Source organism: Stomoxys calcitrans, chromosome 5 (assembly GCF_963082655.1).
Source record: "Stomoxys calcitrans chromosome 5, idStoCalc2.1, whole genome shotgun sequence".
Taxonomy (NCBI): domain Eukaryota; kingdom Metazoa; phylum Arthropoda; class Insecta; order Diptera; family Muscidae; genus Stomoxys; species Stomoxys calcitrans.
This window is the reverse complement of record NC_081556.1, coordinates 91,823,486-91,967,664: the sequence shown is the minus strand read 5'-3', so window position 1 is coordinate 91,967,664 and position 144,179 is coordinate 91,823,486. Positions and strand designations below refer to the sequence as shown.

Below are 144,179 nucleotides of genomic sequence, written 5' to 3'. Positions count from 1 at the left end.
CATATACTGGGAAAGATATGTGCTGATATAGTCCAACTTGGAACTTGAAACTTATGTTCCATGGTAGGGAAAACTGTCGTTTATATTCCATATCTGTGCAAAGATTTATTCTGAACGTCTTGGAAGGAGATGTACCAGTAAATTATAGAGCGATGATCAAAAAACAGTGCTTTCAGCGACAAGTAAACTGATTGGATTTCTGTAGTCACTGTGAAATAATAGGGATGAGTTACCAGGCAGTCATTAAATCCCTCTAGAACGTATTTCTGCACACAAAAACCGCCTTCGACTGTCGCAGATCTCTCAACGAGATGGCTGATCAGTTCAAAATTCACCTGTTCTGGTTGCCGGGTCACAAAGATGTCCCAGGGAATAATAAAGCGGACGAGCTTGCGAGACTAGGAATGATAGGAATATCCATGGATGGTTCAACGGAAGGAACTAGAAGGCACCTTCCTTCTTCTGCTCCTGTGGTATCATAATGGAGGAAAACGTCTAAGCGAGTCTGATGGTAGACTGCCTAACCTAGCATATTGTGGTTTGGTTTTTCCGTCTCCCTTGTATCAGTGCATAGTAACCATATTTCATAACATTCAGATAAAAAAAATGTAAAAAATTGTTGAATATATTTTTATATTTTTTCAAGATATGACGAATGCATTGAGGATTGTGATCGAGCAACAGAGCTCGATAACTTGGCAGTTAAAGCATATTACAGACGCATGCAGGCCAATGAGTCGTTGGGTAACAACATGGATGCTCTTAAGGATTGCACAACTGTTCTTATGATTGAACCCAAGAACAGTGAGGCAAATCGAAGCCTGGAAAGAATCAATGATCGACTACGTAAAAATGGTAAGAAAATTAAGTTTTATTTATGAATTAAACATTTTTAAAGTAACTTCTGCATTTACTTAGCGAAATCTGCCAAAGGTCCTAATTTTACTAGTCTTCGCTCCAATATGTTGGACATATTACCCATTGATAAACCGGCTTACAAACGTTCAAATAAACCTCTAAAACGTATAAATATTGCAGATGTTGTTGGTCCAAAAGAAATTAAAAATCATGATAATTTAAAGATATCTGATGAAGATATTGATAAACTTTTCAACAGCAATTGTGGTTATTTCCAAGAGGTAAAAAATCCAGAAGCTCGCCTAAAAGCCAAAGAAATTGCCGCAAAACAAAAGGAAACTAAGACAGTGGAAGATAACAACAAGGATGTAGCGAAAGAAAAGCTTGCAAGTATTAAACAAACTGCAACGACAAGTAAGGATGCAGTGGTCAAGCCGGCCAAAGAAGAGGAGAAAAACAATTCTGCCAAAGCAAAAGAAGACTCAAACAAATTAGAGGCTAGTCTTAAGGCAACAACGTCGGAAATTGAAATCGCTGGAAAAAGCCCTGATATTGAAGTAAGTTGTTTAAGGCAATTTAGCTCAATTGATGGTCTCTAAGGACGTTATTAAATTTTTGCTTTTAATGCTTATATTTTTGTTACTCCAACTGGACCAATTATTTTTTACCTAATTCTTTTTTTAGCGACCTTTACCTTCTCCTGCCAAAACTGCTGCTCAATTTTACTCGAATTGGAAAGAATTAACTCCACAACAAAAATATCAATATTTAAAGGTGAGTGTATAGTAACTACAAAAAAATAAATAGCTAACTTTATTATTGTGTTCCCTCAGGGCATTCAAATCAACCAGCTGTGCAAAATACTTGGGGCTGGTTTCGATTCGGATACATTAACCGATATAATACGTACCTTGCATGATTTTTATTTGCCTGCAAAGGAGTCCTCTCTGGCCAGTACACTTCTGGAAGTTAGCAAGAATAAACAAGTTCCAATTCTATCATTGCTTATGTCCAATGAGGAACGTAAAGGTAATATATTCCACCTTTTCTATCTATTGATGTACTTTATATTGAAATTGAATTTTGATACTTGTAGCGCTTTCTGGAATCGTAAATTCCTTAAAGGAGAGCAACACTTCCGCAAATGCAGCCGCAGATGCTGCTCAAATAATGAAGAATTTTAATTTGAACTAAGTAAAAAAAGAATATTTTTAATTGGGTGGACATTCTTTTTCTGTTCAATTAATATCACATTCTTTAATAAAATCCTATCTGTATATGTACTTTAATTATTTTGTTTTATGTTATTTTCCTAATACAATTGTTTGTGTTCCATAATGTATAAATTTAAATATTAAACTACAAATTATTTTCTTGTTCCAAAGAATTGTATTAAAGCTACAGGAATGTATCATACTGAAATGGGATTGCAGGTGGCATGAAAGCTAGTAAATGTAATGGAGAATCGCAAGAATACAAACATTAAGAAAACTCCGTAGATCACACACTAATGGGTATATTTGCATTTAAAGTTATCAAATCACAAGAATACAAACATAACGAAAACTCCGTAGACCATACACTAATGGGTATATTTGCATTTAAAGTTATCAAATTTTCAAAAAAAAAATTATAAAAAACATGAAGTTAATCATTCATATAAAATGTGCAACCAACCAAGGGTAGGCACCTAGCAAACTTGTATTTTACGTTCATTATGTTCGCCTTAAAAGAGAGGAGGAGAAAAAAGAAGAAAAAACTTATAAACAGATTTAGATTGCCAAAAAAATTTACAATAACTTTGTTGTATCATGTTTGGAAATCCGATTATTTAGTCAAATGTTATGTGGGTTCGAAATCAAAAATGTTTAAAAAATTAGAGTAGCGGGTATTTTGCATGTTGTACATAGTTGTTGTTGTCTGTATGTGTGTGTGTGGTACGCATTTACATGGACATCGGAAGCAAACAAGTTTTTCAAACCATGTAAGTCACCCGGACCTGATGGAATTTTTCCGGCGTTACTTCAGAAGGAGGCCGACCTTCTGACGCCCCATCTTGCCTGTATCTTCTCAGCCTTCTATGCTTTTAATAATGTGCGGACCGACATATTGATCCAATCCTTAGACCAGGTTCTTAGAGACTGGATAAACCATATGCTAAGGAACAGGTGAATAAATTGTGACCGCCATAAATAATCGATTACGGATGCTGAGGAGGGGTTTGAACTCGACGATATTATAATACATCTTAGGGGTAAGGATCCAAACCAGTTATGCAGAAGGGCCAAAAGGTTCCCACAAATGGCATACGACTGCGCAAGACCTTGGCGTCTCAATGTTAACCCAGAAAAGACCGAAATCTTCTTGTTCACGAGGAAGACAATGGAGGGCCAAATTGACGCACCATGTTTCCTCAATAGAAAAATGTCAATATCTGACAAGATCAAATACTTAGGAGTGGTCATTGGACAGAAAACTGAAGTGGAAGTGTCATATTCAGGAGCGTACCGAAAACACTCATAGATGTAAGGCATTATGTAGACGGCCCGTCTACAGGAGCGTGAATAGATCAACACTTACTTACACCTCAGTAGTTTGGTGGACCGCGATGGCGAAAATGTGCAATGTAAGGACGATACAACAGGTTCGGAGAACATGTTGTCTTGGCATAGGCGGAGCGACGAGGACCACGTCCACTAGGGCACTGGAGACTAGATATCCTAGATATCCGACCCATTGACATACAGATTAAGTGTGAGGCAGCCATTGGGGATATGGGACTTATGGCGATGGGAGAACACGGTATAATCGAGGCGACAATAGGAAACCTGGAAGGAATGGAAGAGGTTTTCGATCGGACACCTGGGACGACACTTAAGGTCGAGTGCGAGGCACTGCTGCCAGCGGCACAGTCTTGGATTGGCGGAACCCCAGTATTGCCATCATGTTAAAAGCTAGAGAACAGAGAACCCAGGGACTGAAATCTGTTTTAGACTGTCTGACCATGACCATAAGGGCAATAACAACCAGGATGGTAAAGTCACGAACTGTCTTGTAGTGTAAAAAGAAGATTAACGCCTTCTCTGAGAATGGCACGATCCGCATCGTTTGAGTGCCGGGCCATAGCGGAATAAGGGTGATTGAAAAAGCAAACGATTTGGCAGTGAAGGCCAGAGGATTGCCGTCAATAAGCTTGGTTCACCCGAAGCCTTTCGGATCAACGCAGTCCGAGTTAAGCGCGTTAACTACGCTGTGGAACAGCGAAACCGTCGGCAGGACGACGAAAATCTTATGGGGAGTTTCGTTTTGTGAGGAGACGAGGTTATTACTGAAAGGAAGCAAGCAGGAGGTCAGTGAAGCTTTCGGTATCATAACAGGACACATAGGACTTCTTCAAAAGTGGTGCGGCAAGTGATAGCATGTGTAGGAAATCCGGGGAAGATTATGAGACGTAGGAGCATTTCTTATATCACTGCCCAACTTTCGCGGCTAACACACACCGGCACTTAGGTGGGGATACAATACCAGACGTAAACCAACTAAGGGGCGTGTTATGGAAAAGCATTAGGTATTTTATAAGCAGCACGGAATTCCTGACTTCAATTTTCTTTTTCGAGGTTACTTTTTATACCCACCACCATAGGATGAGGGTATGCTAACCTACTTATTTCGTTTGTAACACCTCGAAATATTCGTCTAAGAACCCATAAAGTATATATATTCTGGATCGTCTCGACATTCTGATTCGATCTAGCCGTGTCCGTCCGACCGTCTGTCGAAATCACGATAGTGTAAAGCTAACCGCTTGAAATTTTGCACAGGTACTTTATATTGATGTAGATCGTTGGGGATTGCAAATGTGACATATCGATTCAGATTTTTATGTAGCTCCCATATAAACCAATCTCCCGATTTGATTTTCTGAGCCTCTGGAAGCCGCAATTTTCATCCGATTTGGCTGAAATGTGGCAAGTACGGTCCAAATCGGTCCATAACCTGATATAGGTCCCATATAAACCGATCTCCAGATTTGACTCTTGAGCCCCTGGAAGTCGATTTTGGTAAAAAAATTAATTAAATTAAATTAAAACATTAAATGTTATTATTTGAACAGTAACCAAAATGTCTGCTGAGATTTACAGATTACAACTTAAAAAATTTCAGCTGCAGAAATTTGCAGATTAATGTGTGGCATCATTTACACTAAGTTTTTGTATGGGTTAAATATGAAGTTCCTTGTGTACCCAAGTTCCATGACAAACTATACATCAAAATATGGTTTAAGGTTTTAAGAAAGCGTCTAAATAGGTGTAATCTGCAGAACCTTGCAGTTGAGTGTGTGGTATCATTTACACTAAGTTAGATTAGGTTGAAAAAAGAGGGTGCGGATATTAATCCGCCCCATGCCACTATGGACATACACTTATGTCAGTAATCGGCTTGTTGTGCGCTCTTAAAACTTAAAAGTAACCTCGGAAAAGAAAATTTTAAGTTAAGATTTACGTGCTACTTACAAATCTTTAATTGTTTTCCATTCCACTCTCCTAAGTTGACTCATATCTGGTATTGATTCCCATCTAAGTGCCGGTATGTTTTAGCCGCGTTAGCCGGGCAATGACATAGGAAATGCTGGATTTCTGGAGTCTTGAAAAAACTCACTATGCCAAATCGGGTAATAAATGCGTCTGTTATAGGCCTAAGACCCAAAATCGGCAGATCGGTCTATATGGCAGCTATATCCAAAAATGTTCCGATCTAGACCATTTTTGGTTTGGATATCGACGGGCCTAATAAAACTCACCTTGCCAAATTTCAGCGAAAACGGGTAATAAATGCATCTGTTATAGGATTAGACCCTAAATCGCCAGATCGGTCTATATGACAGATATAACAAAATTTAGTCCGATGCGGTCCAATCAAAAACTTAACCTGCGGATAGAAATACGAGTCCGTGCAAAATTTCAACTCAATATCTTAATTTTTAAAGACTACTAGCTGACCCGGGCCCGCTCCGCTGCGCCTTCTTTTACTTTATATGGAACAAAAGTTTCCTTGGACTATTTATTTTCAACAATTAAAGATTTTTAGTGAAACACCATGCTACGAAAATAGTATATCGCTTGAGTAACAGTTTAACAATATAAGTGCCTTTATCTGAATCCCATATGATCTTTATTGGTCTACGAATTTAAGTTTGGATATAAGGTGTACACCCAGATACTTGGCGTTGAAAAAATATCAGCATCGTGCTCTTCTCTCAAATACCATTTATTTAAACCCCATATTGCCATTTGCTTAAGAGAAGTTTACAGGATGAGGCGTCCCCCAAAACACATGGCCCCAAAAAAAATTAGTCATCATTTGGATATCAAATTCGTATTCTACTCCCAAATACCTTTATTTGAGCCCCATAGTGCGATGGTCATTTAGGCCCACATTGCCATGGTCGGTAAATATGCCCGATAGGGGTGTTTTGGGGATTGGGGTGGTCGCCCAAACACTAAGCCCGGAAAATATATCAGCAACGTGCTCTATTCTCATATATCTACATATATATCATTTATTTGAATCCCATATTGCCATTGGCCTCAAAATTGGATATCAAATTCGTTTTCAAATCTCATTTAAACTCCTTATTGCAAAAGTCAGCAAATATGTCCGGTTTGGGGTATTGGCCCTAAAAACTATGAAAATTTAGTTCTACTCTTTTTAAGACCCAAATTGTCTTGGTGAGCAAATACGTCCGATTTGGGGGTTGTTATGGTGGTGGGACGTTCCCTAGACAGTTGGTCCCTAATGTTGATAACAGATACGTGGTCTACTCCCAAATACCTTTAATTTGAGCCCCATATTTCCATAGTCGGCAAACATGACCGGCTTGGGGGGTGTTTTGGTGGATGGGCGGCCACTCAGTGAGTTGGCCTTGAATATATATATCGGATTTGTGTTCCACTTTAAAAACTCTTATTTGAGCCTCATATTGCAAAAGTCAGCAAATACTTCATATTTGGGTGGTGTTGTGGGGGTGGTGTGGCCCCATAGACACTTTTCCCAAATATTAATATCAGATTCGTGCTTTACTTCCAAAGACCTTTCATTTGAGGTTTTTGGGGTGAGGCGGCCCCCCAAACACTTGGTCTGATATTTGGATATCAGATTCTAATTCTGCACTCAAATACCTTTTATTTAAGCCCCATTTTCCCATGGTTATTAAGTAAGACCTGTTTGGGGGGTGTTTTGGGGAAGGGGTGGACCCACAGAAACGTGATTCCACATTTGGATATCAGATTCGTATGTCGGATTTAGAGGTGTTTTGGGGGTTGGGGTGGTCCCCCTAGCACTTGGTTCAACAAATGGATATCAGATACGTTTTCTTATCCTTAATACCTTTCATGTGAGTCCCATATTGCCGTGAGTGGTGTAAATATATGTTTGGTAGGTTTTAGGGTTTCTGAAAATTAGGGTAAGGGGGAGGGTCCGCGCATTCTTTCTTCTGTCATCAGCTTTAGAAAAAAAAGCGTAAAAAAAGTATATTTGATTAATGTTCATTCTAAGTTTTATTAAAAATGCATTTACTTTCTTTTAAAAAATCCGCAATTACTTTTTGGGCAACCCAATATATCCTTTGTAGGATCGGAAATGGATATTTCGATGTGTTACACACGGAATATTTTTATGCCCACCACCCCTATTCTATAGTGGTGGGCATAAAAATATGGGCATGCATACATAAATAGTCACAGCACCGAAATAAGGGGATCCCCCGAAACACATGCTGTACCACCCAAATACATTAAAAACTCTCATATTAATCCATTCACTGATTTGAGTTTGAAAGACCTAAGGCATCAAAGAATTTTTTGGTCACGCTTATATTGTTATTTAATGCAAAAAAGCATTTGAAAAATTTGTTTTACAATCATTCCGAAAATATTTGACCATTTTTAAATGCTTGGTTTGATTTTGGTTACGCTTTATTCGTCACAGTTGATTGTACGCCGCTCTTTAAATGAATGTTTATTCATTTAAGAGAATCGCAATTCAATATTTTGAAAGAGAGACTTTTTAAGGCAATAACGAGAGAGCTTGATTGAAAGCGGGTCTTACATTACCATGGATATAAGAGTATGCTCATTGGTTTTTGTAGACTATTTATGGGGAGTATTGGCCAAATATTTTTCCTCTCACTTATAAGGCAATCATGTGTTTAATAAATTGTCCAAGAACTTTTTACAGTAAATCGTTGCTGCTGAGAGTAGAAGGGAGCGACAGAGAATTGCAAAACAAAAAAAGAATTGACAAAGACCATACTACATTGCTGACGATAATTTATTCGCATGAATTAAAGTTGAAAGCTAACATATTTGAGATTAAGATGGACATAAGTTTGCAGTTGAATAAAACCAGGAAAATTCTATTTCAGTCCATTATTGCTTTTGAAATCAATAACAAAGAGCAAAAAAAAAAAAAACGCCAAAAATCGTTCTGTGTGACACAAGTTGCTTTTGTGAACTTGTTTTTAATGCTGTTGTTGTTGTTGTTGTTGTAGTTTGCTATCAAAAACAACATTTGGATACTCGCTCTAACACCAGCTAAGCACATATGATAATAGATAATAACAATAATATACAACAACAAGTACGAAGTTCACTTGAGAATTTTTGGAAAAACATTTCCAATTATCCACGTGGTTGTTTGAAGGCAAAATCGGATAAAAAAAAATCCAAATATGGCAATAGTTTCTCTTCAACAGCTTTTGTCTTTGAGGTATAGCATTATTGAACACCAAAGACTATTTTATTGCTTTTTTTCATATGAATTCCCAGAAAAGATGTTGCTTGCCTAACATAAGTATTTTGTGCTGTATTTGTAGTGAATATATATTTGAAAAATATTGAAAACCTATATCGGACTATGTCAAAATTGCGTATGCAGTACTTTAAAACAGATTTATGTCATCACTACAAGTCATTGTGATTCATCCTATTATATGGTAGAAATGCGAGAAGTGGCCACGGCTATGGCTCAGTGCAAGAAGAGATGTTTTACACTTCGTAAAAGACATGGTTTGGCGAGAATCTCTGACAAAGCACCAACCGTTTTAAATAAATTCTTTATTAAATTCATTGGACATTGGTGCGAATGATTATTTTTTGATAATTATGCCTACATAAGCCATATGTCATACGCCACCTTGGTTATTAATTTTTCATATGAAAACTAGCTGGACCGGGCCCGCTCCGCTGTGCCTTCTTTTACTTTATAGAGAACAAAATTTTCCTTGGAATATTTATTTTAACAATTAAAGAGCTTTTAGTGAAATACCATGCTATTTTCGTAGCATGGTATATCGCTTGACTAACAGTCTGAATCCCATATGATCTTTATTGGTCTACCAATTTATGTTTTGGATATAAGGTGTGCTCCATTCTTAAAATACTTTCTTTCAGTCCGATATTCTCATAATGTCTGATTTAGGGGTGTTTTCGGGGGTAAGGTGTTCCCCCAGACACTTGGCCCTGAAAAAATATCAGCTTCGTGGTCTTCTCTCAAATACCATTTATTTAAACCCCATATTGCCATTGGGTTTTGAGGGGAGTTTACAGGATGAGGTGTCCCCCAAACACATAGCCCCAAAATTACTTATCAAATTCGTTTTTTAATCTAAAATACCTTTCATTTGAGCCACATATTGGCATGGTCGAACATTTTTTACCCTTTGGGGGGTGTTTTGGGGTAAGGGTGATGCCTTAAATACATGGCCCAACCTTTGGATATCAAATTCGTATTGTACTCCCAAATACTTTCATTTAAACCCCATATTGCGATGGTCAGTAAAAAATTGCTGTTTGTGGGGAATTTTGGGAAAGTGGTAGGTAAACCCCAGAAAATTGGTCCCGAAAGTGGGTATCAATTCTTGTTCTACCCCCCAATTCCTTTCATTAAAGCCTCACATTGACATGGTCGGTAAATATGCCCAATTAAGGGGTGTTTTGGGTAATGGGGTCCTCAATGTCCTCTATTCTCGTATATTTTAACCTCGTATTGCCATTGGCCTTAAAATTCGTTTTCTAATCTCAAATGGCATTAACTAAAACCCCTTATTGAAAAGCCCGGCAAATATGTCCAGTTTGGGATATGGGCCCTAAAAACTATGAAACTAAAAACTATTGCTGCCATGACATGAGGCATTAATTTGACTGTGGATTTTTGTTAGTCGCAAACTGAAACACCTTGTCTCCAAGTTTACTACGGAGGATGAGAGGCTAGCCAAAAATCCAAAATTAAATCGCCAAATTAAAATCGTTCTGGGAGATTTTAATGCGAAGATATGGAAATATTTTTAGTCCAACAGTGGGAAAGTTTAGCCTCCACGAGCTAACGTCAGATAATGGGTTGAGGCCGCCGCGACAAAATACATGATAGGTAACAGCATCAGATTTCAACAGAAAAAAATTCACAAAGCCACATGGTTGTCCCCAGGTCATAGATTCGGATCATTACCTTGTTGCAGCCAAAGTTTGTAATTGATTGCGGGTGGCAAGAAAAGTACAATCTGACATTACACGCGAACTGGACAATGAAAAGCTGCAAACGCAGCAGTTGGCAACGGCATACCCCTACTCGACTGATCCAACTGTTTGATGGAAACACTCCTTGTCCCGATGATATCAAGGCGCAGCGGCAACCTTGGCAGTGGCAGCCTCCCCAAGAAACCCATGGTATTACCAAGAGTGTGGAAATGCTACTGAAGTCAAAAATGGGGCATACAGAGCAATCCTGCAATCAGTAGCAACGCGTCAGATGAAGGGGAGGTATCGGGAGAAATGTCTATTCTAGAAAAAGATCAAATAAAAGCGTGCTAAGTTCGGCCGTGCCGAATCTTATATACCCTCCACCATGGATCGCATTTGTCAAGTTCTTTGCCAGGTATCTATTTATAGGCAAACAAAGGATAATGGATAAGAATTGCTATGCTATTGGGACTATATCGGGTTAGGGACCGGTTGGAACCTTACTTGGATTGGATGTAGGCGACCGTAGTAGTAGTCTCTCAGCCAAAGTTCAGCCGCATGGGATAAGAATAACGACAACTAGAGGCTCAAGAAGTAAAATCGTGAGAACGTTTTCACCTGGCAACAGATACAGATAGTGTACTGAGGATATGGAAATAACACTTTTTCCAGCTGCTGATATCCGATGATGGTGGCGATGAGCATACCACACAACTAATCTCAGATGATACCTGTATCCGGCAGAAAAAAAACAAGGCAACAGGAGCCCATGGGTTGCGGGCTGAACTGTAGAGGACCGGAGGCGACACGCTGATAAGGCGTATGCATCAGCTCATCTGCGCAATATGGCTCGAAGAACGCATAACCGATGATTTGAAACTCAGCATACTGTGTTCCTCACACAAGAAATGGGACAAATACAAAGGAATAATTCTTTTTCCCATCGCATACAAGCTACTATCGAGCGTACTGTGTGAAAGATTAAAGCCTAAAGTCAACGAAATATTTGAGCCCTATCAGTGCGACCTTAGGCCTGTAAATCCACCATAGACCAGTTATTTACTCAAAATCCTGAAATATATCCGACAAGGACAAATCAACACCTACCGTCTTTTCGTTTACTACAAGGTGATCTTCGACAGCCCTATGCGTTCAAAGGTATTTCAAGCCATGTCTGATCTCTACACTGATAGAAAAAAAACATTGCAAATCATGTCGTTATCATGAATGAGCGTTGTTAAAAGTATTGTCAAGTGAGTGGATGACTTTGTGAACTAGCGTTGATTATTTCATGCCTAGGCCGTTATGAACATCATTCCTTCATTGCGTCCTGGGGTCTACATGAGAACCCAGTAACACTGAGATCTGTTTCGACGTCCTAACCATAATACGGTCCTGCTGGCGGAGATCCGGTCGATCACGGTATGCGTGAGGTGGTGTGATGTTAAAGTCGAGTGTGAAAGCTGGAAGACTATCGATATTCGCAACATTCGATATTTTCGATATTTCTAATAAGGTGTGATGTTTAACGCAATGACGTCGAGTGTGAACATCTTTATGGATAGTAAAATGGCCATCAGGGCTATAACGGCTAGAGCTGGCAAACTATCGATATTTGTAACATTCGATATTTCTAATAATAAATATCGATAGTATCGTTCGTACTGGGGTTTAAATGAGAACCCAGGGACTGAGATCTGTTTTCGACTGCCTAACTATAATACAATCCTGCTGTTGGAGATCCCGGCGATCACGGAATGCGTGAGGTGGTGTGATGTTAACGCGAGAACGTCGATTGTGAACATCTTTACGGACAGTAAACTGGCCATCAAGGCTATAACAATTAGAGCTGGCAAACTATCGATATTTGGCACGATAGTGTCGATACCATCGTTTGTTTAGTATCACCTATATTTAAAACGAAAATGAGAAGTAACAAGTAAAAGCGTGCCAACTTCGGCCGAATCTTATATACCCTCCACCATGGATCGCATTTGTCGAGCTCTTGCCACGGTATCTCTTTTTAGACAAACAAAGGATAAAGGAGCAGAGTTGCTATGTTATTGGAACAATATCAAGTTATGGTTCATTTTGGACCATAATTGAACTGAATATTGGAGACCATAGTAGAAGGAGACCAATGTGTAAAATTTCAGCCAAATCTAGTAGGAATTGCGCACTTTAGGGGCTGAAGAAGTAAAATAGGGAGATCGGTTTATAGGAGTGCTGTATTAGGCTATAAACCGATTCATATTCGACACGTATGTTAAAGGTCATGAGAGAAGCCGTTGTACAAAATTTCAGCCAAATCGGATAATACTTGCGACTTTAAAAGGCTTGATAAGTCAAGACCCCAGATCGGTTTATATGGCAGCTATATCAGGTTTTGGACCGATTTTAACTATTCTTAACACAGTTGTTGAAAGTCATAACAAAACACGTCGTGCAAAATTTCAGCCAAATCGGATAGGAATTGTGTACCCTAGACACTCAAGAAGTCTAGACCCCAGATAGGTTTATGTGGCAGCTATATCGGGTTATGGACCGATTTCAACCATACTCAGCACAGTTGTTGGAAGTCATAATAGAACACCTCTTGCAAAATTTCAGCCAAATCGGATAAGAATTGTACCCTCTAGCGGCTCAAGAAGTCAAGATCCTAGATCGGTTTCTATGATAGCTATATCAAAACGTGGACCGATATAGCCCATTTACAATCCCAACCGACCTACACTAATAAGAAGTATTTGTGCAAAATTTCAATCGGCTAGCTTTACTCCTTCGAAAGTTTGCGGGCTTTCGACAGACAGACGGACGGACGGACAGACGGACGGACATGGCTAATTCGATTTAATATGTCAAGACGATCAAGAATATATATACTTTATGGGTCTTAGACGAATATTTCGAGGAGTTACAAACAGAATGACGAAATTGGTATACCCCATCCTATGGTGGAGGGTATAAAAATCAGGAAATCGGTTTATATAAAAGAGCGTTCTATAGGCTCAGGAAGTCACGAATAGTCTTGAAGAATTTCACGCATCGTTCGGTTGCCAGGTTTGGCAGTGAAGGCCAGAGGACTGCCGTCAATAAACTTGATCAACCCGAAGCCTTTCGGGTCGAATAGTCCGAGTTAACGGCGTGGGCGACGAACGCACATGCAACACTGTGGAACAGAGTAAAAAGAGAAGACGAGGCTATTACTGAAAGGAAGTAAGAAGGAGGTCAGTATAGCTTTCGGTATCATAACGGGACACATACGGCACTACGAGCTCACTTATACAGAATAGGTGCGGCAAGTGATAGCATGTGGGGAAGATGATGAGACGTTGAGGCATTTCTTATGTCATTGCCCGCCCGGCTTCTGTGGCTAATAGGTGGGGACACAATACCAGACATCAACGAGGTATGGAAAACAATTATGGATTTCGATGTTTTCTATGGGTGTATGCTATGAGACGTAAAGCTCTGCCGTCTATTCCTTAGTACGTTCTATAAGTCCCATACTAAGGAATAGACTGAAGAAGTTTGCGGGTCAACATGATACTGTTCGACGATAAGCCCGTCTGTCTCATGTCACCTGCCTACAAGCGGATTGATATTTTCAGGGGTTTTTCATTCAAGACCAGTAGTAGTGAACTGAACTCGGGAAATCCAATAAATAAATCACTTCTGGACATTGCAAGAGGAATTAAGACCAGTAGGGATACCACACTTCAATATAGGATGTATCCCAATGTCCCAAAAAGTCTGCTCATTTGTATCCAATCGACGGTTAGATTTCGTTACTCACTGAAATCTGATTTTTTAAGGAAATTCTATGCCTTTTAATTTTACTATTACTTCCACAGTGGCACTCGTTGATCGGAGGTCCATTCAAATTGCCATCAGCAATCTCTCGCACATACACACCAACAAATATACGCCGAAACACGACAATCGTGTGCCGTGCCGTTTTGATTTGTTTTTGTTTTTGCTTTTCTTTTTCGGTTTTGTGAGCGGATTGATGTGATTAATGTTGCCATTGTCGTTGTTGTTGTTATTGTTTTTGTTGCAATGTATCTTTCGGTGAGTTTAGAGTAGTGAGGCTCGCTGTGTGGCTCTGGCTTAACTGTGAGTTTGGTTGCGCTTGATCAACTTGATCCACTCCAGTGACATCAGTAAACGCGAAAAGTTTCAACGGCTCACAACATCTCGCATCTCGTGCGGTCGCGACAATCTCTCTGGGTGTCCAAAGTAATCTGCCTACCGATCGGTCGACCGATTGGCCATACGACCTACACTTGTTCTATATTCTAGGAGAGTCGTTAATACTCGATGCTTGACTAGTTGGCATTCGTTCTAAGCCGACATAGTTGAATAGTTAGACAGACCCGTTGCTCTGCTTTTTGCCTCCGTCTGCCTGATTTTGCATTCAACGGTTAACCATGAATTGTGAATTTGGTTAAAATACAAATCGATTGTTACGAAGAAGAAAGAAGAAATTCGTAAACACACATATGCCCAAAGAGTGAGAAAAACAAGTTACTTCTTTAGATCCTTCCCCTTCCCTTCCCCACTTCCTGTCTCACCATAACTTCTTGTGTTAGCCAAACCAAACCAAAAAAAAGAGTTAAAAAAGAGTAAAAACAACTTCAATCGAACAAGTGAACATTCGTGGGATTTCTTCGCTCTCCACCCCATCCATCTCGATACGAAGATAATTGCCGACGCGTTATTTGGGCACTTTGCGATTTGTTGACGGTATTTTTCATGCGTGTGTGTGAGTGCGAGTGTGAATATGGTGTGTGTGGTGGGGGTAGGAGGCCTCGTTTGCAATTCGTATGCGTTTGGAATTTGTAGCTCTAAGCTTTTAAAGTGTATGACGATGATAAAAAAGACGACAACGGCTTAAACCAGACGCGATAACAGCCGAAAGTAGTTTTGACAAAACGAGTGTGCCTGTGTGTGTGCGTGAGAGATTGTTTTTAGGCAGAAAAAGAAAAACAATCGGTATAACAAAAACAACAACAAAAATTAGAATGCAACTACGAAATGTGGGGTGGCAAACTTTGATCGATAAAAAGAAAAATCAAAACAAATATTTTTTTTTCGCAAAAAAAAACTTCATTTTTACATTTCAAAATGTGAATTTTCCCACCAAATGAATAATGAGAGAAAAAAACTTGAAAAAAACAATAAAAATTTGCTTCAAAACCAGAAAGTGTGCCTTTTTGTAAAGTTGGAAAAAAAAAACAAAGTACTGAAGGAAAAAATCAAAACAAATTTTTTCACCCAGCAACTACTTGTGCCGTTTCTTGTGCTGCTGTGATAGCTTTCCTTTGCTGTTTTTTTCCTCAAGTTTTACTTTATTTTTACAATTCAAGATTGCAATTTTCTTTTCTTCTCTGTTGTTGCTGTTGTTTTCTGAATTACAATACAACAACACGAAGCTTGTGTGTGATTTCTTTTACAGCGAAATTATGATCATTGCACATTGCATTTCATTGCGAACGATGGTGAAAAAACCAGCTGCTTACTGTAAGGGAAGGTGGTATGATAAGGGAGGGTGATAGGATGAAGTGGGAAGGTAAACAAACTCTTTGGCTAAACAATCAACCGAAACATTTCTTATATCCACCACCATAGGATTGGAGGTTTACTAATCTCGTCAAGCCCTTTGTAATACCTCTAAATATCAATCTGCGATACTTATGCCAAATGGATCCTATCGATTTCATATAAACCCCTTGTCTTAGAGAGCGTGCTCCACCATGCTCAAACTGATAGGATAAATCATCACCCAGCAAACCAAATGTCTGATGTCAGACAAATCTGAACAAATTCTGAAGTCTTTCGACAAGATATTACCGAATTCGTTCCGAATTCCACCACCATAAGATTGGAGGTTTACTAATCTCGTCAATCCCTTTGTAATACCTCGATCCCATATGAATCCGTTGTCTTAGAGAGCGCTCTCCACCATGCTCAAGCTGATAGGAACATTGTCCAAATTTGCTGTCGGAACCGCCTCTATACACCAATGGGGTAATTTTGGAACTCTAATAAAAAGGGAGGCCACCGTAGCGCAGAGGTTAGCATGTCCGCCTATGACGATGAACGCCTGGGTTCGAATCCTGGCGAGACCATCGGAAAAAAAATGTTCATTGTTAAGCAAATTCTGAAGTCTTCCGACAAGATATTGCCGAATTCGTTCCGAATTCTGTTCGACATTCTGAGGGAATTTTTGTTCTGAAAGAATTCTGAACGATTACGGACCGCCTTTTCGTATGGGTTTTTTTTTAATTTTTTTTCCAACAGTTCGGAAGAAATTCTGAACGATTTCTGCACTGTTTGCCTGAAGGAATTTTTGTTTCGACAGTTCTGAAAGAATTCTGAACAATTTCTGACCTTCTTTTCGTATGGGGTTTTTGTTTGAATTTTTCTTCCGACAGTTTGGAAGGAATTCTGAACGATTTCTGCACTGTTTGTCGGAAGGAATTTTTGTTCCGACAGTTCTGAAAAAATTCTGAACGATATCTGACCTTCTTTTCGTATGGGTTTTTTTTTTTTTTGAATATTTCTTCCGACAGTTCGGAAGGAATTCTGAACGATTTATGGACTGTTTGTCTGAAGGAATTTTTGTTCCGACAGTTCTGAAAGAATTCTGAACGATTTCGGACTGTCTTTTCGGTTTTTTTGAATTTTTCTTCCGATAGTTCGGAATGAATTCGGAACTCCTTGTTTGATGTTTTTTGTTTGTTACATACTAATTTGTTTGAAACATTAGGAATTTTTATTCGACAGTTCTGATAGAATTCGTAACGAATTCTGAACTTTATCGGATTTATTTTGGGTTTTTGTGCTTGCTTTTTTTGTGGCACCTGCAGAAATTTTTTCCCGACAGTTCGGAAGGAATTCTGAATGATACCTGAACTCGTTGTCAAATATTTTTGTCTTTTTTTTTTCTTGTGAACCGTTGAAGACCACCGTAGCATAGACTAGCATGCTCGCTGAGTGCCTGGGTTCGAATCCTGGCGAGAGTATGCATGCAACATTTGCGAATGACTTTTACAATGGTTGAATGTTGATAGAAGGAGAAATATATAAGCATAGGTTGCCTGTATAGGAAACTGTTTTTATACCGTCCACCATAGGATGGGGGGTATACTAATTTCGTCATTTCGTTTGTAACACCTCGAAATATGTATATATATTCTTGATCGTCATGACATTCTAAGTCGATCTTGCCATGTCCGTCCCTCTGTCGAAAGCACGGAGTAAAGCTAGACGCTTAAAATTGTGCACAAATATATCTTGTTAGTGTAGGTCGGTTGGGTTTGTAAATGGGCCAAATCGGTCCATATCTTGATGTAGCTGCCATAAAAACTGATCTTGGGTTTTGACTTCTTGAGCCTCTAGAGGGCGCAATTCTTGTCAGATTTGGCAGAAATGTTCTGTTTTGGTAACACTTCCAACAACTGTAAGTATGGTTCAAATCGGTTCATAACCTGAGGGATGATTTCCGGCAATTGTGTCAAGTATTGTCTTAATCATTCCATAACCTGTTTTAGCCACCATATAAACTGATCTCCCGATTAGAACTCTTGAACTTCTAGAGGACGCAATTCTTATCCGATTTGGCTGAAAATTTGCACGTATCGTTGAGGAATGACTTCCAACAACTGTGCAAAGTATGGTCTAAATCAGTCCATAGCCTGATATAACCGCCATATAAACCGATCTCCCGATTAGATTTCTTGATCTTCTAGAGGGCGCAAATCTTATCCAATTTGGTTGAAATTTTGCTTATGTCGTTTTGATTTGACTGGAAAAAATTGGTCCGGACTGTGCCAAGTATAGTCTTAATCGGTTTATAACCTGATATATCTGCCATATAAACCGATCTTCCAATTTGACACTTTGAGCCACTGGAGGGTGCAATTTTTTATTCCGAAATCGTTCAGAATTCTTTACGAAGTTTCCAAAGGTACATCCGATTTCAATACGAAATTTCTTCAGAAATTGTTTAGAATACTTTACGATGTTTAGGAAAGAAATTTCCCTTTCCGAATTTCCCAAGGTTTTTTTTTCAGATTTCGTTCCGAAACCGGAACAAATTCGTTGCGATTTCTCTCCGAAACTTGTTCCAAAATTATGTCAACCACTCCATATAGCTTTCGTACGATTTCGGATCCGATTTCATTACGATTTCGGATCCGAAGTCGGGAGAATCATTCGAAATTCGTACAGATTTCGTAACGATTGGTTTGTTGGGCAGTTATAAGTGGAGCACGAGTACAGTTATGCAAAAAAATAAAATAGACATATTAAAATCCAAGCAAGAGAATAATGTCCTTTGCAAATTTGCCCACGAACTTTCGATTAAGGAATAGGGGCAAACTTCTCACATATCATTGAGTGCTGTCCGATTCAAGTTTTGGCTTAATAGTAAGGGACCTTCTTTTTATAGCCGAGACCGAATGGCGTGCGCAGTAGAGCTGGCAAATTATCGATAATCGATACATTCGATATTTTCGATAGTTTTAATAATAAATATCGATATTATCGTTAATTTCCCATTCAAACGAAAATAAGGAGTAAAAATCAGAAGATTAATAAAGTCTGTTGGAATTCAAGAGAGAAATCATTGTACAAAATGTTAGCCTAATCGAATGAAAATTGCGCCCTCTATAGGCGCAATGTGTCTTAAAGGATGCATACAGTGCCGAATTGCTTATTTATGTTTAATTTGGCAAAAAATTTAACTTTTGCGATAGTATCCATTGGAAAAAAATCAATCGATATTCAGTAAAAAAATTAAATATCGACAGTGCCATCGATAATTTGGCAGCTCAAGTGCGCAATGCGACACCTCTCCGAGAAGAAGTTTTTGCATGGCATAGTACCTCACAAATGTTGCTGTTGATGTTCTCGCCAAAGCCTCACAATGTCGCCAGCATTGGGAGGGGATAACAACACTGACAATTTTTCTGATGTTCTTGCCAGGATTTGAGTCCAGTCGTTCAACGTCATAGGCAGATAGCTAACTTCTACGCTAGGGTTGACTGATAGCACCTCAGTCACTTTTTGGCAGTATGTTATCCAGACCGAAACCATCATTTTATTAAGCATGCAGGGTGTGATAATGCGAGAAGGAGCATCACTTGTCGCATTTGCGGTCTCCGAACAAACAAAAAACATTTACAATTCACTGTGGACTATGTTACTAATGTCATCTACAACGCCAAGGCACTGGACTCCGATGGAATCTCTAAAAAAACTTAGGTGTACCTGGACAACATGTCTCGGGATATGGGTAAATCTTAGAGACCGATTTCCCTTCTCTAAAACTTTTGAGGCCCTTCCAAGAACGGTTGGCAACGACATACTGATCCAATTCTTAGACCAGTAACTAGTGGACCGGCTCCTTAGAGACTCGATAAACTATATGCTAAGGCATGAAGATAAGGGAGAAAGTGGCCAGTGCACGCCACTCCTATGGGAGACCAACATAAAAAAGCTATTACGGATGCACACTGAGGCGAAATTTGAACACGTTTGCTAGATGATGTTATAGTACTAGGGATAGGGTAGGGATTCGAATCAGCTATGCAGAAAGGTTCTTGGAGATGAAAAACAACTTGACTAGACATTGGACTAGGGTCTCAATGTTAACCCAGAGAAAACTGAAATCTGTCTGTTCACAAGAAAAACGAAAGTGGGCCTTTTTGACGCACAAATTATGCAGTAAGGTCGAATGGTTCTTGAAGATGGAAAACAACTGGACTACACATTGGACTAGGGTCTCAATGTTAACCCAGAGAAGACTGAAATCTGTCCGTTCACAAGAAAAACGAAAGTGGGTCTTTTTGACGCACCACTTTTCCTCAAGCCAGCGATTTCGCTATCTGACAAGTGATCTTGGAGAGCAAACTGAACTGGAAGTATCACATTCGAGAGCGTACCGAGAAGGCTCACAGATGTTGTGCACTATGTCGTAGGCTCAAAATGGACTATCTAAAGATATTCCACTGGCTCTAGAGGAATATGAATAGACTAATACATACTTACGCTTCAGTAGTTTAGTGGACTTCGATGGAGGAAAAGTGGATAATACAACAGCTTCAAAGAACATGCTGTCTTAGCATATGCGGAGCGATGAGAACCACGCCCACTTGGGCACTGGAGACTATTCTTGATAGTTTAGGTCAGGTTAGGTTTTAGTGGCAGTCTGCCATTAGACACACTTAGACGTTTTCTTGCTTTGTGATACCACAAGGAGAGAAGAAGGAAGATGCATTTTAGTTCCTACCGTTGAACCATCCAGATCGCTTTAAAAAGCCCTACAACTTGCGTACGTTCATATCCGCTAAAACAGACAGGTTATCAAAGAAATGATAACATAAAGTGGAACTCCTTCTGACTGCCAGTGCGGGAAACACACACGGAAGGTGTTCTATAGTTTCTTCTTCTTCTTTTATGTCCTCACAGCTTCAGCAAAAGTCGTTGCTGGCAACCCTAGGTCTGACTGAGACGTCTGTTCTAGCCAGTGACAGCAAAGCAGTAAACCTCATCCTCAAGTCTAGATTAGGCCAAATAATTTTGGAAGGCTCACAGCCACTCATTGTGGCCATCTATCATTTGTTGTCCTTCGGGTCCTAGTCTAGCAAGCTCGTCCGCTTTACAATTCCCTGGGATATCTCTGTGGCCCGGCATCCAGAACAGGTGCATTTTGAACTATTCAGCCATCTTGTTGAGAGACCTGCGACAGTCGAGGGCGGTTTTTGTGTTCAGATTTAATGGCTGACTGGCCGTCTGATAGCGTATAGCATTAATAAAGACTTGTTTTTGAAATATATGATAATGATGACGTATTTGTTTTATTTGTTTACCTCTTGTAGAGTTGGCAAAACGCAATACAGAAGCCAACTATAGTGGTCCATGGGTATAAATAATCTAGTGGATTTTTTGCAACGAGCGTTTCTTAAGGTACGAGTCAAATGAGACACCATATACTTGTTTGTCAGGTATCCGGTCTCTTCTACGCAAACCAAAAATTTTACGACAAGGCTACTCTTAATTTATTCCTATTAGTTACATCACAACTGTAGAAAAACTCGCAAGAACATAACAGTCTCGGAAGAATAAATAATAAATAAAAGCATTCCTATGGACATCGGCGTATACTGTCGACTCATATATAAGTTCGTTAAAACGCCATACGTCCTGCCATCAAACTCCAACCCAGGTTTCTTGCAGATCAAACAATCTCAATTAGAGCTCGAGCAATTGCCACATTAAGCTTGGGCGGCATTTAAGTTTAAGGCAAAGTATATTGGGATCAACGGAATCAAAAGCTTTCGAATGATCTAAAAGAGCAAGAAAGGTAACTTTAGCGCTGTCAATATCACTCCTTACATCTTCAACTACTTTCAAAAGTGCTGTAGTGCAACTGTGCTTTAGCCGGAATTAAAAATTTGTTAGCAGCCAATTATTTGCAATATATCCTGATATCTTCCAGTTAATTAGAGTCTCAAATATCTGTTATGCTCCAACATGCCATAATTTGGATCTGGCTGAGTATTGAATAGTAAGTGGACTTTTGAAGCGCTGTCCACCAGACCAAAACACCATAAGCATTGTATGTCTGATAACTGCAGTATATACCCAGTGCATGACAAGCAGGTTAAGCCCCCAACTTTTCCCAATGGCTCTCTTGCAGGTGTATAGGGCAAGAGTTGTCTTTCTTGCCCTTTTCAAATGTTTGATTTGAAGTTGAATTTCCTGTCCAGCAATACACCCAGGTATTTTGAGCTTTCAGTAAATGAGACATTTTCTCCGTATCTCCGTAGACATTTTCTTGTATCTCCTGCTGAAAAGAATATCCTTTGTCTTGCACGGATTTACGCCTAGACCACTTTCGTTAACCGACTTCGCGGTCGCCAGTAGAGTTATTTGAAGAACATCTCTTAGAGAGCTGGGAAACATTTCCCCAACCGCATTTGACATGTCATCAGCATATGCGACCACTTCTACCAAATTCCAAGCCTGCCGTTAATAAATTTTCTTACGGTAGTGTTGACGCCTAGAAACTCCAGCTCCTTCATGATTGATGTCGGTTTTAATTTATGGGAAGTATCATTAATGTCAAGAAATGTAGCCATTGTATATTTCTTTATAGTAAGAGAACCCTCTTATAGGCGACTAGGTCGTGAAGGGCTGTTCCAGTGGACTTGCCCTTACTCCAGGTGTCTTTGCTCTAAGATGTGTTTCTATCAATCTCTGAAGAGTCCTTAGCACGAAGGTTGACAAAGTAAAGCGAAATCGCGGATAATCAGCGGCGTCATTAACTCTATCGACCTGTTCGCAGAAAAGCTTCCAGGAGGCACGTTTAGCCGCTCTGGTAATCTTATTGTATTCCTTGAGCAATGTGTAATACACATCCAGATAAACTTCTGCTTTTTTACGACGTGCTCTGTTAAATAGTCTGCGGACCTCTTTTCCAATATTGCGAATCTTCCCGGTCATCCAGGGTTTTTCTTGGGCTGATTTCCTTTCCCGAAGAGGACAACTATCTTCGAAGGATCTCACCAATGCAGTTGTAATCCTGTTGACATTTTCGTCAATCTTTTCTATGCTTGGACAATCTAAATTATTTTGCCCAAGTCTTCTTCTGAGTAGTCTTCCGAATTTTGTCCAGTTGGTTTTCAACTTATTCCGGAAGCTTATCGGATTCGGTGCTGGCCGTGCTGTTCTAAACCTAATGTAGCGATGGTCTGAGAAAGAGTGTTCCATGGAGACAACCCAATCCTGAACATCACCGATTAGATTTTCCGAACATATCGTCACATCTAATACCTCCTCCTTAATGCTATTGGGTTGCCCAAAAAGTAATTGCGGATTTTTTAAAAGAAAGTAAATGCATTTTTAATAAAGCTTAGAATGAATTTTAATCAAATATACTTTTTTTACACTTTTTTTCTAAAGCAAGCTAAAAGTAACAGCTGATAACTGACAGAAGAAAGAATGCAGAATTACAGAGTCACAAGCTGTGAAAAAATTTTTAGACGCCAACTATATGAAATATCCGCAATTACTTTTTGGGCAACCCAATATTAACAAAGGTAGCGGTGTTACCAATATTAAGTGTTATTAGATCGTTAGTATTCAAGAACTCTGCCAGGGCTTGGCCCCGCTTGTTAGTGTTGGTACTACCCCACGAAATGTGGTGAGAGTTCGTATCGCACCCTATTAAATAGTTCCTCATTTTCTGTATGTTTTATATTCCTCACCAGCCGTTGCAGCTACGACGTTGGTGGCAGTGTCGGATACGTGATACGAGGTATGCTCCACCGTCTCCCTGTCTCACCACTGTTGCATCCGACGTTGACAACTTTGAGGAGAATATATAATTTAAAATTTTTATGACAAATAACGGAGGCTACCGTAGCGCAGAGGTTAGCATGTCCGCCTATGACGCTGAACGCCTGGGTTCGAATCCTGGCGAGACCATCAGAATCAAAAATTTTTCAGCGGTGGTTTTCCCCTCCTAATGCTGGTAATATTTGTGAGGTACTATGCCATGTAAAACTTCTCTCCAAGAGGTGTCGTACTGCGGCACGCCGTTCGGACTCGACTATAAAAAGGAGGCCCCTATCATTGAGCTTAAATTTGAAGCTGACTGCACTCGTTGATATGTGCGAAGTTTGCCCCTGTTTCTTAATGGCATGTTCATGGGCAAAATTTGCAAAAAATTTGCATTTGCATAACAAATAACGCAGGTCCTCGGCCGAGTACCAGTGTTAGCATAGAATAATTGGTAGTTTATATGGATTAGTCCAGAACCATCGTCCATGGCTCCTGAATTAAGGCAATATGAATCTTGCCCTTTGCCGATTATCTCCATCAGAGCGTGTGTAGCAGTCTCGCTCTGGTGGAGGTTTATCTGGATTACCTCAATTATTGGTCCTCCATCTTCGGAGTAGGTGATGACCTCATCTTCTGTTCCCTGTTCTTTAGACTGCATTGACTTTCCTGTCACTGCGCTGCCTGATGTCATCGTTTTAGGTTCTTTGCCTAGTCTAGTCTTCCGACTTTTTATAAAGTCGATAATGGTTCCATCGTCGCATCCCTGTTCGTTAAGCTGTATTGGGTTTCCATTCCCTGTACTGCCTGATGTTTCAATACTAGGATTTTACCCTATCTTAGCCTTCCAAATCTTAAGTAAATGGGCTACTTGGGAGTAGGTGATGGTACCATCATCGGCTCCCTGTTCGTTGGGTTGCATTGAGACTTCTGTCGCTGCGCTGCCTAATATTTCAATATTACGATCTTTACCTATCCCAGTATTCCGAATCTTTAAGTCGGTGAAGGGTCCGTCGTCGGATTCCCATCGCCTTAAGTCTCGTAGCCGCAGTGGCTCCCTCACATTTAATTTGTTTGTCAATGGATCGGATATCTACAGTAGTCTCCAGTGCCTTAGTGGGCGTGGTCCTCTTCGCTGCGCCTATGCCAAGACAACATATTCTCTGAATTTGTTGTATGGCCCTAACGTTGCACTTTTTCTCCATAGCAGTCCACCAAACGACTGAGGCGCAAGTAACTATTGGTCTAATCACGCTTCTGTAGAGCCAGTGGAATATCCTCGGATGCAGGCCCCATTTCGAGCCTATTCTCGAAAATGCTCTCACCCATGTACACTAGCACCTATGTACATTAGCACCTATGTATACTTACAGTCATGTAAAATTGTTTACTATTGGGTAAAAGGTATTCAAGGATTGATTTCAGAATCTTAGTGTGTGAATTAAAAATGTATGCGAAATAAACTTTGTGCCAATTATTCTGAGGGGAAGATTCGCCCGTCTTCCAGAGTGATCTTGGATAGGAAACTTCCAATTAAGTTTCTTATCCAAGATCACTCTGGAAGACGGGCGAATCTTCCCCTTAGAATAATTGGCACAAAGTTTATTTCGCATGAATTTTTAATTCATCCAAGATCACTCTGGAAGACGGGCGAATCTTCCCCTCAGAATAATTATCACAAAGTTTATTTCGCATGAATTTTTAATTCACACACTAAGATTCTGAAATCAATCTTTGAATACCTTTCTTTCAATGGTAAAAATGTTTACATAACTATAATAATCAACATTACTGGTATACACAGGTGAGAGCATAACTTCAGCAGTTAGGATGTGAACCCATCATTGTATCGTTGGATTCCATGCTTTTTTTCTCCATTGTCATTCTCTTTATGAATTCTTTAATAAAACCCAATGTTTTTTTACCGCCACATATTATACTCCCCTCACCCAATAGCTTTCTGCATTGTAAACAAAAATAACAACAACAGCAGTAATAATGGCAATAACAACAACAATGACTATACGAATATAATACGAAATATGAAAATTAAGTGAATTTCAGAGCGAGCCGAGATGACGATAAGAATTTGAATTAAAACGCAGTTACATCCGTGCCTACGTTGATATGTCCACAAAGAAAATTGAATGAAAGAAATCAAATCAAACAAATAAAGCAAAAGGAACAAAAAAAAAAGAAAATTAATACATCAATCTGCAAAGAGCACAATACAACACAAGAAGAAACCCCAAAAAGGAAAAGAGAAGGGGGCAAGGCAGTTATCTAAAAAAACAAAAATAACTGGAAAAAGAAACAAGTTAATTTTATACATAAAAATTTTATACAAATAAAAACAACTACTCCTGACTGTCGAACCGAACGACAATCACCGTTACAACAAAGTCAAATCAAATTAAATTAAATCACAACAGCAACAATAACAATAACAATTAAACAAACATCTTCATTCATCCCTCAGATGCGGGACACCAAGTGTTTTTTTTTTTTAATTATGCCGTAACACTAGAACGGCTGAAAAATTAATCTTCCATCATTTCCACTGAAAAAGACTAACAAACGTCCGGCTGTTCCATAAAAGTAAGTATTCTTACTCTTACTCTTACTCACTCATTTAGTTTCTTTTGGGGAATTCCCATATGCTGTCGTTGGGGCAGTGGGGGTGGCATAATTTTACGCCGTATGCCAAATTATATCTAATAAAAATATTAAAACTGCAGAAATGTTTTTCAAAACAAAAACAAATTTCAATTATCACGAATTTTGACCCCGTAAGAAAGGTTCAAAGAATGAGTTCGTTGATAAAAACTCATGTTTATTGAATTTTAATGTTTAGGTTAACAAAGTGTCAAGAGCCATTGTACGACCTAAAAGGAAGGAAGGAGAGTCTGGAAAGACTCCTTATCTAACAGCAGAGGCCTAGATATCGCTTCTGTCCGCACAGAAAGGATATGCGGACAGACAAACATGGCTAAGTCGAATTAGCAGAAATTTCTGAGTCGAACTAGTCATAGAACTGGTGCAGAGGCCAGTTAGTGTTTTCGTAATAAATTCCATACAAATGTCTATTTAGTTAATCATATTTATGGTAGGACCTTAAATACTCAACTTGATCATGTCGGCACGAGTGATCATTAACCAATCCCCATAATATTTCGTACTCTGATTATTGTCATCAAAAGGAAAAACAAGTAAAAGCGTGCCAAGTTCGGCCCGACAGTATATACCACCATGGATAGCGTGTGTCAAGTTCTTTGAATGACTTTTTATACCCTACACCACTTCTGTGGTGCAGGGTATTATTGGGTTGCCCAAAAAGTAATTGCGGATTTTTTAAAAGAAAGTAAATGCATTTTTAATAACACTTACAATGAACTTTAATCAAATATACTTTTTTTACACTTTTTTTCTAAAGCAAGTTAAAGTGACAGCTGATAACTGACAGAAGAAAGAATGCAATTACAGAGTCACAAACTATGAAAAAATTTGTCAACGCCGACTATATGAAAAATCCGCAATTACTATTCGGGGAACCCAATAGTTTGTAACACCCAAAAGGAAGAGAGATAGACCCATTGATAAGTATACCGATCGACTCAGAATCAGCTTCTGATTCGATTTAGCTATGTCCGTCTGTCTGTCCATCTCTCCATGTTATTTGTTGAACAAACTACAGGTCGCAATTTTGATCCGATCGTCTTAAAATTTGGTACGTACACGTTTTTCGGCCTAGAGACGAAGCCTATTGAAATTGGAAAAAAATCGGTTCAAATTTGGATATAGCTCACATATATATGTTCGTCCGATATGCAGTAATACTGCAATAAAATGGTTATTTATTAACCGATTCTCTCGAAATTTGGCAGGAAGGATTTTTTAAGACTTCCGCCATTACGAATGAGTTTCATCGAAATCGGTTCATATTTGGATATAGCTCCCATATATATTGGGTTGCCCAAAAAGTAATTGCGGATTTTTCATATAGTCGGCGTAGACAAATTTTTTCACAGCTTGTGACTCTGTAATTGCATTCTTTCTTCTGTCAGTTATCAGCTGTTACTTTTAGCTTGCTTTAGAAAAAAAGTGTAAAAAAGTATATTTGATTAAAGTTCATTCTAAGTTTTATTAAAAATGCATTTACTTTCTTTTAAAAAATCCGCAAAAACTTTTTGGGCAACCCAATATATGTTCGTCCGATATGCAGTAATTCTGCAATAAAATAGTCATTTGTTAATAGATTCTCTTGACATTTGGCAGGAGGGATTTTCTCTTGATTCTCGACATTACTGGTGAATTTCATGGAAATCGGTTCAGATTCAGATATAGCTGGCATATATGTATATCGCCCGATTTTCACTTCTAAAGGCATTGCAATCGCATTTTTTGACCAATCTTGCTAAAATTTTGCACAACGGTTTCATCGACTATTAACTACAATATCTGAGAAGTTTGCTCTTAATCGGTTCAGATTTAGATATAGCTCTCATATATATGTTCGTCAGATTTTGGGTAATTTGCGTAAATGTTGTCATTTGTCAACCGTAGTTATTACAGTTTGAAAATATTTGCTCGAAATTTGATACGGATTGTTTAACAATCCATCTGAAAACATCCGCCGAGATCCATCAAAATTAGTTCAGAATTGGATATATTAGTACCCACATTGTACTTATAGGGTAGGTGTAGGATATTATACAGTCGGCACCGCCCGACTTTTGCCCTTCCTTACTGGTTCAATATACATATATGAGCTACATAAAGTTTTTGACCGATATAGACCGGTAATTGTCATGGCTGTTAGGAGTCATAGAAAAATACCATCTCCAACATTTCAGGCAAATAAAGTAAAAATTTCGCCCTCCAGTGGCTCAGAGTGGCAATATGGGAGATCGGTTTATACGGCAGCCATATCAGGATATCAACCGATTTAGACCATACTTGGATGAGTTGTCTCACACCCGTTTGTAATTGATTGTCCAGTGGATCGCACAATGCATTATAGAGAGATTTGTTATTTCGCCCGAATCTTTCGTATGTGGAATCGACTTTCGTCTAATGTTTTTCCCACCCTCTTTGACATACAGAGATTTAAGACAAATGTCAATAAACACTACATCCTTTTCCCCACCTCCAATTCGTAATTTCCTTACGCCAACACAATGCACTGCATTCACAGGGGACATCCCCTGCGTGTTGGTTGAGAGAAAAAAAATACTGAATGCCTATGATGCTCCATATGACAAGGCGAGTTATTACCACCTTTATATAATCAATGGCTATCATGTTCCCGCGGCGATCGGTCGTTTGAGCGAGTTTGCTCACTTGTAGGAGCTAGACGAGGATCGCCACTTCCACATATAGACATGTGGCCACAACAACACTGTAGTGTGACTACAACTGCCGGGCACACGGACGGAGAGGGTATCGTTAAATCGTTTTAGAATTTTACGAAGATCAGAAATAGACATATATACTTTGTAGGGCTGGAAATTGATATTTCGATGTATTGCAAACAGTAGTTGGTAGTTAATATGGTTCAGTCCAGAAACATTGTTCCAAGTCGTCCATGGCTTCTGAATTAAGGCAAGATGAATCTTGCCCTTGCTGATTTTCTCCATCAGAGCGCGTGTTACCTCCTCGATCGCGCGGAAGTTTATCTGGATGCCTACTTGGGAATGGTTGATGGTCTCATCGGCGGCTCCTTGTTCGTTATGCTGCATTGAGTTTCCTATCACTGCACAACCTGATGTTTCAATATTAGAATCCTTGCCTATCCTAGTCTTCCGAATCATGAGAAAGTCGGTAATATTGGGTTGCCCAAAAAGTAATTGCGGATTTTTTAAAAGAAAGTAAATACATTTTTAATAAAACTTAGAATGAACTTTAATCAAATATACTTTTTTTACATATTTTTTCTAAAGCAAGCTAAAAGTAACAGCTGATAACGGACAGAAGAAAGAATGCAATTACAGAGTCACAAGCTATGAAAAAATTTGTCAACGCCGACTATATGAAAAATCCGTAATTACTTTTTGGGCAACCCAATAGTTTTTGCATCGGCTCCCGGTTCATTAGGCTGTATTTATACTCCTTCCTCTCCATGCACTGATTGATGTTTTAATAATAGGATCTTTGCCCATTCTAGCCTTCCCAATATTTAAAAAGTGAGTGGTGGTCTCGATGTCGGCGCGCTTTTCGTTAGGCAGTTTTGAGGCCTCATATTGAGAAATCAGTCAGTGCAGGGATAGATTAAGGACATAGTGCTAAATGTGTGTGACCAGGGACCACACGAGATACTTCACCTGTTTATCTGCCCAGTTAATCCCATTCGACCAAATACCAGATCGCTTTTGGCGCACCCTGTCTTACTTGCAGAATTCCTATCCCTAGATTCTAGAACGCAAATTATGAATAAATTTACAGCAAACTATTATAACAACAACCGACTCTGCGATGGAACCGATGTGAGAAAAGAAGCGAATAATACTGAAGCGGTTGAAGAAATTTACTTCGTTCGGCCATGGAAACATATTGGGTTGCCCAAAAAGTAATTGCGGATTTTTTAAAAGAAAGTAAATGCATTTTTAATAAGACTTAGAATGAACTTTAATCAAATATACTTTTTTTATACTTTTTTTCTAAAGCAAGCTAAAAGTAACAGCTGATAACTAACAGAAGAAAGAATGCAATTACAGAGTCACAAGCCATTGAAAAAATTTGTCAACGCCGACTTATGAAAAATCCGCAATTACTTTTTGGGCAACCCAATAATTTCTGTTCTGGCTACCTATATAAGACAACTATTTGTTGCATCTGAGAGACACTTCACTTGTTGTTGTAGCAGTGTGTTGTACACTGAGGCGCCAGCCCTTACCCATAAAGAACTCCATCGATTCAATCCGGTACAACCAGCTGCCATGGGATTGACTTCACTGAGTGGTGAGGTTTTGCGTGGCTAATATTCTCATGAATTTTAGCGAATGAAAAGAGCTTTGATATTCTCGCCAGGGTGCAACCCTATGTGAACATGGTAACATGGCAATGGCTTCCTAAAACACTAGAAGAGTTTACAAAAAACTCATCATCAAAATTAAGGGTATCGAAAATTTTCCATACATTCTTCTTACCTCCGTTTCAGAGTTTCTGTTGGCCACATTTCAGCATGCGGAATTATTTAAATATTCCATTTTTTTATTTTGTGAATAACTTAGAATAAATAAAATAATTCTAGTTGGTTTTTAAGCAAAACATTATACTAAATCTTTCAGCGATAAACTAGGTTAGACCACACATGCAGACATACATATCTTGTCAATTTACTCTCCATGGATTTGAAATGTCGAGCTCTAACAGCTCTGTCATATACCATGACATTCATTTCACAATCAGTGGTGTTGTTGCAAATACCAACAACATTACAGAAAGCTCAGTCGCCCATTACATTTATATCCATAATTCAACTATCGACCACATGAGAAAACAAAAGCAAAAATCGAATATGACCAAACTGGCCATAATTAGTACACAAAATATTGATAAGGGCCATCATCATCATCATCACTCACCCAGTCAGTCAGACAGTCATCTTCGTTGGTCCGTTCAGTGTCAGACACAAAAAGTCGTGAGTGTGCAAATGTAGACTCCAACGATGCACAGTGTCGTTGTAATTCAATTCTCTTGAGAGTGAGAATTCGATTCATTGGGAAATCGATTTGTATGCCAATTTCAATTCAATTCGTATATGTTGCTATTGTTGTTGTTGTTGCTCTCGTGTAAATGAAAAGCCGGGACACATGTGTCTGTTGTTTTTCCAATGCTGTTGCCTTTCTACCGGCGCTGGTTTATTTTGATTATCGCAGCTTTTGTTTCTTTTTTCAATCAATTTTGTTTTTCATTTTTGTGTGCTTAAAGTCTGACAATAAAATATGTGCGACGAAATTTATTTTTGTTGGCAAAATTATTAGCAAAGAATTGTTAATTGTTGTAGGATCATATCTTTATAAGCACATACATATGTATGTACAACACATCACACATCCCCTTTTTGGTTGATATATGTATGTGGATGTGGATGGATGCTAATAGGTTCGTAATTGATATTTCAATAACCCCAATATATTATTTTTGCCAGCCTCGACCAATCCCCCAAAAAAAAGAACAAGCCTTTGATCAACACCTTGAAAATCAATAATCACATTCTTTAAATAATTTGATGTCTTGAAACGGGGGAATAATGCCACATGACTCTAAATTAAAAAGGATGAGTAAGCTAATGATTGCAAAGATAGGTGGGGTTTGTCAATGCGAAGTTATGATTTTCTTATAAAGTTGTAGGGCATGCGGGGAAGATGATGAGACATTGGAGCATTTCTTTAGTCATTGCCCGGCTTTCGCGTCACACTATACCGGACATGAACCAACTTAGGGGCGTGGCATGGAGAACAATTAAGGTTACTTTTTTTTGCATTTAGAGCGTACTACAAGCCAATTACTGGCATAGGTGTATGTATATAGTGTCATGGAGCAGATAAATATCTACACTCTCTTTTCAACTTTATTGTATTGCTTGAGCCGTGTGTAATACACATCCCAATAAGCTTCCGCTTTTTTACAACGTGCTCTGTAAAAAAGGCTGCGGACCTCTTTCCCAATATTGGGAATCTCTCCGGTCATCCAGGGTTTTATTGGGCTGATTTCCTTTCCCGAAGAGAACAACTATCTTCCAAGGACCCCACCAGTGCAGTCGTAATCCTGTTGAAATTTTCGTCAATGTCTTCTATGCTTTCTAAATTATCTTGCCCAAGTCTTCTTCTGAGTAGCCTTCCGAATTTTGTCCAATTGGTTTTCAACTTATTCCGGAAGCTTATCGGATTCGACGCTGGCCGTGCTATTCTAAACCTAATGTAGCGATTGTCAGCAAGAGTGTTCCATGGAGACCCTCCAATCCTGATCCTCATCGATTAGATTTTCCGAACATATTGTCACATCTAATACCTCCTCCCTAATCCTAGCGGTAGCGGTGTTACCAATACTCAAGAATTCTTCCAGGGCTTGGCCCCGCTTATTAGTGTTGGTACTACCCCACGAAATGTGGTTAGAGTTCGCATTGCACCCTATTAGTACCTCGTTTCCTGTCTATTTTGCTTTCCTCACCAGCCGTTGCAGCTCCGACGTGGGTGGCGGTGTCGGAGAGTCGAAAGGTAGATAAAGTGATGCCAGGTATGCTCCACCGTTTCCCTGTCCCACCGCTGTTGCATCCGACGTTGACAACTCTGGGGAAGATATATGATTTAAATGTTTATGACAAATAACGCAGGTCCTCGGCCGAGTACCAGTGTTAGCATAGAATAATTGGTAGTTGATATGTTTCAGTCCAGAAACTTTGTTCCGGGTCGTCCATGGCTCCTCAATTAAGGCAATATGAATCTTGCCCTTGCTGATTTTATCCATCAGAACGTGTGTAGCAGTCTCGCTCCGGCGGAGGTTTATTTGGATTACCTTAATTGGTCCTCCAGTAAATGAGCATCTTGGGAGTAGGTGATGATCTCATCGTCTGCGCCCTGTTCTTTAGACTGCATTGACTTTCCTATCACTGCACTGCCTGATGTCATCGATTTACGTAAATAAGCTGAATTGTCGATTTTGAAGTGAAGATAAGCCAGAAGCATTGCATGAGTTACATATGCATTCAGAAAAAGTCTCAGTTTGGTGCGGTTTATGGGCTAGTGGCATTATTGGAACGTACTTCTTCAAAGATGATGTGAATCGTAACGTAGCTGTGAATGGTGAGCGCTACCTTGTGATGATATCCAACTTTTTTTTGCCCGAAATGCAAGAGCTTGACTTGCATGACATTTGGTTTCAACAAGACGGTGCCACATGCCACAAAGCACGCGTAAAAGCGGACTTATTGCGTGGCGTGTTCGGAGAACATATTATTTCACGTTCGAGACCGGTCAATTCGCCACCTAGATCGTGCGATTTTACACATTTAGACTATTTTTTGTTAAAGCTCATGTCTATACAGAGACAAGCCCGCTTCAATTGACGCATTGAAGTATTTATTCGTGAGATACCGGCCGAAATGTTGGAAAAACTATACCAAAATTGGACTAAGCGGATGGACCATTTGAGGGACAGTCACGGTCAACATTTGCATGAAATAATCATCAAACACTAAAAAATATGGACCGTACTACCGATTCAAATAAGGATTTCATGCATTTTTCGGAATTTTATGTTTTTGAAAAACTTTCTAATAGCTCTTAAAAAATCACCCTTTATATAAGTGTCCTTCAACAAAGTTCGTTTATTTAACTATTTATTACAATCCATGGTGAGGCCCAGCCGAACCTTACAATCCCCCAACCCAAACGGCTAAATCTAAAATCATGAAATTTGCACGAATGTTGGTCTTGGATTGAGGACAAAGGAAAGGAGTGAATTTGGCGATATTCGTGATTAAGGTGCTAAAAAGTACCAAGAAGTACGAAATGGAAAATATTTGCCCAGCGCGAACGGAAAGGGCTAGAATTATGCTCTGGGGCCCAAATTAAATAGAGTCTCGAAAAATAAGGTTTGGTGAAAAAAATGGATGGATAGAGCTAGAATTTTGAAATTTGACTTAAAAGACATCTGCTGCAAAACAATGAGGGTGAGAAGAAAAATGGAAAATTTTCCAAAAATGCAAAATTAGAAGAAACGTACGATTAGTACCACAATTGGTACCATATGGTACTTTCTTTACGGATGGAGTTAGAGGTCTGAAATTGGGCATGTATGTACAACTAAGAAATATATGATGGGAAATTAAGTAGTCTATTTGAAATTCGTAAATTTTGGTACCAAAATTGGTACCATTTATTTACAGATGAAGCAAGAGATCTGACATTTGGTATGTAGGTGCAAGAAGGAGATATAAATTACATATTCAAAATTCGTACATTCTGGTACCACCTCTTTTTTATAGACGAGTCCGAATGGCGTGCTGCAGTGTGACACCTCTTTGAGAAGAAGTTTTTACATTGCATAGTGCCTCAGAAATGTCGCCAGCAGTAGTAAGGGATAACCACCGCTGAACAGTTGTCTGGTGTTCTTGCCAGGATTTGAGCCCAGGCGTTCAGCGCCACTTTGATGCAGCTGCTATCACTTCGAGACCCCCATAGCGCAGAGGTTAGCAATATTTTTGCATTCTCTCTAGGCGACACCATTACAATCGAACACCACAGCCGCTAGCGGGATTTTTGGTAAAACGAAAACAAAATTTCTGTGTTAGTACGGCATGTCGAAAAAATTCTACACTTTTTGGGACAAACGAAATCACCATAAGTTTTACAACTTCTTTTAAGTCTTGGTACGTGTTGTCGTATGATTAATAAGGCAATTTAAAATGCTCATACGTACCATCATAGCAGTCTGTGTATATGTCTAAAAGGCAGACTAAAACTTGTAGGCGACTGAAAGGAGGTTCTTGGGAAAGGCATATGACTGTGCCAGACCCAGTAGTCAAAACGTTAACACGTCACTCATCCTTCAATCCTTAGACCAGTACCGGGTGGACAGGGTCTTTAGAGACTGGATAAATCACATGCTAAGGAATAAGTGGATAACTTGTGGGTCTCATGGCATACGTATAAAGCAAAGAGTGACACAGGACACGCCGTAGGGTGCATTTTATCGTCACTATTTATAAATGACCACTATAAATAGCTTTCTACGGATCAGAGATGAGGAGGGTTTGGAACCCATCTGTTGCGCAGTCGATATCATAACACTTGCATAGGGTAGAAGTCCGAATCGGCTATGCAGAAGGGCCAAAAGGGTCTGGGATATGGCATACGACTGGTCTCGATCAAGGATCTGTGTGTAGACCCAGCGAAAACTGAGATCTGCCTGTTTACAGGCAAGACGAAGTTGAGCCAATTTAAGGAGCCATTTTTCCCCAACAGTACGATTTTAATATCCGACAAGGTCAAATACTTGGAAGTGATATTGAATGGAAAATTTAACTGGAACTCCCACGTCCAGCAGCGTACTCAGAAAGCTTACAGATGTTGGGTACTATATGGAATGGCCGTAGCCTCAAAATGGGGTCCAAATCCGAGGATAGTTCGCTAGCGTGATCAGACCAATACTAATTTTTAGGCCGTAGTAGTTTGGTGGACGGCGATGGAGAAGAAATGCAAAATAAAGACATTAGAACCAGTTCACAGAACGTGTTGTCTTAGCATAGACAGCGATCAGAACCACGGGCACTAGGCACACCCTATTGTCTCTGATTTATAGACATACAGATTAAGTATGAGGCATCCACTGTGGCTATGATACTTAAGGCGATGGAATAGTGGATAGGAGCAGGTCATATTGTACAATCGCAATTTATCGAGGCGACGCACAATGTTGGCAAATCGATAAATCTTGGAATCTTGGGGACCCTATTGAGTTCAAAGGCTGATCCACGGTGCTTGAAAGTTCGTCACCTTGAGCATGTCAAATTTTGAATTGCTTGCCAAACAGTCATTTATGCGCCGGCTTGATATTTTCCAGAAATTTTAGATTATGAAGCGGATAACTTTTGATATGAAGGGACCATCTGCTCCGTTGTTTATTTAAACACTCGTAGAACTATGTAGCCTTTTCAACGTCTGGGCTTAAGATTTTCTCATCTCTCATAGGTTCAACAATCAAATAAAGACAATAAATATTGGGTTTAATGTCATTTATTCATTCGGGTTTTATGGCACTGGGTCTTTTGACATTAATAATTTTTTGGTTAGTTGGGTGATATGTCATATCTATTTTCATCAAAGGTCCAAACTCATTTTCATAAAAGGTCATTGTGCCCAAAAGACGGTCATATCGTCGAAAAGTTGTTTGCACACTTGGCATCGTATGGGTGATATGACATTTGTCGTTTTGGGCGAAATAACGCCACGCCCATTTCCTAAATAAAACGATTTCGATGTTTGACGAGATCAAATACCTAGGAGTGATCTTGAACAGGAAACTGAATTGAAAGTCTTACATTCAGGATCATACCGATAAGGCTCACAGATGTTGGGCACTGTTCGAACGAGGCAGCCATTGCTGCTATGAGACTTAAGGCGATGGAAGAATAGGAAACCTGTAAGGAATGGAAAAGGTTTCCGATCTGATACCTGTGACGACACTTGTGGTCGAGTGCGAGGCACTGCTGCCAGCGACACAGTCTTGGAGTGACGGAATCCTGGTATTGCAATCTGGAAGATCATGCTACATAGATGATTTAAAGCTAGAGGAGAGTGGCCCTGGTGTCCTGAATCCAGCGAATGAGATTTGTTTTAGACTGCCTGACGGTTAGATCACGAACAGTTTTGGAGTGTAAAATGCTAATTTTGTCCATGAACATTCCACTTAGCAACAGGGACAAACTTCTCACCTATCAATGGGTGCAGTCCGATTCAAGTTTAAGCTCAAAGATAGTCCGAGTTAAGGGCGTGTGCTGCGAACGTGCATTTAACACTGTGGACCAGCGAGACGGTCGGTAGAACGGCGAAAATCATATGGGGAACTCCAGATTTTGAGAGGACGAGGCTATTGCTGAAAAGAAGTAAGCAGGAGGTCAATATAGCTTTCGGTATCATAACAGAAAATTTCACTATGTAAAATCGGTGCGACAAGTGATGGCACACGTAAGGCATGTGGGGTTGATGGTGAGACCTTGGACTTCTAGCCATGTCCGTCCGTCCGACTGTCTATCGAAAGCCCGCTAACTTTCGAAGGAGTAAAGCTAGGCGCTTGAAATTTTGCACAAATATTTTTTATTAGTATAGGTCGGTTGGGATTGTAACTGGGCCAAATCGGTTCATGTATTGATATAGCTGCCATATAAACCGATCTTGGGTCTTGACTTCTTGAGCTCCTAGAGGGCGCAATTCTCGTCCGATTTGACTGAAATTTTGCACGTGGTGTGTTGATATCACTTCCAACAACTGTGCTAAATATGGTTCAAATCGGTTCATAACTTGATATAGCTGCCATATAAACCGATCTTGGTTCTTGACTTCTTGAACCGCTAGAGGGCGCAATACTTATACGATTTGGCTGAAATTTTGCATGAGGTGTTTTGTTATAACTTCCAAAAACTGTGCTAAGTATGGCGCAAATGGGTGTATAACCTGATATAGCTGCTATATAAACCGATCTTGGGTCTTGACTTCTTGAGCCTCTAGAGGGCGCAATTCTAGTCTCATTTGACTGAAATTGTGCACGTGGTGTTGTGGTATCATTTCCAACAACTGTGCTAAATATGGTTTAAGTCGGTTCATATCCTGGTATAGCTGCCATATAAACCGATCTAGGGTCTTGACTTCTTGAGTCTCTAGAGGGCGCAATTCAATTCCGATTTGACTGAAATTGTGCACGTGTTGTTGTGGTATCACTTCCAACAACTGTGCTAAATATGGTTTAAGTCGGTTCATATCCTGGTATAGCTGCCATATAAACCGATCTTGGGTCTTGACTTTTTGAGCCTCTAGAGGGCGCAATTCTAGTCCAATTTGACTGAAATTGTGCACGTGTTGTTGTGGTATCACTTCCAACAACAGTGCTTAGTATGGGTTAAATTAGTTCATAACCTGGTATAGGTTAGGTTAGGTTGAAAAGAGGGTGCAGAGGCTTGTTGTGCGCTCTAACCTGGTTAGCTGCCATATAAACCGATCTTGGATCTTAATTTTTTGAGCCGCTAGAGGGCGCAATTCTTATCCGATTTGGCTGAAATTTTGCATGAAATGTTTTGTTATAAAACTGTGCTAAGTATGGCGCAAATCGGTGAATACCCCGAACCCTTTAAGATTCGGCCCGGCCGAACTTAGCATGCTCTTATTTGTTTTTGTCATGTTAATGCCATTGTAAACGCAGAGGTTAGTATGTCCGCCTAAGATGCTGAACGCCTGGGTTCGAATCCTGGCGAGATCATTAGAAAAAATTTCAGCGGTGGTTTTTCCCTCCTAATGCTGGTAACATTTGTGAGTTACTATGCCATATAAAACTTCTCTCCAAAGAGGTGTCCCACAGCGGCACGCCGTTCGGACTCGGCTATAAAAAGGAGGCCGGCCTTGTCATTGAGCTTAAAACTTAAATCGGACTGCACTCATTGATATGTAAGAAGTTTGCCCCTGTTCTTTAGTGGAATTTGCATGGGCAAAATTTGCATTTTCATTGGCAATGCCACTGTAAACAACACAAATGATGGTCATACGTCAAAACCTGCTGAGTTGGAAAATGGACCTGGTGTTGCCTAGGCCAGAAATTTATGTAGCAGCCCTCGTAAGTGATCTCAGTGTAGGAATCAGTAAAAAAGGTATACATTGGGGTCACGTCAACAATACTTTCCGTTGAAAGGTTTCAGCCCAGCCAATATAAAAACCAAGCTAGATTCTACTGTGAGGGAGTCTTGAGTCTGAGCCTTTGTTTACAACCATAAAATGTGGTTGAACACAAAATGGTTTTGGATGACCATCGCTTGAAAGTTCATGAGATAGCTGAGGTCACAGGCACTTTAAAAAGTACTGTACATCGCATAGTTACGGAAATCGCTGGAAAAGGTGTATCGATGTAAAAGGGGATTATGTCTGGAAATGAAGAAAATTTTTTCAAAATTTTTGTGTTTACTTCGCTACTTTTGGTACCCCACCCTCGCAAGATAATATTTACAACTTATCCACAATATTCTTTGGAAATAAAACCTAACCTATTGATTTAATTTGTGACGCAGAATAAAATAAAATAAACAATTCAACACAATCCGGCAGTGAAGACATTTGAACATAAAAACAAATGAAAACAAAAAACACGACATTAAAATGCAAAAGAAATCCAAAGCCAACATGACTGACGGCTAAGGAGAAGAAGACCAAAACGTCGACTTCACTGATTTGTGGTCCGCAACCGGTTGGATTACTTTAGCTGCTGTACAATATCAGTTTAACATTGTATGTAGTTTAGGCCAAGTCAAACAATCCACAAGTCAGCCATCGATTAAAACGTTGGCTATATTGCCATCCAGTCATAACAATTGCCATGGAGATGATGACGATCATCATCATTATTTGCTTTAATACCCTTCACTATACGATGGAGTATGGTAACCACGACAATTGGTTTGTTAACCCACGAAATAATGGTACTGAATCCCATTATACCCACCCACCACCATAGGAGGTATAGGGATGTACTAACTTCGCCAATCTGTTGGTAATTCTCTGAGGTATATGCCTTAAAGGTATTCATATTTTGAATCTTTTGGTAGATATTCAATTAAGTGTATCGGTCTGTCAGTCTGTTGTAGGCAAGCTATCCCTCCATTAAATAGCAACCGGATGCATTGGGAGTTATCCCAGTATGGATACATTTTTCATGGAATAAGTCGCGATAGCGTATGAACTTGAGAGGCGACAGTTGCGCTGTGATTTGTAGGTTCTCTATGACACAGAATGGCTGAGAGAACATCAGACAATATTTTGCCAGTGTTTATTCCCTCACTAACGCCGGTGCCTTGGACTAGATTATATAAATGAGTAGTTTTACCCTTGGAGAAAATACTGAAGTAGTGGTCCCTCGGCTAAACACAAGAATCCCTTCTAGACTAGAAAAGGAAGTGGAAACTACGGAGGATATAGACATAGTGGTCAAGCGGATCACGAAGGCCCTGAATGACTCGCTTGTGTCAGCATGCCCTAGTGCCAAGCCAAGGGGCAAACAGCTACCGCCATGGTGGACCCCAGAGCTGTTTGGTCTAAGGAAGGACTGCAGAAAACTCTTCAACAGAGCAAAAGCCACGATTGGGATATCTATAAGGCTGAGCTAAGAAAATATAAGGGTGAGCTTAAAAAGGCTCAGAACAAATCCTGGGTAGAATTCTGTAGCTCCGTGGAGGATAGATCTGAGGCATTTGGGCTAAGGAAGATTCGGTCCTCAAGACCTATTACGGTGAGATATACCCAGAAGTCAGAGAATGTATAGATAATGTCTAGTGAGGAAATACTAGAACTACTCGTTGATACACATTTACCGGGAAATTCTCCAACGGACAACGTGGCGCCAGAAGAAGTTGTCACTGGTATGCATTCGTCGGAGGCCATTAGGGGAAATTGTGTCTGAGCCAAAAATCCTTTGGGCGCAAAGAAGTTTCAACTCCTTTAAGTCGCCACGCCCTAATGATGTATCTCCACTTGAAATACAAGCTGTTTCCGATAGACTGGTTCCCTGGCTCAGGGAGATATACTCTGCTTGTATCAGAATGTCATATATACCTGTGGGATGGAGGGACACGAAGGTCATTTTCATTCCGAAAGCAGAAAAACCCTACCACACGAAGGCGAAAGATTTTCGTCCTATTTGTCTGTCATCCTTTATGCTGAAGAACTCTTGAGAGGTTGATAGAAACATATCTTAGGGCAAAGATCTCTGGAGATTGCCTGTCGCGGAAGCAGTAGTAAAGGCAAATCCACTGGAACAGCCCTCCACGACTTAGTCGGCTACATAGAGGATTCTCGCGCTGTCAAGGAATATAAAATGGTAGCATTTCTTGACATTGAAGGTGCTTTCCATAATGTAAAACCGACATCAATCATGAAGGAGTTGGAGTTTCTAGGCATCAACTCTAGGGTAAGAAAGTTTATTAACAACTTACTTACAAAAGGATGCATTAGGGCAAGCTTGGGAACTGTGGATCTGAAAAGATGGGTCAGCAGAGGAACACCTAAAGGAGGTGTACTGTCTCCTTTACTATGGCATATAGCCATTAACAATATATTTTTGTCTCTGGAAGAAAAAGGGCGTAAAAGTTTCCCAAGACGGGAAAGTTTCCCACCACTCTAAAAGATATACTTCAGGAAGCTCTACGTGCAACAGCGAAGTGGGCAACCGAAAGTGGTCTGGGTATAAATCCGTGCAAGACAGAAGTGGGTCTTTTCAGCAGGAGATATAAAATGTCTACAGTGGCAGCTGTCTCCTTGGGTGGAGAGAATGTTCCATTTACAGAAAGCCCAAAAAACCTCGGTGTTTTGCTGGACAGGAAATTGAACTTCAAATCCAACATTTTGAAAAGGGCATAAAAGGCAACTCTTGACCTATACAGCTGCAAGAGAGCCATTGGCAAAAGTTGGGGATTTAGACCGCGTGTCATGCATTGGGTATATACTGCAGTTGTCAGACCTATTATGCTTTAAGGTGTTGTGGTCTGGTGGACGGCGCTTCAAAAATCCACCTACTGCTCAATACTTAAGCGGATCCAAAGGATGGCCGCACTGAGGGCGACACCATCTGATGCACTGAATTTAATGCAGCAACTTACGCCTCTGGACATTGTGGCTACCTAAATTGCAGTGACCACTGACGTGAGGTTAAGGGAGCTTTCTCATTAGTCATATCGCGGCTACAGATACTGTGTTATCCTTGATACAATATCTGATGTTCCAGGCAGTGTGGATTACACCCTACCTGAGCCGCTTTTTGATAAAAATTACTATACCACTATTCCTGATAGAAGCAATTGGAACTATGATATCCCTGTTAACAGAAGTTACATAGACTTCTATACGGATGGTTCCAAACTAAACGACCAGGTGGGGTTTGGGGTGTACTCTATTGATCTAGAACTGGTCATATCGAAAAGGTTACCCAACCACTGCAGTGTGTATCAAGCAGAGATCCTTGCAATTAAGGAAGTGGTGGAATGGCTAACATATAATGTCATTACGAAGATTGGCATAAATATCTTCTCAGACAGACAGGCAGCCATTAAATCCCTGGAGAACGTATTTCTGAACACAAAAACCGCCCTAGACTGTCGCAGATCTCTCAACGAGATGGCTGAACAGTTCAAAATTCACCTGTTCTGGATGGCGGGCCACAGAGATATCCCAGGGAATTGTAAGGCGTACGAGCTTGCGAGAATACGAACTACCTTACACACTCCAGGGATACTGAAATCTGTGGGTGTGCCTCTAGCGACATGTAAGCTAACTTTTCAGGACCAGGCCTCAAAGAGCAACGAATGATAGATGGTCACAAAGAGGGGCTGTAGGCATTCCAAAACTATGTGGCCGAGTTTAGACTTAAAGAGGTCTACTGCTTGGCTGTCATTGGCTAGAACAGACGTCGCAGTCATTGTGTCCGTCATGACAGGTCACTGTCTAAGTGGAAAACATGCTGACAGACTGAAGGTTGCCAGCAACGACTTTTGCAGAAGCTGTAGGGACATCAAGGAAGAAGAGACTATAGAACACCTTCTGTGTGTGTGTCCCACACTAGCAGTTAGAAGGAGTTCCATTTTAGGTTCTCATTTCTTTGAGAACCTGTCTGATTTAGCGGATGTGAACATTCGCAAGTTATTGGGCTTTTTAAAGCAATCTGGATGGTTCAACGGTAGGAACTGGAAGGCATCTTCCTTCTTCTGTTGTACCACAATGGACGAAAACGTCTAAGTGAGTCTGATGGCAGAGTGCCACTTAAACCCAACCTAACCTACATAAATGAGATGTCTTATCAATGAGCTAGTACTCGCTCTGTAGGAGGAGAAAAATGCCTCCGATGCCTCACGGAATGCTCATGGCAAAATTTTTGTCCATAATTCTTCTTCTTTGAACAACCCTCCCAAACAAAATCCTTGGTGAAGGTTATTTAAAATTCGGTCTTGTCCACACTTGACTGCGTATTTACTTTTTGATCTTTACTTGAAGTCTTGGTTTACTGCTTTTTGTGATTTGTAACGCATTTCAATGATCATCGATCATTGATCAGCGTCCATCCAATCCCGGCATATTTGACGGCTTACGAGTGCCGCACATCCAAAACAAAAAGAGCAATAAAAAACAAATGACACTATAATAATTTAAATCGAAAACAAAATAAATCCCAGCTAAGTAATTCGCACATTTAGACATTTGTTTGAATCTCACAATCCCACAGAAAAAGTAATTGTACATATGTACATACGTGTAGCAACGTGGCGTATTGAATACAAAACCACCAATACACATACATTTTTGTTTGGCTGTAATGAAAGCAGCAATAACTGCACACAAAATTAGAGAATACCCGACAAAGTCTCTCTATTGTTTGAGCCACACAATTACTAACTCTTAATCGCAATTACTCTTAGAAATTTGTCGCAGAGATTACCATATTTCAATGAGTAAAGAGAGATAGAGAGAGACAATCGAGTAATCATATGATTCAGTGTTGCCAATGAAGTTTTTTTTTAGTCAGAGTTGTTCAAACAAGTTGGAAATAATTTGTATTGATTTGGATTTTGGTATAAAAAAGTCAATACAACAAAATTTTCTACCATAACGAGAAGCTTTACTTCTTGTTGTACCCTCTACCATAGGATGGGGGTATACTAATTTCGTCATTCGGTTTGTAATTTGAATTTTGGCTTAAATTTTGTATGAGGTGTTTTTTTATGACGTCCAATAACTGTACTAAGTATGGTTCAAATCGGTCCATCACCTGATATAGCTGTCATATAAACTGATCTGGGGTCTTGACTTCTTGCGTCTTTGGAGGGCGCAATTCCTATCCGAAATTTTTCTTGAGGCATTTCGCTATGGCACCCAAGAACTGTGCTAAGTATGATTGAAATCGGTCTATAACCAGATCTAGTTGCCATATAAACCGATATTGGTACTTGACTTCTTGAGCCAATAGAAGGGGCAATTCTTATCTGACTTGGCTGAAATTTTGCATGAGGTGTTTTGTTATGACTTCCCACAACTGTACCAAGTATGGTTGAAATCGGTCCCTAACCTGATATAGCTGTCATATAAACCTATCTGGGGTTTTGACTTCTTGTAAGGCTTGCAAGGGCTAAGTAGACGGGCCGTAGGCTCGAAATGTGGCCTAAATCCGAGGATAGTCCTCTGGCTCTACAGGAGCGTGAGTAGACCAATACTTATTTAAGCCTCAGTAGTTTGGTGGACTGCTATGGAGAAAAAGTGCAACATAAGCGCCATACAACAGGTTCAGAGAACATATTGTCTTTTCATAGGCGGTGAGATGAGGACCACGCCCACTAGGGCACATAATGGGGGCACAAAAAGTAATTACGGATTTTTTAAAAGAAAGTAAATGCATTTTTAATTAAACTTAGAATGAACTTTAATCAAATATATAATTGCCATTTTGTTCGATAACCTTTTGCCATCTTCCACGCTCATAGAACTTCTGGCCTTTATCTGCAAAAAACTGAACCAAGTGCGATTTTATAGCCTCTCCATTGCCGAAAGTTTTACCATTTAAGGAGTTCTGCAAAGATCGAAATAAATGGTAGTCTGATGGTGCAAGGTCAGGGCTTTATGGTGGATGCATCAAAAGTTCCCAGCCAAGCTCACTCAGTTTTTGGCGAGTGACCAAAGATGTATGCGGTCTAGCGTTGTCCTGGTGGAATATGACACCTTTACGATTGACCAATTCTGGTCGCTTCACCTTGATGGCTGCATTCAATTTGTCCAATTGTTGACAGTAAACATCCGAATTAATCGTTTGGTTCCTTGGAAGCAGCTCAAAATATACCACACCCTTCCAAGCCTACCAAACAGACAGCATAACCTTCTTTTGGTGGATATCAGCCTTTGAAGTGGTTTGAGCGGGTTCACCATGCTTGTACCATGATCGTTTTCGACTAACGTTGTTGTAAACAATCCATTTTTCATCTCCAGTTATGATTCGTTTTAAAAACGGATCGAATTCATTGCGTTTAATGTGCATATCACAAGCGTTTATTCGGTTTGTTAAATAAATTTCTTTCAATACATGTGGTACCCATATTAAAATTGACGCCAAACAAACAAATGTAAACAAAATTTCGCGCACTTTTTTTCTAAAGCAAGCTAAAAGTAACAGCTGATAACTGACAGAAGAAAGAATGCAATTACAGAGACACAAGCCGTTGAAAAAATTTGTCAATGCCGACTATATTACTAAAGGGTGATTTTTTTGAGGTTAGGATTTTCATGCATTAGTATTTGACAGATCACGTGGGATTTCAGACATGGTGTCAAAGAGAAAGATGCTCAGTATGCTTTGACATTTCATCATGAATAGACTTACTAACGAGCAACGCTTGCAAATCATTGAATTTTATTACCAAAATCAGTGTTCGGTTCGAAATGTATTCATTCACCGTAACGTTGCGTCCAACAGCATCTTTGAAAAAATACGGTCCAATGATTCCACCAGCGTACAAACCACACCAAACAGTGCATTTTTCGGGATGCATGGGCAGTTCTTGAACGGCTTCTGGTTGCTCTTCACTCCAAATGCGGCAATTTTGCTTATTTACGTAGCCATTCAACCAGAAATGAGCCTCATCGCTGAACAAAATTTGTCAAAATTTGAACACATTTCGAACCAAACACTGATTTTGGTAATAAAATTCAATGATTTGCAAGCGTTGCTCGTTAGTAAGTCTATTCATGATGAAATGTCAAAGCATACTGAGCATCTTTCTCTTTGACACCATGTCTGAAATCCCACGTGATCTGTCAAATACTAATGCATGAAAATCCTAAACTCAAAAAAATCACCCTTTACTATATTACCGACAATTACTTTTTGGGCAACCCAATATAATTTGATGTTTCTCAAATGGAAAGGCAAAATGGCCAACTCCTCGGAGGTGAGTAAAAAACATATACAGCGGTCAAAAAAAGTATTCATCATTCAATGTTTTTTTTTTAATAAGTCTACAAAAGACAATTGGAATAAAAACATATTAAACTAATGATGCAGTAGTGCTTGTGTGATATATATGTACACAATTTCATTGTTTTTCAAGAAAAAAATAGTATTTATTGGAACAAAAAGGGCCATTTTACAGCTGAACACAAAAAATTAAACAAAAAAAATATTCATCATTGTAAAAAAACAAAAAAATAAATAACATAATTTAAAAAAATTAATACTTTGTTATTCGACCACCGCGTCTTATAACTTCTTTTAAACGGTTTGACATCGATTGGACTAATTTAGCGGTTATATTTTGGTCTATATTAGTCCATTCCTCCATTATCACCTGTTGCATTTGACTCTTGCTCGAAAAATTGCGCGTTCTCAATTTGCGTTCGAGATGTTCCCAGAGATGTTCAATTGGGTTCAAGTCGGGACTTTGAGGAGGAGTTTTAATGACTTTGGGGCAGTTATACAGCATCCACATCTTGGTATTTAAAGCAGAATGTTTGGGGTCATTATCTTGATAATATTGAAAGTTATTACCAAGCCCAAGTTTTACAGCACTAACTTTTAAATTCCTCTTTAAAATGTCAATGTAATACTTATGATCCATTACTCCATTAATAATTTCAAGATTTCCCGCTCCTGAAGCCGCCATACACCCCCAAACCATTAAACCACCTCCACCATGTTTTACAGTAGCAACTGTGTTTCGTTCTTCAAGCTCTGTATTTGGTTTTCTGTACACTATGACCTTTCCATCGCACCCAAAAAGATTAAACTTGCTCTCGTCTGCAAAAATGACTGTTTTCCAAAATGATTCGGGCTGTTTTACATACATTTTTGCGAAGTTTAGCCTTTTCACTCGGTTTATTTTATTTATAAAGGGCTTCTTACGTGCAGTTCTTCCTCTGTAACTATGCCTTTTGAGTGTATTTCGAATTGTTTGTGTAGTAACTTCCTTCCCTAAATATTCCATAGTGTTTTTACGAAGAATGGTCGCATTTGTCTTCGGAGTTTTCTGAACTTGCCGCACTAGCCAACGCACATCTCCAACTGAAAGTGCTTTTGGTCGACCAGATATTGGTTTATTGTCAACAGTTTTCGTTTCTGTCCACTTTCTGATGATGGATTGTATAGTAGATCGTGGTCTATTTAATATTTCACTGATAGTTTTTTGAGTTAAACCATTCCTGTGGTGTTTTATTATCAAAACTTTTACCTCATCAGAAACCTTGTTTTGCTTACGACCTATTTTGACAAAAACTATATTTTCAATGAAATTAAATATTTGCTGTCAAGGGCAAAGCCTCCTTTACTAAATAAAACAGAAAAGGGGGATTCCCAAATAATATTTGAATTTGACTTTGATGATAGCACATCAATGATGAATACTTTTTTTGTTCTGTTTTTGGTGTTATTATATAAAATTGCATTTTTTGCGCTAATTAAATTTATTTTTTGAATTTATTTTAAAACATATTACGAAAAATAAACTATTGCATAAAACTGCATTATTTGTTTACTTTAAATTTTCTTCAATTACCCAAAATAAGTGAATTTATTATCAATTTTGCTAATGATGAATACTTTTTTTGACCGCTGTACCACATTTTTAGCTTGTAGAACCTTTGGTAGGTTTTGGTTGGGTTTGGTAAAATTTTTCTTCAATGTTGGTAGGAAATAATTTTCTGGAGTGGCAACATTGATCCCGTTATTACTTCTTGAGCCCCTATAGGACGCAATTCTTATCTGATTTGGCTGACATTTTGCACAATGACTTCTAGTATAGTCGCCAACATCCAAACCATGTATGGTCCGAATCGTTGCATAACCCCCTAATGGCATGGCAATTTTTATCCCTTATCCTATGTTTGCCTATAAAGAGATACTGGGCAAAGAACTTGACAAATGCGATCCATGGTGGAGGGTATATAAGATTCGGCCCGGCTGAACTTAGCACGCTTGTAGTTGTTTGTTAATACTAAGTTCCCATGAAATTTTCGAAAATGAAATAAAGGTTCTGTCCTCAAGAAGTAAAGGGAAGCGGAATTTGACTGATAAATATCCGTATTGTTTGGTTTCCTTTTTTGCTCTAATATTGCGATACTGACTTGTTAATGTATTGCGTTTTCATTTTATTAACATTTGGCGCCATTCTGCCTAAATTCTTATCATACACGTGTCTCTTTCATGGCGCCAATTCTATAGGAAAGTATCTCGGGGTTCGCTGCATCTCTCTCTCTCTCTCTCTCTCTCTCTCTCTTTCTCTTTCTATGAGCATGATGTTCTATGTAAACATGACTGGGGGCTTTGATATGCTAGCTTTAAAAAAATAATAGCAAAATTTGCAAATATTATCATAGTTACAAAGTGTAAAAAAGTGTGTTTTTAAAAAAAAAAATAGCAATGGTAATATAAGGGCGTTTCTAAATCAATGTATCCGTAATCAAAGTTTTAGGAATATTGCTAGTGAAGTTTTTTGCATAGCATAATTCCCCAAGCCCCTACAAACATAATTTGAGCCACTTTGTATGATAGCGGATAAAAACACGTGGAACACTTTTTTCTATCTACCAACACGCAGGGGATGTCGCCTATGAATGCAGTGCATTGCGTTGGAGAATGGATATTAGGTATTGGAGTGGGAAAAACATTAGCTGGAAGTCGACCACACATACGAACGGTTCGGGCGAAATAAGAATTCTCTCTATAATGCATTGTCCAGTTCGCTGGCCAATCAATTACAAACGGGTGTGAGTTCCTGGAATGTCTAGTATCTCTGACAAACATCCTCACATCAGGAATAAGAAGATGAACACACACCATGAAAGTACTTCTCTCTGTACTTTAACAACCCACATTGCGATGATGATGAAGGGAGCCAATAGAGTTGGATACCCCACTATCCCCAATCAACGCCATCGCCCTCCTCTGTACAGGTCCAGTAGCTCCAGGGATGATTTTGAAGCTTCAGCCCATACATGTGAGTTGTACTCCATTTTCGGCCTTATGCGAGTGGTGGAGTGAAGTAATTCTTACAACGTTTAAGGAAGCCTGAGCACTTGAATGCTTCTTACGACACTTCAAATACATGTTCAGCTCAACGGTCATCACTTTGTATCTTCATGACCAGAACATCAAGAGATTCTGATTGCTCAGCATTTATACCGTTAATAGACAAAGATGATCGTAATGGGTCAGCGAATCGTTTGTGTAACAACAAACAGCACTGAGTCTTTCTACTCGATTGATACGAACCCACTCAGAAATGGCCGGCAAATCCTGGCAGAATGTATCGTCCATAACCAGCCATAACCATATCTTGTCCTCAATCTCTCGAAGACTTGGCCTATGGCCGAATGAGTACGATTCACAGAGATTATTGTCACCCTCAAATGGGTAGATCGGATTCAATGTCTAACTCAACAGATCGTTAATGAAAACAAGAAAAAGAGAAGGAGAAAGGACAGAGCCCTGGGGTACACCTGGGATCAATTTGTGCTCATTGGATGATAACCCTTTTAAAACGACTCGTATAGTACGATCTCTGAGAAAGTTCGAAATAAATCAAACGAAGCCGTTACCGACACCAAATGCGACAAGATTTGATAGTAGTGCACCGTGCCAGACCCTATCAAATGCTTTGGAGATATCCAGAGCCACAAGCTTACTCTCACCACAACCGTCTCTCACTGGTGGATTGAGCGACTCAAACGTTCCGACAGAAGTGCCATGAGATCGCTCGTAGAACGATTTCTGCCGAACCAATACGGTTGCTCGCTAAGAAGGCCATTGGTCTCTTAATACCTCTCAAGATGGGGATTAACCAAGCTCTCCATAACCCTGAAGAGAGCATATCGCAATTGGCCGATAATTCGTAGGGTTGTTTGCCTCACCCTTCTTGGGTATTGGCTGAACTTTCGCAACCCTCCAATGCGCCGGGAAGACTCCTGCACTGTAACCAAGGTTGAAAAGGTTGCGTAATGGATGAGCAAGCGTTGAAGTACACTAGAGAAAGACAAGTGTTGATATGCCATCGGGTTCGGGGATTTATTAACGTCTAGATTTTCCAGAACCCTTTTAACTCCACGAGTTCAAAAAAATATCTGGGACATGACGGCCAGATACATTTTCGATTTAGGAGAGTGGTTGATTGCTATCCAGCAGAGAAAAGTTCCCTGCGAATATATCAGCCAACAGGTTAGCCATATCAAACGGGTCAGTGAACGTTTGGTCATCCTTAACAAGAGTTGGGATAGATGAAGAACTACCTTAAGTCAGTAATCGGCTTGTTGTGCGCTCTAAAAACTAGAAAGTAACATCTAAAAGGAAAATTTTAAGTTAGAAATTCCGTGCTACTTAATTGTTTTCAATACCACTCCCGTAAGTTGGTTCATGTGTGGTATTAAGTCTTCACCTAACTGCCGGTATCTGTTAGACGCGAAAGCCGGGCAATGACAAAGAAAATGCTCCAACGTCTCATCATCTTCCCCGCATGCCCTACACATGCTATCGCTTGCCGCACCGATTTTAGATAAGTGAGGTCGAAGTCCTATGTGTCCTGTTATGATGCTAATAGCTATACTGACCTCCTTCTTGCTTCCTTTCAGTAATAGCCTGGTCTTCTCACGATCTGGATCCCCCCATAGGATTTTTGCCGTCCTACCGACCGTTTCGCTGTTCCACAATGTTGCATGCGCATTCGTCGCCCACTTCCTTAACTCGGACTGCGTCGACCCGAAAGGCATCGGTTAACCAAGTTTATTGACGGCAGTCCTCTGGCCTTCACCCTTACTCCGTTATGGGTCGGCACCAAAGGATGCGGATTTTCCCATCCTCAGAGAAGGCGTTAATCTCATTCTTACACTGCAAGACTGTTCGTGACCTTACCGTCCTGGATGTTATTGCCTTATGGCAATTTTACTGTCGCTAAAGATGTTCCTACTTTACGTCCTCGCGTTAGCACCACACCACCTCATGCATTCAGTGATCGCTCAGACCTCCGCCTGCAGAACCGTATTATGGTCAGGCAATCTAAAACAGATCTCAATCCCTGGGTTCTCAATGTAGACCCCCAGACCCACTCTATTATCTAGCTTTGATCCATTCGTGTAACATGATGTTCCAGATGACAATACTAGGGTTCCGTCAATCTAAGACTGTGCCGATGGCAGAAGTGCCTCGCACTCGTCTTCAAGGTTCATCTCAGGTATCCGATTGGAAACATCTTGGTATGACCTGCTCCCATCTTCAAACCATTCTCTCATCGCCTTAAGTCTCATAGCCGTAGTGGCTGCCTCACACTTAATCCGTATGTCAATGGGTCGGATATCTAGAATAGTTTCCAGTGCCCTAATGGGCGTGTTTCTCATCGTTCCGCCTATGCCAAGGCAAAATGTTCTCTGAACCTGGTGTATGCTCCTTATGTTGCACTTTTTCGCCATAGCAGTTCCTTGGCTTGGTCTTCCCAGAGTACTTGAAAGCGGAGAGCTCTTTATCTTTTACAGCATTTTAGCAGTGTTATGCTTTTCGGGAGATCTGATTCTTTTTCCAGCTTTCGTAGAAGTTCTTGGAATGTCAGTTCTATCCGTTCCAGTATCCTGGGTTTTCACCTGAATGCGTTGCCGGTAAATACTCCTAAGTCTCCTTCGTCGTGCCCGGATCGCTTTCCCGGTCTGCTTGTGAGCTTAGCAATGCCATCGCTCACCTCTGCCATCATCCCGCTACCCTCATCTCGCGATTCGGCTGCGATGACTGTTTCATTGACACTGTCGCTGTCTAAATCTGAATCGGAAACACCACCTTTACCTAAAGGCTGGGGACGAACTGTGCATCCCTCTAGTTTGTCCGTCTCTTCCTTATAAATTAGTCTGAGGACTAGTTGTGCGGTTGAAGCATTACTCTCGACTACAGGTGACAAGGCACCCACACCTGTAGGAGGGGAGGACAACATGCTGCGGTCTGATGCCATCACCGCAGCTGTTGGGGCTTTGGAGTTCAGTTTGTTGGTAATAGGTAGTACCGTAATAGTTCTTTGAGGAGCGAAATGAAAACACGTCCGCTCCACTCAACGTTCAGAATGATAATGTGAGTCATTAATAAACTTTCTTACGGTAGTGTTTATGCCTGGAAACTCTAACTCCTTCATGATTGACGTCGGTTTTACGTTATTGAAAGCACCTTCAATGTCAGGAAATGCTACCATTGTACATTCCTTAACAGAGAGAGAACCCTCTATGTAGCCGAATAGGTCATGAAGGACTGTTTCAGTGGACTTGAAGAACGTCAAATCCACCTACCAACAGGAGGACTTTTATGAGCCAAGTTAGAGAAGAAAGTCCAAGGTGGTTCGTTCGAACTTGATTTTATGAAAGGCAGACCCCTTCCTTATTGATGTTAAGCTAAACATCAATAAGGAAGCGCATTCATTGCGAAAAGTTTCCCTCAGTTCCTTCATTCTTTAACTTCAATGTTGTAAGTGAAAAGAAAAAATAAATCTCTACTAACAAGCAGCCATTAAACCAATTGCTTACGGCTGTTTTCAATAATCATTTGAACAATTATTTAGAAAATTACATGTGTCACCAACGATCGTATCGACTTTCTATCTTTTCCACTTGTTGTTTTCTATTTTGAATAAAAATAATTAAATTAAAACATGTTTTCTCCTGCAACAGCCACCAAGATCATCATCATCATCACAGATAATGCTCATGTTGCAGCTATTTTCGTCATCATCGCCATTGACGACATTTGCCGCCAATGAATCCGTGGACAAATTCATGTTTCTTATCGGGCTTTTGTTTCTCACATTTTACGCGCAATTTTTCTTTTTCGACATTTTCAGTTTCAATTCATTGCAGGCAAAAAATCAGCGTCACAGCATTCATGCTGCATCCAAAACATTGCCCGCCAATCGATTGGGACTGGCCATATGTGACGACATTGAAAAGGAGATTATATAGCATGCCAGTGCCTGTTATTGGTTGCAGCTTGCCCAGTTTTTGTTGTAATTTTCGCATTATCGCTTTTACATTCCGGCTATGCGCTTCGCTGCTGCTGCACTTCCATGGAGAAATCCTCTGGAAACGCCCAAAACCAACATTGGGCCAGCCGCGGCCAGTTGGTTTGTAATTGCGATGTATGGAAATGAAGCCAATGTAGCCGGAAGTCTCAATGCAAATTGAGATTCATTAACACAGCAAAAAAATTTGTTCAGTGCTATAAAAGGCTTGCTTGGCTTATGAAGGGGGGGGGAAAGGGCTGCAATCATCCAGTGATAAGAACATCTTAAACTTTCTTCTTATATGCTATGTTTTTAGGGAAATAATTCAAAGGAATGGTCGAGCCCGCAAATTATACCAATAAGGTTCTTGTAAGGAAGTGGGGAAAGGCATGAGAGCATATCAAAAGTCGTTATGTTCTTCTAGAACTTGACTTACGGTTCAAACCTCACCAACAATTACCCATAGAGCGGCACAGGATGGCTATGAGCACCACACAGTGTGGAACTTTGAGTTCCGATTCGTGAGGTGTTCCTCCTCATCACGAGAAGCTCAACGGAAAATTTCCGGGTGTGTCCACAGGTTGCGTATGGTGGAATTCCCCATACGGAGTAGCTGCAACAGCAGTCTCAGTGAACGGCCGGGCGGCAACCGCTTTTGCTTAAATACTGAATGCCTATAATGCTTCATATGACAAGGCAAGTTAAAGGCGCCTTTAGATAGGTTAGTTAGGTAGGAGTGGCAGTCCTTTACAGACTCACTTAGACAATTTTAAGTTCATTGTGATACCACAGTAGCGACAGACCAAGGTTTCTGGCTGGAATCGAACCCAAGACCCCTGCACTGGTAATCCAAGCACGCTACGAACTCGGCTACTGGGGCGGCCTTAAGATAACTAATGGCCATAACGTTCCCGCGGCGATCGGTCCTATGGATCGGAACGAGCTGGCTTACCTATAAGTGCTTGGCGAGGATCATTACCTCCACATGGAGATGTGACTACAACAACAACAACCACAACAATACTAATAGCCCTCTTGACTGAGGAGGGATTAAAACCCGTCTGCTATACAGACGATGTTATAATACTTCTTAAGAACCAGTTATGCAGAAGGGCCGAAAGGGTCCTGGATATGGTATATGACTGGGTTAGACCCAGGGGTCTTAATGTTACTCTGGGTTAACATTGAAAGATTGAAATATGCCTGTTCACGAGGAAGACGAAGGTGGGCCAATTTAACGCTCCACGTTTACTGGAAATCTGAAAATTGCAATTTTTGCCCATGAACATTCCACTTAGGAACAGGGGCAAACTTCTCACATATCAATGAGTGCAGTTCGAGTAAAGTTTAAGCTCAATGATAAAAGGCCTCCTTTTTATGGCCGAGTCCGAACGTCGTACCACAGTGCGACACCTCTTTGGAGAGAAGTTTTACCTGGCATAGTACCTCACAAATGTTGCCAGAATTAGGAGGAGAAACCACCGCTGACAATATTTTCGGATGGTCTCGCCAGGATTCGAACCCAGACGTTCAGCGTCATAGGCGGACATGCTAACCTCTGCGCTACGGTGGCCTCCTCCCTCGATATCTGACAAGGTCAAATACTTGGGACTGCTCTTGGATGGGAAACTTAATTGGGGAATAGCTCATACTATCGCGGTGTAATCGAGGCGACGATAGGAAACCTGTAAGGAAGGGAGGAGGTTTCCGATCGGCTAACTGAGACGACACTTGAGGTCGAGTGCGAGGCAATGCTGCCAGTGGCACAGTCTTGAACTGACGGAACCCTAGAATTGCCGTCTCGAAGATCACGGATGGATCAAAGTTAGAGGACAGAGTGGGCCTGGGGGTCTACATTGAGAACCCAGGGGCTGAGATCTGTTCTAGACTGTTTTCGAGGTTACTTTTTAGTTTTTAGAGCGCACAACGAGCCGATTACTGGCTTAGGTGTATGTCCATAATGGCATGGGGCGAATTAATATCTTCACCCTCTTTTCAATCTAACCTAACCTAAACATTCTATAGCATCATCAGGGATTGGTTCTGCGATATCCTCTTTGCCGCCAAAGTCGGAGACTAGCAGTTGGGTAAAATGTTCTTTCCACATGCAATTTGTTGCATGCAATTTGTTTGCCAAAAAAGAGATACCGCGCCTAGAACTCGACAAATGTGATCCATGGTGGAAGGTATATAAGATTTGGCCCGGCCGAACTTATCACGCTTTTGTTCCTACTTATTCACATTAAAAAATCTCATTCGCATATGAAATGCTCAGTAAGACTGGTTGGTTTCATATAGAATCTAATTTTAATCCTATCCAGCTATAAAATGCAATGAGAGTTCATAAACAGAGAGTAAACGATCGTTTTATAAAACTATTCTCTGCCACTGCTGTACTCGCACACACACACACACGTGCAAAGTATTATAAATAGAAATTTCAGGTTTACGTTTTGTTGCAACCTGCAGACAGTTGCCGAGAGAATCTTCACACACAATGTAAGCACAAAGAGTGTGAGAGTAATTAATGATAATTGCTGGAAATTCAATTGTGGGAGTGTTCTAATCACGTCAGCAATTCTTATACTATTTACAACCCCGTCATAGATAATTGAATCTACAACAACAACAGCAATAGAAGAAGACAATAACATACACAACTGCAATTATTTAGATGGGGGGGAAAGTGCCAATAAAAAGTGGGCAAACTTTTAAATAGAATTTTGTCATTTTGCATAAACACGGGCATTTTGCATACATTTAGGGCTTAGTTGTTCAATACACAGAAAATAAGCGATAAAAGATCGAAATAGCATAATACCAGGGTGGTTCTAGAACAGGGCGATCTTATAAAAACACAGTTATAGTTCGGATCCAAAATAAATGCTGAACATTGTAAATAGAAGTCTTGTGTAATATTTCAGTTCATTCGGATAAGAATTGCGCCTTGAAGGGGCTCAAGAAGCAAAATCGTGAGATAGGTTTATATGGGAGCTGTATCAAGCTATTGATCGATTCACACCATATAAGGCACGTATGTTGAAGGTCATGGGAGGAGCCGTTGTACAAAATTTCTGCCAAATCGGATGAGAAATGCGCCCTCTAGAGGCTCAAGAAGTCAAGACCCCAGATCGGTTTATATGGCAGCTATATCAGGTAATGCACCGAATTACGCCATACTTAGCACAGTTATTGGAAGTCATAACAAAACATCTCATGCAAAATTTCAGCCAAATCGGATGAGAATTGCGCTCTCCATTGGCTCAAGAAGTCAAGATCCAAGATCACTACACCAGAGTATGAACCGATTTGAATCATACTAAGCACAGTTGTTGGAAGTGATACCAAAACACTACGTGCAAAATTTCAGTCAAATCGGACTGGAATTGCGCCCTCTAGAGGCTCAAGAAGTCAATACCCAAGATCGGTTTATATGGCAGCTATATCAAAACATGGACCGATTTGAACGATACTTAGCACAGTTGTTGGAAGTCATAACAAAACACGTCGTGCAAAATTTCAGTGAAATCAGATGAGAATTGCGTACTCTAGACACTTAAAATGTCAAGACCCCAGAGAGGTTTATATGACAGCTATATCAGGTTATGAACCGATTTCAACCATACTCAGCACAGTTGTTGGAAGTCATAACAAAACACGTCGTGCAAAATATCAGTCAAATCGGTTGAGAATTGTGTACTCTAGACACTCAAGAAGTCACGACCCAATATCGGTTTATATGACAGCTATATCAGGTTATCAACCGATTTCAACCATACTCAGCACAGTTGTTGGAAGTCATAATAGAACACCTCATGCAAAATTTGAGCCAAATCGGAGAAGAATTGCATACTCTAGACACTCAAGAAGTCAAGACCCCAGATAGATGTATATAACAGCTTTATCAGGTTATGAACCGATTTCAACCATACTCAGCACAGTTGTTGGAAGTCATAACAAAACACGTCGTGCAAAATTTCAGCCAAATCGGATAAGAATTGTGCCCTCCAGCGGCTCAAGAAGTCAAGATCCTAGATCGGTTTATATGGCAGCTATATCATGTTATGAACCGATTTGAACCATACTCAGCACAGTTGTTGGAAGTCATAATAGAACACCTAATGCAAAATTTGAGCCAAATCGGATGAGAATTGCGCTCTCTATTGGCTCAAGAAGTCAAAATCCAAGTTCGATTTATATGACAGCTACACCAGAGTATGAACCGATTTGTATCATACTTGCGCCCTCTAGAGGCTCAAGTAGTAAAACCCAACATCGGTTTATATGGCAGCTATATCAAAACATGGACCGATTTGAACGATACTTAGCACAGTGGTTGGATACCAAAACACTACGTGCAAAATTTCAGTCAAATCGGAGGAGAATTGAGCCTTCTAGAGGCTCAAGAAGTCAAGACCCAAGAACGGTTTATATGGCAGCATGGACCGATTTGGCCCATTCGGGCCAACCAACCTACACTAATAAAAAAGTATTTGTGCAAAATTTCAAGCGCCCAACTTTACTCCTTCGAAAGTAAGCGTGCTTTCGACAGACAGACGGACGGATGGACGGACAGATATGGCGATCAAGAATATATGTACTTTATGGGGTGTCAGACGCATATTTCGAGGTGTTACAAACAGAATGACGAAATTAGTATACCCCATCCTATGGTGGAGGGTATAAAAATGCAAATTTACTTAGGAACTTTGTTAAAAAACCATTCAAAATCGGTCAAGAACCTGATATAGCGTAAACCGATCTCCCGATTTGACTTCTTGAGCCCCAGGAAGCCTCAATTTTCATCCGATTTGGCTGAAATTTTGCCTGTAGTGTTCTGTTATCCAATAACTGTGCAAAGTACCGTCCAAATCGGATTAAAAACACATTTTCTTTGCTCTTGTTTTCAAAATTTTATTTTTCGGCCAGCCTAATTATAATAACAAATTACTGACGTTAATTCTGAGCCGGAACTCACGAAAAAGTGAAATCAACTTCAAATTAGTAGATTTCCTAATGCAAGCATATTCGCAAAAGATGTTAGGTAGCATAGGTGACCAAGTTTCTCGTATAGTGTGCATATGCAAAGTGTTCACGTGAATTTGCTGGTAGCCGACTGGCTGATGGCGGGTAGAAAATCACAACTCAAGGGTGTCAGGTTATAGGAATTTTTCGCAGAATTCAGTGCAAACAACAAGTTGTTTTCACACAATCAAGTCATTAAAAGAAAATGAAGTTTTATTCGCTCCCTCGGAGGTGATGTGGGGACGTGGTACAAAACGATATCGCATTAAACCTCCGCAGCAGCCTCAACGTAATGTAACAACAACTACAACTACAACCATAACAACTATTATGAAAAAGATTCAATTAGGTTTTATTAATCCACAACCGTATAAAGGGAAGAGGCAGCGTTGTCCATCTCTGGCTGATATACAACATATCTACGAACAAGCAAACAAAAATCCCACACAAATATGCCGATCGAGCTATTCGCGTGACTATTAAACAGCGCGAAGTGAGGCCTAAGAATTATAAGGCAGTGCTGCAAACTTTAATTGAATTAACGCCTTTATCCATTCACACAAACACTCTGTCGCACACTCATACACATCCAGCCGCGCAGGGAGAACATCGTATGTCTTTATTATGATTAGACTATTGCAGATCGTCTCACTCTATTGTGTGTTAAACGACCAGTGTGTAAATGAGCGCTTAGCAGGGTGAAGATTCCTCCATGCAGGTCTTTGACAAGTTTAGCTTTGTTGTTTACTGGACAAATACACATACCTTTATTATGCGTAATACAGGGGTCTTGCAAGCCGTAAAACGTTTTGGTTTTTTTTTAATACCCACCACCATAAGATGGGGGTATACTTATCATGTCATTTCGTTTGTATCACCTCGAATTATTGATCTGGGACCCCATAAAGGATATATAATCTGGATCGTCTCGACATCCTGATTCGATCTAGCCATGTCTCTCCGTCCATCTGTCGAAATCACGATAGCGGTCGAACGCGTAAAGCTAGCCCCTTGAAATTTTGCACAGATACTTAATATTGATGTAGGTCGTTGGGTATTGGGCAAATGGGCCATATTGGTTCAGATTTAGATATAGCTCCCATATAAACCGATCTCCCAATTTGACTTCTTGAGGCCTTACAAGCTGCAATTTTTGTCCGATTTGGCTGAAATTTTGTATGTTTTGATCCGTCATACTTTCAACAACTGTGCTTAGTACTGTCAAAATCGATCAAGAACCTGATATAGATCCCATGTAAACCGATCTCCCGATTTGATTTCTTGAGCCCCTGGAAGCCTCAATTTTCATCCGATGTGGCTGAAATTTTTCACATAGTGTTAGTGTTATGACATCCAACAACTGTGCTAAGTACCGTTTAAATCGGTCAAGAACCCGATATAGCTCCCATATAAACCGATCTCCCGATTTGACTTCTTGAGCCCCTAGAAGCCGCAATTTTTGTCCGATTTGGCTAAAATTTTGCATGTGGTGTTCTGTTATGACTTCCAACAACTGTGTCAAGTATGGTCCAAATCGATCTATAACCAGATATAGCTCCCATATTTTAGCAGAATCCATGGTGGTGGGTTCCCAAGATTCCGCCCCGCCGAACTAACCACGCTTTAACTTGTGTATTACTCTTTAGAATAGGACGAGGGTCGATCGATATCGATCTGGATATCTATAAAGGAACGATTTGATTTCTCGACATCCCTCAATTTTAATCGGTTTGAAGCTTCTAGGGTCCAGGCTATATCCATATTAAGAAACAAACCTCAACTTGTTCGATGTGGATGAAGGACATAAGTGTACATCATACGCAATTTCAAGCGAAACGGATCATAGGTTTCCAGGAACTTAAGACATTAAGTCGAATGATTGGTTTATATCGGAAATACATACATATGTCCAAAAATTTACTATTTAGTCTAAATTTTGATCCCCAAGGACCTACATCAAGCAAACAGTGTGTACAAAATCTCTAGCTTATATTTCTGTTCGATTAAACGCTACCGTCATTTCATCCGAAAGACGGAGAAAAATCGCTAGACTGATTAGCAATATCATGGTACAGCACGGGATGACTATGAGCACGGGTTGGAACCGTAAACTCCGACTTGTGTAGGGTTCAACGTCATCACGACGAACTCCACTGAGAGCTACCAGGTGCTCCCGCAGATTGCCGATAGTGATATGCTGAATATACGGAGTAGCTGTAACGGTAGTCGCAGATAATCGAACTGCAGAGTCTCAGTGGGAGATCGGCAAGCGCCGGCTCTTGCTTAAATATTGATTGCGCATGATGCTCGATATGACAAGGCAAGCTATTGGCGCCTTTAAATAACCAATGGACATGATGTTCCCGCGGCAATCGGTCTTATGGAACGGAATGAGCTTGACCAACTATAAACAGGATCGCTACTTCCACATACAAATGTGGCTACAATAAAAACACAATGTCAAGGCAATCGAGAATATATGAACTTTATAGGGTTTAATCCCCATTAGACGAACAAAGAACAAGCGTCTCGGAGTTCTGCGCTCTTTCTTCAATTTCAAGCACTTAGTTTCAAATTGCCTTCTTCAATTGGTCTTTCCAGAGTTTTGGTCTTCCCCTCTATGTTCAATGCAGGTTTATTTTGAAATGATTTTTGAGCTTCAGCTTTTTCATTCAATCTGACCTAGCCCAACGAGGAGGACTAGGGGTCCTCTGGAAAACGCAAGAAAATTGTTGGCCGCAGTAACTCTGTAACGGGAAGCCTGAACGAGGTCTTTTTTATGGGATTGTCCCGAAAGAGTACCGCCGCGTAAAACCAGCCAGTCATGGTGGTCACCGGAGCTGAAGGTGCTCAGAAGGGAGAGTAGAAGGTTTTGGATTAAGGCCAAGAAGGAGAACCCGGCAGAGTGCTGGGACGAATATTGCGATGCCCTTAGCAAGTTCAAGAAGGAGACGAGGACGGCGAAAGGGCGAAGAGTTCCTGGGCGAAATTCTTTGGAAAAATGGAAAACACTAGTGAGGCATCTAGGTTACGCAAAGTGCTCTCAAGGGATGCTAGTACGCCTAACTTCCTGAAGAGGGAGGACGGCACTTACACTGAGAGTGGTCAGGAGACAGTGGAACTTTTGATGGGGATACATTTCCAGCAAGAGGTCGGCGGTCAAGATATCGAAATACCTACATATGCGGCCATGGGGGATGACCTCATCGTTGACGAGGAGAAGATAGTATGGGCAGTCCGCACAGTTTTAATACCCTCTCTTTAGGAAAAGGGTAGTCTTAGAACCCTTTCCTTAGGGAAAGGGTAGTTTTAGTACCCTATCCTTAGGGAAAGGGTAGTATTAGTACTTATTCCTTTGGGAAAGGGTAGTTTTAGTTCTTATACCTGAGGGAAAGGGAAAGTTTTAGTACCCTTTCCTTAGAGAAAGGCTAGTTTTAGTACTTATTCCTTAGGGAAAGGGAAATTTTTAGTACCCTTTCCTTAGGGAAAGGCTAGTTTTAGTACTCATTCCTTAGGGAAGATAGTATGGGCAGTCAGCACTTTCAGGCCATTTAAGTCCGTCGGACCTGACGGTAATATCCCGTCACGGTTGCAGGAGTCCTTTAGAGTCACACAGCCCTGGCTTGAACGGATTTTCCGAGAAAACCTGGTGTAGTCCTACATACCAAGGGCATGGTCAAGGTGGACTTTATCCTCAAGGAGTGAAGGTAAGAGGGGGACTGACGCGGAGAACTTCAGTGGGGCACAATACGCATGCCTCGAATGCAGGTCGGGACGTCTCTCCAATCGAAGGTGTACACTATGGCGGCCTTCTTGGATATTGAGGGAGCCTTCAATAACATGGACATACGATCGATAGCTGCCGCACTGGGCCGCAGTGGACCAAAAATATGCTATGGCAGGATAATTAATGCGTACGTTGGAGATGGTGTGGAATGACCAGCGGAACCCCGCAGGGAGGGGTTTCTTACCGATTCTATAGAACCTCGTGATAAATGAAATCCTGATGGATCTCGACGGGGGTGGCACAAAAATAATCGATTGTTGCTGGTCCGAGGCAGGTTCCAGTCGACGATCAGGGAGATCATGGAAGGGTCATTAAGGTGATTGTTGCGATGGGCTACCAGAAATGGGTTGAGGATACAAGATACCAGAGTGCAGACTTTCCTCCTTGGACGCAAAGACCCTGCAGCTGCCGAAGGAGGCGAGGTACCTTAGAGGAGAAAGGCCGTAGGGAGCTATGCGCTCTTCACTCCTGCAGGTAGAAAGTGGGGGGTAACCCACAACATGATTAAGTGGATGTATACGGCCATCGTGAGACCAGTACTGATCTATGGAGCACTGGTATGGTGGAAGGCCGTGGAGAAGAGGGAAAGGACGAGAGAATTCGAGAAGGTCCAGAAATTGGTCCGCTTCGGGATCTCAGGTGCACTGAGATTCGCACCGCAGGCAGGTCTGGAAGCGATGTTGGATATGCAGCCCATTGGGGCCTATATTTGAACCTGGGCCGCCAAAGTCGGCATGCTGAAAGAAGACAATTACGGCCACAGTTCGATTCTCTGGCTGTTAAGGATGCGGAGGGTGGATTAAGGAGAATCTCCGACTACCTAGCACCAGTGCCCACTGGGATAAGGGATTTCAAGATTCGTTTTCCTGGGAGTGATGAAAGGAAGGCGAATTCTATGTTTGAGGAGGATGAGACCTCGATCAGGGACTGGATTGGGTGTCTACTCACACGCACTCATTATCGGTATGTCTCTTAGACCTCCTGACGAGTGTACGGTTTTTCAGGCAGAGGTCAGTGCCATTACAGTAGCGGGATTAACCGACCTACAAACTCAGGAGTTATGTGGACAGTATGGAGACGCTCAAGTTCTTGGGGTCGAGAACGGTGGGCTTGAGGTGAGTGGCGGATTGTTTTTAGATCCTGGACAAGCTCTGAGTCCACGATATAACGCCGACATGGGTTCCCAGGCATGAGGGCATTCCAGTGAAAAAGAGGGTGGACGAATCGTCTGCGCCTGGCCAACCAGCCACCGGTCTGGGCTACGTGCCATTTGTCGTGCTACTGAACACAGTAGAAGAGATGGGCAGAGTAGTATCGGTGGCGAGATCGGACTCGGCGGATGGCTGCCGGACCGCTAGGACGCTCGCGGGCCTGTCATCGACCGGAGGAGGAGGATGGAGTTGGAGTTCGACCTCTTATCGAACGCCAGCGATGTCCGGTTATGACTCCTTAACAGGAGTTATAACCGGACATAGCCGAATGGAAGCGCGCCTAGAGAGAGAATATGACCACTGCCCCGCCCATGATATTAAAATCGTTCTGGGAGATTTTAATGCGAAGATAGGGAAGAAACAGTTCAACAGTCCAAAAGTTTAGCCTCCTTGTATAACGTCCAGGAAGGCATTCATCCAGCGTGCTAGACGTACGATCGATCCGTGGAGCATATAAAGATTCGGATGATTACCTCGATGCAGCAAAGGTTCGCACCCGTTTGAACATGGCGAGGAAAGTACGATCTGACACTACACGGAAGCTTGTAAAGCAGCAACCTCAACAAATCGCAGCGGCATACTCCACTCGACTGACCCAAATGCTTGATGAAAGCATTCCTTGTTCCGATGATATAATGGCGCAGTGGCAAACTATTGCCCACTCCATGGAAAATGCCGCGAAATCCGTACTTGGGTACCGGAAGCCTCCTCCAAGAAGCACATGGTATGACCAAGAGTTTCGAGATGCTACTGAAGCCAAGAATGCGGCATATAGTGCAACCCTGTAATCAGTAGCACCGCGCCAGATGAAGGAGAGGTATCGGGAGAAAAGGAGAGAGGAGAAACGTCTATTCCGCAGAAAGAAAAAGGAAATGGAAAGACGTGAGTGTGAGCGAATTGACATGTACAGGAGTCAGAATGAAGTCCGGAAATTCTACCAAAGAATTAAACATCAAACCGATGGCTTTGGTGCAGGCACATCCTTCTGCAGAGACAAAGAAGGAAATCTGGTAACTGACACAGATAACATGCTGAGGATACGGAAAGAACATTTTACCCAACTGCCAGGGTCCGATGTTGGCGGTGAAGAGGGTACCGCAGAACCAATCCCTGATGATGGTATAGAATGTTTACCTCCTAGTCAGAATGAGGTCCAGGTAGCAGTGACCCGACTAAAGAACAACAAGGCAGCAGGAGCCAACGGGTTACCCGCTGAACTATTTAAGACCGGAGGCGACACACTGATATGGCGTATGCATCAGCTTATCTGCGCAATCTGACTAAAAGAACGCATACCCGATGATTGGAACCTCAGCATACTATGTCCCGTACACAAGAAAGGAGACTAGACGGAATGTGCCAACTACAGAGGAATAAGTCTCCTCCCCATCGCATACAAGATACTCTCGAGCGTACTGTGTGAAAGATTAAAACCTAAAGTCAATGAGATAATTGGGCCCTATCAATGCGGCTTTAGACCAGGTAAATCCACCCTAGACCAGATATTCACACTGCGCCAAATCCTGGAAAAGACCCGAGAAGGACAAATCACCACCACCCTGTAAAATTATAAGACTCTGCAGGATGACACTTGCTGATACGCGTTTCGTTTTCGTCATAAGGGGAGTTCGTTTTTCTAATCCTTAGTTTTTTTTTCAGAGTAATCGGTATTACGAAGTTTATGACTCCCGCGTTTTCCCGAGCACCTTATTACGAAACAGAGGCAAATGTTTTCTTAAAGTACGTTTACATTGGCCACTAAATCCCGATTTATGGCCTTTTCGAGATTTAAGTGCTAAATCCTACAATATGTTTTTTGCAGGTTTTACCACACAAAAATAAATCCCATTTTTGCAAGACTTATTTTTAAATCCCAAACAAATCCGATTTCATGGCTGATCACAGAAAATATTCACGGATAAACCACTGTTCCTTCACAAACTTCGACGTGTAATGCGTGTGAGTGTTTTTTCTTGAGCGTTTCTTGTGTCTTGTAATTTAATTGAATTTAGATCGTCACTTGTTTTGCATCCGGGTAAATTAAATAATTTCGTAGTCAAGTGACGATATCGGTGATACCCGCAAGCCATTCAGAAGAGGGGATGGGTAGAGCGAGAGTCTGGGTTGATCTGATGTTGGTGAAGAAAGCTCTGATCGAGAGTTAAACGATGGTTATCTCGTATGTAGAAAAAACCCGTTCTAAGCATATGTAAAAGGTTACTCCATCATTGGATGGACGATTTGTTTTGAAGCAATTTAGATTTTGTGTATCTTTTCTTTTTTTGTTAAAAATCAAAAATACCATAATAATTGACGAGAACTCTGCTACAAGACCATCATTAATAATATACATAAATAAATTGGAGTCTCATGTGATTTGCCTTCATAATATTTGAATAACATAACAAGTAGATTGAATTGAATATTGATTTTGTAATTTGATCTGATCACACATCTGAAAAGATTTTTCTAATGAGCAGGTGACAAAAATTTTTAAATAAACAACAAATAGAAAAAAATTTTGTTGACAAAACTTTTTTTAGAAATAAAATGCGTTCAAATATAAAGAAATACAAATTTAATACAAACACAAACATACAGAACTCATTTCTTCCAATAGTCATGAAACGATGTTCGATTTTGAGCTTTAAACAAAATTAAATTAAAAGTGTAAACCCAACATTACCGCCTTACAGGAAGAGCGAAGTTTTGGAAGAGGCATACTATAGCTGCAGTTATACGATACATTAGTTTGGCTCTGGTTATGTGGTTATTCTGATACTCCAGATTTAAATCCAGTTGATGAGATATGAACATTTTACCCAACTGCTAGAGTCCAACGTTGGCGGCGAAAAAGATACCGCAGAACCAATCCTTGATGATGGTATAGAATGTTTACCTCCTAGTCTGAATGAGGTCCAAGTAGCAGTGAACCGACTAAACAACAACAAGGCAGCAGGAGCCGACGGGTTACCCGCCGAACTGTTTAAGACCGGAGGCGACACGCTGATAAGGCTTATCAGCGCAATCTGGCTAGAAGAACGCATACCCGATGATTAGAATCCCGTACACGAGAAAGGAGACAAGTGGGGAATGTGCCAACTACAGAGGAATAAGTCTCCTCCCCATCGCATACAAGATACTCTCGAGCGTTGGGAACCACAACTTTGAGATAGTCAGTAACTTTATCTACCTCGGCACCGCCGTAATCGAAACGAAAGACACCTGCAAGATAGCCATTGGCAAAAGTTGGGGGTTAAGGCCGCGTGTCATGCATTGGATATATATACTGCAGTTGTCAGACCTATCATGCTATATGGTGTTGTGGTCTGGTGGACGGACCGCGTGTCATACATTGGATATATACTGCAGTTGTCAGACCTATAATGCTATATGGTGTTGTGGTCTGGTGGACGGCGCTTCAAAAGTCCACCTACTGCTCAATACTTAACCGGATTCAAAGGATGGCTTGTTTGTGCATCACAGCCGCACTGAGGATGACACCATCTGGTGCACTGAATTTAATGCTACATCTTATGCCTCTGGACAGTGTGGCTACCCAAATTGCAGCGACCACTGCCGTGAGGTTAAGGGTGCTTTCTCATTGGTCATGTGGCGGATACGGACACAGTGTTATACTTGATACAATATCCGATGTTTCAGGCAGTGTGGATTACACTCTGCCTGAGCCGCTTTTTAATGAAAAGAACTGTACACCTATTCGTCATCGATTGAAACTACGATATCCCTAGTTACATAAGTTCCATAGACTTCTATACGGATGGTTCCAAACTAAACGACCAGGTGGGCTTTGGGGTGTACTCTAAAGATCTAGAACTGGTCATATCGAAAAGGTTACCCGACCACTGCAGTGTTTATCAAGCGGAGTTCCTTGCAATTAAGGAAGTGGTGGAATGGCTAAGATATAATGTCAATACGACGATTGGCATAAATATCTTCTCCGATAGCCAGGCAGCCATTAAATCCCTTGAGAACGTATTTCTGAACACAAAAACCGTCCTCGACTATCACAGATCTCTCAACGACATGGCTGAACAGTTCAAAATTCACCTGTTCTACTCTTTTTAGGGGAGGGATGGCACTCAGACATTTCGACTCAAATATGGATATTTAATTCGTGCTGCACTCCCAAATTCATTTATTGTGAGCCCCATATTGCCATGGTCAGTAAATGGGAAATGTTTGAAGGGTGTTTTGGGGCTGGGGCGACCACCGTCACTTTGCCTCGAAAATAGAAATCAAATTCGTTCCTTACTTCCAAATACCGTTGATTTGTGCTCCATATTAGGGCGCACGTTTTCTACCTTTCATTTGAATCCCATATTGTCAAAATGGGTCAATCAACCTATTTGACTTATTTTTGGAAGCAAAATCTCCACCTAGACTTGATTTCATATTTATTTGTCATATTCATAATCTACTGCCAAATACCTTTCATTTGAGTCCCATATAGGCATGGTCGGCTAATATGCCCATTTGGGGGTACTTGAGGATGGGGCGACCTCCCATTACTTGGACCTAATATTTTATGCCATATTTGTAATCTACTGTCGAATACTTTTCATTTGAGGCCCATATTGTAATGAACGTCGAACATATCTGTTTAGAGGAGTTTTTGAATTGGGAGGCCTGCTGGGTACTTGGACCCAAATTTTAATACGATATTCGTTTTGTAGTCTCTAATATCTCCATTTGATACTCATATCGTGCATATTGGTCCACTTTTGGTTTTGGATGGCGTTGTTGGGGGATGGGCCGCCTCCATCCGATATCTAAAAATTATATAGTCTAGGTTTCCTTCCAGGCAAACTTACATAATCTGTGAAAATTTTAAGAAAATCCGTGTAGCCGAACCGTATCCCATATAGTCATAAAGGGTCATATGACCATTTAAAGCGTTTTTGGAGGGAAGGGGGACCCCCAATACTTCAATCTGATTTTGTATGCCAGTTTCGTTATCTATTCCCGAATACCTTTTATTTAAGGCCCATATTGACATGATCGCCCAATATGTCTGTTTCGGGGAAATTTTAGGGTTGGCGCGGCCCGATGGGTACTTAGATCCAAATTTTAATACCATATTCGTATTTTATTTTCCAATACCTTTCATTTGATACCCATATTGTCCCGATTTGTACACTATTGATTTTGGGTGGTATTTTTGGGTAAAGGAAGAAGGTCCGCCCCTTCCGAAATCAACAAATTTTAAAGCCTATTTTTCCTTCCTGATCATATTCGTAGTCTACTTCCGAATACCTTTCATTGTCGTGATCGTCCAAAAAAATCTATTTTAGAGGGTTTTGTGATTTGGGCAGCCCCCCTAGTTACTTGGACCCAATTTTTAATATGAAATTCGTTCTCTACTCCTGAATACCTTTCATTTGATACCCATACCCATGTTGTCCCGATCTGTCCACTTTTGATTTTGGGTGGTGTTTTTGGGTAAAGGGAGATGGTCGCCCCCTTCCGAAATCAACAAATTTTAAAGCCTATTTCTCCTTCCTGATCATATTCGTAGTCTACTTCCGAATACCTTTCATTGTCGTGATCGTCCAAAAAATCTATTTTAGAGGGTTTTGTGGTTTGGGCAGCCCCCCTAGTTACTTGGACCCAATTTTTAATATGAAATTCGTTCTCTACTCCTGAATACCTTTCATTTGAGTCTCATATTGTCCCGATCAGTTCACTTTTATTTTTGGGTAGTACTTTTGGGGTAAGGGGGAGGGTTCGCCCCCGTCTGATATGAAAAAAGTATAGAGCCAATGTTTCCTTCCAGATCAATCTACACAATCTGTAAAAATTTCAAGGTAATTGGTTCAGCCGTTTTTGAGTCCATACGGAATAAACAAACACAAAGTTCTTTGGGAACTTTTATCAATACTTCATTGTATACGAAATTTTGTCAAAATTTCATTTCTAGTAGAGTATGTTTTTAATCTGTAACCACTGTGCGACTGGTGTTTTTTAAACTCTCAGTTCTATCTACCATTATGAGGTCACACATATATCTAATATTTTTAATACTTGGCATTAGTTTAAGCCATTCTACTGCTTGTCAAACAGGACCTGGAGCAAATTTTGAAGAGGTTTTAATTCTTTCCCACACCATGATGTTGCAAACGTAAATAATTTATGACGATTATGGACACTCCACTATTTTCAAAAGTCGGCAACAACAACAACACAATTCTTATTAGGAATTTCTCCCAATTAATCAATTTTAGCTGATAGGAATAATTATTCACCGATTAACATTTATAATCAAGTAGGCGAAAAAAAAAAACGACAAGCTAGCAAAAAAAAAAAACAGACAAACTAAACACAGAACAACAACAAAACACTATAGCAGTGATTCCCATCAATTGTTGTTGGCTTTAGTGAGTTTACTAATGTTGTTGTGATTGTATGGCATGATAAGAGGTAATCAGAACTTTTTGCTTTCTTCCTTCTTCTTTTTCAGAGAGCACAAATAGTAGTACCGAGTGATGAATTTAGTTTCGACTACATAACAGCCATAAAATCAAATGCATTATGTTACATTGTTTGTTTTTATAGCTGGTCATTTGTTAAATATTCATTAATTTGTTTTTTATTTACAGCTTTTATTATTTAATACTTATTTTGACTGATACACCAAAAAAACAAACTCTCAAGGATGTGTGAAAGGACAAAGGGAGCTTTGGCATTTACAACATATGGACATGGACTTTTTTAACGATCAGATATTAACCGATTTAGGTAAGTAAGAAAAAAATAATTGGATTTAAATTGAAATTGAAATTACAATAAATCTTTTTGTTGTTGGTTTAACCAGCTTAGACCAATGTGTTTTTATTTCTTGCTTCTATTTCAAAACAAAACAACAAAAACACTTTAAAGAGTCTCAACATTTGTGGTATGTTAAATGTATCAAGGGGCGGGCTGCAATGATCGCGGTTTCGGCCTTTGCCAGGGGCCTCGTCAGAAACTGTTGCGCGTTGCTACTGATTGTAGGGTTGCTCTATATACCGCATTCTTGGTTTCAGTAGCATCTCGACAGTCTTGGTCGTACCATGGGTTTCTTCGAGGAGGCTTCCGGTACCCAAGTACGGATTTCGCGGCATTTTCCATGGAGTGGGCAATAGTTTGCCACTGCGCCATTATAACATCGGAACAAGAAGTGCTTTCATCAAACAGTTGGGTCAGTCGAGTGGAATATGCCGCTGCCATTTGTTGTGTTTGCAGCTTTTCAATGTCCAGCTTCCGTGCAGTGTCAGTGCCATGTTCAAACGGGTGCGAACCTTTGCTGCAACAAAGTAATGATCCGAATCTATATTCGGTCCACGGATCGATCGTACATCTAACACGCTGGATGAATGTCTTTCATCTATCACAACGTGATCAATTTGGTTTCTCGTGTTTTGATCGGGTGACAGCCATGTGGCTTTGTGAATATTTTTATGTTGAAATCTGGTGCTACTAACTACCATGTTTTTTGCCGCGGCGAAATCAATCAGCCTCAACCCATTACTGGACGTTATCTCGTGGAGACTAAACTTTCCGACTGTTGGACCAAAAATGTCTTCCTTCCCTATTTTCGCATTACAGTCTCCCAGGACGATTTTAATAAAGAGTGCGGACATTCCAGGTGCAGATCCGCAAATAGTGGTCCTTTTCTCGTTTGCGTGGGTCGTCAACGTTGGGGGCTCCGTTTTTACTATTCCTTTGTTTCTCATAGTAGTTCTCATAGTTTTCCAGGGGCGGGTTTTGTGAGATTGCACATGTATCCCTCGTTGTGGCGAGCCGCTTGCTCCAAGATCCGACGCTCGACTCCAGCCGCCCCTAACCTGGGATCAGACGCTGATGTTGGCCATTGGTTATTTGAAGGCGCCAATAACTCGCCTTTGTCATCTCGAATATCATTGGCACTCAGTATTTAATTAAGAGCCAGTGCCACCTGACTCCTCATTGAGACTCTTCTCTCGAAAATCGCTGACTGCCCGCAGCCGTATTCGCAGCTAATCCGCATAAAAACGGAGCTTTCCACCATCCGCAACCTGTGGACGCGCCCAGTAGCTTTCAGCTAAGCTTCCCGTGATAACGATGGACACCACTCAAGTCGGAGCTCAAAGTTCCAGCCTGTGTGGTGCTCATAGTTATCCCGTGTTGAATGAATACTTCTTATTAAAGCAGATCAGTAGGGACTATACATGGGCCATATCGGGCCACGGTTAGATAAGCTTCCGTATAAACCGATCTCCTGATTATACTTCTTGAGCCTTTAGAGAGCGCAATTCTTATCAAAATTTGTTGAAAATTTCCACCTTGACTTTTCCTATGATCTTCAACAGATGTACTACGCATGGTGTGAATTGGTCCATGGCCTGATATAGCTCCCATATAAACCTATTTCTGTAATACATTTCTTGAGCCTCTAGAGGGCGCAATACTTATCCGAATTGGCTGAAATTTTGACCTCCAATAGCTGTATCAAGTATAATGGCCCAGAACCTGAAATAGCTCCCATATAAACCGTTCTCTCGAATATACTTCTTGAGCCTCTAGAGGGCGCAATTCTTATCCAAGGATATAAAAATCCATGGGGATTTCTTATTATGGCCCCCATTATCCTTCTTATACCCACCACGATAGGATGGGGGTATACTAATCTTGTCATTCCGTTTGTAACACCTCGAAATATTCATCTAAAACCCCATCAAGTATATATATTTTTGCTCTTCTCGACGTTCTGAGTCGATCTAGCCATGTTCGTCCGTGAAGCTAGCCGCTTGAAATTTTGCACAGATAGTTAATATCGATGTACAATAGATCGTTGGGATTGCCAAGGGGCCATATCGGTTCAGATTAAGATATAGCTCCCATATAAACCGATCTCCCGATTTGACTTCTTTTGCCACAACTTTTGTCCCATTGGCTGAAATTTTGCATGTAGTCTTCTGTTAAGACTTCCAACAACTGTGACAAGTACGGCCCAAATCGGTCTATTACCTGATATAGCCCCCATATAAACCGATCGCCCGATTTGACTTCTTGAGCCCATACAAGCCGCAATCGTCCGATCTGGTTGAAATTTTGCATGTAGTATTCTGTTATGATTTCCAACAACTGTGCTTAATACGGTCTATAACCTGTTATAGCTCCCATGTAAACCGGTCTCTCGATCATCCTTGTCAAGAAGTATATTCCTATCTTAGGAATATACTTCTTGAGCCTCTAGAAGGCGAAATTCTTATCCGATTTGGCTGAAATTTTCAAATTTTCTTAATAGGATGTTCATGGGCAAATTTGCATTTGCAAATATATTGATGTATGTATGTTCCATTTTCAAAATGGCAAGTAGTCTACACTTGCGATTAATATGTTTCGATTATGTCGTTGGAGAAATCAATTTATCTCCTTAGATGTGATTCTTCAATTTCATTACTAAAAAGGAATATTGGCGCCAGATGTATTTTGCAAGACCTCCTTTGAATACAAAAACAGTTTCTAAGACAATTCAGATCATGTTCGGTAGGTAGGGAATCGTAGGTTTGAATAAATACAAATAAATAGCGAAAAAAGTAAATGTTCACAAAACAGAAGCGAATTTAGGACACAATATTTGTTATGGAATTTTGTTATGATAATGCACTGAGAGAGAAAACTTATACTACGAACATTAATCACATAATAGAAGTGATACAATACAAGTGAACAAAACTCTGTCATTTGTAAAACCTTCTTTATACTCAGTTTAACCAATCTCGAACTTATAAACAAAATTCGGATTAACAAGTAAAAGCGTGCTAAGTTCGGCCGGGCCGAATCTTATATATCCTCCACCATAGATCGCATTTGTCGAGTTCTTTTCCCGGAATCTCTTCTTAGGCAAAAAAGGATATAAGAAAAGAGTTGCTCTGCTATTAAAAAGATATCAAGATATGGTCCGGTTCGGACCACAATTAAATTATATGTTGGAGACCTGTGTAAAATTTCAGCCAATTCGTATAAGAATTGCGCCCATTGGGGCTCACGAAGTAAAATAGAGAGAACGATTTATATGGGATCTGTATCGGGCTATAGACCGATTCAGAGCATAATAAACACGTTTGTTGATGGTCATAAGAGGATCCGTCGTACAAAATTTCAGGCATATCGGATAATAATTCAAGAAGTCAAGATCCCAGATCGGTTTATATGGCAGCTATATCAGGTTATGAACCGATTTGAACCTTATTTGACACAGTTGTTGAAAGTAAAAATAAAATACGTCATGCATAATTTCAGCCAAATCGGATAGGAATTGCGCCCTCTAGAAGCTCAAGAAGTCAAATCCTCGGATCTGTTTATATGACAGCTATATAAGGTATGGACCGATTTCAACCATACTTGGCACAGTTATTGGATATCATAACGAAATACTTCGTGCCAAAATTCATTTAAATCGGATAAGAATTGGGCCCTCTAGAGGGTCAAGAAGTCAAGACCTAAGATCGGTTTATATGGCAGCTATATCAGGTTATGGACCGATTTAAACCATACTTGGCTCAGTTGTTGGGTATCATAACAAAACACGTCGTGCAAAATTCCATTCCATTCGGATAAGAATTACGCCCTCTAGAGGCTCAAGAAGTCAAGACCCAAGATCGGTTTATATGGCAGCTATATCAGGTTATGGACCGATTTGAACCATACTTGGCACAGTTGTTGGATATAATAACAAAACACGTCGTGCAAAATTTCATTTCAATCGGATAAGAATTGCGCACTCTAGAGGCTCAAGAAGTCAAGACCCAAGATCGTTTTATATGGCCGCTATATCAGGTTATAGACCGATTTGAACTATACTTGGCACAGTTGTTGGATATCATAACAAAACACGTCGTGAAAAATTTCATTCCAATCGGATAAGAATTGCGCACTCTAGAGGCTCAAGAAGTCAAGACCCAAGATCGGTTTATATGGCAGCTATATCAAAACATGGACCGATATGGCCCATTTACAATACCAACCGACCTACACTAATAAGAAGTATTTGTGCAAAATTTCAAGCGGCTAGCTTTACTCTTTCGGAAGTTAGCGTGCTTTCGACAGACAGACGGACGGACGGACGGACGGACAGACGGACAGACGGACGGACGGACGGACATGGCTAGATCGCCATAAAATGTCACGACGATCAAGAATATATATACTTTATGGGGTCTCAGAAGAATATTTCGAGTAGTTACAAACAGAATGACGAAATTAGTATACCCCCCATCTTATGGTGGAGGGTATAAAAATCATAAATAAACAAAATCGTGAAAAGTCTACGCCTACTTTTTTATAGCCTGTTCTACACAATATTTAATAGCTGCATCAAGTTTGTTCTCTTTTTTGTCAGTTTTTTTTTTGGAATTTTACGGTGTACTTGCCTTGCTAAGCAACAGTTCTTTACAAATAAATATTTTAGCAAATACAACTCATTTTTCACGATACATGTGGCAGTCAGGTAAGCAGGCAGACAGTCACTCAGTCAGTCACTTTGGCAAAAAAAGCCTGTATAGAAAACAACAAGGAAATGATAAAACGAATACATAAAACGAATTTACATAAAACAGAACTCTAAAGGAATGTAGAAATTAGCTAGAAATATGAAAGGGGCAACTAAACGCCAGTAAAATTTACTAAAAAACACCTAACGTGGTTTTAAGCTGTATAGCAGCTATATCCAAAGGCTGTTGAGGGTCCTAAAACAACTCACAACTATTCGCCTTTTTTAATATCAGGAGGTAAATTCGATAAATCAATTTATGTAGGGTCACACAACCCAGGGGGGACGCCCCATCCCAAATCCGCCCGAACGGACATGTTTACCGATTGGGACTATATGGGTACCATATGAAAGGTATTTAAGAGTAGAGTACGAACTTGGCATAAAAATGTCAGCCTTAGTGTCGGTGTCCACCCAACAGGACACTTGTACCGCTATAGGCAATATGGGCATCAAATGAAAAAATAGAGTACAAATCTGTATTCCGTGGTGTCTGAGGGGCCTCGCCACCTCCCAAACCCTCCATAGGAAGTCATATCAGAATACTACGTGCAAAATTTTTGCCAAATCGGACAAAACTTGTGGCTTCTAAGGGCTCAAGAAGATAAATCGGAAGATCGCTTTATATGGGAGCTATATCTAATATAGATTCGGATTCCCAACGACCTACATCAACATTAAGTATCTGTACAAAATTTCAAGCGACAGACAGACGGACGGACATGGCTAGATCGACTCAGAGCGTCGAGCGATCAAGAATATATATACTTTATAGGGTCTTTGACGAATATTTCGAGGTGTTACAAACGAAAAGACTAGATTAGTATCGCCCATCCTATGGTGGTGGGTATAAAAACGTATCTGATATCCAATAGTGGGACCAAGTGTTTAAGGGAACCACCCTAACCCTCAAAACATCCCTAAATCGAACATATTTACCGACCATGGCAATAGGAGGCTCAAGTGAAAGATATTTGGGAGGAAAGCATGAAATTTATACCCACTTTTTGGGGCCCAGTTTCTGGGGGTCCAGCCCTTCCCCAAAACTACCCCCTTAAACAGGACTTATTTACTGACCACGTCAATAGGGGCTCGAATAAAATGTATTTGAGTGTTGAATACGAATCTGATATCATAATGTGGGACCAAGTAGCCCCTCATCCAAAACACCCCCAAAAGAGGACAAACTTACGATCATAGCAATATGGGGCTTAAAAGTAGAGCTCGAATCTGAAAACAATATTCAGGAAAAAGTATCTATAGGCCCAGCCTACCCCCATAACACCCCGAACTAGGGCGTATTTGCTGACCATTGTAATATGGGACTCAACCAAAAGGTTTTTTTTTTTATTTTGAGTAAAACAGGAATCTAATATATTTTCAGGACCAAGTCACTGAGAAGCCGCCCCATCCCCTAAAACACCCCCAAACCGGACATGTTTGCCAAATATATAGAAATATGGGGCTTAATAAAATATATTTGAAGTACAGCACGAATCTGATATCAACATTCGGGACGAATCGTCTACGGGACGTCTCACCCCCATAGCAAACCCTAAATCCTGGCCTTCACTGCCAAATCGTCTGCTTTTTCTTTCCCAAGACTGTTCGTGATCTTACCGTCTTGGTTGTTTTTGCCCTTATGGCTGTTTTGGCCTTAAGTTCTATATAATGTAAAAGAATGCCCAGCGGATGCTGGGCGCACCTCCTAATTCTGGGCCTAGGAACGAGATTCTGAAGTCCCTTATTGGGGCAAAGGCCCTTATCCTTAATACCTGTCCTTTGGTACCCTATGCGCCTATGGTTAAAGGGATCCAAAATCCTCAAGATCCCGTAGGTCCTTCCCTGGTCCCATTTTTATTTTTTGGTTTTACATATTCGCAATCTACTAGATAAGAATTCTTGTTTGAACCGTTGAGTGTAGCGGACGTTTTGTTATTTCACTAAGCAAGAATTTTCCTGTGATTCGTAATAGGTCATTATTTTTGGAAGAAAAATGTAAGTCACTCAAGGATAGCTGCTATAGAGGTATCCATTAGGCGGTTGATGATCTGGGTCTGTTTCCAGTGGAGCGATCTGCCGCTCGGGAGTAGGCATAGAATGGACTCCCAGGACCCAAAAGCTGCGGTGGTGGTATCAGGCCGTAGCATGTTGTCTGCTACTGAAACCTCGACTGGTGGAGCGGCTGCTCCAGGCTCCACTAGCCGACAGACGACTGGTCAACAGGGGCTTTTGACGAATACACCTGGTTCGAGTCTTAAAGACAAGGCCAAACCTATTCTTTCTTCACACGCCTATAATTTGCCTAGGCCATCGGTCTTTCCCGGCAAACCAACACGCTCTTTAAGAGGTTAGAATAATAGAAGACGCATCGCTCTCAAGTTTATTGTGAGGCTTGGTGCAAAAAATCCTTAGACTCTCACTAATAGGAAGAGAGACTCCCTTAATTTGGCTCGGAAATTCGCTGCACAGGCTACCCCAAAGACTACACGTCTAGATTCGGAAACTGCACCGCAATCTGCCAAAAGGCTGCGGCCACCTGGAGGGCATCCAATGCCTAAAAAAACTAGGGCGAACCATAGTAAGATGGGTTCAAGAACCTTTGCTAATGTCGCTACGGACAGAAGATATACCTTCTCGACCAATGGCGCATACTTGGATACCAAGGATTCCCTTAGTTCCTGAACCGATACTTGGAATGTAATCCCAATATTTCAACCACCGATTGGAAGATTGTTAGATTGGATGAGGCTGATGGTAACCGGAGACATGCAGTATTCGTACTCAACTCCGTACTCTCAGACCTCAACAAGTCTAAAGGGAATGTATCCTACGGATTTAACAAGTTGAAACTGAAGATCTATAGAAGTGGTGGGGTTGGGGAATCAGGAGAGGATTCAGCAGTTGTTGCTGAACACTTGCCTGAGGAACTATCGACCACATCGCTAAAGTCTGGCGGATTGCAGGAGACAGAAAATGCCCTGCCACAATCGAGACAGGAGGGGATGACATCGAAACGAAGTCGGAGTCGAGCGGGCAGTTTGTCTGGAGTCGGAGTCGAGTCCGAATTGCCCGGCTCCGCAGCCCTGCTCACAACAATTCGCCTTTTATAAAGCAAGGAGGTTAATTCCGGAAATCGATATATATAAAGTAATATTCAAATACTATCTGATCTGAGACCCCATAAAGTATATATATTCTTGATCGCCATGTCATATTAAGTCAATCTTGCCATGTCCGTCCGTTTGTCTGTCAAAAGCACGCTAACTTTCAAAGGAGTAAAGCTAGCCGCTTGAAATTTTGCACAAATACTTCTTATTAGTGTAGGTCGGTTGGGATTGTAAATGGGCCATGTCGGTCGATGTTTTGATATAGCTGCCATATAAACCGATCGTGGGTCTTGACCTCTTAAGTCTCTAGAGGGCGCAATTCTTATCCGATTGGAATGAAATTTTGCACGACGTGTTCCGTTATGATATCCAACAACTGTGCCAAGTATGGTTCAAATCGGTCCATGTTTTGATATAGCTGCCATATAAACCGATCTTGGGTCTTGACATCTTGAACCTCTAGAGGGCGCAATTCTCGTCCGATTTAAGTAAAATTTTGCACGTAGTTTTTTGGTATTACTTCCAACAACTGTGCTAAGTACGGTGAAAATCGGTCCATAACCTGATATAGCCATATAAACGGATCTGGGATTTTGACTTCTTAAGCCTCTAGAGGGCGCAATCCTTATCCGATTTAGCTGAAACTTTGCAAGAAGTGGTTTGTTATGACTTCCAACAACTGTGTCAAATATGGTTTTAGTTGGTCCATAACCTGATATAGATGCAATATAAAGCCATCTGGGATCTTGACTTTTTGAGTCTCTTGAGGTCACAATTCTCTTCCGATTTGGCAGAAATTTTGTACAACGACTTCTCTAATGACCTTCAACTTACGTGTAAATTATGGCTTGAATCGGTCTATAGCCTGATAGAGCTCCCATATAAACCGATCTCCATATTTTACTTTTTGGGCCCCTAAAGGACGCAATTTTTATTCGAATTGGCTGAAATTTTACAATTCTTTTCTTGTATCATATGTTGGATTATGCATGATGCAATGTGTTGAATATTTTTGTGCACTCATAGTGTTTTTTTAACTGCAAATTAAATCTAAGTCCAATTTTTAGAAGAACTATCATAATCTAAAATGAACAAGTCTTTTTTTCAGGTTCTATACAAAATTCTTCATAACAACAAACAATTGCATAAAAGATAATAAAAAGTCTTATTAATTTTTCAAATTAATTGTCATGATATTACTTGCAGTTTGTTAATTCCCACCATCATGTAGCCAGTGTTAAAGTTTTGAAAAAATTAAACCTGTATTGCCACTATTCATCTATGAATGTATCTACAAAGTGTCTAAACAACATTTATTCGTGATGATATCTCACCCATAACAAAATAATTTATCAGTTAAAGCCATTTTGTGGCATGGATCACGGGACAAGACTTGAATGACATTTTTTCCAAAAATTCGCCATTGTTTAAAATTTTTGGTAAATAATAGTGAAGTTTTTTTGTGAAACATTAGAAACAAGATCATAAATACTAAATAGAATGTCACCAGAATCAAATCTTATTTCTTTACTTCAGTTGCTTCACATGAAGCCAAACATGATGATTTGTTTATTTGAAGTTACTGTCATCGAAAAATCGTCAGAGACATTTGTTTAGGTGAATATCAAACGAATTGAAAACAAACAAACACAGAGTTACACACTCTCTGTCATATACACTGACAACATTTTTCGTCCTAACAACTGCCAAACAATTCTCATGTTATATGAGGATTACAGTGGTTAATGCAAATGCAAATTTTTCCATGAGCATTCTATTAAGGAACAGGCAAAGAAAACTTTTCACGTATCCCTGAATGGTGGCCGATTCTAGTTAAAGTTCAATGATAAGGGCCCTGATTTATTATAGCCGAGTTGGAACGGCGTGCCGCAGAACAACGCCTCCTTGGGAGAAGTTTTTATTGGGTTGCCCAAAAAGTAATTGCGGATTTTTCATATAGTCGGCGTTGACAAATTTTTTCACAGCTTGTGACTCTGTACTTGCATTCTTTCTCCTGTCAGTTATCAGCTGTTACTTTTAGCTTGCTTTAGAAAAAAAAGTGTAAAAAAAGTATATTTGATTAAAGTTAATTCTAAGTTTTATTAAAAATGAATTTACTTTCTTTTAAAAAATCCGCAATTACTTTTTGGGCAACCCAATATATGGCATAGTACCTCATTAGGAGGGGATAACCACCGTTAAAATTTTGTCTAATGTTCTCTCCAACATTCGAACCTATTTGTTCCACTAGCCGAACTTAGAATAGCGTTCCAAGCGCCTCGATCATCTGCGCTCATTCTAAAATCTCTGACTCCAAGTTTCGAGTTGCCTCCCACCACTTGATCTTTTCATCGGGCTTTTGGTCTTCCCGGTTTGCGTGTACCACCGTGTTTTCCTTCAAAAGACTTCTTTGCTGGAGCTCTTGATCCATTCTGACAACATGATCTAGCCAACGCTGCCATTGTGTTTTGATACGTGTAACTATGCTATCGTCGTCATACAGCTCGTGGTTCATACAACGCCTATAATCCCATTATCGCAAACTGGTTCATATATTTTATGAAGAATCTCTCTCTCAAACACTTCAAGCACTGGCTCGTCTGCTTTCACAAGTACCCATGCCTCAGAACCATATAACAACACGGGTATTATCAGTGTCTTGTATAGTGTAATCTTCGTCTGTCGAAAGGTGGCCTTGTTTCTAAACTGCTTACTTAATCCAAAGTAGCATCTGTTTGCCAGTATTATTCTTCGCTCTATCTCAAAACTGGTGTCATTCGTTTTGGTTACGGCGGTGCCGAGGTAGATAAAGTTGCCGACTATCTCAAAGTAGTGGTTCCCAAATTTCTCCATTCTCCATATCTGGTCGGTTGTACAAAACGTTTTGGGAGTTGATACCATCCATTTCGTTTTACCTCCATTAACTGCCTGGTCCATTTTCACGGATTCCCTTTCGATTCTTTCAAAGAATGCAGTTGCCACTTCCGGTGACCGACCTATGATATCGATGTCGTCGGCATAGGCGTGTAGCATGTGTTCTTCTTCAGCAGCATATTAAAGAGATCACACGATAAGTTGTCTCCTTATATAAAACCTCGTTTGGTATTAAATGCTTCGGAGAGATTATTTCCTATTCTTATTGAGGAACTTGTGCCATCCTGAGAGACTTAATAATTTTGCAGGATTACCAAACTCCGGCATGGATTGAAATACCTTTGAACGATAGGGCTACGGAGAGCGAGTAGTCAACATTCTGGGCTTCCGCGGGAGAGGTAATTGGAGAAGGAAACTCTCGTTGATGGGAGCTTCTTTCTGGTCTGCCGGGAAGTAATTCTTTCACTTATTTTCCATCTCCACTTTATCGCATTTTCCATCTACACATTCAAAAGCATTCTTACTGTCTAGGAGGAACATAGTGGATCTATGATGTACGAATGAAGCGGCTAGCAATTGCGACTAATGCACTGTGTCATATCCTTCTCTAAATATGTCCAATATGGTCTGTGACAAGTATTCTTTTATTCCACTCAAGTCTTTTTATCGAAATACAGCATTTGTATTAATTTTCGCTACTTATCTCTTCAGACCTTTTCAAAAGGATCATCATCATCCCACCAGATGTGTTGTTTCTTTACCGTGTCAATTTCGCGCTCCTAGTTTCTTGGATCTTAATCAAATAAAGGGTGATTTTTTTGAGGTTAGGATTTTCATGCATTAGTATTTGACAGATCACGTGGGATTTCAGACATGGTGTCAAAGAGAAAGATGCTCAGTATGCTTTGACATTTCATCATGAATAGACTTACTAACGAGCAACGCTTGCAAATCATTGAATTTTATTACCAAAATCAGTGTTCGGTTCGAAATGTGTTCAAATTTTGACAAATTTTGTTCAGCGATGAGGCTCATTTCTGGTTGAATTGCTACGTAAATAAGCAAAATTGCCGCATTTGGAGTGAAGAGCAACCAGAAGCCGTTCAAGAACTGCCCATGCATCCCGAAAAATGCACTGTTTGGTGTGGTTTGTACGCTGGTGGAATCATTGGACCGTATTTTTTCAAAGATGCTGTTGGACGCAACGTTACGGTGAATGAACACATTTCGAACCGAACACTGATTTTGGTAATAAAATTCAATGATTTGCAAGCGTTGCTCGTTAGTAAGTCCATTCATGATGAAATGTCAAAGCATACTGAGCATCTTTCTCTTTGACACCATGTCTGAAATCCCACGTGATCTGTCAAATACTAATGCATGAAAATCCTAACCTCAAAAAAATCACCCTTTACTTGTATACTTCAGTTCCATATCTCCATATGAACCTTTAAGCCATCTCTTCTCAAACTCTTTTCTCGTCTGTGAAACCTAGAATAACCACTTTACAGTCTAGAGTGACCTTGGATATGTGGCAGGATTTTCTACGGTTTGGGAAACATTATGTATTGATCTGAGGACATTTTATTAGTGAATCCATATTTTTTGCAATTCAATCCTCCTTGTACTTAGTCTGTATGTGACACAGTATCTATGACTATTACTATTCTGTAAAGTGCCGCACCAGCTTGTTCCCTGCCTAGATGTATGATTTATTACCAACCTTACCCGCTCACCCACATGGATAAAAAAGTCCTATTTTTCTGTCATATCATCAGTCATACTATTGTCATATAATCAGTATACCAGATGTAATCAATCCCCAGCGGTCATCTATGGGAATAATAAAAAATGAGGTAATCTGCGCCGAATATTCCTTAGCTTTCGGCTACTCAGTTGATTTTGGTTTACATAACTTGTCTCTAAGGTTTAGAGAAGTGTTTTGACTGGATAAAGACAGCATAATTATCGATGTTTATTCCCGCAGAGTTCTATATCCTTTGGGAAGACTAGGATAAGCAAAGATCCTAATACTAAAACATCAGGCAGTGCAGGGGCGAAAAACCCAGCACAGCGTAACGAACAGGGGTTCCGATGGCGGAACCATAAACGACTTTCTCGAGATTAGGAAGACCAGGATGGATAAAGATCCTAATGCTGTAAAATCAGACAGTGCGGTGACGGAAAACTCAATGCCGCCTAACGCACAGGGAGCCGACGATCAAACCATAACCTACTCCCAAGAAGCCCATTTACTCAAGATTTGGCAGATTAGTATTGGCAAAGATCCTAATATTGGAACATCAGGAAATGGGGGGACGGTAGACTCAATACAACCCAACGAACAGGGACCCGAGATAGAATCATTACCCACTTTCTCAAGATTCGGAAGACTAGGATATGCAAAGATCCTAATATTAACACATCAGGCAGTGCAGTGACGGGAAACTCAATGTAGCCTAAAGATGAGGGAGCAGACGTTGAGACCACAACCCACTCCCAAGAAGCCCATCTAATAGAGGACCAATTATTGTCACCGGAGCGAGATAGCTACTCACGCTCTGATGAAGAAACTCAGCAAGGGCAAAATTCATACAACAGGATTACAACTGTACTTGTGGAGTCAATCGAAGATAGTTGTCGTCTTCGTAAAAGGAAATCAGTTCAAAAAAAATCCTGGATGACCGGGGATATTTGCAACATTGGGAAAGAGGTCTGCAGACCTCTTGTGAGTTGCATGGACCCCTCAAAATCTAAGTGTGGACCAGATCGGACCATATTTCTATGTAGCTACCATATAGCCCTAACTTACTATTCATTGAACTTGTTCCTAAATTCCCCTATAAAAGTCACTGTGCCCCTTTTGAAGCGCAGTTAATGAAAAATTATGTTATTGTAGTTTTTGCATTACAAATGGGCTATTGTTGGAGTTGTACTGTTGTACGTAGTTGTTGCTGTTACTGTTGCTCTTCATGTTGTTATTTCATGCTACTATATTTTGGAAAATCGTAACCAAGCAAAAAACTTGTTTGATCAATAAATGTCTAGCACAAAGCCTAGAAGAGATGTTCTACCCAGCTCCAATGGTTCGCAGCTGCAAAAATAAGCAATGATCCAATGGAACAGTTGTGATTGTGGCCTAACAAATTGTAAAGCTTTATAAGCAGTGGCGGGTGATAACCAATCAAAGGCGGCAAAGCCGTTTTGCAATTTTCTTTCGGGCGTTTTGCGCTGTAAAATATTCGTTTATCGCTATACAGAGAAAAATTTTGCTAATCTCGCCGTTTGAAAAATGTCAAATAAATGCCAATATAGCATGGTTAACAATTAGTAATGCTTTTGTTTTTTTGAATAATAATAACTATTAAAGCAGAAGAAAATATTATAATAATTGCAGTTGCGTTACTCAAAGAAAACGGGGAAGAAACCTCTACGAATGGAATTTATACAAATATATTACAAAACACTATGATGTAAAATAAGAAAAAACACAAAAAAATAACGAAATAAGGAACAAAAGAATTCCTTTGTTAATGTCGTCATGGATAATAAAACATTTGATTGATTAAATAAACAAATTGGAACTGTGTCGGTGTCGGTGTTTGTGTCAGGGAAATAAAACAAGCGCTCGCAATAAACAAGTGAAAAGAAAATGCTTAACTGTAATTTCATACCATTAACAACTGTTTACTATTTATTGTATTAAAAAAAAAAAAAATTGAATGAAAACGAAAAATATTTTTTTATTATTATATTAAAGAAAAAGACTCTTTCGAACTGGGATATAAAAAAGAAGTCCCTTATCTTTGGGCCTTCTGCATTCTAAAAATGTTAACACGGGAGATAGTTCTATATGATCGCTCCGGTAGCCGAATTGGTAGCGTACTCGGTTTACCAGTGGGTTTGTTTCCCGACGGTCGTGGGTTTGATTCCCAACAGAGGACTGGTCTGTCACTGCTGTGGTATCACAAAGGTCTAAAATACTCTTAGTGACTCGTTGCGGTTTACAAATTAGATTGCCACTTTAACCTTAACTAACCTAAGACTATATGGGAGCTAAATCAAGAAATAGTCGGATAGAAGCTATTTTCTAAGTTCATCTGTCTATGACTATGAAAAACTCTTCTGAGACATGTTTAGTGTGATACAGATTATAACTGAAACAAGTAAAACCAGTGAGGAAAGGCAAAAGTCGGGCGGTGCTGACTTTATAATGCCCTACACCAATACTGAAGATACAAAGTGGGAGCTATGTCTTATTCTGAACCAATTTTGATGGACCTCGGCGGATGTTTTCAGATGGGTTATTAAACAATCCGTATCAAATTTCGAGCAAATATGTTGAAAGTGTAATAAATACGGTGGACAAGTGACAACATTATTGGAAATCTGACGGACATATGATGGGAGATGGGAGCTAGATGTAAATCTGAACCGATTTCTAGAAAACTTCTTAGATATTGTAGTAGTCGTCGAAGAAGAAAGCGCTTTACAAAACGAATTTTTCACGATTGGTCAATAAATGCGCTTGCAGTGGCCATAGAAGTGAAAAACGGACGATATATATATATATATATATATATATATATATATATATATATATATATATATATATATATATATATATATTGGGTTGCCCAAAAAGTAATTGCGGATTTTTCATATAGTCGGCGTTGACAAATTTTTTCACAACTTGTGACTCAGTAATTGCATTATTTCTTCTCTCAGTTATCAGCTGTTACTTTTAGCTTGCTATAGAAAAAAAAGTGTAAAAAAGTATATTTGATTAAAGTTCATTCTAAGCTTTATTAAAAATGCATTTACTTTCTTTTAAAAATCCGCAATTACTTTTTGGGCAACCCAATATATATATATATATATATATATATATATATATATATATATATATATATATATATATATATATATATATATATATATATATATATATATATGGCAGCTATATATAAATCTGAACCGATTTCTCAATTTCTACAAAATTCACCATTAAAGTCGGGAGTCATTAGAAAATCTTTCCTGCCGAATTTGTAGAGAATAAGTTAACAAATGAGCACTTTATTGCAATATTTCTAAAAAATTGGACGAACATATACACAGGAGCTATATATATTATATGGCAGCTATGTCAGGTTACGAACCGATTTGAACCTTATTTGGCACAGTTGTTACATATCATAACAAAATACTTGGTGCAAAATTTCATTCCAATTGGATTAGAATTGCGCCCTCAAGAGGATCAAGAAGTCAAGACCCAAGATCGGTTTATATGGCAGCCACATCAGGTTATTGACCGATTTGAACCATACTTGGCAAGGTTTTTGGATATCATAACAAACCACTTCGTGCAAAATTTCATTCCAATCGGATTAGAATTGCGCCCTCTAGAGGCTCAAGAAGTCAAGACCCCAGATCGGTTAATATGGCAGTTATATCAGGTTAGGTACCGATTTGAACCATACTTGGCAAGGTTTTTGGATATCATAACAAACCACTTCGTGCAAAATTTCATTCCAATCGGATTAGAATTGCGCCCTCTAGAGGCTCAAGAAGTCAAGACCCCAGATCGGTTAATATGGCAGCTATATCAGGTTATGTACCGATTTGAACCATACTTTGTTGGATATCATAACAAAACACTTCTTGCAAAATTTCATTCCAATCGGATAAGAATTGCGGCCTTAAGAGGCTCAAGAAGTCAAGACCCAAGATCGGTTTATAAGGCAGCTATATCAAAACATGGACCGATATGGCCCATTTACACCGACCTACAACCGGCTAGCTTTACTCCTTCGAAAGTTAGCGTGCTTTCAACAGATAAACGGACGGATATGGCTAGATCGACATAAACTGTCAAGACGATCAAGAATATATACTCTATGGGGTCTCAGACGAATATTTCGAGTAAGTACAAACAGAATTACGAAATTAATATACCCTCATCCTATGGTGGAGGGTATAAAAAGTATTAACAAGTAAAAACGGGCCAAGTTTGGATGCTAGATGTACTCCATTCTTACTTTATTTGAGCCCGATATTCCCATGATGTCCGATTTAGGGATGTTTTCGTGGGTGAGGTGGTCCCCAAGGCACTTGGACCAAAAAAAAAAAAAAAATCAACATCATGTTGTTCTCTCAAATATCATTTATTTAAACCCCATATTGCCTTTGATTTAAGGGGCAATATGTCCCTAGAACTGGTTGTTAAATTCGTTTTCAAATCTCAAATCTTGGGGAAGGGACGGTGTGCCAAAAACATGGTTCCACATTTGCATATCAGATTCGTATTCTACTCCCTACTTGAGCCCCATATTGCGATGGTCAGTAAATAATTGCTGTGTGTGGGGTGTTTTGGGAAGAAGTAGATCCCCAGAAAATTAATCCCGAAAATGGGTATCAATTTAGTGCTCTACTTCCCAATACCTTTCATTTGAGCCCCACATTGACATGGTGGGTAAATATGTCCGATTTAGAGGAGTTTTGAGGAGTGGGGTGGTGCTCCAAATACTTAGCCCAGGAAATATATCAGCATCGTGCTCTACTCTCAAATATCATTTATTTGAATCCCATATTGCCATTGGCCTCAAAATTGGTTATCAAATTCTTTTTCTAATCCCAAATACCTTTCAATTAAACACCTTATAGCAAAAGTCAACAAATATGTTCGGTTTGGGGTATGGGCCTTAATAACTATCGATATCGAGCTCCACTATCTTTAAGACCCAAAATGTCATGGTATGCATATAAGCCCTATTTGGGGGTTGTTATGGGGGTGGAACGTCACCTAGACAGTTAGTCCCGAATTTTGATATCAGACTCGTGGTCTACAACCAAATACCTTTCATTGAAGCTCCATATTGCAATGGTGGCAAATTTGTCCTCTTTGGAGGTGTTTTTGGAGTGAAGTGTCCCTCAGACACTTGGTCCCACATTTGGATATGAGATTCGTATTGCCATGGTCGGTAAATATGTCCGGTTTAGGGGTGTTTTCAAATAAAGATTTCATGCATTTTTCTATAGAGATTTCCATAAAGATTTCCTGAATTTCCTATAGCTCTTAAAAAATAACCCTTTATATTCGAAAAGTAGCTTAACCCTTTCGTTGACATCGGAACTTCCCCATATCACTTCCTACAATCATGCTCTTTTTCCCTGCAGAAGTGGCTTCAACCAGAAACTTAAGGCTTCAAGGCGGCATCTCTGAATCGTCAAATTCCCCTGCCATCAGGAGGGCCTTAAGTGCCACCGAATCGCCCTTACAATGGTGAAGAATTATCTGCAGCAACCGGACCATAGTCAGGATCCAGAACTTCCACCACTGTTGTGTTAGCCTCGTCTTCTGATTCCGCAAAGAGTTCATTCTCACAAGATTCGTTAGATCTTGTCATGATGAGCTTCCGTACGCATCTAGGGGCAGCATTGGAACCACTCTTTCTCAGGACACTAGACACTTGCAGAGTGGACGAATCCTCCTTAGATGCTTCACTAGCTGCAGCTGTCGAAGTCCTTTTTGAGTTCCGTCTTTCCCCACTGGCGTACACCTTATGACCAATTTAACCGGATGACCCACGCACACAGGGCTTGTCGGGTCCCGTTTCGAAGCCTTCCCCATCTGTTTTGATCGTGACAGGGGATTTTCAGTTTCCTGCAATCTGTCAGACTTTAGCGATGTGGTCGGTAGTTCCTCAGGCAAGTGTTCAGCAACAACTGCTAAGTCGTCTTTTGATTCCGCAACCCCATTGCTTCTATTCAACTTCAGCTTCAACTTGTTGAATCCGTAGGATAAAACTCTTTTCGATTTCTTGAGATCTGCGAGACAGCCGGAGTTTAGTACGAATATTGTATATCTCCTAACGCCTTCAACCTCATCCCATCTACTAATTTTACAGTCAACGGCTGAAAGATTGGGATTACAGTACCTTATTCCTTCAGCATTTGAAGGAATCCTTAGTATTCATGAGTGTGCCATATTCACTTTACAGTCCCTTAGTATCAGTGCTGCACCTGGGCAGTTCTCACCAATCTTTTTTCCCGAAGGCTATTAGTTTGTATCGCCCCGATACTAGCCTGCATCGTCACAAAATGTAGGAGGCCTAGGCAATTCCGCCAAAAAATCAGAGTATACGATCAGAAAACCGCATGAGACCCTAAATTTGGCACTCAAATGCCACTTGTACCAAAGCAAGTGCCTGTTATACATGGCACTTCAAAACAATGTTGGCTAGAAACGCTCTTTATATGGCAATAGAGGAAGAGTTGATCAAAAGTTTCAGCAATCGTTCAGTGGACGTACTTTGAGTGTCGGACATCGTATGTTGTTTGCGAATGAGAACTGCTCAGATGAGTTCCATGTGAAGCCAAAGCAAGCAGAAGAATGCCACAACAGACAAACAAACGGAAAAGACACATAGATCAGCAATGTTCAGCTCTTCACGGTAGCATTGATGCCAAGTCACACACATTCAGTGTTGCCATTTTAGTCTTTTTGTACCAAATTTGCTTGGATGGATTTGTAAATTTTAGGATTTGGTTGGATGGACGGCCCAAATCGATTTTGGCACATTTTGGCATTTTTTTTCTATTAGTAGCATAGCGTTAATAATTTTTATTTAGAAATAAAATTTATCAAAACTTGTGTCTTTGGGAAATTGTTATTAAAATTTTGTCTTTAGAGTAAATTTTTAAGAAATTTTAAATTGTGGTCGGCTGTTGAAGATTTGATAGATTTTTTGAGCATATTGGTCGGAAATTATTTTCTGTTGTGGCAACACTGCACGCATTATTATTCTCTTTGTTTCATTCATTTACCCAAGCCATAGCAAAGCACGCACAAGAATGTCAGCGCTCATTTTGAACGACAGCTGTGTGTGTGTGTGTCATCTATTCAGTTGCGATCAATGTGAGCCTCGTGAGTATTGCTCAAAATGTAAAATACGAACAGCAATCATTTTATGCTCATTAGCTCATGTTTTGGTGGTTGAGAGTCGTAAGCGTCAACAACGATTGCTGGTATAAGGTGTGAGCGTGTCATTCACTTCATGTCTATCGTGTGCACTCATTTTAAAGTGGCTTGCCGCTATTCTCTGATACAGATGACAGTCCATTTACTATCCCAATCCAATTTTTCCTAGGTATGTAGCCTAGTTTTTCTCCCTTGTCGACAACTACCATCAACAAGCTATTCTTAGCGACATAAGCAAAGATTCCTGGACCCATATTACTTTTGTTCGCCATTGTTATCTCAGGCATGTGATGCCCTCCAGGTGACCGTTGTCTTTTGACGCGTTGACTTCTGTGCTGTTTTTAAATCTAGACTGTATCCTGTGACACGAATCTCCGAGCCTAATTAAGAGAGCCTCCCTCCTTATATGTGAGAGTTTTACGATTTTTCGCACCAAGTCTGTCAATAAACCTGAGTGCTATACGCTTTTTATTATTTGAACCTCTTAAAGAGCATATTGGTTTGCCAGAGAAGCCGATGGCCTAGGCAAATTATAGGCATGCGAAGATAAAAAAGGTTCGGCCTTGTCCTCAAAACTCGAACAAGTTGTCTTCACCAAAAGTCCCTGCTGACTGGTGGATTGTCGGTTAGTGGAGTCTCGCGCAGCCACTCCACCGATCGAGGTCCCATTAGCAGATCACATGCAACGGCCTGATAACACAAACGGGCCTGTTGGGTCTTAGAAATCCATTTTAAGCCTATTCCCGGGCTCTAAAACTGCTGCTCCACTGGAAACAGACGCAGATCATCTACCGCTAAATGGATAACACTATCGTAGCTATCCTTGAGTGACAGAAATTTTTCTTCCAAAAATAATGACCTAATACGAGTTACAAAAAAATTCTTGTGGAACGAAATAACAAAACGTCTGCTCTACTCAACGGTTCAAACAAGTTCTTGATTATGATTATTAGATTATTCTTTCTTATTGGCTTTCATAAAACACATGATTTTATTCATTCTTTAACAAATCTAGAATATGTGCCAATACCACATTTCTCAACAATGTTCAATTTAGGCTTTATCTCTTCCATCCTCCGCCTTCAAAGCTTAGTGGCTTTGTTTATTATTAAACATAAATACCAAACAAACGAAAAAAACTCAAAGATTGTCATGGAGACGACATAATGTTCTCCCATACCCCGCAATAAACAATTGTTTGCAAGTTTTTCAGTATTTCGTTTGCAAAAATATGGGAATGTCTAAATGGTCTAATTAATGTTTTTTTACAAAGTATTCCATTAATATTCTTAGATGTTTAACTTCTTTTAGAAGCAGGATAAATGGATAGCATTAATGTTAATTTCATTAACATTCATTAATTTATTCATAAAACATTAGATTTGGATTAACCCAATTTTATGACAGCAAATTAAAAGGCGAAATCAATTGAGGCTCATTTCACTAAGGATATAAACACGAACGTGATTACTTACAAAATATGAGAAATGGCAAGAATAGTTTATTCTATTTTTATCACTTAAGTTGGCAGCGAAAAAAACAGTGATATCAGAAATATTGTTTTCGCAACTAATGAATTTGAAGGCCCTACAAAAAAGTTATAAAATAAAGAACTTGCTTCTGACATACAGACAGACGAAAAGGCCATCAAACGGACAGGGCTTAATCGACAAAGGAAGTAATGGTAATGACTCTACTGCCTAAGACCCTATAAGGCAATATTTAATCCTTAGACCAGTACCAGGCGGACCGGGTACTTAGAAACTAGATAAAATATGTGCTAAAGAACAGCTGTATAAATTGCGTTACTCATGACATAAAAAGAAAGGGAAACAAGGCCGTGTTAAGTTCGGACGGGCCGAATCTTATATACCCTCCACCATGGATCGCATTTGTCGATTTCTTTTCCCGGCATCTCTTCTTAGGCAAAAAAGGACAAAAGAAAAGATTTGCTCAGCTATTAGAGTGATGTCAAGATATGGTCCGGTTCGGACCACAATTAAATTATATTTTGGAGACCTGTGTAAAATGTCAGCCAATTCGAATAAGAATTGCGCACTTTGGGGGCTCAAGAAGTAAACTAGAGAAATCGATTTATATGGGAGCTGTATCAGGCTATGAACCGATTCAGACCATAATAAAAACGTATGTTGATGGTCATGAGAGGATCCGTCGTACAAAATTTAAGGTAAATCGGATAATAATTGCGACCTCTAGAGGCTGAAGAAGTCAAGATACCAGATCGGTTTTCATGGCAGCTATATCAGGTTGTGAACCGATTTGAACCTTATTTGGCACAGTTGTTGAAAATCATAATAAAATACGTCGTGCAAAATTTCACTCCAGTCGGATAAGAAGCTCAAGAACTCAAGTCCCAAGATCAGTTTATATGGCAGCTATCAGGTTATGGACGGATTTGAACCACACTTGGCACAGTTATTGGCTATCATAACAAAACACGTCGTGCAAAATTTCATTAGAATCGGATGAGAATTGCGCCCTCTAAAAGCTGAAGAAGTTAAGACCCAAAATCGGTTTATATGGCAGCTATCAGGTTATGGACGGATTTGAACCATACTTGGCACAGTTATTGGCTATCATTACAAAACACGTCGTGCAAAATTTCATTCCAATCGGATGAGAATTGCGCTCTCTAGAGGCTTAAGAAGTCAAGACCCAAGATCGGTTTATATGGCAGCTATATCAGGTTATGGACCGATTTGAACCATACTTGGCACAGTTGTGGCTATCATAACAGAACACATCGTGCAAAATTTCATTCCAATCGGGTGAGAATTGCGCCCTCATGAAGTCAAGACCCAAGATCGGTTTATATGGCAGCTATATCAAAACATGGACCAATATGGCCCATTTACAATCCCAACCTACCTGCACTATTAAGAAGTATTTGTGCAAAATTTCAAGCGGCTAGCTTTACTCCTTCGAAAGTTTGTGTGCTTTCGACAAACAGACGGACGGACAGACAGACGGACATACGGACGGACATGGCTAGATCGACATAAAATGTCACGACGATCAAGAATATATAGACTTTATGGGGTCTCAGACGAATATTTCGAGTAGTTACAAACAGAATGACGAAATTAGTATACCCCCATTCTATGGCGGAGGGCATAAAAATGGAACATAGCCCGCCACGTGGAAGCATTTTTTCGCCACTCCTACGGATGACCACCAAAAATAACCTATTACGGATCCTGACTGAGGATTCATTTTAATCCACCTGCTACGCAGACAATATTTTAAAGACCGAAAGGCTCTTGGAGATGACAGACGACTGGGCTAGGCCTAGGGGTCCGAATGTTAACCCACAGAAGGCTGAAATCTGCCTGTTTACGAGGAAGATGAAATTGAGCCAATTTGAGACGACATATTTTCTCAACAGAACGATGTCGAAGACCTTGTCGGATGGTCAAATACTTTGATGTGATCCTGGTCAGAAAACTAGTCTGGAAATGTCACATTCAGGAGCGTACTAAGAAGGTACACAATGTCCACTGGCTCTGATAAAATCCATTAGAAGCGTAATAAAATCCATTCTTACTAACCTTGCCTCAGTAGTTCGCAGTGCACGGAGAAGAAAAAGTGCGACTTAAAGATAATACAATAATGTTCGGAGAACATTGTCTGGGCATAAGCGGAGCGATGCCCACTAGGGCACTTGTGACTATTCTAGATATCCGACCCATTGACATACACATTTGGGGCTATGAGTCTTTAGGCGATTTAAGAATGTATAGAGGATTGGAGCAGGTCATACCATGGCGGTATATTCGAGGCTACGATAGGAAACCTGGAAGGAAGGGAAGAGGTTTCCGATCGGATGCCTGATACACTTAAAATCGGGTGCGAGACACTCCTGCCAGCGGCACAGTTTTGAATTGACGGAACTCTAGTATTGTCATCTGTAAGTTCGTGCTACACGAATGGATCGTTGCTAGAAGACATAGGAGGCCGAGGGGTCTACATTGAGCATTCAGAGACTGAGATTTGTAACGATTGCTTGACCATAATACAATCCTGCAGAGTGATCCCACTACTGAAGCCTGGAAAGGACCCGAGTTTGGGGGAGTCGTACAGAAGATCTCCCTTCTCTCACCAGTGGCAAAAACGCTTGAGGCATTACTCCTCCCGAGCTTCGTAGGAGAATTTCCATTCGCCGAGCATCAACATGGATTTCGAAGACTGCATAGCACAACAACTGCTTTGCATGCCATCACCGCACACATTTGCCGTGGCTTCAATCAGCCCTGGCCATGTGATAGGACGGTCCTCGTGGCACTGGACCTATCGAAGGCATTCGACACGGTCAGCCGTGCCAAACTATTTGAGGACATCGCCAACTAATGCCTCCAACCAGGTCTGAACGCTGGTTCGGGAATTATCTGTGCGACCACACAGATAATAATTGTGGAATTTAGGGATAAGAACTCGAAGCACCGTAGAGTGAAACAGGGAGTTCCCCAAGGTGGGGTGATATCTACGGCACTGTTTAACCTATACCTATCCTCTATTCCACCCCCTTCAGACGGCATAGAGATCGTATCATGTGCGGACGATTGTACGATCATGGCATCAGGCCCCCACCCATTGTTGACATCTGCAATAGGTTGAACGTCTACCTCAACCAACTTGCCTAATATTTCGCTGCAAGAAATCTGAAGATATCTGCCACCAAATCTTCAGCCACATTGTTCACTACAAATACTCGTGAAGTGAATACTGAGCTGACTGTGATGGTCAATGGAGAAATGATTCCGAGGATCAAGTGTCCCAAAATACTTGGTGTCACATTTGACAGCTCTTACACATTTTCCCAACATGCCACAGCAATTTGCAATAAAGTCAAAAGTAGAAACAAGGTCCTCCTTGTTGACCACGTACAAAACAATTGGCCGGTCTGTGGTAAGTTATGCAGCACCAGTGTAGTTCGTCAGCTTTGTGACACGCAGTGGAATAATATTCAGATCTGTCAGAATACCGTCCTCCGAACTGCGACGGGCTGTCTCCTCAGTTCTCATGTGGACCACCTCCATGACCCGCAGAAGTACCGTGGTACTTTTGATGTTTAAAAGGTATTAAAAAAGTACCAAAGTATCAAAATTATCATCCCTGGTACGAACTATAAAAATGAGGTCCCCTATTATTAAGCAAATACTTGAATCATACTGTACTGCACTCATTGATATGAGAGAAGTGCATATTCTAGCTGTTCTTTAATGGAATGTTCGTGGATAGAATCACATATGCACATGAGTGGTTAGTTGTCGCGTCACGCGGAAAACTTACGTGATTCGTGAGCGAGATCCAAACCCAATGTCATTGAATAAAAATTCTTCATGCGTTAGAATAAAAGTAAATGAAATCATGCTTACGATGCTAATCATCACTCGCGACTCACGAAAAGATCACTACTCACGATCTAATGATCATTTACGAGAAAATAACGACTCACGGGAAAAACACGAATCTTCGATATAATATTGATCTGTTGCAAAGTGGCCATGTTTGAACGGAAAGAGATATCCGATATCGCGATATATCTTTTGATCGCAATAAGCTAAGTATTATATACTATTGGTAATTGCGGATTTTTCGGTCGGCCAAATAAAGTTGATGATGACCAAATCAAAGCATTAATCGAATTGGATCGTCATGTAACTGAGCGTAAGATAGGAGAGAAGTTAAATATACCAAAATCAACCGTTCATTATCACATAAAAAGTCTTGGACATGTATTGAAAGAAATTCAATAAACAAACCGAATCAACGCTTGTGATATGCACCTTAAACACAATGAATTCGATCCGTTTTTAAAACGAATCATAACTGGAGATGAAAAATGGATTGTTTACAACAACGCACAGTGGGCCAAATGGCAAAAAAATTGGAAATAAGTCTACAACTTTTTATCTGTTGATTTTAGCCATACAAAATGTTCTAGACATTTGTAGAGGAGGACATAGGCTTTCAGAAAAGTGCTGTTGTTGGTCCATATCTTTAATACAGGGTGAGCTACAGGGTGTCAAAGTTGACCACTTTTGACTTCTCCAAGTTTCTGGGGGCCATAACTTTTGATCTACTCAACCGATTTACATGATTTAGGACTCTAGAGAAAGAGCTTGACAAGATCTAAAAAACTTATGCATAAAGTACCATGCCATCGTGTACTGTTAAGGAGTTATGAATTGTTTAATTTTAAAATATGAAAATTTGGCCTTGGTTTTTTTCAGTGTTTTTTAAATAACTCCGTCAATTTTAAAGCTATAAACTTCATACTTCACACAAATTATGCCAGCATATGTGTGCATAAAATACAAAAGGAATCACGTGAATATCTTTGGCGGTTTAAAAATGGCATCGTTTTCAATATGAAAAATATTTTTTTTGTCAAAAAATTGCAAAATTTTTCAAAAAAGATACTCCCATTTCCTTTAAGTTTTCGCAAACTTTGGCCATCAAAGCATTATCATTTCTTTCCATTTTCACAAAGTCGAGGTATTAAGAAAAGTTTTAAGTGCTAATTTGGCTAATTTCGATATCAAACAACACCGTTATCTTAAGACCAAAATGGCCAATTTTTTTACTAAACTTCAAAAGTTTCTCACTGGAAAAAAAGTTCCACGGGGATTTTTTCGCTTTTTTTGAACTTAAATGAAAGCTTAAAATGTTCCCAACATTTTAAGGTATGTCTCGCCATATCCTAGCCATAAATGAGATCGTAGCGATCAAAATACTGAAAAAAGTCAATTTTCAAGTAGTGCTATATTCATTGCTAAAAAACAAGTATTACGTCACATTTTATTGCAAAGATGTTAAATAAACTTTTATTTGGTAACACTTCTTCTACAAAACACAAAAAGAATCATGGAAATATCTCTATTCTATTCCATTTTATGGAACCGGCAATAAAAAAGTCAATTTTTCAAAAAAGTCGAATTTCCCAAATTTTGTTTTTGTTGTCCTAATTGCACATGACACACTATAGCCATATTTACGCAACATACCTTATCGTAAAGGAAATTTTCATACCTTTCCAACGATGTATAAAACATTTCTCAACTCGGATTCTATCTACTCTAAAATTCATTTACACTTCATTAAACTCTATATAAAAATGTCTATTTGTGAAATGGAACCTTATATGGGGCCTACACTAAAACATTGATAGATTTGCCCAGGGTTTACAATACAAATGTGTTAGAATAAAAAAAGGTCTCCTGCCAAAGTTTAAAAAAATTGGAATAAAAATATGTGTTTTAGAGCGAAAACACTTCGCATCGGCGTGCGTTTGTATAGTACCTACATCTATTTTTAATGTAAGCTGATGATTTTTGAATAAAAAGTAACCTAGAAATATACCTGCATATATATATATATTTGTGTTAAGATTTGATGCAGACAAATGTTACCTGTTTCGCTATGTCGAATTCCCAGGAAATCCACCGTATCAATGAATGTGAAAAAACCTACCCATAAAAAATTCATTGTCATTTTTTTTAACCAAATTCGAGTCCAGGTAAATAATTATAGAAGAGTAAGTAAAAAGAGGCACTTTGGACCCCTTTTTACGATTGCGTCTGATACCTGAAATGGGTCATTAATTGTGAATATATTGCATAAATATTTGAACAAAATCCAAATTTTCTTCATTATATTTTGTAGAGGCGTAAAGGACATTTATAAGTTATGGAAGTCATACTGAAGTATTCCACTCTTTCGAAAATTGTATGGGACATCAAAAATGATTCCAAATCATACACGGAGTCATTTAAGGAACTTGTTTACACTTTGGACCACATATATGGAATAAGGCTAAATAAAGACGCTTTAGACAAACTTGAAAAATTCTACAAATCATTTGAGAGAAGGTTGCCAGAATGTTCATTCGCAAAAATCAAGTTTTTCAAAATGTATGAGAAGTGGCTGAAATCGGATCTACTTATTGAAATTAAACCGCTGATTCCCGGCCGGCCTAGCAAAGCATACGACGAAGTTACGGAGAAAACCAAAAAGAAAAAACAAGAGGAACTATTGGCGGCACATCCGCCAAATTTAATAAAAGATACGTTCAAAACAGCATTGTTAAAAACACAACCAAAAAATGTTGGACGAATTGTCGATGTTTTACCATTAGCATCTCCGAAAAGGGTAAAGAGAATGGTAGAAAGTATTCCAACTCCAAAATCGACTACAGAATTCACGGAGGAAGATGCACTGGCCCTGATTTTGAACCTAGGCCTCTCAAGAAACAAATACTCAACAATGAGGAAGGCTCTTCGTGAAAAAGGATGGGGTTGTTTACCCTCAAAACATAAATTGTACAACACCAGGACGAAAATGGTGCCATCAAATATATACGTGGATATATATATATATGCAGGTATATTTCTAGGTTACTTTTTATTCAAAAATCATCAGCTTACATTAAAAATAGATGTAGGTACTATACAAACGCACGCCGATGCGAAGTGTTTTCGCTCTAAAACACATATTTTTATTCCAATTTTTTTAAACTTTGGCAGGAGACCTTTTTTTATTCTAACACATTTGTATTGTAAACCCTGGGCAAATCTATCAATGTTTTAGTGTAGGCCCCATATAAGGTTCCATTTCACAAATAGACATTTTTATATAGAGTTTAATGAAGTGTAAATGAATTTTAGAGTAGATAGAATCCGAGTTGAGAAATGTTTTATACATCGTTGGAAAGGTATGAAAATTTCCTTTACGATAAGGTATGTTGCGTAAATATGGCTATAGTGTGTCATGTGCAATTAGGACAACAAAAACAAAATTTGGGAAATTCGACTTTTTTGAAAAATTGACTTTTTTATTGCCGGTTCCATAAAATGGAATAGAATAGAGATATTTCCATGATTCTTTTTGTGTTTTGTAGAAGAAGTGTTACCAAATAAAAGTTTATTTAACATCTTTGCAATAAAATGTGACGTAATACTTGTTTTTTAGCAATGAATATAGCACTACTTGAAAATTGACTTTTTTCAGTATTTTGATCGCTACGATCTCATTTATGGCTAGGATATGGCGAGACATACCTTAAAATGTTGGGAACATTTTAAGCTTTCATTTAAGTTCAAAAAAAGCGAAAAAATCCCCGTGGAACTTTTTTTCCAGTGAGAAACTTTTGAAGTTTAGTAAAAAAATTGGCCATTTTGGTCTTAAGATAACGGTGTTGTTTGATATCGAAATTAGCCAAATTAGCACTTAAAACTTTTCTTAATACCTCGACTTTGTGAAAATGGAAAGAAATGATAATGCTTTGATGGCCAAAGTTTGCGAAAACTTAAAGGAAATGGGAGTATCTTTTTTGAAAAATTTTGCAATTTTTTGACAAAAAAAATATTTTTCATATTGAAAACGATGCCATTTTTAAACCGCCAAAGATATTCACGTGATTCCTTTTGTATTTTATGCACACATATGCTGGCATAATTTGTGTGAAGTATGAAGTTTATAGCTTTAAAATTGACGGAGTTATTTAAAAAACACTGAAAAAAACCAAGGCCAAATTTTCATATTTTAAAATTAAACAATTCATAACTCCTTAACAGTACACGATGGCATGGTACTTTATGCATAAGTTTTTTAGATCTTGTCAAGCTCTTTCTCTAGAGTCCTAAATCATGTAAATCGGTTGAGTAGATCAAAAGTTATGGCCCCCAGAAGCTTGGAGAAGTCAAAAGTGGTCAACTTTGACACCCTGTAGCTCACCCTGTATTAAAGATATGGACCAACAACAGCACTTTTCTGAAAGCCTATGTCCTCCTCTACAAATGTCTAGAACATTTTGTATGGCTAAAATCAACAGATAAAAAGTTGTAGACTTATTTCCAATTTTTTTGCCATTTGGCCCACTGTGCAACGTTAGTCGAAAACGATCATGGTCCAAGCATGGTGAACCAACTCAAACCACTTCAAAGGCTGATATCCACCAAAAGAAAGTTATGCTGTCTGTTTGGTGGGATTGGAAGGGTGTGGTATATTTTGAGCTGCTTCCAAGGAACCAAACGATTAATTCGGATGTTTACTGTCAACAATTGGACAAATTGAATACAGCCATCAAGGAGAAGCGACCAGAATTGGTCAATCGTAAAGGTGTCATATTTCACCAGGACAACGCTAGACCGCACACATCTTTGGTCACTCGCCAAAAACTGAGTGAGCTTGGCTGGGAACTTTTGATGCATCCACCATATAGCCCTGACCTTGCACCATCAGACTACCATTTATTTCGATCTTTGCAGAACTCCTTAAATGGTAAAACTTTCGGCAATGATGAGGCTATAAAATCGCACTTGGTTCAGTTTTTTGCAGATAAAGGCCAGAAGTTCTATGAGCGTGGAATACTAAATTTGCCAGGAAGATGGCAAAAGGTTATCGAACAAAATGGCAATTATATATTTGATTAAAGTTCATTCTAAGTTCAATTAAAAATGCATTTGCTTTCTTTTAAAAAATCCGCAATTACTTTTTGGGCAACCCAATATAATCGGTTAAATATTGGGTTGCCCAAAAAGTAATTGCGGATTTTTTAAAATAATAAAACTTAAAATGAATTTTAATCAAATATACTTTTTTACACTTTTTTTCTAAAGCAAGCTAAAAGTTACAGCTGATAACTGACAGAAGAAAGAATGTAATTACAGAGTCACAAGCTGTGAAAAAATTTGTCAACGCCGACTATATGAAAAATCCGCAATTACTTTTTGGGCAACCCAATATAAGACATGTTGACGGGACGATTAAAGTTGGATGTAGGATTTTCTATGAACGATTTCAGGCCGTAGATTGAAATTCATAAACGAAATACACATTTATATGGCATTTATGGTTAGAATTAGATGGTTAGCATTTATGCGCGGACGAATGGACATGACTAAACTGAATGCGGAAGAATTATTGAGTTGTACAGTGCACCGCATCACATACTCGTACACAGTAGTGATGCATCACTATTGTGTACGAGTATGTGATGCATCACTATTGAGTACGAGTATGTGATGCGGTGCACGGTACGACTCAAAAATTCTTCCACATTCAGTTTAGTTATGTCCATTCGTCTGCGCACACTTTCAGTTCATTCTAACCATAAATGGGACATAAATTTGATTGTAGGACCTATAATATAAAAAAATTTGCAAAAAAAAACTACTTTATTGCTCAGTAAATTCATCTTTAGAATATTATTTTACTCCCACTATGGACTGTTAGAATGAAATTATAACTTAATCATCTAAAGGTTCCGAATATTATCCCAAACAATACTTCTCAAAATCTCCATTTACTCTATAACATCCTAAATGTATTGTAGCTACTGTTCAATGACAATAATATTTCATTTCCATAACCATTCACACCATGGAATGTGCTATAGTTAGATTCCCATTTAAACACCAACAGATTCCAAAGAAAATGCAGAGAAAAAATTCGCAACAATTTCGCATTAAAAATGCTGATAAAATCGACCATGGTAATGATGATTATGACAATGGCGTTGGTAATTGTGTTTTTTTGTGTGTGGATAATGATGATGTTAATGGTGATGGTTATCTTAAGCTGCGTTTTATTTTAATGAGACATCGCATTAAGCCGTTCATTACATGTTACTCCACATTTTATTATTTAATTATTAAAGCTTTAGTTTTTTTTTCGTTTTTGCTAAACGTTCCGTTTTTAGTTTATCGCTGTTGCATTTCTTTTCTTGCCTCAAATGTTCAGTCAAGAGTAAAGTGCATCAACCGCCAATGTATGGAGTGAGAAGCCAAGATGTTCGTTTAATGCATTTTAATTCAATTCCAAGCAAACATTTCACACATTCAAAAGAGCTTCCACATTGGAGGGAAAAACCACAACATTTAGAAGTGAAAAAATTTTTTGAACATTTAGGTGGTCCAGGAAAAAATTAAAGAGAAATTGAATTTTGGTTTAACCACAAAAACACTGTAACCGATGGGCTAAGTTTTTTATGAGATAACCACCGCTGAACTTTTTTGCGCCTGGGTGAATGTAGTCCTTGGAGAACGACCGCCTCCCATTGCACCTAAAGAAATTGAGCTCCCCCGACAAACCAGAGTTGTAGCCGCCTCAACTCCTACAGATGCCGACGTGCAAGATGTATGTCCCGTTGGTAACCAGGGACCGCACGATACACGTCACCTGTTTAACTGCCCGGCCAGACCCACTCGACTCAGACCCAGATCCCTGCAGACGCACCCCATGTTAGTTGCAGAGTTCCTGGGTCTTGACACTCAACAGAATCAAGCAGACGAAAGATACAACACAATAAACTGCTACAACAACAACAGAATAGTGGTTTATAATGCAGCTATATCTAAAAATAGTACGATCTCTAGCAAATTCGGGAAGGATACAACTCATAGAAGCAATACAACTCATAGTATTGAATTTCAGCGAAATTGTTCAATAAATACGGTTTTTATTGGCCCTTAATCGGGACATCGATCTATATGGCAGCTATATTCAAATATAGACCGTTGTAACCCATAGACCTTATTAAACACTGATGTTAAGAGACAAGCACAGCTCAATGTGGCCAATTTCAGCAAAATCGGGTAATAAATGCACCTTTTATGGACGTAATACCTTAAATTGGTAGATCGATATATGACAGTTGTATCCATAGACCGGAGGGATGCCGAAGGGCCTAACACAACTCACTGTTCAAAATCGCATTATATAAATGTAGCGCAGAGGTAAGCATGTCCGCCTATGACGCTGAACGCCTGGGTGCGAATACTGGCAAAAACATCAGAAAAAAAATTTCAGCAGTGGTTATGCCTTTGTAATGCTGCTGATATTTGTGGGGTACTATGCCCTTTAAAAACTTATCTCCAAAGAGGTGTCGCACTGCGGTACGCTGTTCGTACTGGGCCATTAAAAGGAGGACGCTTATCTTTAAGCTTAATCTTGAATCCGACAGCAATCATTGATATGTGAGAAAAAGTTAATGACCATTTAGAGAAGAAGAGGAGCACCCTTATCTTTGCTAGCTTAAACTTAAATTGGACAGCACTCATTGATATGTGAGAAAAAATGTATGACCATTTAGAGAAGAAAGGTGGATTTTAATGACTTACACAAAATCGCACCCGCTCCCAAAAGTAGTAGCCTTATCGCCATAAATTTATTTTTTTAATAGACCCCACCCCCACTAAAACGGTTTCCAAAAATCTAACTTCTAAGAATTTAGAGAAAATTTTTTGTTTGATTTTTTGAGCTTTAAAAAATTGCAACCCAATCATTCGCCCACTTTACGCCAATCTAAATTTCATAACAATACCTCCTTGGGATGCCACAGTAGCGCAGAGGTTAGTTTGTCCGCCCATGAAGCTAAACGCCTGGGTTCGAATCCTGGCGAGACAATCAAAAAAAAGTTTTTCAGCGGTGGTTTCCCCTCCTAATGCTGGCAACATTTGTGAGAGACTATGCCGTATAAAACTTCTCTCCCAAAAGATGTCGCACTGCGGCATGCCGTTCGGATTCGGCTATAAAAAGGAGGCCCTTTAATGGAGGCTTAAAACTTGAATCGGACTGCACTCATTGATATGTGTGAAGTTTGCCCCTGTTTCTTAGCGGAATGTTCATGGGCAAAATTTGCTATTTATTTACCTCCTTTCTAACTCGAGCCAAATTTTTTCTAAGACAGCTCTATTTTTGGGCCGAATGGGTAGAAAAACAGCAGATCGGTCAATAGGGGAGCTATATCCAAATCTGAACCGATTTGGGCCAAATTGAAGAGGGTTGTGGAAGGGCCTAACGCAACTCACTGTCCCAAAATTTCGGCGAAAGCGGACAATAAATACGCCTTTTATGGGCCCAAAACTTTAAATCGAGAGATCGGTCTATATGGCAGCTATATCCAAATCTGGACCGATTTGTGCCATATTTCAGGAAGATATCGAGGGGTCTAACTCTACTCACTGTCCCAAATTTCGGCGAAATCGGACAATAAATACGCCTTTTATGGGCCCAAAACCTTAAATCGAGAGATCGGTCTATATGGCAGCTATATCCAAATCTGGACCGATTTGTGCCATATTTCAGGAAGATATCGAGGAGCCTAACTTAACTCACTGTCTCAAATTTCGGCGAAATCGGACAATAAATGCGCCTTTTATGGGCCAAAAACCTTATATCGATAGATTGGTCTATATGACAGCTATATCCAAATCTGAACCGATCTGTGCCATATGTCAGGAAGTTAACGAGGGGCTTAACTCAACTCACTGTCCCAAATTTCGGCGAAATCGGAAAATACATGCGCCTTTTATGGGCCCAAAAATTAATTTCGAGAGATCGGTCTATATGGCAGCTATATATAAATCTGGACCGATCTGTGCCATATTGCAGAAAGATGTCGAGGGGCCTAACTTAACTCACTGTCCCAAATTTTGGCAAAATCGGACAATAAATGCGCCATTTATGGGCCCAAAGTGTTAAATCGAGAGATCGGTCTATATGGCAGCTATATCCAAATCTTGACAGATCTGGGCCAAATTGAAGGAGGATGTCGAAGGGCCTAACCTAACTAACTGTCCCAAATTATGGCGAAATCGGATAATAAATGTGACCTTTTTGGGCCTAAGACCCCAAATCGGCGGATCGATGTATATGGGGGCTATATCAAGATATAGTCCGATATAGCTCATCTTCAAATTTAACCTGCCAATGGACAAAAAAAGAATCTGTGCAAAGTTTCAGCTCAATATATCCATTTTAACAACTGTAGCGTGATTTCGACAGGCAGACGTCCAAGCGTACATAGCTTGATCGTCCTAGATGTTAAGGACGACCACGAATACATATATTTTATAGGGTCGGAAATGGATATTTCAATGTGTTGGAAAGGGAATAACAAAATGAATATACCCCCTTCATTCGGTGGTGGGTATAAAAATGAAAGTGTTGCACTTTGTTTGATTGTTTTTGTTCCAAGTCGTCTCAAAAACAGCTGAACCGATTTTTATGAAATTTTCACAGATGTTAGAGTTTGGCTCTGGTGAAAATAGGGTACTTCATTTTGTGATATCCGCGCGTAAGGCGGACCCTCCTCCTAACCACAATTTTCAAAAACGCCAGATCTCGTAGATGAGTGCATCGATTAAAGTGAAAGTATGTCCCTCTTATGGTTACCCAAACACACACAAATTTTTATAAAACTTTCGAGTCAAATAACTGTGGGGGACGCCCTACCCTAAAACCCACCAAAACGGACATATTTACCGATTGACACAATATGGGTATCAAATGAAAGGTATTTAAGAGTAAAGTACAAACTTGAGATATCAATGAACGTTAATTGAAAGTAGTATACGAAATTTATCTAAAAATTTTCGGATAAAGCCCCAGGGAGGCCGCCCCACCACAAAAACCACCGCCAAACGGATGTAGCCAGATCAGGACAATATGGGACTTAAACGTAGGACATTTAAGAGTGGATTACGAAACTTTTGGGGTTTATTTCCCGGTGGGGTTTATTTCCCGGTGGGGTTTATTTCCCGGTGGGATTTATTTCCCGGTGGGTCGCTCCACCCCAAAATGACATGCACACCGAACGGAACAATATGGGAATCCAACTAAAGGTATTTGAGAGTAGAATACGAAACTTATATAAACATTTGGGGTTTATCCCCAGGCGGGTCGCCCCACCCCAAAATTATGCCCCAAATGGATATGTATGCCAAATTGAGAGATCGGTTTATATGGCAGCTATATCAGGTTATGAACTGATTTAGACCATGCTTGGCACAATTGTTGGGAGTCAGAGCAAAACGACATGTGCAAAATTTCAACAAAATTGGATAAGAAATGCGGTAGTAGATCGGTAGATCCACTCCCTTACCCTAATTTTCTAATTTCCCCCTTACCCTAATTTTCAAAAACGACAGATCTCACTCGGAAATGAGGGATGGGATTTAAGCGAAATTTTGTTTGTATTCTTATAGTGACCTAAAAACAAAAATTTAGTATCCAAATTCCGGGTGTGGAACATGGGGGACCCCATCCCCAAACCGAAATATATACGGATCTGCACAATATGGGATTCAAATGAAGGGTAATTTAGAATAGAAAACGAATCTGTTATTCACTTTTGTGGCCAAATATTTTGGAACATATTTACCGAATATAGCAATATGGGTCTCAAATTAAAGATAATTGAGAGAAGATCACGAATCCAATATCCATTTGTCAGGACCAATGTCTGGACGTCCGCCCCATCCCCAAAACCTCTCTAAACTAGACTTATTTACTGACCACGGCAATATGGGGCTCAAATAAAGGTAAACAAGAATAGAGCACGAACCTCATATCTATTTTCGGGACCAAGTATCTTAGGGTGGGACCAAATATGTGAGGGGGGACCCCAAAAAAAAAAAACTCCAAACCGGTTATATGTACCGAACATGCCAAATTGGGGCTCAAATGAAAGACATTTGGGAGTAGAGCACGAATTTAATATCCTCGGTCGAGGCAAATGTCTGAGGGACCGTCCTAACCTGAAAACAACCCCAAACAGGACTTATTTACCGCCATAGCAATATAGGGCCCTGATAAACGTTATAATAGAGAGAAAGAAGGCGAAGCGAAGCGGGCCCGGTTTGGTTAGTCCGTATGACATGGATTGAGGGAGGGGGGACCAAAAAAACTTAAAACCGGTTATATGTACCGAACATGCCAATATGGGGCTCAAATGAAAGGCATTTGAGAGTAGAGGATAAATTTGATATCCACGGTCGAGGCAAATGTCTGAGGGACCGTCCTAACCTAAAAACATCCCCAAACAGGACTTATTTACCGCCATAGCAATATAGGGCCCTGATAAAAGTTATAATAGGGGGAAAGAAGGCGAGGCGAAGCGGGCCCGGTTTGTTTAGTCCGTATGACATGGTTTGAGGGAGGGGGGACCCCCAAAAAAAAAACTCCAAACCGGTTATATGTACCGAACATGCCAATATGGGGCTCAAATGAAAGTTATTTGGGAGTAGAGGACGAATTTGATATCCAAGGTCGAGGAAAATGTCTGAGGGACCGTCTTAACCTAAAAACAACCCCAAACAGGACTTATTTACCGCCATAGCAATATAGGGCCTTGATAAAAGTTATAATGGAGGGCAAGAAGGCGAGGCGAAGCGGGCCCGGTTTGGTTAGACCGTATGACATGGATTGAGGGAAAACGTATATAAGCAATCAATTGCGCTCCCAATGATATTTGTATTTCCCCCCACTGTGGTGCAACGTTCTCTAATTTTGCAATGCATTTGTTCGATATGTGAAGATTGTAAATGCCGCACGGGCTCTAATTATTAAGGATTGAAACGTCGCTGACTGAGTGTTGATGATTGATGATTGGCAGCAATCCATTATCATGGTGTGCTTTAGAAAATTATGACCATGTTGATGATCATCGTCAACCCTCACTGGCGTAGAGTTGTTTGCTTTGCATTAGATAATTTTGAATTGTGTTTAAGTCGAAGTGAATGAATGATGAAGTGCAATGCAATATCGCTACTATGAGCAAGCAACATTTTGTTATTACTTTTATTGTTTGTGATAGGTGTTTTTTTTTTTTTTGCTGTCGTGTTTTTGTTAAAGTTAAGAAATATAACTCATTTTATAATAAACAAAAAGTATTTGAGATTTGTTTAATTGTAACCAGAAACAGAGACCAAGCACACGCACACACCCTTAACGTATACTGAAAATTCCGCCGGCAACTCTAGCATTTCATTCTTAAAATAATAAAAAGAAAATAACGAATTTAAAGAAAATTTAAACCAATATAAAAAATACATAGAATTTGAAAAAGAAAAGTCCAAAACAACAAACGCAGTGCAGTGGCTTTGTGTTGCAAAATTCTTAATAAAACTGAAATTACAAATGAAAAATGGAATTGTTCAAATAAATTCGAAACCCTAGTGTATCGATTTGTGTACAGGCCAAAAACTTAACAAATTTCCCATCGCGGTCGTAATAATCGCCCAGTATTTGGAGCATGCAAAACGTAAATAAATACTAATCGATAAAATTGAAAGGATATAAACCCATGTGTATACATAATCAAACAAAAGTAAAATCTTTTAAAAATAAACGACTAAAGTAAGAAACACTTACCCAGCCAGATCCACAAATCTAGAAACTTTCTATAATACAATACAAGGATTAAGGACAACAAGCCAAACACGTTCCTATGGATTACCACAAAACTTGTAATGGTAAATATTTATGCACTACTTCTGACGATTTTCAATTTGATTTATTTTAGGTTTGTGCTGCAAAAAAAAAGACTTAAATGTATAAAGTTTTTTATCAAACATTAAGAATAAGTGATAATTGTGAGCAAGTAAAAATCCGCTAAGTACGGCTGGGTCGAATTTTGCATAGCCACACGCAAAAAAATACAACGTTTGAGACACGTTTACGACAAACAAAATACTTTTATTACAAGACTAGCTGACCAAAAATTGAGCAAAAATTATCCTTTGAATATTTATTTTCGATAATTAAAGAGCTTTAAGTGAAACACCATGCTACGAAAATGGTTTATGTATGTCGCTTGACCTAAAGTATAACAACACAAATGACTTTATGTGAATCTGTGGTCAATGAGTTCGCTTGAAGGGTTTAGGGTCATTTAAGTTTCGATGTAAGATGAACTCCCTTCATAAAAGACTTTATTTGAGCCAGATATTTTCATGGGGATTCTGTAAGTGGGAAGGCCTTGATCATCTAGAGGACACAATTCTTATTCAATTTGTTTGAAATTTTGCACGACGACATCTGCTTTGACCTTCAACATCTATTCCAAGTATGAATCAAACCAGATATATCCTTTATAAATCTATTGGGTTGCCCAAAAAGTAATTGCGGATTTTTTAAAAGAAAGTAAATGCATTTTTAATAAAACTTAGAATGAACTTTAATCAAATATACTTTTTTTACACTTTTTTTTCTAAAGCAAGCTAAAAGTAACAGCTGATAAGTGACAAAAGAAAGAATGCAATTACAGAGTCACAAGCTGTGAAAAAATTTGTCAACGCCGACTATATGAAAAATCCGCAATTACTTTTTGGGCAACCCACTAAATCGTGATTTGATGTCTTGAGCAAATACAGAAAGCAATTCTTATTCAAATATATAAACAGAATTCATGGGAATTTCTTGTTATGACTTTCGTTATTCTTTTTTTAAGCTTCTGCCTATAAATATACATATAGCATTAATACGTTAGGCAGTCTGCCATCAGACTCACTTAGACGTTTTCGTCCATTGTGATACCACAGGAACAGAAGAAGGAAGATGCCTTCTAGTTCCTACCGTTGAACCATTCGCAAGTTATTGGGCTTTTTAAAGCGATAAAAAGCCCAATAACTTGCGAATGTTCACATCCGCTAAATCAGACAGGTTCTCAAAGAAATGAGAACCTTAAGAGGAACTCCTTCTAACTGCTAGTAAGGGACACTCACACAGAAGGTGTTCTATAGTCTCTTCTTCATCGATGTCCCTATAGCTTCTGCAAAAGTCGTGCATGTTTTCCGATTAAACAGTGACCTGTCATGATGGACACAATGACTGAGACGTCTGTTCTAGCCCATGACAGCAAAGCAGTAGACCTCTTCAGGTCTAGATGAGGCCACATAGTTTTGGAATGCTCACAGCCCCCTCTTTGTGACCATCTATAATTCGTTGTCCTTCGGGCCTGGTCCTGAAAAATTAGCTTACATGTCGTTAGAGGCATACCCACAGATTCCAGTGTCCCTGGAGTGTGTAAGGTAGTTCCTAGTCTCGGCCCGGTACCCAGAACAGGTGAATTTTGAACTGTTCTGCCATCTCGTTGAGAGACCTGCGACAGTCAAGGACTGTCTTTGTGTTCAGAAATACGTTATCCAGGCATTTAATGGCTGCCTGGCTGTCTGAGAAGATATTTATGCCAATCGTTGTAATGACATTATATCTTAGCCATTTCATCACTTCCTTAATTTTCGATATGACCAGTTCTAGATCTTTAGAGTACACCCTGAAGCCCACGTGGCCGTTTAGTTTGGAACCATCCGTATAGAAGTCTATGTAACTTCTGTTACCAGGGATATCGTAGTTCCAATCGGATATTCTATCAGGAATAGTGGTACAGTATGTTTTTTAAAAAAGCGGCTCAGAAAGGGTGCAATCAACACTGCCTGGAACATCGGATATTGTATCAAGGAGAATACAGTGTCCATAGCCTCCACATTACAAATGAGAAAGCTCCCTTAACCTTACGGCAGTGATCGCTGCAATTTAGGTAGCCACAATGTCCAGAGGCATAAGATGTAGCATCAGTGCATCAGATGGTGTCGTCCTAAGTGCGGCTGTGATGCACAAACAAGTCATGCTTTGGACCCGTTTAAGTACTGAGCAGTAGGTGGATTTTTGAAGCGCCGTCCACCAGACCACAACACCATATAGCATTATAGGTCTGACAACTGCAGTTTATACCCAATGCATGACACGCGGTCTAAACTCCCAACTTTTGCCAATGGCTCTCTTGCAGGTGTATAGGGCAAGAGTGGCCTTTCTTGCTCTTTCCAAAATTTTAGATTTGGAGTTCAATTTCTTGTCCAACACAACGCCAAGGTATTTTGCGCTTTGTGTAAATGGAACATTTTCTCCATCCTAAGAGACAGGTTCCACTGTAGGCAACTTGTATCTTCTGCTGAAAAGAACTACTTCTGTCTTTCATGGATTTACGACAAGACCACTTTTAGTGGCCCACTTAACTGTGGCACAGAGAGCTTACTGAAGCATATATCTAATAGTGCTGGGAAACTTTCACCACGTCATCAGCATACGCGACCTCTTTTATACCTTTTTCTTCCATGGACAATAATATATTGTTCATGGTTATGTTTCAAAGAAGAGCAGACAGTACATCGCCTTGAGGTGTTCATCTGCTGACCCATCTTTTTAGATCCACAGATCCCAAGCCTGCCGTAATGCATCTTTTGGTAAGTAAATTATTAACAAACATGCATACGGTAGAGTTGATGGCTAGAAACTTCAACTCCTTCATGATTGACGTCGGTTTTACATTATTGAAAGCACCTTCAATGTCAAAAAATACAATGGTAGCATTGTATATATCTTGATAGTGATAGAACCCTCTATGAAGCCGACAAGGTAGTGAAGGGCTGTTTCAGTGGACTTGTCATTACTATATGCATGCTGCTACCGCGACAGGCGATCTCCAGGAATCTTCGCCCTAAGATATGTTTCTATCAACCTCTCAAGAGGTCTTCAGCATAAAGGATGACAGACTAATAGGACGAAAATCTTTCGCCTTCGTTTGGTAGGGTTTTCCTACTTTCGGAATGAAAATGACCTTCGTATCCCTCCATCCCAAAGATTTATATGACATGCTGATACAAGCAGAGTATATCTCCCTAAGCCAGGAAACCAGTCTATCAAACACAGCTTATAATTCAACCACTGATACATCATCAGGGCCTGGCGACTGAAAGGACTCGAAACTTCTTATCGCCCAATAGATGTTCGGCTCAGGCACAATTTACCTTATAACCTGCTACGAATGCATGCCAGTGACAACCTCTTCTGGCACCACGTTGTCCGTTGTAGAATTTCCCGGGAAATGTATATCAACTAGTATTTCTAGTGTTTAATCACTAGTCATTGTCCATACATTCTCTGACTTCTGAATATACCCCACAATGAATTGTGTCCACGACAGAATTTTCCTTAGCCTAGAGGTCCCAGATGTGTTCTTCATGGAGCTGCAGAATTCAACCCAGGATTTGTTCTGAACCTTTCTCAGCTCGCCCTTATATTTTCTAAGCTAAGCTTTATAGATGTCCCAATCGTGTGGGGCTCCCGTGGCTTTTGCTCTGTTGAAGTTTTCTGCAGTCCTCCCCTAGACCAACCAGTTCTGGGGCCCACCATGGCGGTCGCTGTTTGCCCCTTGGCTTGGCACTAGGACATGCTGACGCAAGCGAGCCATTCGGGGCCTTCGTGATCTGCTTGACCATTGTGTCTCTATCCTCCGCAGTTACCACTTCCTTTTCTGGTCTAGAAGGGATAGAAGTGCAGAATTTGTGCCGAAATTTATCTTAATCCGCCTTACTTCTGTTTAGCCGAGGGATTACTTCTGCAGTATTTTCTCCAAGGCTGGAACTAATGTAACGATAATCAGAGAAGCTGTGATCATCCAACACTTCCTTGTTGCAAATTCTTCCACTTATATCTTCCGATACAAAGGTAATATCTAGTACCTCCTGCCTGTTCCTGATAATATTAAAAATCGCCAGATTGCAATTTATAATACAATATATTCGATAAGCAGCTCACCCCTTTCGTTGACATCCGAACTTCCCCATATCTGGTGATGTGCATTAGCATCACTTCCTACAATGAGGCTCTTTTCACTGCAGAATCGGCTTCAACCAGCAACTTAAGGCTTGAAGGCGGCATCTCTAAATCGTGTGCCATATGGAAGCCAGCCAGTAATGAGACTTATTTATTTCAAAACTGGCTACTACTGAATCTTCAGTGCTTAGCGTCAAAAGAAGAAAAACATTTAGACTACTCTTTGCAAGAATACAGGCTCTATGTCTCCCACTTTCCGTACCCTTGAGCAGTTTAAATCCCGGAATTCATAGTCCACGAACCATTCCTCCACACACCCATGGTTCCTGGATAAGAACCACGTCCAATCCCCCTGCCATCAGGAGGACCTTTAGTGCCGCCGAAGAGCCTAACAATAGTGGAGATTTATCTACAGCAACCGGACCATAATCAGGATTTAGAACTGCCACCACTGTTGCGTTAGCCTTCTGATTGTTGTCAGAAGTTCATCCTCACACGATTCTATAGATCTTGTCATGATTAGCTTCCGTACTCATCCATGGGCAGGTGATAAAGCAGTGGAACCACTCTTCCTCAGGAAACTAAATAACAAACTAATCGTATAGGCCACCGTAGCGCAGGGTTTAGCATGTCCGCCTATGACGCTGAACGCCTGGGTTTGAATCCTGGCGAGACCATTAGAAAAAATTTTCAGCGGTGGTTTTCCCCTCCTAATGCTGGCAACATTTGCGAGGTACTATGTCATGTAAAACTTCTCTCCAAAGAGGTGTCGCACAGCGGCACGCCGTTCGGACTCGGCTATAAAAAGGAGGTCCCTTATCATTGAGCTTAAACTTAAATCGGCTTGCATTCATTGATATGTGAGAAGTTTGCCCCTGTTCCTTAGTGGAATGTTCATGGGCAAAATTTGCAATCGTATAGATTTGTTTATCATAGTTTTTCCCGTTTAGCAAGATGAAACTATTTTTGTATTTTTGTATTTTCTAGAAAACAAAATTCTGTCGAACATTTTGCGCAAAACAAGCCATTATTAGTTTTGTGGGTTGGTATCGATTAAACAAAGTACAAGTGTAGTAAATTGGAATTTTTTAAATAATAAATGTATGACTCGGTCAAATCAATGTTGTCGCGCCATTTTATTCGTCATCTGAATGTAAATACGGATGTACATTAGGGAAGGTCGAAAAATAAATAAACATTCGCAATATCATGACTAGAAAGAGGGTTTAGAGTCTTAGAACATTTCGCAATGAAAAATTTTATAAAACGCAAAGGGAAATATAATGGCATACAACAGCGTAATTGTGTGTCACGGAGCGTATAAGTTATATTAACAATTTAGTGTTAATCATACGCTACAAAGACCATATTATGCCCAAGCGGATAGGGCGTTCGGATTATCTCAAAGGGGGCTTAAATTTTTCATAACTAAATCGCAATTGTCACAAGCGACAAAAAAATCTAAATAAGTTCATTATGGTTGCATTTATTATACCCTCCACCATAGGATGGGGGTATACTAATTTCGTCATTCTGTTTGTAACATTTCGAAATATGCGTCTGAGACCCCATAACGTATATATATTCTTGATCGTCATGTCATTTTAAGTCGATCTAACCATGTACGTCCGTCCGTCTCTCCGTCTATCCGTCCGTCTGTCTGTCGAAAGCACGCTAACTTTCGAAGGAAGCTAGGCGCTTGAAATTTTCCACAAATACTCTTTATTAGTGTAGGTCGGTTGGGACTATAAATGGGCCATATAAATCGATCTTGGGTCTTTACTTCTAGAGCCTCTAGAAGCCTCAATTCTCCTCCGATTTGACTTAAATTTTGCACGTGGTGTTCTAGTATCACTTCCAACAGCTGCGCTAGGTATGGTTCAAATCAGTCCACGATTTGATATAGCTGCCATGCAAACCGATCTTGGGCCTTGACTTCTTGAGCCTCTAGAAGGCTCAATTCTCCTCCGATTTGACTTAAATTTTGCACGTGGTGTTCTAGTATCACTTCCAACAACTGCGCTAAGTATGGTTCAAATCGGTCTATGTTTTGATATAGCTGCCATATAAACCGATATTGGGTCTTGGCTTCTCGAGCCTCTAGAGGGCGCAATTCTCATCCGATTTGACTGGAATTATGCATGAAGTGTTTTGTTATGACTTCCAATAACTGTGCTAAGTATGGTTCAAATCGGTCTATGTTTTGATATAGCTGCCATATAAACCGATCTTGGATCTTGACTTCTTTGCTCTAGAGGCCGCATTTCTCATCTTATTTGGCTGAAATTTTTGCATGAGGTGTTTTGTTATGACTTCTAATCACCTGATAAAGCTGCCATATAAGCCGATCTAGGATCTTGACTTCTTGAGCCTCTAGAGGCCGCAATTTTTATCCGATTTGGCACAAATTTTGTACAACGGCTCCTCTCATGACTTTCAACATACGTGTCTAACCATAACAGTTCTTATTCGATATTCTTTGTATTCCTAAAAAGAGATAGAGCGCATAAAACACGTCATAGCGATCTATGGTGGAGTGTATATAAGATTCGGCCCGGCCGAACTTAGCACGCTCTTACTTGTTTTTCATTTATCTTCCGGGCTGTTTGCATTTAGAATGAATATCACTGAAATGGCTTTCCTTTCCCATTTGCATCTCCAATCATTAAGCTCGACTCGAAAGAGAAACTAACAAAAATTGTAAAATTTAATGATCTTCGCCCTAACAGGCAAAAACTTGAAAAATGAAAAATTCGGCAGAGCCCGGCCGGAATTCGAACCTGGGCACACGGAGCAACAGCGAGAGCCATTGCCGTTGTCTTGGCGTTCGAACTCATCAATACAACTTCCAACAGATTCACAAAAATCATGTGTAGTACGGAAGAAGTGTAATTTGTCACAGAAAGCATGTCTGTCATTACACAAAAATAAATGCATTGGGAAAAGTACAGCTAATAGTCAGGGTTGGCGAGTGTGGTTAGTGTGGTCATTGTATCACATTGAAAACGATTCAAATACAACATACCAACGCACGGCCCTTGAAGCCATTACACCTAATTTGGTTGAAAAGTCTTCTAACCAAAGACGAAACGCGTCCCATAGTGGTTGGTGTGTATTGCTATCTTTGATCATTGAGCTCGTCTCGAAAGAGAAACAAACAAAAATTGTAAAATTTTGTGATCTTCGCCCTAGCAGGAAAAAACTTGAAAAATGAAAAGTTTTTATTGATTACAGAAAAGAAATTTCCAGACACACTGGCGGCTCAGACGCAGATCAAACATAGCATTAGTGGCCTATCGGAAGTTGGTTAGGCCCGTATTTTCACCACTATCGTTATTTCTCTGGCCCTCCCATCGGCTGGCCCTTAGTTCTTAGTTTGCTTTGTTGCTGGTATATAAGTTTAGAACTCACAGGGAAATTCCTATGGAATCTTAGATTACAACAACAAATTAACAAGCTGCCTGCTGCACAACACCTCTTCATGTGTCAATTTTCAATTCAGTGACCTTCAATCTACTTTTCTACTAAGCCAGAGTTTTTTAGCATCAATGTGATTGGTTGATTTCTACCACAATGATGAGGGACATCGAAACTATATACTACCCACTTGTTTTTGTGCGTTTCATTGCACATGTATTTGAAACAAAAAACTATTTAAGCAGTGTGATTAGCTGCAAAAACTTTTACCCACCCTAATATACATGTTCACAAAAATGTATGTCTTCGTGAAAGTATTGAAATGTGGAAATTATGGTTATTTCCAACACGCCCTCTGTTTTTTCTTTATTATTTTGAATGAAGGCAAAGTTCAATAATGTTGCCATTACACTCAGCAATGAATGAAATGTTCTGCAATAGACAATATTATAGTCTCGTGTATGCAATAAATTCCGTGGAATAATTGTTAGTTATCATTATAAAAATTCAATTAATCGGAAATTTATATGTGAAGTCATGTCATGACCTTTGCTTGCAAAGCGAAGAAGAGCAACCCCGCCTTTAGTATACCGATCGACTCATAGTCAATTTTTGATCCATCCATGTTTTTGTTACTTGATCAAAATTTCACTAGGACGAAGGTCTTACAAATGTCGCATAGTGGGATAGGAAAAATAATTATGGAAATAACTGTGCCTTATGTGAATGGATAAAGATAGCTTCATGAAATTTGATATGTTTTTATACCCTCCACCATAGTATGGGGGTATACTAATTTCGTCATTCTGTTTGTAACTACTCGAAATATTCGTCTGAGACCCCATAAAGTATATATATTCTTGATCGTCGTGACATTTTATATCGATCTAGCCATGTCCGTCTGTCTGTCCGTCCGTCCGTCTGTTTGTCGAAAGCACGCTAACTTTGGAAGGAGTAAAGCTTCAAATTTTGTACAAATATTTTTATTAGTGTAGGTCGGTTGGGATTTTAAATGAGCCATATCGGTCCATGTTTTAATATAGCTGCCATATAGCCGATCTTGAAAATTTGCACGAAAGATTTCTTTATGGTATCCAACAACTGTGCCAAATATGGTTCAAATCGATCCATAACCTGATATAGCTGCCATATAAACCGATCATGGGTCTTAACTTCTTGAGTCTCTAGAGGGCGCAATTCTTATCCAATTGGAATAAAATTTCGCACGACGTGTTTGGCCATGACTTTCAACAACTGTGCTAAGTATGGTTCAAATCGGTCTATAACCTGATATAGCTGCCATATAAACCGATCTCGGGTCTTGACTTCTTGAGCCACTAGATGGCACAATTCTTATCCGATTTTTCTGAAATTTTGCATAACGTGTTTTATTATGACTTCCAACAACTGTGCTGAGTATGTTTGAAATCAGTCCATAACTTGATATAGCTGTCCTATATTCTTATTCTATATTCTTATTCGATTTGGATGAAATTTTACACATAGACTTCTACTGTGGTCTACAACATTCAATTCAATTAGCACAATTCTTTTCTTTTATCCTTGTTTAAAAAGAGATACCGGGAAAGAACTAGACAAATGCGCACCATGGTGGAGGGTATATAAGATTCGGCCCGGCTGAACTTAGCACGCTTTTACTTGTTATATATAAGATATGTTCCCTCCTAGAGCTACTGCAAGCGCATTTATTGACCAATCTTCCCAAAATTTTGTACAACGCTTTCCCAGACGACTTGCACAATATCTATAAAGTTCGCTCAAAAACGGTTCAGTTTTAGATATATCTCGCATGTATATGTTCGTCCGATTTTAAGAAATATTGCAATAAAGTGCTCATTTGGTAACCGTTCCCTCGAAATTTGGCAGGAAGGATTTTTTTATGCCTCTTAATATTACTGTTGAATTCCATAGAAATTGGTTCATTGGTCCAAGTTTAGGAATACTTGAAATAAATTTGAGTCTCCTTTAATGGAAAATATTGCAAATTTTTGAAGAAACATATATTTTTTATATTTTTACATCGTTAAAGATGTTAACATCACTCCTATATTGTACATACATATTGTGAATTTTTTGTGAAATTTTCAATGAAGCTTAAAAATTTACGCAGTTGGAAAAAAAACACACAGAAAAATACATGGCATAGCAATATGCATGACTTCTTCAGATCACGCTCATAAGTTATAGCCCGTGAAGGTTGGAGAAGTGAAAAGTGGTTAACTTTGACACCCTTTATTTAAGATATAGACCAACAACGCCGTTTTCCTGAAACTCTATGTCTTCGTCTACAAATTTCTAGAATCTTTTTTTTACCCTAGACCTTAATAAAGTGATAATAAAGTCCTCTCATGTGGCTTCCTCTTTCCATTCGAAAGAATAGTATTGTAAATCAAGGAGTATTGTGTATAGGGATGTACTACAATACAGCTTCCTATATCGAAATCATTAATGAAGACTATCCAAAAAAAATACAAATTATACTTCTGGCCCATTCATATGTAAGTAAAACCACAGCAATCAAACCATTTGGCATATGTATGGTATGCTGCACTTTCATGTTAATATTTTTTGTTATTATGAAATTTTCTTCTTGGTTTTTCACTTCATTTTCCTGCCGCCAAATAATCTCAACACCCAACCAACATTTTTTATTTGGTGCAAAACACTCTGTTAATTTCCTTCCGGTGTGAAGTTGGCTTTGCCAAAAAAAAAAGAAAATCAAAAAGGAAAAAGAATTCCAAATTCTTTGCTTGAGGTACTCCAATGGTGGAACCGTCAGTCAGTTTATGCCAGTATGTCTAAAACATTTCAACGTTACAGTGCTCCAAATACGGTTACCACCATGAACTGTGGTTGTTTGTTTCAATCCAATTCGATTACAAATGCAATTCGCTTGGCATTGCGTTACTGCACATGGCGAATTGTTGATGGAGTTATCCATCAAGTACGGGGTATTAAAAAATTTCCTATTAAAAAAAATTAAAAATAACACAATAAGATTAAATATATATATTTAAAATGAAATGTTGACTGTGAAAGCAAGCAGTTGTGACCTACTTTAAAAATAATATTTATATGAGATTGGATAGTGTAGTTGCTATTCGATTTCTAGGTTAAAATCATGTCTGTTGGATAAGTGACCGAAAAATGTCTTTCTAATAAAACTGTATATGAAAAATCGAATTAAGTTATTTAAGTAAACCATAGCGAGTAAGGAAGTCGGAGGGTTAAAAATATTGGTTTGCCCAAAAAGTAATTGCGGATTTTTTAAAGAAAGTAAATGCATTTTTAATAAAACTTAGAATGGACTTTAATCAAATATACTTTTTTTACACTTTTTTCTAAAGCAAGCTAAAAGTAACAGCTGATAACTGACAGAAGAAAGAATGCAATTACAGAGTCACAAGCTGTGAAAAAAATTTGTTAACGCCGACTATATGAAAAATCCGCAATTACTTTTTGGGCAACCCAATAGCACATTATTCCGAACTTCGTACATAACTGACAAAACAAGTTAGAGCGCGTTAAGTTCGGCCGGGCCGAATCTTATATACCCTCCACCATGGATCGCATTTGTCGAATTCTATGCGCAGTATCTCTTTTTAGGCAAACAAAGAATATTGAATAAGAACTGTTGTGCTATTGGAGCTATATCAAGTTATAATCCGATTCAGACCATAAATGAATGATGAACATTGTAGAAGTCATTGTGTAATATTTTAGTTCATTCGGATAGGAATTGCGCCTTGTAGGGACTCAAGAAGCAAAGTCGGAAGATCGGTTTATATGGGAGCTATATCAAGCTATTGATCGATTCAGACCATATTAGACGCGTATGTTGAAGGTCATGAACAAAATATCTTCCAAATCGGATGAGAATTGCGCCCTCTAGAGGCTCAAGAAGTCAAGATCCCAGATCGGTTTATATGACAGCTATATCAGGTTATGTACTGATTTGCGCCATACTTAGCACAGTAGTCGGAAATCATAACAAAACACTTCATCCAAAATTTCAGCCAAATCGTATGAGAATTGCGCCCTCTATGGGCTCAAAAAGTCAAGATCCAAAATCGGTTTATATGACAGCTATACCAGATTATTAACCGATTTGTATCATACTTAACACAGTTGTTGGATGTGACACCAAAACACTACGTGCAACATATCAGTCAAATCGGAAGTGATACCAAAACACCACGTGCAAAATTTCAGTCAAATCGGGTGAGAATTGCGCCCTCTAGAGGCTAAAGAGGTCAAGACCCAAGATCGTTTTATATGGCAGCTATAACAAAACATGGACCCATTTGGCCCATTTACAATCGCAACCGACCTACACTAATAAAAAGTATTTGTGCAAAATTTTAAGCGGCTAGCTTAACTCCTTCGAAAGTTAGCGTGCTTTCGACAGACAGACGGACGGACGGTCACGGCTAGATCGACTTAAAATGGCATGACGATCAAGAATATATAGACTTTATGGGGTCTCAGGTGCAAATTTCGAGGAGTTACAAACACAATGACGAAATTAGTATACCCCCATCCTATCGTGGGGGTATAAAAAACGCCTCTTTTTTGATCCAAGAGCTTTATTTGGGAGACTGATCCATATGTCAGCAATATTCAAATATTGTCCTATCTGAAATATATAGGCCAAAGATATCGAGGGGTATGCATAACTTGCTATTAAAAATTTCATTATCAGATGTTAGAGTACAAACATCAACAGACTTTCCATTTGAGTCTCGATCAGTTTACAACAATCGGGATTATTTTGTGACTAACTCGAATTCGTGATTCTTGTTTGAACCGTTGAGTAGAGCGGACGTTTTGTTATTTCGAATGACCCTAAAAATCTCACCAATAAGAAGAGAGGCCCCCTTAATTGGGCTCGCAGATTCGACTGGAAGATTGGATGAGTTTAAGGCGATCGGAGATATGTAGTATTCGTAGTAAACTCCGGCTGTCTCGCAGATCACAACAAGTCTGAAGGAGTTGTATGCTACGGATTGAACAAGTTGAAACTGAAGGTGTATAGGGATAGGATATGTAGGGGTTGAGGAAACAAGAAACGACTCAGCAGTTTTTGCTGAACACTTGTCTGAGGAACTATAGACCACATCTCTAAAGCCAGGCGTATTGCAAGAGACTGAAAACATGAGAGGAAGGCATCAAAACGGGACCCGACAAGTCCTGTGTGGGTGGGTCATCCGGTTGGACTGGACTCAAGGTGTGCACCAGCGGACAAGGACGGAACTCAAAAAGTACTTCGAGAGCAACAGCTAGTGAAGCATCTATGAGGGAATCGTCCGCACCGCAAGTGTCCAGTGTCCTGGAGAAGTGTGCTCCCAATTTTTTCTCAACCACCCCTGAATGCATAAGGAAACTCACCATGACAAATTCGAACAAGTATTGCAAGGATGAACACCTGGTGGAACCGGAAGACGAGACTAACGCAACAGTGGTGGAAGTTCTGAATCCTGACTATGGTCCTGATTCTGCAGATAAATCTCCACCATTGTAAGGCCGCTTCGGCGGCACTAAAAGTCCTCCTAATGACAGGGGGATTTGACGTGGTTTCTATCCAGGAACCATGGGTGTGTGGAGTAATGGTTCATGGACTAGGAATTCCGGAATTGAAACTACTCAAGGTTACGAGAAATTTTGTCTGAGCCGAAAATCCTTTGGGAGATAAAAAATTTTGAATCCTGTAAGTCGCCCTGAAGATGTATGACCGGTTGAATTGCAAGCTGTGTCCGGCAAACTGGCTCCTTGGCTTAGGGAGATATACTCTGCTTATATCAGCATGTCATATATACCTGTGGGATAGAGGGACACAAAGGTAATTTTCATTCCAAAAGCAGGAAAACCGTTCTATAAGTAAGCGATAGATTTTCGCCCTATTAGTCTGTAGTCCTTTATGCTGAGACTCTTAAGAGGTTGATAGAAACATCATATCTTAGGACAAAGATCCCTGGAGATCGCCTGTCTCGGAAAAAGCATGCATTTACGACCTAGTCGGCTACATAGAGGGTTCTCTGGTTGCATTTCTTGGCATTGAAGGTGCTTTTTATCATGTAAAACCGACTGGCTAAGTGGGCTACCGAAAGTGCTCTAGGCGTAAATCGGAAGTAGTTCTTTTCAGCAGGAGATACAGTTTACCTACAGTGGCACCTATCTCTTTGGAAGGAGTGAATGTTCCATTTACAGAAAGCGCAAAATACCTGGGTGTTCTCCTAGCAAGAAATTGAACTTGAAATCCAAAAATCAGGTGAGAATTGCGCCCTCTAGAGACTCAAGAAGTAAGACCCAAGATCGGTTTATATGGCAGCTATATCAAAACATGGACCGATATAGCCCATCTACGATCCCAACCGACCTACACTAATAAAAAGTAATTGGGCAAAATTTCAAGCGGCTAGCTTTACTCCTTCGGAAGTTAGCGTGCTTTCGTCAGACAGACGGACGGACGGACATGGCTAGATCGATATAAAATGTCATGACGATCGAGAATATATATACTTTATGGGGTCTTAGACGAATATTTCGAGGAATTACAAACATAATGACAAAATTAGTATACCCCTATCCTATGATGGAGGGTATAAAAAGTCATTCAAAGAACTTGACAAATGCGATCCATGGTGGAGGGTATATAAGATTCGGCCCGGCCGAACTTAGTATGCTCTAACTTGTTATGATTTCTTGTCATTTGTTTGGATACTTTTCTGTGGATCTTTGCCTCTCCTTACCCATACGTGTGGGCATATCGGATAGGCGCTTGCTATCTACCCTCTCCTTAGCCTTGTTTTTCTCGTCTCTATGTCTAATCGAGTGCTTCACGCCTATTTATACCCACCACCATAAGATGATTTGACTTCTTAAGTCCGTGAAATCTGCAATTTTTGTTGAGCTGTGTTTTAACTTTCAACAACTGTGCCAAGTACGGTTCAAATCTGTGAATAATCTGATATAGCCGCCATGCAAACCGATCCCCCGATTTGACATCTTGAACCCTGGGGAGCAGCAATTGTCATCCGATTTGGCACGGTATGTTTTGGTATGTATGTTTTTTTGCACGGTATGTTTTGGTATGTCTTCCAACAACTGTGTGATGTATGATCCATACCGGTCTATAACCTGATATAGCTCCCATTTAAGCCGATCTTCCGAATAGTCTTCTACGGACCCTAGGAACTTCAATTTGTGCTAGATTTTCAGAAATTTGGTACGTAAAACACACATAAATCATCAACTGAGTTCATTTGTTAAAAATTTTCCCAGAATCCATGGTGATGGGTTTCCAAGTATGTTATGTTCTCATCTACAATTTTTTCTCCTGGGTATCGCAATGTATCAAACTGATCTTCGATGCTGGGCTACCTATTCAAATTTACCGATTTTATATCTAAATAACCGATTATTTGAGGCATTTATAGAGTTGAACTTGATCCTGTTTTCTTAATTTCCAACTCGACTTTCTATTTTTTTTTCTATTTTAAAGACTGATTACCAACAACAATCCCTTTATAGAATAATACATTTAATTGTATACATGTTGCAATAGTTTTTGTTACAAATATCGAAATATTATAACATAGAAATCTCATATCATATTCTCCCTCCTATACCTTTTTCAGATCGAGCGGATTATGTGGGCGGCATTGACAATGAAGCCATTTTCTTCGAAGATTTACAAGTAACTGCCGGCATAGGACGCCTCGGCAGCAACGGCAATGCGGAAGGCAGACACAACACTAACAACAACAGCAGCTCTAACAATGTGGTAAATAGCCCAGCACTGCTGTGCAGTGCCAAAACAGAAACACCCGTTACATCACCCACATCATTGAACAACATTGGTGCCGATATTATCCTGCCTCCAATACCAACGGTATCGGCACGCGTTAGTTTAACCGCCACACCACACATTGGTATAAACAATGCCGGCAACAATGGCCGGAGTTCAACTCATACACACCTGCCTGAAAGTCCGCCAGATTCTGGTTCGGAACCACCCTATAGTCCGTTGCAGGATGTTCAAGGTTTAACGCTAGCCCCAAGAGATATTTTCCATGTGGGCCCGAATACAGTGAGTGCCGTGGGCAGTGGAACGGCAGCGACAACGCCAACTTTGGCAGCAGTGCACCAAAATCCACATCAACACCAGCTACAGTCGCTAGATCCACATGCCCACCATTATGTCCATATGCTGGATCATCAAATAAATATGAATGGATTACAGGGTGCCACACAAGACCCAACCATCGGTGCAATACGGGTGAAACATGAAGCAGGCCTTATCATAAATCCTAATAGTTTAGCACAAACACTCAATAGTCAGAATTTGCCACATCATCACCAACATCACCAGCTGCAGCACCCCGTAGATACACACATAGAGATGGATGGCCAGGAAGCCACTCAGCTAATGTACTCACAGGCCACCAGTGGTGCAGCGAGTCCAGGTAACAATCCCAGCAACGGTCAATTGGTCTATGAAACCTTAACCAATGCCCTGGCCAATGCACCACCTCCATCTTATCCACTAAGCATGGCTCAATTGGATGCCACTCAAATGGACGCTACCACCACTTGCATGCTTACCTCAATAGGCGACTTGCCTCATGTACAGGTGGTGGGTACCGTAACGGGCAGCATGCCCTCCACTCCCCAGCTAAATAGATCAAGTGCTCCCTCCACGCCCAATCATCAGTCGTCATCGCGCAAACGCAAAATGAATACCCAAATTGATTGTGCCGACTTTGCCTGCGTGAAACCTGATCCGGGCCTTATGTTGAGCCCATCACGCAGCTCTGTGTGTGCCACACCATTGCCGGGAGATGTGAGCAAACGTAGTGCAACATCGCCACTTAATATACAACTGAGCTCCCACGATATAGCCGATACGCCGGCGCACTCTACGGCATCCCTTTCGCCGGCTTTGTCCAGCGTCAATATGGATGGCAGTAATAAATCGTGTGACGCCTCTGGAGGCGGAGATGCCCTTAGCCCGTGTATACGATTTACACCCTTCCAACCGCAGAACTGGCATGAACTCTGCGATCAAAATCTCCAAGAGATAGCGGTAGTCTATTATCGCGTGGACGCTGACAAGGGATTCAATTTTTCCGTATCGGATGACGCCTTTGTGTGTCAGAAGAAGAATCACTTCCAGATAACTTGCCATGCCCGCTTGCAAAGTGAGGCGAAATTTGTGAAAACTCCTTCGGGCCTGGAGAAAATCAAATCGTTTCATTTGCACTTTTACGGTGTGAAATTGGAAGCTCCCAATCAAACGATACGCATTGAGCAGAGTCAATCGGATAGATCCAAAAAGCCGTTCTATCCTGTACAGTAAGTAAAAAACAAATTTAAGTTAAAAAAAGTTTGAAAAATATTTTTGAGTTTTTACAAAAGTCCTTAAAGGACGCGAAAAGTATACGTTAAGACATCTTCATAGATTCCTTAGGACCTCTCTGTCGCAAAAGCCGAGCATTGGCATTAAAAATTGGTCCAAAGTCTTCTCGCCTTCCCCACATACCCTATACCATGTTTCGCTAGTCGCACCTATTCTATGTACATTAGGGAGGGTCAATTTAAATGGGCAAAAAACAAATTTCGTAATCTACGGCAAGATCTAAGAAGTTTTGCCCAAGAAACCATGGGCTTAAAATCAGAATCGAGCTTCATGTTTTTAATGAAAAACTTTTGTTTTGAGACAGCGAAACGGTAGGTAGGCCAACGACAATCTTATGTGGAGATCCGGATCAGTCAGTATAACTTTCGGTATAATAACGGGCACATAGATAGCATGTGCATGTGGGGAGGATGATGAGTCGTTAGAGCATTTCCTATTTCATTGCCTGGCTTTGCGGCTACGAACATCGGCACTTAGTATCCGGATCGTGAGAAGACGAGGCTTTTACTGAAAGAAAGAAAGAAGGAGGTCAGTCTGGCTTTCGGTATCATAACAGAACACGTAGGACTGTGGGGACACAATACCAGACATGAACCAACTTAGGCGAGTAGTATGGAAAACAATTAAGGATTTTGTAAGTATCAAGGAATTCTTGACTTAGATTTCCTTTTTCGAGGTTATATGTTATTATTAGAGCGCACAACAAGCCGATTACCGGGTTAAATCTATGTCCATAGTGGCATAGGCGGATTAATACCCGCACCCTCTTTTCAACCTAACCTAACCTCACATAGCCCAACATTGGGCAAACTTCTGATTTTGTCGGTTAAGTCCGGAAGCTGGATTTTGATGTTAGACCAGATGGGCAAAAAAAAAAACACATTGATATACATGACTTAATTTGCGTACCATTGTTTTACACCCATGGTTTCTTGACCCACCCTCATGTACGTGCGTTCATGAGTCGCATTAACACGAAGGCCTTCGCGTTCTCTCCGGCTCTTACTTCAAGTTTGGCCGATCTTTAATCTCCTCTCATTGGTGAGAGTATGTAAAACCCAGGAAGCCAGTTCAGGCCCCTATAGAGGGCTTGGACTAATCCAGTATTTTGTGTCTTATTCTTGCAAATGCGGACCCATTCACGGCCAGGTCTTTCCCCGCCAGTCTCTTGACAGCCTTTCTCATGGTTCGAAAAATCTGTTTGCACCTTCTAAACAGTCTTGAAATCACATTACCAGACGCTTTAGCTTTCAACGCTGCCTGACTGCACACGTATATCGTGACAGTCCGATGGAACCGCAACAAAGAAGGAATCCCTAATAAATACTCCCTCGCTCTGAATTAATTCCCCATTGCCGTTCCTTCTCCAGCATAATTTCTGGTCACTACTCACGCCCAAGAATTTGATCCTCCGGAGAGTGCTATAGTTTTACAACGTCCAAGGAAGTTCCCCTAAATACACCCAGCTTAGGCATTCCCTGGTTTATCGGATCTGACACGCCCAAGTGCTTGGCCCCCGGAGAGAGCTGCAGCTCTACCCCATCCAGGGCAAATCGCCCGAATACACCCAGCTTACGCTTTTCCTGATCTATTGGATCTGCCAGCGGGAGCCTTTTATGATCCAACAGGAGATTTCTGTTCACACTCGACCTCAAGCGTCGTCTCAAATATTCGGCTCCGGAAAAATCCGCGGTTCCTTTACTATCGGACGATGGTAAAACTTATTGCAACCTTCAATCCATCTCATCTCCGAATAGAACAAAAATCTCCATCCCCCAACAGAACATAAATATGCCCAGAGTTTGAAAAACTCCAAACTTCGCCTCCTTCTGCCTAGGGCCGATCTTCGTTGCCACACAACCAACATACAGGTGCAAAGACCTAGGATCAAGTACAGCATTCAGCGCCTCTCTCAGGGAACTCCTCCTTGCTCCAGAGATAAGGACCACTGTTGTACCCTCTGCCTTCTCGATCATCATGCGGAGTTCACCGTTATCCAGAGCCCGATACCACACTAAACTTATATATAGGCGAGAAGCGTCCGATTAAACGCCTGGCTTGGTACCCAAACTTACGCGGTTGCCCTATTATCAGACGACGACTTATTCCTACCTTCAACCATTCTCTTTGACCCTTTTTTTGGCTTTATTTCTCCAGCAAAGTTTCTGGCCAAGAATAACTCCCAAATACTTGACCACCGGAAAGAGCTGCAGCTCTATCTCATCCAGGCAGATCGCCTAAATACACCCAGCTTACGCTTTCACAGATCTATTGGATCTGCTAGCAGGAGCGTATTATGATCCGAAAGAAGATTTCGGTTCGCACTCGACCTCAAGCGTCGTCACAGGTAACCGCCCTCAACTTCCCCGGACACAAAGGTCATTTTCATTCCAAAAGCAGAAAAACCGTACCATACGAAAGCGAAAGATTTTCGCCCTACAAGTCTGTCATCCTTCATGCTGAAGACTCTTCTGAATAGAAACATCGCCTATATCGGCAACGGCAAGGCCACTGAAACAGCTCTTCACGATCAAGTAGGCTACAAAAAGGGTTACTCTCAAAAATGTAAACCGACGTCGATCATGAAGGAGCTGGAGTTTCTAGGCATCAACACTAACGTAAGGAAGTTTATAAATAACTTACTTACTAAAGGGTGATTTTTTTGAGGTTAGGATTTTCATGCATTAGTATTTGACAGATCACGTGGGATTTCAGACATGGTGTCAAAGAGAAAGATGCTCAGTATGCTTTGACATTTCATCATGAATAGACTTACTAACGATCAACGCTTGCAAATCATTGAATTTTATTACCAAAATCAGTGTTCGGTTCGAAATGTGTTCAAATTTTGACAAATTTTGTTCAGCGATGAGGCTCATTTCTGGTTGAATGGCTACGTAAATAAGCAAAATTGCCGCATTTGGAGTGAAGAGCAACCAGAAGCCGTTCAAGAACTGCCCATGCATCCCGAAAAATGCACTGTTTGGTGTGGTTTGTACGCTGGTGGAATCATTGGACCGTATTTTTTCAAAGATGCTGTTGGACGCAACGTTACGGTGAATGAACACATTTCGAACCGAACACTGATTTTGGTAATAAAATTCAATGATTTGCAAGCGTTGCTCGTTAGTAAGTCTATTCATGATGAAATGTCAAAGCATACTGAGCATCTTTCTCTTTGACACCATGTCTGAAATCCCACGTGATCTGTCAAATACTAATGCATGAAAATCCTAACCTCAAAAAAATCACCCTTTATAAGGTGCATTACGGCAGGATCTGTAGATCCCAATGTAGCTGTTAAAGTGGTCGCGTATGCTGATGACGTGGCTATTGCGGTTAACAAAGTGGGCTACCGAAAGTGGTCTATATGTGAATCCGTTCTTTTCAGCGAGAAATACAAGTTACCTGTTCCATTTACTGAAACCGCAAAATACCTGGGTGTTTTGCTGGACAGGAAATTTAACATCAAATCCAACTTTTTTGAAGGGGCAAGAAAGGCAACTCTTGCCCTATACACCTGCAAGGGTGCCATTGGAAAAGTTGGTGGTTTAAACTGCGTGTCATGCACTGGGTATATACTGCAGTTGTCAGACCTATAATACTATATGGTGTCGTGGTCTGGTGGACGTCGCTTCAAAAGTCCAGTAACTATTCAATACTCAATCGGTTCCAAAGGATGGCTTGTTTGTACATCAAAACCTAATGCCCCTGGACATTGTGGCGAGACAAATTGCTGCGACCACTGCTGTGAGGCTAAAGAAGTTATCTCATCTAGCGGCTACGGACACTGTGTCCGATCTTCCAGGAGGTCTGGATTACAATATACCTGAATCGCTTTTTGATAAAAAGTACTGTACCACTATTTCTGATATAACCGATTGGAACTACGATATCCCTGGTAATAAAAGTTATATAGACTTCTATACGGATGGTTCCAAAATAGACGACCAAATGGACGTTGGGGTGTACTCTGAGAAACTAGAACTGATCATATCGAGAAGGTTACCTGACCACTGCAGAGTGTATCCAGCCGAGTTACAATTAAAGAAGTGGTGGAATGGCTAAGATATAATGTCATAACGCCAACTGGCATAAATATCTTCTCAGACATCCAGACAGCCATTAAATCCCTGGAGAACTTATTTCTGAACACAAAAACCGCGCTCGACTGTCGCAGATCTCTTAATGAGCTGGCTGAACAGTTAAAAATTGACCTGTTCTGGGTGCAGGGCCACAGAGATCTCCCAGGGAATTGTTAAGCGGACAAGCTTGCGAGACTAGGAACAATCTTGCAAGATCAGGCACAAAGGACAACGAATGATGGACGGCCACAAAGGGGAGCCTGTGATTTAAAAATTTGTAGAGGTCTACCGGTGTTCATCATGACAGGTCACTGTCTTATCGAAAAACACGCTGACAGATTGGAGGTTGCCAGTAACGACTTTTGCCGGAGCTGTGAGAACTTCGAGGAAGAAGAGACTATTGAAAATCTGTTGTGTGTGTGTCCACGCTGGCAGTCATAAGAAGTTCCACTTTAGGTTCTCATTTCTTTGAGGACTTGTCTGATTTAGCGTATTTGAACATTCGCAAGTTGTTGAGCTTTTTAGAGCGATCTGGAAGGATCAACGGTAGGAACTGTTCCTGTGTTATCAAAATGTAAGAAAACGTCTAAGTGAGTCTGATGGCAAACTGCCAGTTTAACCCAACTTAATCCCCTATTATCAAATTATGATGAGACTTAATCCTACCTTCAATATATTCCCTAATGGCCCTGAGTCTTTTGCGGCTAGTACCGCCTTAACTTGCATTCCCAGTTAAGTTAAGACAACTCAGAATTTTTTTACTCGTTCTCAACCACACAGCCGATGCGCATCTTAGAATCAACTTGACCGCACTTTTGTAGAGCCACTGGACCATCTCTTGGGGCACATTTCGAGCCTATGCCTCTTCTGCATTTATGACCCTTTTTTGTACGCTCCTGAATGTGGAACTTCCATTATAGTTTTCTCTCCTAGCTCGGTATCCAACTGTATCTGGCATTGAGATCGTTCTATGTTTGTTTGGAAGAGTGGGTTCTCGTTTTGACCTTTCTTCGTCTTCCAAGTAAACAAGCAGATCTCGATTTAGGCAGCGTTAACGGTGAGACCACTTAACTTTTATAACTATGGTTGCAGAGTCTGAACCTCGACTCCAATCTCAAGTCCGACTGGGAGTCCGGTTCGGAGTCGGGGCAAACTTACTCAATGCCAAGTCGGACTCCGACAGCCGCTAAATACCGTAACTTCGACTTCAGATGGCTTCAAAACCGCGACTTCGGAGGCTACAAAAAGGTCATAGCAGACTCTTTCATGTCCCTCATAGGTGGGGGTCCTCAGCAGACATTTTAAACAGTCACCCACAGAAGAGATTCTAGAGTACCTCTCGGTGCCATAAGCTGTCCCTTGCATCTATGCCATGAGAACCATATCTTATCCATCTATTTTTCCAATTGTTAAAAGACATGTAGAACCTACTTGGCATGTGTATTAGAAGAATACCACATACCGCTTTATATATGGTCATTAAATCAAATCATTTGACCAATCCTAATGTTCCCAAACCCAAAATATTTATAAAATTTCATTGGTTTTAACATATTCCCCATTTTCTTTCCATTTCCAGTATCGATCTCCAGAGTCATATTGTTAGTAAAGTGACAGTGGGACGTCTACATTTTTCAGAAACCACCAATAACAATATGCGCAAGAAAGGTCGTCCCAATCCGGAACAGCGTTATTTTCAATTGGTGGTGGGCCTGCATGTTCATACAGCTTCTGGAGACTTTCCCATCATATCACAGGGTAGTGATAAAATTATTGTACGTGCCTCAAATCCCGGACAATTTGAATCTGATGTAGATCTATGTTGGCAACGGGGCCTAACACAGGATTCCATATTCCATGCAGGTCGCGTGGGCATCAACACCGACCGTCCGGATGAAAGCCTTGTGGTACATGGCAATCTGAAAATATCCGGCCACATAGTACAGCCCAGTGACAGTCGAGCCAAACAGGAAATCAATGAACTGGACACTTCGGTGCAGTTGCGAAATTTGCAAAAGATTCGTATAGTGCGTTATCGCCTAGAGCCTGAATTCGCTTTGCACTCTGGCCTAAAGTGCCATCGCGATGAGGAGGATATTGTCGATACGGGCGTTATAGCCCAAGAGGTACGTGAAGTTATACCCGATGCCGTACAAGAGGCTGGCAGTGTGGTGCTGCCAAATGGCAGTGTCATTGAGAATTTCCTATTGGTCAACAAGGATCGAATACTTATGGAGAATATAGGAGCTGTCAAAGAACTGTGCAAGGTGACCGGAACACTGGAGACGCGCATAGAAAATTTGGAACGTGTTAACAATCGCCTGCAAAGGGCCAAAGACAATGAGCTGCAGTTTATGCATTGCAAGACCATGGGCGGCATAGGAGGCCACAGTTCGAGAGATGGTTATGAGATCTGCTCCAATCGAACTCTACAAATAATTATATTTCTTTTAGTTATAGTTATGGCTGCATGGTAAGTACCTCTAAAACAACAATTGAGAAATTCTCCATTTAACCTATGTCTCTCTCCCGCTCTCTTCCTCTGGATAGTCTGGCAGCCGTCTCCACACTATACTTTGTAGAACACAATAAGAAACATCACAACTACAAGCAATTGGACAGCATACAATTGCTGAGCAATGGTCACCTTTATGGCCACGATGGCATCTCGTTGACTGAGCAGGAACACGACTTCATACTGCAACGCAGCATAATGAAATACAATCGAACGCATACCCTGTGGCCAAGTTATACAAATCAGTCGTCATTAGGAGGACTATCCAGATCTCAAAGCCAAAATGCCAATCATCCTTATCGAGGAGAAATCGCTGCAGCAGGTGAGGGGGAAATTGTCTATGAAGATATGCTCTTGCCTCCTTCATCACAGCAAGCATCATCGCATAATGATGAAATTAGGGTGGTCATGGAAAAACCTTCGGTGAGCCATGAACTGTTGCAGCCAACATATCATGAGCCCCATAGAACAACCACATCTCCGGTGTCGCGCACCAATAAGACCATTGTCAGCAAGCACAAACACAAATGGCCTCAGCCACAAATGGTACTGAGGGTTATGCAGGCGGCCACCCACCGCAATGCCTTACCCTCCTCTAAAAGCGAAGACGAGGGCTCGGCAAATGAGGATGTCCAAGGCAATGCCCACAATGCCAGCGAAACATCCACCGAGAAAATATCCGAGGTGCTGTTGGTGCAACAAGATTTCGAAAACAACTCCATCGATACCGACTCACAGCAGACAGTTAATCGCCATAAATCTGCTAGCGCCAGCAAGAAGCGTCCATCCGCTTCCTCTTCATCCTCCTCCTCCGGCGATGGGTCACACAGTGATATACAAAAGCTACATGTGGACAACAAGGTGGCAAGTACAGCGCGCAGCATCAATGATGACTCTCTCATTTCACCCACCCAATCGAATCTGCTGAGACATACCAATGCCAAGGGTGGCGATTTGATTATCTATAAGACCGTATCCCCACCCACATCGACTACCACCAGCAGCACGGTAGCAGCCCATACGGCCTCGAACAAGGTCAACACCGATGCTCCCCATTCGAATTATTCTCTGGAAACTCAGCCCATTTCTAACAAAAGTCGCAATTATGTGGAGCGTAATACGGACAACTCTGACAATGATTTGCAAAGCTTGACCAGTAATAACAATGAGTCCATCTTCAATTCTAGAGATCCCGTTGACTATGATCTTGGTCTAGAGAATCGTCAATCACTTTTGGGCCTACGCTCTGCTGCGGCTGGAGTGGGTAACCAGCGAGATCTATCAAATCCCAATGTTTGGGTACAACGCCCTACAATGTTTGTAGAGACCTTTGGTGAACCGGAACAGTGCAACAATAAAGTTATGCGTGACGATATATCCAACTGTCAGGTAAGTTTGTAAGCCAGCCCTGCTGAGTGGAAAGAGGTAAACAAAACACTTGTTATATGAAAGTTAGGTTAGGTTAGGTTTAAGTGGCAGTCTGCCATCAGACTCGCTAGACATTTTCGTCCATTGTGATACCACAGGAACAGAAGAAAGAAGATGCCTTCTATTTCCTACCGTTGAACATCCAGATCACTTTAAAACGCCCAACGACTTGCGAAATCAGTCAATCCGCTAAATCAGACAGGTTTTCAAAGAAATGAGAACCTAAAGTGGAACTCCTTTTGACACATAAGGTGTCTTTTAGTCTCTTCTTCTTCGATGTCTTCAAAGCTTCAGCAAAAGTTACTGGCAACCCTCAGTCTGTCAGCATGTTTTTGACAGTGACCTGTCAGGACGGACACACACGTCTGTGTGTATCAAGCCAGTGACAGCAAAGCGGTAGACCTCTTCAAGTCTAGATTAGGCTACATAGTTTGGAATACTCACATCCCCCTTCTTGTGACCATCTAACATACGTTGTCCTACGGGCTTGGCCCTGAAAACTTTGCTTACAGGCATACCTATAGATTCCAGTTTCCCTGGAATGTGTAGGGTAGTTCCTAGTCTCACAAGCTCGTCCGCTTTACAATTCACTGGGATATCTCTGTGGCCCGGCACCCAGAACAGGTGAATTTAGAACTATTCAACCATCTTTTTGAGTGGTCTGCGACAGTGGAGGGCTGTTTTTCAATTCAGAAATACGTTCTCTAGGGATTTAATGGCTGTCTGAGAAGATATTTATGCCAGTTGTCGTTATGACATTATATCATAGCCATTCCACCACTTCCTTAATTGCTCATAGCCATTCCACCACTTCCTTAATTGCTCATAGCCATTCCATCACTTCCTTAACCGACCACTGCAGTAGTCGGGTTACCTTTTCGATATGACCAGTTCTAGATCTTTAGAGTACACCCCAAAGCTTACCTGGTCGTCTAGTTTGGAACAATCCGTATAGAAGTCTATGTAACTTCTATTACCAGGGATATTGTAGTTCCAATCGGTTCTATCAGGAATAGTGGTACAGTACTTTTTATCAAAAAGCGGCGCAGGTAGGTTGTAATATACACTTCTTGAAACATAGGATATTGTATCAAGGATAACACAGTGTCCGTAGCCGCCAGAAAGCTCCCTTAGCCTCACGGCAGCGGTCGCAGCAATTCGTCTAGCCACAATGTCCAGAGGCAATGGATGTAGCATCAGTTGTCGTCCTGAGTGCGGCTGTGATGCACAAACAAGCCCTGCTTGGATCCGGATGAGTATTGAGCAGTAGGTGGGCTTTCGAAGCGCCGTCCACCAGACCACAATACCATACAGCATTATAACAACTACAGTATATACTCAGTGTATGACACGCGTTTTGAACCCACAACTTTTGCCAAAGGGGCTCTTGCATGTGTATAGGGCAAGAGTTGCCTTTCATGCCATTTCCAAAATGTTGGATATGAAGTTCAATTTCCTTTCCAGCAAAACACCCAGGTATTTTGCGCTTTCTGTAAATGGAACATTCTCTCCTCCCAAGGAGACAGGAGCCACTGTAGGCAATTTTTATCTCCTGCTGAAAAGAACTACTTTTTCCTTGAACGGATTTACGCCTAGACCACTATCGGTAGCCCACTTCGCTGTTGCCCGTAGAGCTTCCTGAAGTATATTTCTAATAGTGCTGGGAAACTTCCCCTAACCGCAATCGCCACGTCATCAGCATACGCGAGCACTTTTACACCTTTTTCTTCCATAGACAATAATATATTATTAATGGCTATATACCAAAGTAGAGGAGACAGCACATCTCCTTGAGGTGTTCCTCTGTTTACCCATTTTTTTAGATCCACAGATCGCAAGCCTGCCGTAATGCATCTTTTACTAAGTAAGTTATTAATTAACTTTCTAATGGTAGAGTTGAAGCCTAGAAACTCCAAATCCTTTATGATGGACGTTGGTTTTATATGATTAAAAGCACCTTCAATGTCAAGAAATGCTGCCATTTTATATTCCTTGACAGCGAAAGAACCCTCCAAGTAGCCGACTAGGTCGTGAAGGTCTGTTTCAGTGGATTTGCCTTTACTATATGAATGCTGCAGCCGCGACAGGCGATCTCCAGGGATCTTTGCCTTAAGATATGTTTCTATCAACCTCTGAAGTCTTCACCATAAAGGATGACAGACATAAGACGAAAATCTTTCGCCTTCGTGTGGTAAAGTTCTACTTACAAAATATTTGAAGGTTATCATATATATCCAGGTCAAAATATGTTTGTTTGGAGTTTCTAACAGATTGCGGGGCGGACTCTCCCCTTATCCCAAAAATCCGATCCAAACGTAGACCGATGGGTACAATGTGGGACTCAATAAAAGTCATTTGGAAGTATAATTGAAATTCTGGTATCAACATTTGACTCCAAGTCTCAGGGACTACCCTACCGCCAAATAGAGAAGCAGTGACAAATGTGAGGGACCGGCGCTAGTACCAGACTATTAAGACCAATTCAGTCTGTATGAGTCTCAAATGAGAGGTTTTCCCTCCTTCCGACTACGATTTTTAAAATCCTAGTTCTCGGTGTTTCGCGCACCGATATAAATCAATTTTTGGTTACATCAATTAGGGGAAGCGTCCACCCCAAAAACCATTCAAACGGACATAAGCCAATTGGAACTATATGGGTATCAAATGATAGTTAGTGGAGAGTAGAATACGAATCTTATATAAAATTTAGGACTTGAGTGTCTGTTGGCCCATCCCATCTTCAAAAGTTCTCTAAACGGGCAAGTAGGTGGATTCGGGCAATACGAGTAGGCCCGTCCCATCTGCAAAAGTTCTCTAAGCGGGCAAGTAGATGTCTTCGGGAAATACGAGTTTCAAATGAAATGTATTTCGGTTAAAGAACGAATCTAATCATTTGGCGAAAAATTTCTGGGGACGAGATAATATGGGACTCAAATTGAATTTGTTGAGATTAAAGCACTAATCTGATATTAATCTTAAAGCCCAAGTGTCTGGGGCCGCCAAAAAACTCCCCCAAATGGAAATGCAATTCGACTATGAAAATGTGAAGCTTAAATGAAAGGACTTTAGAAGTAGTTGGGTTAGGTTAGGTTGAAAAGACCCATGCCACTATGGACATACACCTAAGCCAGTAATCCGCTTGTTGTGCGCTCTAAATACCAAAAAAAGGAACCTTAGGAATTCCGTGCTACTTACAAAATCCTTTATTGTTTTTCATGCCACTCCCCTAAGTTGGTTCATGTCTGGTATAGTGTCCCCGCCTAAGAGTGCTGGTATCTGTTAGACGCGAACAGATACCGGCACTCTTATCATCTTCTCCGCATGCCCTACATATGCTATCACTTGCTAGTCCTATGTGTCCCGTTATGGTACCAATAGGTATACTGACCTCCTTCCTACTCCCTTTCAGTAATAGCCTCGTCTTCTCATGATCTGGATCCCCCCATAGGATTTTCGCCGTCCTACCGACCGTTTCGCTGTTCCACAGTGTTGCATGCGCATTCTTCGCCCACGCCCTTAGAAGTAAATAATCAATCTTTTAGAAACATTAGGGAGCAAATGCCTGGAGACCAATAGAAAGTCCAGCTACTGGAACAATATGATATACAAATGAAAGTTTTTTTGGGAGTGGAGTACGATTCCGACATCTAAATTTGAGACAAGTGTCTGGCCGCACTTATATACCGGGCCAGCTTATTATTTATAAACATTGCCCCTTAATTCCATCGTAATTTTTTTTTAATTTATTTCCCTCCTTTTCGCTTTTTTTCCATCCTCACAGTCCGTTTGTTTTGAGGAAAACAATCAACTTTTGGCGCCCATCCAACCTTCTCTAAATCTCAAACAAAGCGAAACGAATAAGGTGAAATCCCTGCAACAAGAAGAGTTTGAAAACGAACATCAAATTGAATCTGAAGACAATGATGCCATTATACATGAACCGGATGATGATCTGCAAGCAAGTTTTGATGTGGTCCAGCCAAAGCCCAAAGAGAATCACAATGCCTCCCTGCTGACTACATTGCAAGGCAAATCGGCCCATGCCACCCAGGCTTTGGCCAAAGAACTAAATGTCGATGATCAACAACAGCAACAACAATCCGAATCGGAAGGAGATGCCATATTTGAACACAACTTTAGCGATGAGAATCTTGATGTGGAACCGAAGCTTAAAACGAAAGATAAGACAGATGATGCCATTGAGCAACCAATTTTATCGGTAGAACCAAATCGACCTCCTAGCAATTCCGATTGTTGGAAAATACGTAGCTGCATATTGGCCGAACGTTTGAATAACACCTTCTCCTTTAATGACTTCTGCCCGAAATTGGGCAAGTCGGTGAATGTGACATACGTCATACCACTGTCACGCTTTTTCAAGGAACAAAGCATAGAATTGCATTTGACGTAAGTAATAGTAAACTAAAAGCGTTTCTAATGTCATCGTACTACATCATTTATAATCTCCGGATTTTGCATATCCATGAATGTTTTCCGATTCAAGTTTAAGTCTCAATGAAAGGGATTCCTTTTTCTTAGCGACATCTTTTTGTTAAAGCTACCTTGGTGCAGAGTTTAGCCATAACGGGAGGGCACGCGCCATACATAAGCGATATGGTGTACTATTTCGTACCATAACTTTTAGCATGTCCGCCTATACCGCTAAGCACCTAGGTTCGAATCCTGGCAAGATCAGTGAAAAAACTATTGCGGCGGAGATTATTCCCTCCCTAATGTTTGGTGATATTTGTGAGGTATTCAGCCATGTAAAAACTTTTCAACAAAGAGTGAAGAACATTACTTACTTCCACCACTGTGGCATACAAGAATCAAAAAATAGTTTTGTGCATTCAAGATGCATATCGACGATCTTTAAATCAATATTTTATACAACTTTAACAACTTTTACTTTTCTTCCAGATCTTCGTTACCATTGCAATGGGTGGTTTGCAATCTTCATGAACATTCAAAAAATAATGGCAAACATCTGATCAATTCTTCGCAACCCGGTATATCTGCTCACCATATCATCCATCAGTCACAAAATGTTTTGCAACGGAGACGCAACACTTCACGACTGCTGCTCAATATACCAAGTCGGGGATATTTTGTTAAAGATTTAATTTTACGTGCCACCAATGACCCTGAAAAGGTAAGTAACCATAACTCATGCGACAATAGGCATGTTTTAGGAAAAAACAAAAAACATCTCATAAATTTTACTGATATGTATATTGGCCATCTACATAGGTTCGGTTAGATTAGGTTGAAAAGAGGATGCAGATGTTAATCTGTCCCATGCTACTATGGACATACACCTAAGCCAATAATCGGCTTGTTGAGCGCTCTTAAAACTAAAAAGGAACCTCGAAAAAGTCTGGTATCGTGTCCCCACCTATGTACCGGGGTCTGTTAGCCGCGAAAGTCGGGCAATGATATAGGAAATACCCCAAAGTCTCATCATCTTCTCCACATGCCCTTCACATGCTATCCACTTGCCGCACCGATTTTGCATAATTGAGTTCGTAGTCCAATATGTGTCCCGTTATGACACCAAAAGCTATACTGACTTCCTTTCAGTAATTACTTCCTGTTTTAAAGACAATGGTAGAACCCAATGTACAAAATTTCTACCAAACAATTGCGCCCTACAGAAACTTAAGAAGTAAAATCAGATAAGAATTACGCAATCTAGAGGCTCAAGAAGTAAAATCGCTAGATCGGTTTATATGGGAGCTATATCAGGTTGAAGACCGATACGAACCATACTTAGTTCATCCATTAAATATCATTGAAGACGTCATATTACAAAATGTCTGCCAAATCCGATAAAAATTGCGCCGGTCGGTTTATATGTGACCTATATAAGGTTTTAAACCGATTTAAACCATACTTGGTTCGTAAGTTGGAGGTCATTAGAAAATACAATACATACATTAAAACTTCAGCAAAATCTGACAAGAATAACGCCCTCTAGAGTCTCAAGGTTTATATGGAAGCTATATCTAAATATGGACCGATATGGCCCATTTACAATCCCAACCGACCTACACTAATAGTTAATATTTGTACGAAATTTCAAGAGCCTAGCTTTACTTCTTCGAAAGTTCAGCTGAGTATTCTGTTCAGCTTTTCAAGCGGAATGCTGTCAAACTCCATATAAAAAAATTTTGGCGAAATGTTGGTTAAAAATTGACGAAAAAGTAATACTCTGTTTATAGTGAGGAAAATGACAAAACAAAATTTAGACGAAGACAAGACAAAATAAGACCATAGTAGAAGTCATTGTATAAAATTTCAGCCAAATCGATAAAGAACTTCGCCCTTTAGGGGCTCAAGAAGTAAAAAAGGTAGATCGGTATATAGGCGATCTGTATCAGTTTAGCCGATTCAGATCATATTTGACATGTATGTTGAAGGTCATGGGAGAAGACGTTGTACCAAATATCAGCCAAATCGCATTATAATTTCGCCTTTAGAGGCTCAAGTAGTCTAGATCCCAGATAGGTTTATATGGCAGCTATATTAGGTTTCGGACCGATTTGAACCATATTTGGATCAGTTGTTGGAAGTCATAACAAAACACGTCATGCTTAATGTCAGCCAAATCAGAAAGGAATAGCGCCCTCTATTGGCTCAAGAAGTTAAGATTCAAGATCGGTGTATATGGTAGCTATATCAGATAATGGACCTATTTCAACCATACTTAGTATTTTGTAAGAAATTTCAGCGCCCTCTAGAGGCTCAAGATGTCAAGAACCCAGATCGGTTTATATGACAGCTATATCAGGTAATAGACCGATTTCAACCAAACCAAAAAAAAAAAAACAATATGAGACATAAAGAAAATGTTTTTAGGTATAGAATACGAATCTGTGATAAAAATTAGGGGTTGGGGTAGCCACCTGACACTTGCATCAGATTCAATACTTCTCGTTTAAGGCCTATATTGTACCGATCGGTTTTCATGCCCGTTAGGGGAATTTTTTGGAGTCTCCTAGGAGTGCGGCTGTCCCTCTTGAGACTTGCAGTATATTTTTTTTAAGTCGCAAAATGGACCGATAGGTTTATATGCCGGTTGCGGGGGTTTCTGTGGAGGGGCATTCCCCTCCCGATTAGTCTATTACTGAAAGGATAAAGACCATTGTCTTTAAAATCCTAGCCAAGTATGGCCTGCATCGGTTTATAACCTGACATAGCTCCAATAGCATAGCAATTCTTATCCATTATCCTTTGTTTGATGGAGAGTATATAAGATTCGGCCCGGCCGAAATTAGCAGGTTTTTACTTGTTCATACTACTACCGCCATCTATATGCCAGGTACGCTACTTGTGGAACGATCAATGCTGTTACCATATATCAGCATTGATCGTTCCACCTGGCATATAGATGGGGCTGCATAGCAAAATTGGATAATATATGTGGCTTTAATGGGCCTTAGACCTTAAATCGGCGAATCGGTTTACATGGGGGCTATATAGTCCGATAAAGCCCATCTTCAAACTTAACCTGCCTTTGGACAAAAAAAGAATCTGTGCAAAGTTAGTTCAATATCTCAACTTTTAAAGACCTACAGTCTGTCAGTCGTGATTTCAACGGGCAGACGGACGGGCATGGCTAGGTCGTCTTAGATTTTTAGTATGATCAAGAAAATATATACTTTAAAGGGTCGGAAATGAATATTTAGATGTGTGCAAATGGAATTACAAAATGAATATATCCCCATCCTTGGTGTGGGTATTCAAATTTCAAAGCCGGGTAGTAAATAAAGCTTTTATAGGCGTCAGCCTTTTAATCGGCACATCGGCTATATCGAAATATTGTCCGATCTTTGCAATGTCTGGGTCAGATGGCGGGAGGCCTTATAATCCGATCTGAACCATATTTGTGTCGGATGTTGCGAGGCTTAAAACTAATCACTTTTTCAAATTTCAGCGAAATCGGAAAAAATATAAAGCTTTTATGGGCTTCAGACCCTTTATCGGCAGATCGGTCTATATGGGAGCTATATCCAAATATAGTCCGATCTGAACCATATTTAGGTCGGATATCGGGAGGCTTAAAATAACTCTCTGTTCCATACTTCAGCGAAGTCGGGTAATAAATAAAGCTTTAATGGACTTCAGACCTTTTATCAGCGGATCGGTATATATATAGCAGCTTTATCGCAATATAGTCCGATCTGAACCATATTTGGGATGGATGTCGGGAGGCTTTAAACAACTCACTGTTTTAAATTTCGGCGAAATCTGATAAAAAAATTAAGCATAAATAGGCATTTGACCCTTTATCGGCAGATCGGTCTATATAGCAGCTATATCCAAATATGATCTGATTTGCCCCGTTCAAGAACTTAACCAGCGTGTAAAAAAAAAAGACGTGTCTGTGCCAATTCTCACCTCAATATCTCAATTTTTGAAGGCTGTAGAATGATTACGGCAGACACACGGAAATCGTAAAATCGTCTTAGAATTTTACGAGGTCGTGAAAATCCTGATTGGGGCCTCAAAGTTGATTATTTGTATACCCTCCACCATAGGATGGGGGTTTACTAATTTCGTCATTCTGTTTCTAACTCCTCGAAATATTCGTCAAAGACCCCATAAAGTATATATATTCTAGCTAGTAATGACATTTTAAGTCGACATGACGTCCGTCCGTTTGTATGTCGAAAGCACGCCAACTTTCAAAGGTGTAAAGCTGATGTAGGTCGGTTGGGATTGTAAATGGGCTATATCGGTCCACGTTTTGATATATCTGCCATATAAACCGATCTGGTATCTTGACTTCTTGAGCCGTTAGACGACACAATTCTTATCCGATTTGATTGAAAATTTGCACGAGGTGTTTTATTTTGACTTCTAACAACTGTGCTGAGTATGGTTCAAATCGGTCCATAACCTGATATAGCTGTCATATAAACCTATCTGGGGTCTTGACTTCTTAAGTCACTAGAGGGCGCAATTCCTATCCGATTTGGCTGAAATTTTGCATGAGGTGCTTTGCTATGACTTTCAACAAGTGTGCTAAGAATAGTTGAAATCGGTTCATAACCTGATATAGCTGCCATATAAAACGATCTGGGGTCTTGACTTCTTGAGCCTCTAGAGGGCGCAATTCCAATCCGATTTGGTTGAAATTTTGCATAATGTGTTTTGCTTTTGCTTTGACTTGCAACAACTGTGACAAGTATGGTTTAAATCGGTCCATATCTTGGTATAGCTGCCATATAAACCAATCTGGGGTCTTGACTTCTTGAGCCACTAGAGGGCGCAATTATTATCCGATTATAATGCATGAGATGTTTTGTTATGACTTTCAACTGATGGGCTTAGTATGGTTTAAGTCGGTCCATATCCTGGTATAGCTGTCATATAAACCAATCTGGGGTCTTGACTTCTTGAGCCACTAGAGGGCGCAATTATTATCCGATTTGGCTGAATTTTGCATTACGTTTTTTGTTATGACTTTCAACTGATGGGCTTAGTATGGTTTAAGTCGGTCCATATCCTGGTATAGCTGCCATATAAACCAATCTGGGGTCTTGACTTCTTGAGCCACTAGAGGGCGCAATTATTATCCGATTTGGCTGAATTTTGCATAATGTGTTTTGTTATGACTTTAACAACTGTGCTAAGTATGGTTCAAATCGGTCCATTACCTGATATAGCTGTCATATACACCGATCTGGGTTCTTGACTTCTTGAGCCACTAGAGGGCGCAATTATTATCCATTTAGGCTGAAATTTTGCATGAGGTGTTTTGTTATGACTTTCAACTGATGGGCTAAGTATGGTTTAAATCGGTTCATAATCTGGTATAGCTGCTATATACACCGATCTGGGGTCTTGACTTCTTGGGCCACTAGAGGGCGCAATTATTATCCGATTTGGCTGAAATTTTGCATGACTTTTAACAACTGTGCTAAGTATGGTTCAAATCGGTCCATTACCTGATATAGCTGTCATATAAGCCTATATGTGATCTTGACTTCTTGAGCCTCTAAAGGGTGCAAGTATCATCCGATTTGGCTGAAATTTTGTACAATGGCTTCTCTCATAACCTTTAATGATTGCATGAATCGGTTTATAGCCTAATACAGCTCCCCTATAAACCGATCTCCCTATTTTACTTCTTCAGCTTCTAAAGTACGCCATTCTTACTAGATTTGGCTGAAATTTTACACAATGACTTCTAATATGGTCTCCAATATTCAAATCAATTATGGTCCGAAATGAACCATAGCTTCATAATGTTCCAAAAGCATAGCAATTCGTTTCGTTTATCCTTTGTTTGCCTAAAAAGATATACTGTAGAAAGAGTCCGACAAATGCGATCCATGGTGGAGGGTATATAAAATTCGGCCTTTTTACTTGTTCTCCTTTTTTTTAGTAAAAAAAAAAAAATGAATAACATATTTTTAATTTTTTTTTTTTTCATTTCAGACCAACAATTTATGCCACGACAAACCCCATGACACCAACACAATACTGCAGTACAATTTTAGAATCTTAAGAGATTGTGATTAACACTTACACTCAAGCCACGTTATCCTTCTTGATCTAGACGCCTGATGTACAAAGGACATCAAATACTAACAAGACGACAAAGTAGAAGAAGCAGAATCAGCAGAACAACAAAATCAACACCCAACAACTACACACATATTTTACTACTATTATTTAATAGTTATTCCGAATATTATTACAATTATTATTACTATTACTATTATTATCACCGTAATGTTACTGCTAACTTATTTTTATGGGAAATCACTCAACGTAGTTTGAACTTGACATTTTCCGTTGAAAAAGAAAATTCCAAAATTTTAGCAGAACTTTTAGCTTCGATTAAATTTTAATCTATTTTGTAAATACGAACAAATCAAG

The 144,179-nt window shown here is 40.1% G+C and overlaps 2 protein-coding genes across 2 annotated transcripts in view; both read left to right on the top strand.

Annotated features, from left to right (window-relative positions):
- LOC106085310 (RNA polymerase II-associated protein 3) overlaps nt 1–2,147 on the top strand; it is an 8,223-nt gene extending 6,076 nt beyond the window's left edge. The window contains exons 3-7 of the mRNA XM_013249511.2: nt 647–855; nt 919–1,415; nt 1,543–1,632; nt 1,692–1,887; nt 1,955–2,147. Coding sequence (XP_013104965.1) covers nt 647–855; nt 919–1,415; nt 1,543–1,632; nt 1,692–1,887; nt 1,955–2,052 — 1,090 coding nt within the window. The 3' untranslated portion in view covers nt 2,053–2,147. The remainder of the gene's footprint in view (nt 1–646; nt 856–918; nt 1,416–1,542; nt 1,633–1,691; nt 1,888–1,954) is intronic.
- Nucleotides 2,148–70,113: 67,966 nt separating this feature from the next.
- On the top strand, nt 70,114–143,938 carry LOC106085319 (uncharacterized). The gene is made up of 7 exons (XM_013249530.2): nt 70,114–70,245; nt 123,481–125,197; nt 130,926–131,819; nt 131,897–133,250; nt 137,071–137,696; nt 138,210–138,441; nt 143,736–143,938. Exons 1-7 carry the CDS (start codon nt 70,203–70,205, stop codon nt 143,817–143,819), a joined length of 4,950 nt encoding a protein of 1,649 aa, XP_013104984.2. The 5' UTR covers nt 70,114–70,202; the 3' UTR covers nt 143,820–143,938.
- The last annotated feature ends 241 nt before the right edge of the window (nt 143,939–144,179 follow it).

Coding starts and splice junctions, on each gene's coding strand:
- LOC106085319 (XM_013249530.2), top strand. CDS start 70,203: ATGGACATGGACTTTTTTAACGATCAGATATTAACCGATTTAG. Junction 70,246..123,480: donor TCAGATATTAACCGATTTAG/GTAAGTAAGAAA, acceptor TACCTTTTTCAG/ATCGAGCGGATTATGTGGGC. Junction 131,820..131,896: donor GTTATAGTTATGGCTGCATG/GTAAGTACCTCT, acceptor TCCTCTGGATAG/TCTGGCAGCCGTCTCCACAC.